This window comes from Apodemus sylvaticus, chromosome 2 (assembly GCF_947179515.1).
Source record: "Apodemus sylvaticus chromosome 2, mApoSyl1.1, whole genome shotgun sequence".
In the NCBI taxonomy this organism is placed as follows: domain Eukaryota; kingdom Metazoa; phylum Chordata; class Mammalia; order Rodentia; family Muridae; genus Apodemus; species Apodemus sylvaticus.
The window spans coordinates 122,585,983-122,727,197 of NC_067473.1; the positions used below are offsets into that span (position 1 = coordinate 122,585,983).

Below are 141,215 nucleotides of genomic sequence, written 5' to 3' on the forward strand. Positions count from 1 at the left end.
GCTTGAAATTATTGTTTCTTAAGGAGATAGTGTCCCTATGTTGTCAGGCCATCTCCAGACTCCTAGGCTAAGCAGTCCTGCCTAAGCAGCTGAACAGTTGAGGGTACATGTATTCATATATGCAAAGTCACCTCAATTTTGATTCGTGGCAATGAACTCAAATCACGATGGATGGAGCCCAGCACAGGCAAAGCAGCAGAACATCTGGGGCTGGATTCAGTGCAGGCTGCCTTGCTTGAGACTTCTGACCGCTCTGACAGTCCACGGCCTCTCACGTGCTTAGCTCATACTCCACGCCTGACTGATCCACTGCACCCACGGCCTCGGGCTGGGTTCTCCCAAAGCCCCCTTGGAAACAAACAGATGGTCTAGGTTTAAATTCCAGCTCTGTGACTCACTGCACTGGCCAAGTGTCCCCCAGGCCAGTTATTTTCTCTGTGGCTCAGTTTTCCCTTCTGTAGAGTGGGAGAAATAGCAGTGCTAAGTTCACAGGGATACTCTGGGGAGGGGCGGGTTGAACTTGTTTACACGAAGTGAATTCTACCAGCCAGGAAAGCGCTGAAGAAAGGAAACTACATAAATAAATATAGTAGGCGCAGTGACCCAAATGTCACTCAGTTGTGACCCCAGCTACCCAAGGACTCTGCAGTAGGAGGGTGATTTGGAGCCCAACAATTTGGGGCCAGGCCAGGCAATGTAGTAGCATCATCATCTCAAAACATAGTAAACACATACATAAATAATTACAACTATAGTCAAGCACTTGCTGAGCACCAGGCCTGCGAAGCCTTGTGTACTTGATGGAGTTCGGAGGACCAGATCTCACTGACCTGACATTACAGAAGAAGGGCTGAGCCTCATCCTCCCATTCTCCCGGTCATCACTTGTGTGATACTGTGTCCATGATCCTTGGGCTCAGGCCTTCCCTGGACCTGCCAGGCCTCTGTGGCCTCCCCTGCCCCTGGCTCTCTGTTTCAGCCCTTGCTTCCTCTGCTCCCCCCACCCCCACCCCTCTGCCTGCCTAAAGGCTCTGGGCTTCCTGAAGTCTGCTCTAGGTTCAAACCAGCCACTTCCCTACTCTCTGACCCCCTTTGTGGTGTGGGTAGTGACATGTGAGTCTGGAATTTTTTTTTTTTAAGATGAGTTTTCTCTGTGCAGCCCTGGTGGAACTCACTCTGTAAACCAGAGATCTGCCTGCCTCTGCTTCCCAGTGTTGGCATTAAAGGTGTGAGTCACACCATCCCCTCATTTTGCTTCTTTGTGTCTTGTGCCAGCTTAGGACGATGGATTCAGGCTGGCCAGGTGTGGGGCTTTCATTCCTGGTTTAAGAGGCAGGATAGCCATGCTACATAACAGACACTTAAGCAGAGAAAGTGGAAAGAAAAGGAAGTGAGCACTCGAGAGGGGAAGGCCTTACTGAAGGTTACACAGCGCCACCTCAGGCTCAGCCAGGCTGTGGGTGTGTACAATCAGATGGAGGGCATGCTCATTCAAATAAGGGCAAGAATAATGGCACACTCCCCATCTCCATTTAAAAATAGTCACATTTGCTGACGCTGGTTTGGCACTTCCTAGGTGCCCGGTGTCCTGTTCAGACTCTACACTGTTAACCTTGGACCCTCCCAGCAGCCAGAAGTGATGAGTTCCACTATTTTTATTTCCGTTTTACAGATGAGGAAACCAAGACACAGAAGGTCTGGGGAACTTGCCTGATGTCACACAGCCACGACCTGAGTCAGGGGCGCTTCGAAAGCACAGCCTCCTGTGGGCCTGGCCAGGGCCGGGGCCGGGGTCGTGGGTGGGGGTGGGGCACTTGGCCCCATTATGCTGGGACTTCCACAGCAGCTCAGCCAGGCTCGCAGAGCTGTACACTGGCCGGAGAGGACTCCGGGGAGAGGGGGGAGGAGCATATTCTGCTACGGACCTAGCTGCTGCGGCAGCCCCAGGCCTCATCCCCAGACCTAGGTGGAAATGTTATAGAGTACTGTGGTGTGGTAATGGCTATCAGGACAGGAGATGAGCCAGGGGTCTGGGTCTCTAACTCCTTATCCCTGCATGAGAGGCCTGAGCAGTGCCATTTGCCAACAGCGTTTTGATGGAGCATGAGGATGGGTGCGCGCGCTCGAAGAGGCGAGCTCGGGCTCTTTGTGTGTCCGAGCTCGTGCGCGCGTGCGTGCATGTGTGTGTGTGTGTGTGCGCGCGAGAGAGAGAGAGAGCGTGTGTGTGTGTGTGTGTGTGTGTGTGTGTATGTGTGTGTCCCGTGTGGGCGTGGCTGATCATCCAGGCCCCACCCTAGGCCCCGCCCAGGCCCGGCCAAGCTGGTATTTTTCCACCCAGCAGGATGGGTGATGCGGAGAGCTGCCTGTTCAGACAACAGACACGCGAGGTCAGGGAGAAGCCGCTTATAAATTACCGCTTCCTCCGCGCCGCCGCCAGCGTCGTGCTCCGGGACCTGGCTGCTGCTGAGCTCCCGTGCCCAGCCGCCAACGCCGCGATCGCCTCCAGTCCTGCCAGCCCCGGGCCATCCGCTGTGGGCTTAGACACCCAGGTACCCAGGGCGTGCGGGCCGCGACTGCAGCCCCCTCCTCGGCCGCGCTCTGCCACCTCACCGCGTCCCTGCGGGTCTGGCCTCCCTGAGCTCTTTCATCCCCTTCACCGCTGAGGGAGGGACCGTGGGTCTCCTACTCAGCTCTGCTAGAGAGCGAGTTATTGTTTCCCTGGCGAAGGGGCTGGGGCTGCTGGTGCGGTGGCAGGTGTGTGTGTATGAGTGTGTGTGTGTGTGTGCGTGCGTGTGTGTGTATGTGTGTGTCCCACGGGGTGTCTGCTTGTCCCTAGATGTCTCTGTTTCTGAGGGTGGCTGTTTCTCCACCCTAGCCAGCCGTGTACATGTGCGCCCCGGGGTGTGTGATATTTCCTATGTCCGGAGCTGCTTTACCTGAGTGTAGTGTGGCCGTGTGGCTCTGTCTCCTGATACACACACACACACACACACACACACACGTCTTGCCTATGTGCACCTGTACGTGTGGCTGTGTCTCCGGAACCCTGACCGTGTGCACGTGTGTGTCCCCGAATGTGGCTGTAAACCTGGGTCCCTGGTTGTGGGCAAGTCTAGTGTCTTTCAGTTGTACCTGAGGGGGCATCCCTTGTGCCCTGTGGGCATCTTTGGTTCTCCTTAGTATTTAGGAGAGGTAAAAGGGAGGTATGGCTCCAGGTGCTGCCTGGGTGTGGCACGCAGGTGGTAGTGACAGCCACCCCCCAGGCTTGAGTAGCAGGACTGAGGCCGGGATCGACAGCCAGGGGCAATGGGCAGTGGGCAGCACCAGCTGGACACATCTTCCTCTAGACTGCTCCCCTTCCCTTTATGGGTTCCTCTTTTGGGTGGGAGGTTCTGGTCCGCTCCCACTGGGGAAGCTACACAAGGAGCCAGTCTCAGGAATAGGTCCTACAGTCCCAACGCCTCAACCCAGACTCGCCTGGCTGCAAGGGAGGCGTGTGCTCAGTGAGGCCGCCCGACCTGGCTATTTTGGTCACTGCCTGGCCTCTGCCAGATCCCTGCCTTCCCCAGGACCAGCCCCAAAGGCTTGGGAGACAGCCTGGGCCCCCATTTCCTGCCTGGAGAAATAAATCATCTCAAAGACTGGCCAGGCGCTTGACCCGAAGGGTCTTCGGACTGCGGTTTGGTAGCACGTGGCTCCATTCGGATGTCAGTAAATTGGCCTCCGATTTGGCACAGCTAGCTTTCAAATAAATGTCATAGAGATCTTTTTTAAATTAAAAGAATTTTTTTTTGTTTTGTTTTTTTGTTGCTGGTAGGGAGGGGATCTCGCCCAGAGTCTCTAAGCCAGAAGGAGTTTATTTTTACGAGAGATCTGGTGAGCGCTTAGCAACCGCCTGCCTGCCTCCCTCTCTACCAGGGAGTCATCGGGGAGTGGGGGGGGGGGAGGTGAAAGGGAGGTGTTTTAGCAAGATGATGGTGGGTGGGTGGAGGGGGACCTAGGCACCAGCTGAGAACCCACAACAGGATGGGTATTGGTAGATGGTTGGTGGTTTTCTTAGACCTTGGTTCAGCTATCCAGTTAACCTTGGGCAGTATTTCTTGTCCTCAGTCTCTTCACCTGTAAAATGGGTGGGGCCTACTGCCCATTAGATATGTGAGCTAGGGATCCAAGAGTGAGTGCTTGTCCCCAGAAAGACTGTGTCCCTCTCTGATGGTGACCTTGGGTAGTTCTCCTAGCTTGGGCTTGGCTGTCCAGGCGACAAGGACGCTAAGGCCAGCCTCGCCTTGTCCTTGAAGGGATTGAGGGAGATGAGGCTGAGTAAGCCTGTGGTAAGCCGTAAAGCTGGGCTCGGCTCTAGAGCTGCTGATTAGAGGGTGTCACGAGGTCTTGGGTCACTGTGGTATGTGGCAAGGGCCATGGTGCTGTCTGGGGAGAGCTTTTGTCCTTTGGGGATACCCGGTACTGCCTGTAGCTCCATTGTGGTCCCCTCCCTGACTTCCTAACCCCCTCTGAATCTCCATCTGCTACAACATCTAGAATCTAGAGGCTCAGGGGTGGGGGAAGAGCCCATTCTACAGATGGGTCAATTGAGAGCTACCTAGGAGCCTGCCTTGCTTGGACTATACAGAATTGGGATTCCACAAAGCTTTGCCATGGCCAGCTGTGCATTTAGGCTTCTGAGCATTTGGGCCATTGATTTGTTGGGGACATTAAGTTGGGGACATTAAGATAGAGCAGGTTCTGGAGAAAATGAGAGACAAAGGTGTTCTAGTCCTTAGGGCTGGAGGGTGTAAGGGGGGTGTCCTCAGTACCTCGTATTCCTTTTTGCTTCTCTGCACCTTCAAGTGGAGCCTGGCTACTATCTTTGCAGCAAGTGTTGTGCCACCCTGCCCCCACCCCACCCAGAGGCAAAGTGGGCACCGGGGGCGGGGGGTGGGGTGGGGGGGTGGTCCCTGCTTCAAACCTCGATTTGTCGAAGGTTTAGTTCTCCGAAAGTTTCCAAAGGTCTCAGTGATAAGGTGCCATGAGTCACTGAGCACATTCCTGGACACAGGAAAGAGCTGTCAATCACAAGGACTCCCTGGAATGTTGCCCTGCTACTGCCTTCGCCGCCATCTGGGTGGGAGTCGAGGGTCGGCCTGGGGTTCCAGCTGTGCTGACTGACTTTGGCAGTGGTTGTAGGCAAGAATCAGACCCGGAGGCTGCAGCTCGCTTCGTGGTGTTTGTCAATTTACCCCAGCCAGAGACGTTAGAATCTGTGTGTTGTGTGGAGTAGCTCCGATTCTGGAGCACCCACGCCCTGGGTGGGAACTAGGACTCTTTTTTAATGTGTCTCATTTAGGTGGTTAAGGAACCGTGGCTCAGGTCAGCCCTGGGCAGGCACTGGATTTGGGGTAGAATGTTGGCTCTGAGGCACTAATAACCTAGGAGTGACTGCGGCAGTGACCACAGACATCCATGGTTACCTTGAGGAAGACTTAAGAGCCCTGTGAGCCAGTGTGTGCTTGGCGAGGCAGCAGTGATACTGGAGTCAGTGCTGCATATGGACAGAGAGGCAGGGTGAGCTGGCCTGGTGGTAGGCAGGGACACAGAGGGGTTAAATGTACAGTGGCATAAAATAGCTAAGTGTGCTTATAGAATGTGTCCGTAGGGTCTCGGTTAGAGAGAGGCCAGGAATAGATGTGGCCAGAGCACGGTGATGGACGACTGGGTTTCAGGCTTATGGTTATCAGGAGGGCAGCAGGGAGACAAATAGGTTTGAGCAGCGTCTGGGGACAGTGGCAGGAGTCAATCAAGATTGTAGCATGGGGCGAGACCCCTAAATGGTGAGCAAGGAGCTGGGTTGGGCTCCAGAGATCAGGGGTGGCTGCTTACTGGCCTACCATTGGACAGGGTACAAGGCATTTTCTGGACCAATGAATCTGGCCCCAAGTTTTTTCTGTAAACACCGGGTGAAGCCTGGACACCCTGTTTAACAGGTGCCAGGCCATTAACTTGCTGGTTTCCACCTCCCTGGAGCATGCAGATCTGCCATCTTTAGGGAAAGTTATGGGTAGGTCTGAGGGGGGCGGGGCTCTCCCTCTTGACCACTTTGAGTTGAAGGATTCATTTGGAAACAGGAGCTGAGACTGGGCTTATGGGGGTGAGGTTGGAGAGGCAGGAAGATAGAAATGTTTGTGTGTGTGTATATGTGTGGGGGGGGGGTGGGGAGAGAGGGAGATTGGCCTGGAACTTATTATGTAGCCCAGGCTGGCCTGGAAAGTTGCTCCAATCCTCTTGCTTCGGGCTTTCAAGTTCTGGGATTACAGGTGTGAGGTACTGTGCCTAACACTTACTTCCCTGTGATTTTTTTTTAAAAAAGCATTTGGGGCCTGAGATATAGTTCATCAAAAATCACCTGCCAGGGTCACCAGGTCCTAAAGTGGAAAGAGAGAATTCCACAGTGATCTCCTTTGACCTTCACATGAGATCCTGGCATATACACAATAATAATAACATCTTTTCAAGGAAAAAGATATTTTAAAGGTCTGAGACTGTACAATGTGTGCTTACCCTGAGTTTAATCTCTGGCACACACATACCCCCAAGCAATTAAATTAAAATTGAAGTATAATGCAGAGACACTTTGAAGTTGAGTAAATTTAGACATCAGTGTAACTACCACCCAGATCAAGATCAAAATATCCCTATGTTTTGCACACGTGTTTGTGTATAAACATATGTGTGTTGATGCATATGGGGAGCGTATGTGCAAATATGTGTGTGTGCTTGTGAGAGTCAGAAGTCAACATCAGGGCTCTTTTCAGTTACTATCTACCTTTTGTGTGTGTTTCTGTGTGGTGTGCATGTGTGTAGATATGTTCATGTTTATACATATGTGTATGGAGGCTAGAGTTCAACATCAGCTGCCTTTCTCCTTTCCTGTTTTTTGTTGTTGTTGTTTTTGTTGTTGTTGTTTTGTTTTGAGACAGAATCTCTCACTGAACCTGGAGCTAGGATGGCAGCCAGCAGACTCCATCTTCCCATCTTTGTCCCCCCTCTCTGCAGTGCTGGGCCGCATGAGCGTAGGGCCACATCTGACTTTTTATTTTGGTGCTGGGGACTGCACTTGCTGCTTCTGCGCACACAGCCAGCTGTCTTAGCTGCAAAGGCCTGTCTCTCGCTCCTCCACTCCTTGCATTTTTTGTTTTGAGGAGGGAATGGGGACTTCACTCTGGCTAGGCAGACACTGTGCCACTGAGTCACATTCCCTAGCTCTCCCCGCCTCTTAAGAGAGCCACTTTTAGATGTCTGTCACTGTGAATGAATTTTGCCAAGTCACCTCCTCATATCAGTGGATTTGTGCCAGGCAGAGTGAATCACCCTTGTAATCCCAGTACTGTATGTATGTGTGTATTATGTATGGCTAACTGTAGCACTGACTATTAAATGGAAAATTCTAGAAATGAGCAGTTCATGTTTTGTTGAATACATTTTATGACAGTATAGGGTCATAATTCTATTTAATTATGAGTTATTGCTCTCAGAATGACTAATTTATAAATTAAACGTTATCTTAATTATGTGTAAGGGGGATAGAAGGCGGCATAAACTAGAGGTCATTGCTTTCTGGATTTGAATACTATAGTGTGTCCTCTGGGCAAAAGGCGTGATAGCCATACAACAGCTTGTGCATCTGACCTGCAGATGCTTTGTCTGTAGGTTTAGAATTGTTAGAGACTCTCCTGTGGGCCTTGTGTCCTAACTTTTTTAATGGACACACCATTTCATTTGTGTAGGAATGACAAAATGCCAAATAATTCACTTTTCAGCTACAAAATATATACCTCAAGCAATACAGAACTATCATAAGCTAAAATATATCCCCTGAAATATATTCAGATCATTATAAAGTATCCATATATAAGATTGGGTTGAGGGTAAAAGCTGTGGAGTGTGTCCTTGCCACGAATGAGGCCCTGGGTTCCATCCCCAACGCTAAAAATGACTAAATAAAGACCACAGGGCTACTGTTGCGCGTACATGCAGCTTTAGCTGTGTGGTACCTGTAGTGTCTGTCGGGAAGCAGACTGCTTTTTATCACTTTCTGGGTCCGTTTTCATTTCCTTGTGGGTGTAAGGATTTGCTCAGCAGGCAGGCCAGACAGCCAGCCAGCTAGCCAGCTGTGGTTTGGTTTTGTTTTTAACAAAAACAGCGTCACACTGTTCCAGGTTCTGCCACTTGGTCTGTACAAACAATGGCCCATTATGACCTGCCACCCCGCAGAATGCCCTGCAGAACACAGTGAGAACATACAAGCCCACCGGCCCACTTTGCACATCCTTGGCTTGTGACCCGCTGGCCTCTTCTGTCCTAGCTGACCACCCAGACTACAGCTCAGTGAGGGCGTCGCCTCACTCAGTAGCTTCCAACTGGCCCTGAAGGTGAACAGCAGCCCCAGCCCTTACCACTGACAGGAGGAACACGTGTCTTTTTAAGTATAGGATCTCACCCATTCAGTTCTCCTGCCTCAGCTTCCCAGGTGGCTGAAACTGCAGGTGTGTACCACTGATTGCACCGCAGAGGCTTACTGAGCACCTACTGTATGTCAGACACCATCCCAGGGGTAGGAAGGGCAGCAATGAATAAACCAGTCTCTGGTGCTGGGCAGCTCGCAGTCCCTCGGGTGAGTGAGACCAACATAGGGAGGGGGAGAAGATGAGTGTCTGGAGGTTAATGTACAATCTCAGGCTTTTATGCTGAGGGCAGGCACTTGGGAATAGGTCGCAGGTGTGCGGAAGAGTGGTCCATTGACTGTGGAGTTCAGGACTGTGGACTTTGGGATCACCCAGCTAACCTGCCCCACCCACCCACCTACCTCAGGGACTAGGAGCTCTGGTGAGGTCTGGGCGAGGTGTTTATCAGTGGAAGAGATCCAGCCTTCAAATTACCTATTCAGTTTCCCTGCCTCTGCGGTGCCCACCATTTCTGATTATGTAAAACTCCCTCCTTCTCGGAGGTAGGTTAAGGACTCTGGCAAGATCTTGTGCAACTGACTTATCTGGGGATGGAACCCATGGAGGTTTCTAGAGTTAGGCAGGTGCTGTGCTGCTGAGCCATACCCTAGCCCCTCACCTCAATGTTTCCATGCTGTTAGTCATAGTCTCAGTTAATGAGAACAGGATGGGAAAGAAACACCGCCCTCCCCCTCCCCAAGGACAGGCTGATTGAGAGAGAATCACAAACCAGGACCCAACTCCCAGAAAGCTTGGGGGAAGAACTGGAACCTGGTCCTGATGAACTGATCTGGTCAGCCCAGGACTGAGCTGCATGGGGGAAGGGTGGGAAGGACATTCTGCCCAAACTTGTTGGGCATCCAATAGACAGGAGACATCCGTTAACTGAGCTACCCATCTCCAGGGCTGGTTACCTTGTCCCATCTCCATTTCCCACCCTCCACTCCCCCAGCCTTGGTATCTCCATTAAGTAGATGGAGTTTTTAGGCTAGGTCTCCTAGCTGGGACATTCTGAGTGTCCTGTTTCCATGGTGCTTGTAACAGGGTAGAAGTGGAATGTAACTGGTCACCATGTTCCATCAACCCCCTTCCTATGGAAAACCCGAAGGCTGAGGTTGCTAGATGCTTGGTAGGGGGTAGAGAAGAGTGGCTGGCCTGTGGCTCTGTGCAGTCATGCCTAGTAGGTGAAAGGCACTGGGACAGGGCCATTCTGAGGACTATGCCCCTGCTTCAGGACTAATCAGTCCCAATGGAAGGCTGATCATGATTTCAAGGACCTTCATTCTATCACCAGATAGCACCTGGTATCCACAGCCTCCTGACCAGCCGCCATGTCTCCTGGGCACCTCTCTGTACCATCTAGGCAGTAATGCTGAGCCAATCTCCTGCTCGGGAGACTTCCAGTGGCTCCACAGCACTCTGTGAACTCTGTGACTAACTCTAAGGAAGAATTTGATGTTAGTCTCTTTCCCAGATCTGGCTCACCCCTCCTTGTGGCCTGGGGTTCTCTGCTGAACCTAGTCTTTTGCTCCCCATCTTCTTCCCACTCCTCAAGTACAGCTTGAAGCTTCCTGGTCCAGGTAGCACTCCTTGACCCTGGTGGTGCTTAACATACAGGAAGCCAAAGATCACAAGAATCAAAGAGGACTTAAACTTCCCTGCCTGAGCTCTGTCCTAGAGCTCTGTCCCCTGACCTGATCTTGGACCTCTGTGAGCTTGTCGTATATCCACCTGACCACCAGCTGGGGACACACTGACAGGAGGGGAGATACTCCAACGTCTAGCAGAGGGGCCTGGCTCACAGAAGTGCACCCCATCCTGAAATGAGAGCCTATTCTTTGAATATCTCTTGGTCCAGGCCTGGACCCACCCATCCGCCCACCTAGCAGGTACTTATTCCTTCCAGACTGTGCAGCTAGCACCAGTGACTAGGGCAGTCTGAACCCCTCCTGGGGCTGAATGCTTGGCAAGAGCGGTGGATGTCCAGCAAAAAAGTTATGCAGGTGAAGGTATAAAATCAAAGTCAGGCATTGTGAGCCAGAGCTGGTGTCCTTTTCCCTCTCTGGTCCTCGGGTTTGACAAGATCACGAGGAAGAAAGTCCTACGTCTGTGTGGTCACAGTGTGGGGTCTACCTACACTTGTCCTCTTGCTGGTTTTCCAGGATGGCGGGACCCTTCCTTTGAAAGGAGGCATCCCACTTTGGAGACTAGAATTCCAGAGTAGTGTTGAGCAGAGCTGGGGTGACCAGCTTTTAGAAAGGAATATCTCCGTGGGAACAATGTGGGTTTGCTTAAACTATTAGTGGGAGAATATAGATTAGAACAAATCTTTAAAAAAAGAAGAGAAAAAAAACCCCACGCCTGTCAGCCCCTTCCCTTGGTGCTGTGGAAGTCTATTTCTGTCTTTCATTCCTCACAGTAGAAGGTGGGCTTCTTTTAAAGGTATCCTGTTGTGAGCCTGAAAAAAAAAATGTGTCAACCCTTGAGGAATATCTCTTCCCCACCCCCTGTCAGCTTTTAAGCCACACCAAATGTTTTGTGTATATTTTGAAGGGTGGGCTTCTGAAGATGACACCCAGAAAGATAGGTAAGGGCTTTGCTCCAGTCCTGCGAAGCAGTGTGAGACACTGAGATGATTCCTTTTTCTCTAACCCATCGGGACGCAGCAGGGGAGGTGTGGCATGGTGGAATGTGGCAATGGTGGGACTTGGGGTATGGTGTGGAGGGTGCTGAGCATCAGGTGTGATGTTTCTTTGTGTCCCTGAACCCCACTGGCTCAGAACCTGCCCCCTCTCGTGGCAGTGTCTGGCTGAAAGGAGGAGGGAGACGCCATGAGGCTTCTCCGATTCAAGGGCACTGAGTCAGTACGGTCTGGATGAGGGATTGTGGTGACCTTGACCTTCTCTGAGATTATGCCCGGTTCTCCAGCTGGGGTGAGTTCCAGGGTCCATGTGTGTGGGTCTGTTTTGTAAGAAGGCAAGGACAGTGAGAGCTGGAAAGGGGGTGGGATGGGGGGGTGAGTCGGTGGTTAAGAGGAGCTCGATTCAATTCCCAGCAACCTCGAGGCATCTCACAGCTGTCGATAACTCCAGTTCCGGGGCGTCCAACACCCTCATACAGACAATGCACATGAAATGCAAATAAAACATCTTTTTAAGGGCTGAAACTGGGAAATCACTTGGAACCCACCACAGTGGTCTCCTCCCTAGGCAAGAGCCACACCTCTTAGTGTCAACTCCTGTTTTGAGTTCTGGGGCATGGGCTCCAGCCAAAGGATAATTTGCTTCCTTTCAATGTAGAGTCCAGCCTCTGCCAGCATCCTTGGAAAGCCCCGAACCTGCCACCAGGAAAACCTTGTTTATTGTTTATTGTCATTTCTCCACTCAGTGGGGATAGCTCTCCTGAGGCCCTCAGCCCAGTAGTAATTTTTCTTAACTCCCTAACATTACCCTGACTTGAGATTGCTGTCACCAGAATCCTGGAGCTACTAGGTGTGGGTTCATTGTGGTGTTGTAGGGTATAAATCATGTAGACTACCTCTAATCAGATTTTGTTTTTAGATGTAATTTTTTTTTGATTTTCTACAGCCTAGGATGTCCACAAACTCATGGTCCTCCTGCTTCAGCCTCCTGCATGTTGGGATTACAGGTGTGCACCACCATGCTAGGCTTTCTCTCTGTCGTGACACAGGTCAAGTTGGAGCCTCCAAGTTGGGCCTAGCATTCGTCATTCCTTAAAAAGCTCAGCTGAGATTGCTAGCTGCACAGTGGGTACACCTGTGGTCCAGTTATGTGGGAAGTTGAGGAGGAAGGAGCCACATAGGGAGGAAGATCCAGGCTGTAGACCCTTCTCCTCCAAAAGATGAATAAGATGATAAATTCTATTTCCCTATTGTTCATATTTTGCATAGGAAAACCCCAAAGCCTTCCTGGGGGCAGGTGACTGGCTCAAGGTCATAGGGCTGGGAGCTGGCTGAGCCGGCCTTGGGCCAGTGCCACCTTGGAAAGGATGCTTACGGGGAAGCCGCTTGCTACTCTGCAGTGTTGGCAGTCCAAAAAGCTGCAGGAGGCTTTTGCAGGCAGCCAAGTCGGATGTAAGTCAGGGAGAGCCCAGGGCCAGCCAGGCCCTGCAGACAGGCCTGTGGCTCCAGGTGGTGTGTCAGGACAAGGCCCCCAGCATGGGATCTGGCATGTTGCCTGCTTGGGGTGGTGATGGTGTAGGGGGGTCTTTGAGAGGCTTTCAGCTCCTGGAAGACAACACAGGGCCTTCTGGAAGACCCCTCACATGGCCTCTGGTTATCTAAAAACATTCTAGCATGGGGGTTAGCAGAAGCCCTTGACCCAGGATCAGTGCTGCCCCTGTGGAAAGTTGCAAGCCCCTGGAATTGTCTCCAGTTGGCCTCTGCTTTGAGGATGCAGAGGAGCCCCGAGGTCTAGTTTCCTGCCTGCCTGGGACATATGTTTACACGGGTCACCTGGCCTCGGTAATTGGAAGAAAAAGACAGATTGAGTCTGAGTTCTTAGAAAATGGTGGTCACTGAACCAGAAGTGACAGTTATCACAGGACAGTGGAGAGAACAGGCGGCTCCGTCCATATCTGGCATTCGGAGCTGGGGGTGGGGTTCGCAGTCTGCTGAGAAGAGTCCTCCAGATGTTTCACAGGCCTACCAGGGAGGACTGATTTAAACATGTATGTCTTCCTGTGTGCCCTGGAGCAAGGACTGGGGATGAGAGGGAGGGGCAGGCCTAACCTTTGCAACAGACACATGATGGACAGAATGTCAGGCCGTGGGGAACCTCAGATGTCATCTGTCACCTGCATCCCCCATGTTGGTACTAATGGGCTGAATGTCAGATAAGAGTGAGTATAAAATGACACAGCAGGTTCAAACCAGGGCACAGGTCTGTCTGTCTGTCTGTATTGTCTCTAGCTCTCTTATATGCGTGTGCACACGTGCATGCACACACAGACACAGACACACACAGTGCTGAGGATGGACACAGGACCTTGCTCACACTAGGCAAGCACCCTACGCATGAGCCATATCCTTAGGTATTCAATTAATTATATTGGTGTGCATATATGTTTTTGTGTGTATGTATATATGTGTGTATGTCCAAATGTGTACAAGTATCCTAGGAGGCCAGAAGAGGGAGGGTTTCAGATTTCCTGAAGTTGGAGTCACAGTTGGTTATGAGCTTCCTAATGTGGGTGTTGGGAAGTGAACTCCAGCCCTTTGCAAGCACAGCGATCACTCTTAGCTGCTCAGCCATCTCTCTAGCCTTGTATTTATTTAGTTTTTGAGATGAGGTTTTTCTGTGTAGCTCAAGCTGGCCTCAAACTTGCTATGTAGCTCAGGTCAGTCTCCAACTCCTCTTCTTCCTGCTTCTTTCTCTCCAGTGCTGGGGTTACATGTGTCTTCCTCTATGACCTAATAAGACTGGGTTCTTATGGTTGAAATCGGCAAAAATCAGTTTAAATTAATGTTAGAGGTAAATAGAACATTGACTGATACATTACCTGAAGAGGGCGGGTTAGGAATCCTCCCGGTGTGGCTATACTCGGGTGCTGAGATGTTATTAGTCTGCTCTGTCTCTGGGTTCTGTGGTCCCCAATGCCTACTCCATTCTCCCTGAGGGACCTTAGCTGCCCCAGAGAAACCCCGTCGCCACAAGCCATCTCAACCTGGAAGAAGCCTCCTCCTCCTTTAAATACTTTTTGGATTATATATGTGTGCACGGTGTATGTGTATGTGTGTTGGGGGCAGTGCACACAGCTTGCCATGCATGTGGATGTCATAGGAAAACTGTGACATCTGTTCTCATCTATCACCTTTGTATGGGTTTTGGGGATGGAACTCGGGTTGCCAGTCTTATATGGCAAGTGTCTTTAACCCACTGAGCCATCTTGCCAGCTTCCCAACCCCCCAGTGCCTTTAACAAGAGTTCTGGCTGTCATTTGAATTGTCCAGGCACAGTCAAGTCCACGAGTGAGCAACTCAGATTGTCCAGGTCTAGCTCACAGGTGAGATCAATAGATGTGCCTCACCAGGTCAGATCAATTCAGACTGTTCCTCCATTGGCTATGAGTGCCAGCAAACCACACAGACCCACTGATACAGAGGGCGGTTCTTATCTGTCTGAGGCGAACTGGCCTCTTGCCGGTCAGAATTTATCCAGACAGAATGCCATGGCCCGAGGTTCCTTGAACAATGTGCTGAAAATTGTGCTTTAAACACACTGTCTCCATCTTCATTATCTTCCTTCCTTTGGCATGGCCCAGGAGAGTCAGGTACTCGTTACCACTGCCCATCTCTGTGCTTCACCCACTGTAGATATTACTGATCCACCTCGGCTTCTGTAGGGCGATGTCCACCGAGGAAGTGGAGGAAGCTGCAGCGACTCCCCACTCATGTGTCAGTCTTACCTTAGAACAGACGACCTGGGCTTCTTAAGGTGTGATCTTTCCTCAAACACTGCCTGGTACATAGTAGGTGCTTAAGAAATTGCTTTCTGTTCCTACCATATGGTACCTTGGACTCAGTGCCAGAGTTCAGTGTGTCATTGTGTAGCAGTGAGTGGTCTGAGGAGGGAGGCTGGCAATATACTGACAGAGCAGCCATAACTTTGCTCAGGTTGTGGAAAAGACTAGAATTACTGCCAGAGAGGATAAGTGGAGTTTAAGGGGGGGCCGGTGCCCCGCCTACCCCCTCATCCCTGTACATCACCATTGATTCCAGTTCAAGTGTCCTTGAAATCTTAGATCTCCATTGATAAGAATGCTTTTCTTGATTCTACACATTTTTATAATCCGGGAAGGCTGAAAGGCCTTCCTGTGTCTGGGCCAGCAGCGCTGCGGGTGGCCTGAGACGCCAGGCCTAGAGCTCTGTCCCCGCTTGTCTGTTTCCCAAATACAGTTCTAAAGAACAGAGACTCCCGGTTTTGTTTTTTAAGTGTCTGGGGTGCAGCCCCATTGTGGTGCTCCCACTGAGACTGCACGAGGCTCTGGGGGTCACCCTAACACTCTATGTAACATGAACAAGTAAATCAAAATTCATGAAATGGCCTCTGGGCTATCCCCAGGAGAGCTGCCATGCAGCAGAGTCTAGCAGGCTTCCTGGGCGTGATGGTTCTCAGTAAGTTTAACACGGTAATTGGTGGACGGTGCCTTTTCTAAGAATCTTGGGGCTGGAAAGTCGTGGTGTCTCAGACAGCAAAGGAACTTGCTGCCTCTTAAGTTTGATGACCCAAATTCAATCCCCAGGAGCCTCCTACAAGTTGTTCCTTGATCTCCACATGCCCTCTGTGCCCCCCCACCTGCCACACACAGCAATGTAGTGGCAATAATGGTGACAGTAATAAAGAGAATCTTGGAGCCTCTTTACCCCCTCTGTCTAGCCTTACACTGTCCATAGGGGGTAGCCAGTGACTGATCTGGGACCTGGGCAGATTACAGAGCTAATAGGGGTGTAGGCTTTCTGGTCTGGTCTAGTGAGTGCTTCATCTGTGCACACCAGCAAAAAGAACCTATCTTAGTATATATAAAATGTGTGTGTGTGTGTGTGTGTGTGATATGTGTGCATGTATCTGAAGCATACCCAGCATACATGTAGAGAGGTCAAAGGACAAGTTGCAAAGAGTCAGTTCTCTTCTTCCACTGTGTGGGTCTGGGAATTCAAACTCAGGTCATCAGGCTTGGCAGCAAGCACCTTGACCCGAGGAGCCATCTTCCTGGCCCCAAGGGACCGTTATTGCACATCAAACCCACCAGGGTTTCCAGCACGTTGGGTGATTCACTGTCTAGGTTCAAGAGCAGTGAAGCCTGAGAAAGGATTCAGAGTGAATTAGAGGGCGAGCAGGAGGGGTGGGGGAGAAGGAATGCTTGTGTCTGGCTGACCACACGTGCGAGAGTGCAAGTCTATGTGTGTGTGCATGCTTGAGATTCAGCATCCTTCATCCCTGGGTCCACGACCCACAGGCTCAAGGAGGCCCCTCTCTAGCTCGTGTGTGTGTGTGTGTGTGTGTGTGTGTGTGTGTGTGCGTGCGTGTGTTGAGAGTCACCTATGGTCAGGCTAGGTCACCCTGGGCATGCAGGCCCTGACCACACCTCTTTGCTTCCTGTTTGCAACAGGTGCAGAGCCAGTGCCACAGCCTCTTCAGAGGAGCCTCTCAAGCGTAAGTAATTTTTCAGCTTCCTTTTAGGCTCAGGCTCACCACCACCTCCCACAGCAGGATCCCATGGGGGAGGAGTCTCCAATTTAGTGTGACCTCCCGGCTCTAGAAAAGGAGATTCCTGAGATGGCCTCAGCACCTCATTCTTGGCACCTCTAGGTGGAGGGTCACTTGGTCTGCCTGTACCCATGCTGTGGCAAGGAGTAGCCGAGGTAGATATGGAGGGGAGGGGCAGGGAGTAGGAGCTTGGATGAGGTGATACTGAACCCTACCTTCAAGGGGGCCCTGGCTCTAAAGAGAGGATGCTCCAGCTTTTGATCACAAGCCTCTCTAATCTCTTCCGTATGTGTGTGTGTGTGTGTGTGAGTGTGTGTGTAAGAGTGTGAGTGTGTGTGAGTGTGTGAATGTGTGTGAGTATATGTAAGTGCATGTGAGTGAGTGTGTGAGAGAGTGTGTGTGTGAGAGAGTGTAAGTGTGTGTGTGAGTGTGTGTGTGAGTGTGTGTGTGAGTGTGTGTGAGAGTGTATGTGAGTGTGTGTGTAAGTGTGTGTGTGTGTGTGTGTGTGTGTACATGCACACACTGCTAGGGATGGAAAGGTGCTAATTCTGAGCTCTACCACGAGCTACAGCCCAGCTTCACTGAAGGTTCTATTTGAACAGAAACTGAAAATGCTCAGTAAAGTTGCAAGCAAATCTCAGTGCATTTCTGACACCTTCCACTCTGCTGGAGCTGGAGTTGATGCTGGCCAGGCTGTCCCATCCCTGTCCACTGCTGTGATGAACCACATGAAGAGTATTTTTGCTGAATCACTGGGGAGTAAGTCACAAGTGGGGTGCCCCTTCCCCTAGTCCTTCATGAATTTCCTAAGAGCAAGGCCATTGTCTTATGTAACCACAGCCCGGTTATCAGCCCGGGACATTTAACATTGACATAGTTCTCATATCTAATCGGCTGATTGTCTTGGTGCTGCACCTTGCTCTCTCTCCTCTTTAATGTCCCCCACCCCCTTCTTCTAGTTCCGAATCCTAATAGTGCCTGCAAGAAGGATTTGTTTTTCGGGCTGATTTAGCTGGTTTTAAACTTAGGATTCAAAGTCCTTTCATCTTGACATCTACTAAGGAACACTGGAGTGTGTATACGCACGCTGGAGAACATTCCAGGCTCAGGCCCTTGCCTTGCGATCTGGTTCCAGGTTCAGGTCCTTGCCCTGCGATCTGTCCTGCCACTTTGTTGATCTTCTGACCCACCTGTGGACCCTGCTCTCATATTTGAGAACTCCACCTTCCTAGATAGAGATTTCTTAATATCTAATCTCCCCTCCACCCCCACACACCCCCCTCCTTTCTCTTTTTCTCTCTTCTTTTTCTTGGCTCTGGGCTTGGAACTTTCCAGCATAAACAACGCTCCATCCTGAGCTGTTCTCTTAGCTTCCAAGGAAGGTCTCTCACTGTCACGGGGCTGGGGTGTGGTTAGTTTGGGGTCATCTGGGGAGCTCTCGTGAGACCCTTCTTAACTGCCACTGTGACCAGACCCAATTGCACTTTGGGTCAGTTTCTGACCGAGTGTGCTCCTGTATCCAAAAAATCCAACTGGAGACCATAGGTTCTCTGAGATATGCCCATTCTCAGAGACTCAGAAGACCTCCCCCAGCAGCTGTGGAGTGGGCTGATAACCTGCTCCATTATGCTCGGAGTCTCCACCTTAATGGTCATGTGTCAGGGACACTTATTGCCCGTGGGTACTGGACTTTCCTTGAAGTGTAACACATTAGCTTGTTACAATCCCAAGAGCCATGTTACAGCTTCAAGATCTGCGGGAGGTAGGAGTTTTTGTTCTTTTGGTAAAGATGGCAGATGAACAGGCGGAATGCTCACTGAGTGCCAGGCACGGCTACACTCCTCAGCAACTCGGGTACAGACGTCGAGTGCCGTTGTCTCCTAGGTACTGATGGCTCTATTGTGCAGACTGGGAAACTGAGACTGAGGGGTACCTCCCAGGTTCTCACAACTATGAACCCACTTGCCCACCTCTGGTGCCCACTTGCTGGCACTGCTGTCCCCATAGGTGGGGAGTCCCTTCCATTCCCAGCTGCTTCCCTTTTCCAAAGTCTTCCTGCTGCTGGTTAATGAGCAGCCAAGGACAGTGGAAGCCAGGGAGGCCACCGCTTGCTCCGAGGCTGGAATGTGAGTTCTGTTTCTAGATAAAGAGCCTTGTGCAAGGAGCTGGCCCCATGGGGCCTGGCGACCTCATAGGCAGAGCATAGATGGCGACCATGCTGTTCCTCCTCAGCGCTAATTCCAGATGCAGACCAGGCTACCTGGGCTGGCACTTTGGCCCTCAGACTGCCCTGCACCACTCTAGTGTAGCCCTCCTGACTGGCTGTTTCTGAAAAGGCTCATGGTCTCCCCTCCCCCCCACATGGTGGTCAGTGAGATTTGCAGGGAGCATATTACACAGGGATAATACACAGTCTGAGTTCTGGGTGTGGCCCACCCCCACACGTCACACAGGGCCTCTGGCCTTTGGGTTTCCATCTGAGAAGGGCAAGATACATCTTTTTAGCCTTACAGTGGAGAGCATAGGAATGAAGAATGAGGGAGGTCCAGGTTCATTCCAAGTCTGGGGTTTGGGATGTGGTTCAGTGGCCTTTTGTAATGCCTGGAGTGCCCTCTCTACAAAACAAACAAAAAAGCTCTTAGCCCAGTCCCAGCCTATACCTGATGTGTGACCCTGTACGGAGTCACTAAACATCTCTGAGCCCCAGACTGTCCCCTCTATAAGGGAGTAGATATGTCAAGCCAAGAGAGCTGCAGTCCCCTCAGGACGGGGGTTGTCAGAACAGGTGCCATGGACACATGGGGAGCCCAGAATGAGTGCCAAGCAAGCCAATAGAGACTCATCAAAGGAGTCTGTGAGAAGCTGCACCCCCTCGATTGAAGGGGCAAGTCTACCTCTTGGGGCACTGTTCTATGGGGTGCTGATTTCTGGGGTGCTTGTCGCCCGGGTGCTGGGTACTCCTGCCTGTCTGTGGATGCCAGCGTCCTGCTCCTCGGAGGCCTCCACGGTGGGAAAGTGCTTATTTACCTTGTTTGCTCTGACTATAAAAGTCATATTTTCAACACAGAAATGCCAATGGGAAAAGTCGTCCTTTTTCCCACCACACTGAGGTGACCACAGTATGGTGGAGTGGTATGTGAGTTCACACATGTGTCCGTAAGCTGATCATGGTGGAGCACTGTGCCATCCTACCACAGGGAGGCTGAGGCGTGAGGGTTCTTCTAACCCAGGCTTTATTTAGCGTAGGAATTTAAGGTCTGTTGGGGCTTCAGAATAAGACCCAGGGTTGTTTGTTTAGTTTAGTTTCTTTCTTTTCTTTTCTTTTCTTTTCTTTTCTCTCTCTCTCTCTCTCTCTCTCTCTCTCTCTCTCTCTCTCTCTCTCTCTCTCTCTCTCTCTCTCTCTCTCTCTCTCTCTCTCTCTCTCTCTTTTAAGATAAAAGATCTGAAGCCAGGCCATGGAGGCAGAGGCAGGCAGATCTCCGAGTTTAAGGTCAGCCTGGTCTATAGAGTTTCAGAACAGTCAGGGCTACACAGAGAAAACCTGTCTGGAAAAACCAAAACCAAACCAAACCGAACACCAAGCCAAACCAAAAGATAAAAGATCTGGAATCCTGCTGTGTCGGTTGGCTGAGCTGTGCTGAAACTCGCTTGCCCTAGTCTTTCCTCTGCCTTGGCCACCTGAGGAGCTGGGACCACAGGTATTTGGCTAATGTTTTCCTCTTGAATGGAGACACGTGGAGGCTGGAAAAACATTTTTAAAAGAATAGAGGAGGCAGTCCCGGCAAGCCCCAGGAGGTACATTTCCATTTTCCTGCCTTCTTCCTGGGCTAGACCCGGAGTGCTTTTTGGGCTTCCCTAGTCTTTCTCTAAAGCCTCCTCCCGGCCACGTGGCTCCTTGTCGGTGCCTCCACCTCCCCACGCTACCCCCTGACCCCCAGTCCCCCAGCCCCCCAGTCTCTATTCCTACCCTGGGAGCAGTCAGTCACTCAGGTTTACAGCTCACCTGCCTTGGGAATTTCTTTTAATCTCTAACAAAACTATCCTCTTTGAATTTAAACAAACAAACAAAGAAGAAAACAACAAACAACAACAAAAAGTGATCCAGGAGTGGTGGCACACTTCTGTGATCCCAGACTCTGGAGCCTGAGGCAGGAGGATAGCTAAAAATCGAAGTCAGTCTGGGCTAGAGTTCCAGGGCACTTGAGGAAAGCATTTATTTAACCCCCAAGTGAGAACTTGTTTTTAGTTATGCTCGCCAATAAAACACTCTACAGTGAACAGTACCCTGCTTCTATTTTTTTTATTGCAATAAACTGTATCTAATGTGTAATTGATCGTCAATCTTGGGAGGGGATTGGGTGCTGGGGATGGAACTGGAGGCGTCCGCAAGCGAGGCAGGTGCTCCACTCTGAGACTCACCTGAGCCCCACCGTAGACACTCTGCCTTCAGGGCTTCAGCGCCAGCGCTGAGCTCCTCTGTTTGATGCCCTGGACATACCTGTGCATGGCCATATCTTAGACCTTGATGCAATGTACAAGTCCTCCCCTTCCCCACATGTCGGTGGGACCCAGGGTGTGTACTCGCCTCAAATTCTCCTACTTAGATGCATTTCTATACTGGGCTACCCATTTTAAAGATGTGCAGACTCCCAATGTCAAATCTCTGGTTCTCCAGAGACCATACTCTTTGACATCAGTGACAGCTTTGGGGTACTAGGAGGAAGTGGCAGCCCTGCTCTAGGAACACTTCTGCCTTTGGGGCTTCAAAGAAAAAACTAAAACATCCCACCCTAGACCTGTCCCTGCAGAGCCCTCTTCATTGGGAGAAGACTGGGAAATCCCAGAAAAACAAAAACAAAACCCCATCAACACTGGGAAGTTAAAATCAAACTCTACCCTCTAGTGAGCCTGAATCCATTTCTGCCATGTATGGCCTTTGTCAAAATGGGCCTGAAGTCATGCATTGCATGCAGCCTTCTGGGAGGGTCAGAAAAGAAAAACCTAAAGTTTTTGGTACAGTGATGGGTATATAGTAATTGCTCAATAAACAGTAGCTGTCATTACTACACCTTCCCGCTGCTGGTGTGATTGGGCTCTGCTGTTTTGGGGAAGCCAGGACACACAGGCAGAGTTCTCGATTTCACAATACTTTCTACATTGGGCACTTTGCACAGTCATCTTAGATAGCTCTTACTGCCCCATGTCACAGGTGGAAAAACTGAGGCCCCGGAAGGCAGTGACAGTCTCTGGCTCTTGTTTTCCATGCTGGGACATGGGCTTCCTCACAAATGCCAGGGCCAGCAGGTCATCTATCCTGGCCTTATTTGTGGCCAGAAAGCTTGGGCTTCTATGACAGTGCCCCAGGTAAAGCTTTTTGTCCTGGTGCTTGGTCCCCGCAGGGGTCAAACAGGAATTCTGTCAAGGAAATGGTCTCTTCAGGAACAATCTTGAGAAGTTTGTGGAAGGTATTTGTACTGGCTCACCTGTTATAAGCCTGGTCTGCAGAGGGAGCCAGCTTCAGATCCCTTCCCCTGCAGGGGATCCTCCATGGCATCTTTACCAGTTTTTCCACCAACTTGCAGAGGGGCCTTAGGCAGCTGCTCTATCTCTCTGTACTTTCCCCATGAAAACAGAGGAGGTGGGTCATATGTTTCCAGATAGGCTTTTGGGGTGACAATGACCAGATATGAAGCCCTACCATCACTTAGGGGCTTCATTCGCTGGTACAAGGAGCTCCTCCCCTCTTTGTGCCAAGTGCTCTTGTCTGTAAGCCACTTGCCCTGTGAGATCTGTGGAGCACAAAGAAACACTGATCCTGCCCAGATCCCAGCCCCTGCTCAGCCCCAGCTTGGTAGTTTAGTGGGACACCTCCATGGGGTCACAGCTCCCAAACCCACTCTTGTTTTGGCTGACATTCCTCTGTCCATCTTTTCCCAGGGTGAATCTTTGCCTCAAGGGTTATTCCTCAACTCTCAACCATCCCTGCACCCCTGCCCTTCATCTCTAGATTCTTGTTCTTGTTGTTTTCTAACATGAGTTTTTACCTGGGGCCCTTCTTGTGGGAAGAATGCCACAATCGATTAGTAATGTCTGTCAGGGAACAGGCTAGCAGAAGGTGGAATGCATATCATTTGTGTAATGGACACCTGAAAAGGAAAAGCCCAGAGGACTTAAAAAAGTCTCCATAGCCAGCAGGAAAGAAGCTTCATGGGGGTGGGAAGAAGAGAAGGAGGGACCTGGGGAAGGAGAGTGTGATACCTTGTTTTTCACACTAGGGAGCCTGAGTATTCAAACTCTCATACTGTGTTTTGTGTTTTGTGCTGGAGTGTGGATAACACAGGGATCCTTTGGGACACTGGATAGGATTGTCAGGTAAAATACTGGACACTGACTCTGAGAATTCACATGTATCACTCTGTAAGCCACTCTGAGTCCTTTGCAAGAGCGGCAAATGGTCTTAATTCAGCCCCCAAGTTTGGTAGTTTTAAAAGCGTGTGCCTCTTATTAATGCATCTGTCTAATCATAGTCCCAGGACATGGCTGGGGGTGTGTGTGTGCCACATGTAATAAACCAGACATTCAGGGACATCTGTCATCCTAGGAGACAGAACCAGAGTGGCCTTTGTTCTTGGCTTTTGAACAAAGGGTCCTACAGAGTGTAGCTTTGGTTAGCTGGGGAACTCACAGTGATCCTCCTGCCTCATCTTCCTGACTGCTGGGATTATAGGTGTAAGCTACCACACCCAGCTCTTAGAGAGTGGCCTTTTCCAGGTCAACTGATGCCTGGGTCCTATGGACAAGGAGAAATGTTGCCTCAGCTTCTGACCCCATCTGCTTGGGGCAGGATCTTGACCTTCCGTTAGCCTCTGTCCTTTCCAGTCTTTGAGAAATTTTACCCTTTTATCTGTTTCTAGCTTTGCCATCGTCGGAGGGAAAAACCAGGGCTGGCGAGAGTGCTTGGTGGCAGGGGAAGTTTGGGGGAAACTCTTTGAAGCATATGAAAAGTAAGAGTCGAAAGTCTGGTCACCAGTCATCAAAAGCTGTGGACTTTTGCAGCTGTGGGTGCGTTTGTTTGCACTCCCAGCCCCTGGGAAGAGCAGAGCTCAGGGATCCCCTCGGCCTCACAGTGGAATTGAGGCCAGCCTCATCTACACGAAACTGTCTCCAGAAACAAATGTAGTCATCTGCTCAGAGTTTCAGCCTCTCCTGTGTCCCAGGGATTCAGATAGACCCCTCAGCCTGGAGATCCCCAGGAATGGGGATCTGAAGCTATCTTGTTATGTGTGCCTGTGCACATGTGCTGGGAATGGAAACCAGGGCTTGCCACAGCCAGGCAAACACTCCCACACTGAGCCATGACCCCGCAGGGATGCTCTGGACACTCACACTATTTCTAGAGGTCTTAAGCAGCAGGTGGGCAGAAGCCTGGAAGGGCATTACCCATGGAGGAAGCAGCGCATCTAAACACTTGGCGTGGCCAAGAGTGAAAGTGATGAGCGACTTTCAGGAAGTCTTGGCCTGGCACGGCTTCTTGGTGGGGGCGGGGAAGAGGAGTGAAGAGACTCTCACCTGGTGACCTCAGAGCGTGTATGTGTCCGTGTATGTGTCCGGGGGTTGATCTTGTTCCACTTAGGGGACCCAGACCCTGGGGACCAGTGGCCATATTCTGTAATTCCAAGTAGGGGCTGGAAGGCAACTGTTTTGGCGATGGGCATCCGTGAGGGAAAGGGCTCTCACCCCAACACAGTGGCTGGGGGTCCTGGGAGAAAGGCAGTTCTGATGAGTCTCACCTAGTCAGACATTCCACAGGGCTTGGGGGTTAGCCACAGAGAGTCAGTCTGCCAGAGCTCCTTGTTTTACACGTGATGGAGAACAGAAGATCTGGTGTTATCCCCGAGAGACACACCACCAGCCCTGGCTTTGTTTCTTCCTTTGGCAGAGTTGAGAAAGGCCTGGTCAGGGTCAGTGCTTGTTTGAAAAGCGCATGAAATAAAAGCTGGTTGATCTTCCGGGAGGGGGGGTGGGCAGAGGGTGTGTTAGGTCTCCTGGAGCAAATCTGATCCTGTGCTGCAGCCCTTCCTCCAGCCTTACCTTGAGTCATTTGAGAAGGTCCATTTAGTAGACAGTGCTACTGAGGCCCTCAGGGGAGGAGCCAGGGTCCTGAGGTCAGCAGTGACCCATTAAATTCCAATTAACATCTAGGCGAAGCAGCAGAGGAGGCAAGTGGATTTAGGGACCAGACTCCCAAAAGGAGGTGTCTTCCTTCCGCTCTGGACTTCCGAGAATAAGGCTGCAGAAGCCGGGGGGGGGGGGGGGAGGGACCCTCCTTTCCAGTCATCAGCCACGTGACACCAGTATTAATGTAGAACTCGGCCACGGCGTGGGGGTGGGGGAGGTCAGAAGGAACTCCTTGACCAAATAAATAGATGAGTCAATTAAAAAGGATGGAGTTAGGGGCTATTTATAGCGGTGGCCTGAATCACAGGTATCCTTGCCCCGCGGAGGAAAAGGAGACCTTTTTTTGGGTGGCCCAGGCTGTATACATGATAACTAAGCTGATTAAGCCTTGGGTTGCGGAGGGTGGGACACTGGAGTCTGATGAGCCCTTGAGAGTGACAGCCCAGGAAAGGTGAGGGGCAGGAGCGCTGCTGGGGCAGGCAAGGGGTGGAGAGGGGCTGTCAGCTTGTGGAAATGGCTTGCACTGGGACAGACCCTGGAGTTGGCTGTCTCCACCAATGATAGTGATGGAGAGTATCCCTTCACTGGACTTTGGCTTCCTGGTTGAAAATAAAAAAGCCCTCTCTTTTAGCAGGAGGGATTGGTATTTAGCAATTACAGCTGGTATCCCTGACACGCACCTGAAAAACACTTCACAAGGCCTGTGTGACATATCTGTTGCTGCTGTCACTGCCATCTGCCACGTAGCCACCCCACCACGTGGCTGCATCCGGCCTGTGAAGGCAGTTATGGTTTAGGTTAGCTCTGGAGATCTGGCCTCTTAATTTGGCGGATGGGGCGGGGGTGTTTGTTTTGCAGAGTGTGTCCTTTACCTTTTGCCACTGTCAGTACTCTCCTGTGCCAAGTTGAAGGGGTTAGGACTTTGTGGTGTTAAAAGCGATAACCTGGAAACAATCCTGAGCTCAGCAGTTAAGGATCCGAGACTCCAGTGTAAACCTTGGTCAAGAGACTTAACCTCTTGAGCCTTGGTTGGGCATCTTCAAAATGGAGCGATGGTTCTCATCTCACTGGCTGGTAAGGGCTGGGTTCCCAGAGCTGGGCATCCTGGCATGTACTGGCCGAGCAGGTGGTGTCTCTTGGTGTGCATACAACATTTCCAGAGTGCTTTTGTTCCTGCAGGCTAAGATGCTCTGACGTCTCATTACCTTTGGACTAATTAGGAGATAAGCGAGTGGCAGCAATCACTGGAGAAGGATTTAAGGGAAGAAGGGAAATATTTAGCCTGATTAAAAACAACTGCTATTAGATGGAATTATATAAAGCACCCGGAGCTGTGTGGCCACATGTCAGCTGCAGTTATTATTTCAACCATAGGAAAACAGTTGGAATTAGAGGAACAAAGGGTTGCTATGACGACGGCAAACCCAGGTCTTTCTCAGTGCACCTGGGGCAGACCCAGCCCCCGCCTGGAACAGAAAGCAATCTGAGGCTATGGGAGAAGTACAGGATTACTGCTGGGGAACCAGAGCCTCATTGCTGGGAGATGGGTGTAGGCTGGGCAGGGAGGGCTTCCCTGAGGAGGGAGCACTGAAGATGGAGGAGAGCCAGAAATATATTGGGATGCCTGGGAGTATATCCCACTGTGAATTGTCAGGGCCTCCATGGTGATTAGAGATGGTGGGAGGTCTCCCTTTCTGGCTTTAGCTCCACTAAGAGACATCTTATTTCTTTTGTGCTCTCTTCTCTCTCTCTCTCTCTCTCTCTCTCTCTCTCTCTCTCTCTCTCTCTTCCTCTCCCTCTCCCTCTCTCCTCTCTCTCCCCTCTCTCTGTCTTTCCCTCTGCCTCACCCTCCACCCCTCTCTCTCCTTCTCTCCTTCCCCCACTCACTCTCTCCCTGTCTCTCTGTGTGTATTTCTCTCTCAGTGTTTGCTGAGGGCAGATAGAACCAGGGCCTATACACATATTAGGCAAAGCTCTGCCACTAGATAAGGCCCTAATGAGGATTATTTTTTACAGTTTATTGAATGTGTGCCTATATACATGTATGTGCACCACATGGATGCAGTGCCCACAGAGGCCAGAAGAGGGCACTGGATCCTCTGGACCTGGAGTTACAGATGGTTGGGGGCTACCAAACATTAATCCTCTGCAAGAACAGAAAGTGCTCTAAACTATCAGCTATCTCTCCAGCCCATGGAAAAAAATTTTTTAAGATGGCAAGTTATTTTCACCATGATGTAAAAGAGAAAACATTTTTAATAGCAAAACATTAGGAATGGACTGAGGTGCATCTTAGTGGCAAAGTACGTAGCATTTGAACCCCACGGCTACCATCCCCAGCACAGCAGGAAAAAAAAGGACTGAGATGCTAGAAGGCAGGGATTCTGTCCCCCCAAATAATGCCAGCTGGTGAAGGCTGTCCCAGATGGACACCAGCCATCAGCCTACACAGCCATGGGGCAAAAGTCCTTGGGAAGACAAGTAATCGCTACTGTCCTCAACCCCCAACAACGGACAACTCCTGAGTGGATTGAAAATGACTGATAGAGAAGAGGGAGGGGACAGGGGAGGGCAATGGAGGAGGAGGTGGGGTGTTAGGGTGACATCCCATGTTGGAGTCCCTGTGGTTCTAGGGATCCAACTGGACATGCAGCATGGCTGTGACCAAGTCCCGGCTGCCAGAGGTTTAGGGAGACTGTCAGTCACTTTTGTCATTGTCTTGTCAGCTGGGGCTCTGAAGACCCAACAGTGCTATTAAATAGGGCCCATTCTCTAGGGACTGCATTATGCATTCTCTCTCTCTCTCTCTCTCTCTCTCTCTCTCTCTCTCTCTCTCTCTCTCATTCCCCTTCCCTCTCCCTTCTACCTCTCCCCCTCTAGCTCCCCCTCCCCTTCTCCTCCCCCTTCTTCCATTCCCCTCTTCCCCAATCCCCCCTCTCCCCTTCCTCTCCTCCTCCCTTCTCTTGCTCTCCCCTTCCCCTCTCCTCTTGCCCCTCTCCTCCCCTTCTCCCTCTCCTCCTCCTTTCTCCCCCTCCCCCTTCACCCATTCCCCTCTCCCCTCCCTCTTTCCTCTTCCTCTCCCCTCCCCTCTACCCTTCCTTTTCTCCCCTTTTCCTTCCCCTTCTCCCCTTCCCCTCTCCTCCCCTCTCCCCTTCCCTCCTCCCCTCCTCCTCTGCCCTCCCCTCTCCCTCTCCCCCTCTCCCGTTCCCTTCCCCCTCCCCTTTTCCCTTTTCCCCTCCCCTTCCCCTCCCCCTCCCTCTCTCAATGTGTTGTGCCTGTGTGCCTGTGTGGAAGCAGTGAGGCTTTATAGCTCCAGGCTGTGGGACTCCCCAGCCAGCAGGTTCAAGCCTGCTTCAGTGACAGGCAGTCTGGCCTCGGTGGTGGAGACTGGGCCTCTGAGGCCTGCCTTATTGTTGACTTCCTATGGCATGCATTTCTCTGGCTGGGAATATTCTGTTTCCACCCCTATAGGAAACTGTGTCCCCTTTCCCACAAATCTCAGACATGTCCCTGTGGCATGGTGCTGTGAGAGGCTAACCTGGCTAATTTGTGCCTTTACCACGATGCTGAGCTGAGGCGGACCTTCTGTATCCATGGCTGCCTACCACGGTTGGGTGTGGCCTGTGACGTTTTCTGTTTGGATCAGACAGGCAGGCCCCAGAAGTCATCCCACCAGCCCTGCATTTGTCTCTTAACCTCCTCCCAGTTAAGAAGGCAGATGAAGTATGTTGGCCTTGTCTAGAGTTGGAAGCTTACTGGGTTACCTGTGACCAGGCATGTGTCTTCCCTAAGCCTAGCTTTCTCTCTCTGTGAAATAAAAGCAGGGGTGGGTGTGGTGAGGAACAGCCCAGAAGGGCCTCTGAAAGGCCTCTGGCTTTGCTAGGCCCCCAGTGTGTGCAGCCTGGCACATGTGCACTGCGCCAGCCAACCAACGGCTCTTCCACTAGTCAATTTTGTTTGACATTTTTGTCCAATGCCTCCCAGGGCACAGCCCCGCCCTTCCCAGCCTCTCTTGATTCTAAGACTCCTGGGAAGCAGAGGTAACAGGTGAGATTTCTGGGCTCCACCTTAAAGATTTGAGTCAATAGGTCCAGATGGGTCTAGGTCCTCACACTCTAGATTCTGTCTCAGGGTTCTACAGACTATCAGGCTAAGAGGTAGAAGCAGATGGAGCTCTTTGAGTTCAAGGCTAGCCTGGCTTATATGGTGAGTTCTGGGCCTGCCAGGACTACACAGTGAGACCATGTGTCAGAAAGAAAGGAAGGAAGGAAAAAAGAAAGAAAGAAAGAAAGAAAGAAAGAAAGAAAGAAAGAAGAAAGAAAGGAAGGAAGAAAGAAACAAAGAAAGAAAGAAACAAAGAAAGAAAGAAAAGAAAGAAAAAGAAAGGAAGGAAGGAAAAAAAGAAAGAAAAGAAAGAAACGAAAGAAAGAAAAGAAAAAGAAAGTAAACAAAGAAACAAAGAAACAAAGAAAAAGAAAAGACACTGAGGTTTCTCAAACAGATCTTGAAACTTTGCCCAACGTTTCCAGATCTGAACCAGAACACAGCCCCTGGTGAATGGTAGATTTGACGTGGCAGGATCTGAGATGCATGAGAAGGCTTCCGGTTCAGAAGGAATACCCTTAACTATGATGTTCCAAGCACAGGGTGGGAAAGAGGAATGCCAGGAGAAAGAGGGGGTCCTGGGTCACAAAAGGGGGTCCACACCCACCCAGGACCTGACAGAAAGGGCTGCTGACACTTAGGTTCTGGGTGAAGTTCAGAGAGAGCTCTGCAGGAGGCTGGGACTCCTCGTGGCTAGTTCTCGACCTGGGGTGGACCTGGCTGCCAGGCAGAGTCTGCTGGAAGTGAGTTGGCGAGGGCCACGCCTCCAAGGCGTTTCCAGCAGTTGGTGTGTCTGCATCTTGCGATGCCCACCTAAGTGGCAGGTCATGAGAAGTCAGTGTTGTGCCCTCGGTGGGGGCATCACAAGAGCGCACTGGGGCTGGCAGCGGAGAGGCAGACAAGGGGGTTGCCCTGGGAGACGCCCTGTGCATGGAGGAAGACACAGCTGATTGTGTCAACCTCCAGATGCTCCCCTCATGGATTTTAACGCTGAGTTTTTCTTCTAGCCAAGCAGTAGCTGGTGTTAGGCACCATCTTGTAGCCCTGGAAGCCGCTGCCACCGCCACCCGCTGCACCAACGTCCGTCAGCCTGACAGAGTTAGATATGACTCCCGTGCACCCAGGTTTGCAATGGGAGCTTATTCTCTGCCACCTATTTTATCCACAGGGTGGGGGGTGTTAGGAGTGTCCCCACTCCCTCCACCTTCCTCCAGTTCCCTCTCTGGAGCACGTCTCCTGTGGCCATCGGAGTTGGGCTACCCATGATAGGCCTTGGTTTCCTCACCACAGAGTGGGATTGTGTCTGGGTGCACTTCTCTGGCCCTGCCATGCAGCCTCCAGGGGAATTCCCTGGTACTTGACAAACCTTTGTGGAAAGGCCACAGCCGGTTTACCTCAGAGTCACCCGGAGGGCTAGCTACTCAGAGAAGGTGGTTGTATGATAGAAACTGAAGCGAAGATTTGGGGCTCTCCAAAAAACAAACAAGACTGTTCGTCTTCTTGGGGAAGTTGTGCTCTGTGGCCGGGAACAGGTTCCAGGTCTCTCTGCCTTTCTTTCACACGTGTTCTAGGTGTGTGTCTGTCCCTGTGCTTTGCCCGTGGCTCTGCAGGGCAAGCCTGCTCTGAGCATCAGCAGGCTCCTCTTTGCTGTGTTTACTGTGATTGACGGCAGGAAGCAGCTAGGACTCTCAGTGGGTGGGCTGAGTGATAGACAGCGGAACACAGGCTGGTGGTGTGGTTAGAGAGGCCATGTGGCCATTGCCCTGGAGGCTGGCCGTCACGGCCTGGTGAGGGTTCTGTTCATTACTCTTGGATGGAGTAGTGTCCCACATCAAGGGCACTTTGGAGCCCAGGTGTGGGGTGTGAGAAAGCATCCTTTGGAGGTCTTCAGCTCCTAGGGGGTAGGGTGAGGAAGCAGGTACGGTGTCTCCTTTGTTCAGAACAGAGGGTGACTCTGGGTAGAGGGTGCTGTGCTTTTAGGTCCACAGCCTGATTGGGCTTTGGTGTGAGTAAGGAAGGACATTCTTCCTGTGGGGGAGAAAGAAGCATTAAAAGAGGAACACTGAGGGGAAGGCTGCATTCAAAATATCACCCAGACATTGTGCCTACTGCACAGAGGGTAAGACTGAGGCCCAGGGCCAGTGACTTGCCTAAGGTCACAGAGCAGAGTATACTGCTTGCTCTCCATGAAGCCAGGACGTCAGAGGGCACCAAGGATAGCATTAGGGGCCTGGCAGTGTGGAGGGGTCACGAGGTGGCCCGGCTAAACTTGAGGCTTTTCTTGCATTTCTGCAGAGAGAGAAAGACAAACGGGCTGTGCTTCCCTTTCATACACAGAGTACACAGGTGCAGCCTTGGGTTTCTGTAGCTTGAAAAGGGGAAGTTTGGGGATGTGCTGAAGCCTCCAGGAATGATCTGGGGCTCCACAGCGCCCGCCCCAGGACCCTGGCGCCCCACCCCCCCAGTACAAGAGGCCCATGGCCCTGATGCTGGGGAAGTGACACTGCTAGAGGTGAATGACAGCCCTGTGGCGGGTGAGTCAGTGCCAGGAGCCGGTGCCTGCTGACTCACCCTCCCCTGGCTCCTCAGCTGAGGGGGAGGAGAGAGAGGGGTGGAGAGGGGGAGGGGCAGGGAGGGGGAGGGGCAGTGCTGCCCCTTCAGAGCTTAGAGCTCGTCCACCCAGGCACTAAAGCAGACAGGTGGCTGGCCAGGTCAGGAGCTGGGCGTGGCATCCCCGAAGCTTTGAGTGTACACAATCTCCAGGTGCACACACCCGGCCCTGCTTCTGAGATGGGCCCTGAGCGTCCTGGAGACGACTTGGTGCAGTCAAGTCTTGCGTTTTGCTACTTCCTTCTTCTCCCTCCCCTACCAGTCCCCCCCCTTTTCTTCCCTCCCTGCTCTCTCCTCTTCTTCCTCCTCCATCTGCCTCTCCCCTCCCTGCCCTCCCTTCCTCCCCTCCTCCTCCTGCCTAGCTTGGTTACTAGAAGCTGGAGGTCTGCTGAATAGCATTTGGTGGCTAGGCCTTACCTCCCACCCCACCCCCAGCCTAGACTGTGAGCGTCCAGCTCAGAGGGGAGGGGTCTTTCCTGCACCTCCTCTGTCAGCCTCTTCCTACCGTGGAAGCCCCTCCTGTCTTTCCTATGAACTCCTCGTGATTTCTGTGTTGCTTTCCCACTGTCTCTGATCCTAGGGAACAATAGGATGACCCCGTAACCAGACCAAACAAGTAGATGACAGGCAGGTGACAGATGGGGCTCTGCTGCCACACAGCCACCTCCTGTCACCAGGGAGAACTGTTCCTCTGAGCCAGGCTTGGAGTCACGTTTTCATAGAAGGGTGGCCCTGTGCTTTGCAGAGCTTGGCTTCATCTCTGGAGTCTGGTGCTAGCCCTGTGCTGACAGACACTGTCTTCCCCATATCACCAGGGGTGGGCCTTCGGAAGGGCAGCTGCCCATTGGTCCTTTGTACACAAAGCAGCTGCCAGGCCCCCATCCCCAGAGTAGCTCTGCTCAGAGTATAGCTCTGAGGTGCTGGGGCTAATTGACCAGAAGGTCTCATAACACCCCAAGTGGGCCCTTCAGACTCACTTCCTGAGCTGGAAGGAGGGTTAGGCAGGGCCTCGAGGATAGTTGGGGCTTGTAGATGAAAGGATTTTTACCCCTCAGTGGGACAGTGGGACACTCAGGATAAACCAAAGTTTAAACCTGGCCTGGAGGTCCTGTGCCCACAGGCGCCGGCATCCTCAGGATACCTGCTTATTTGACAGGTCTAATTTATCTGTCTTTTAAGTTTTATTTATTTGTTTGTGTTTTTGAGACAGGGTCTTGCCATGTAGCTCTGTCTGGACTGGAACTTGCTGTGTAGACCAGGCTAGCCTCAAACTCACAGAGATCAGCCTGCCTCTGCCTCCTGAGTGCTGAAATTAAAGAGCTGTACTAGATATCTACACACACACACACATATATATATGTATATATATATATATATATATATATATATATATATATATATACATACATACATATTTGAGCTACCATGTGGGTGCTGGGAACAGATCCCAGGTCCTCTGGAAGAGCAGCTGGCGTTCTTCACTGCTGAACCACCCCTTCGGGTCCTGTCTGGCTGCCTTTGTCCATAACTAGCGCCTCCCCTCAGAGCTCTGTTCCCCAGGATTGTCTAGCTAGGTCTCAGCTTGATGGCAGTGTGGTGGGGAGCGGAACTATCTGGGTGTAGAGTCCAGCTGTGTGCGCGGCTGTAAACAGAACCCATCACTGCATCTTCTTGGCCTTGTAAGCTGGTAAAAGGGATTGTTCAAATTTTCAGGTTCCACTGTCCTGGGGGACACCAGTGTCCTGGATTCTGGGTATAAATCCTGAGAATTTGGGGCAAGAGTGTCCCTGCACTGAGCCTCAGCCTCCCATCCCAGGCTCAGAGGGTGGGGCTGCAGTCGGGTGAGGAGCGGGATGCTGAGTCCCAGGTACACAGACAGGCACCCTGCCCAGAGATGGTGCTAAGATGATGCAGGTTCACTTTCACCCGGGTAAGAGCAGTGCTGCTCATTGTTTTGTGCTCTGCTTCTGGCCAGGGAAACCGCAGGCTTCCTGGTTGACCTCATGGGGACAAGCCATTGTGGCTCCAGCCAATGAGCCAAGTATATGTATCCTGACTGACCTCGCCCTGCCTTCGCCGGGGTTATGATCACTGAGCTGGGCAGTGGTCTGACTGAAGTGGGCCTCGAGGGACGGAGACTGGGTCACCCCCCTTTTTCTTTGTGTTTAGAGGACAATGTGCTAGAGAAGTTGGGAAATAGACCAGCGCAGTCCAGATCTCTTAAGACACCTTGGAGGAGATGGTCCCAGGGGATCCTAGTCCCAGAGGCACCTTTGGTGTTGGGAGCCTAGAGGTGTCCATTTTCCCTGCTCTTCTGTTCTGCCTTTGCCTGCCAGACCCCTTGGAGATGGTTCAGTTGTCACGCTTGGCTTAGCCTCTTTGCACAAACAGATAACCAAAAGATGAAGGCCGTATGATTCAATTAAATGATTAAATCTGTTAAAGGTGTATGTATTTTAAAAAAACAAAGGCTTTAAAAATTAATTTCTCCTTAATTTTTAAAACCAGTCTCATGTAGCTCAGGCTAACCTGAAACTTACTATGTAGCTGAGGAAGACCTTGAACTCCTGATCCTGATGCTTCCTTCTAAAAGCTGAGATTTATGTTCTCTTTACAGAAGCATTTATGCTGCTTAAAGGGCAGAGCTGCACTGTTAACTCAGCTTACTTGATTCAGCGAGGTTGCTTGCTAAATACTTCTCAGGGCCAGGCACGGAACCCGAGCAGAACAGCTTACCCTTGGCAGACACTTCTAGTGGATCACAGCCCTCCTACTCAGACATTACTAATGGATCCCAGCCCTCCTGCTCCTTGCACCTAGATGTATCTATTAGTCTGTAGAGACTGTACCAATGAACCCCTTCTGATCTGTGAGATGTTCTTGCTGACGGAAGCAGGCCCCTGTGCATACTGTTGTTTTATCTGTGCCCACAACTCAGTCCCATGACCCCTGGTCCAGTCTGTCATGTGACGTGGCCCTTCACTTCCTTGTTTGAGTTTGGTTCCCTAATCTGTCAGCTGACCCAGTGGCTTGTCTTTAATATTTTTTTAAAAATTGTATTTATTGAGTATGTATGGGTTTGTATGTGCACAGATCACACTGGCTGTGTGAAGAAGGTCAGAGGACAGCAGCTCGCTCCTATCATGTGGGTTCTAGGGCTTGTGGCAAAGCACTTTTGTTCCCTGAGCCATCTCATTAGCCTGTAGTTGGCCTCCTCCTCCTTCTCCTCCTCTTCTTCCTTCTCCTCCTTCTCTTCCTCCTCCTTTTCTTCCTTCTTCTCCTCCTCCTCTTCTTTATTCAAAGAGTTTATTTAATTTTATTTTATGGGCATGAGTATTTTGTCTGCATGCGTATCTATGCACCTCATGCCAGCCAGAGTAGGTGTTGGATTACCTAGGGACTGGAGTTACGGGTAGTGAACTATCATGTAGGTGACGATACTGAGCTAGCATCCTCTGGAAGAGCAGTAAATGTTCTTAACCACTGATCCATCCTGTCTGTCCTATAGCTGGCTTCTTAAAGGCACCAGGTTCTTGTGAAGTTGTAGAGATGGCATCCATGACTGTCACAAGTGATTGAGAACATGGGCTTTGGACGGACCTAGGAGTCATTCACTCAGCTCAAGTAGGCATCGTGTGGCCATGACCAAGTGGCTTCACCTCTCTGGGTGGTGCCATCAGCAAGGTGATGAAGGCATGTTTGGAGGGAGTTAACTAAAAGAATATCGGGGGGGGGGGATCTTTGCATAGTGCTGAGTGGACATGTGGGTACCATTACGTATAGCTCTTTCTCTTCCTTTATAACAATATTTATTTTACATAGATGAGTATTTTGCCTGCTTGTCTGCTGTACCTGGTGCCCAGAGGCCAGAGGAGGGCATTAGATTCCTTGGAGCTGAAGTTACAGACAGTGAACTGTGGATGCTGGGAATCAAACCTGGGTACTCTTAGCCATTGAGCCATCTCTCCAGCCTCTGTATTTGTTTATTATTTTGTTTTGAGACAGGGCCATGCTTTGTAGTTAAGCTGCTCACCATGAAGCCCAGATTGCTGACAGTGCAGCTACTTCAGTCTCCCAGAGGCTGGGGTTGCAAGCCACACCTGGCTTGTACTATATTAAAATTGGCAGCAATTGTATATATTTATGGTATATACAACATGTCATTTTAATGCATTATTTTATATATACACAAGTACTTAGACTGAATATATGTATTGTGTATCACATGTGTGCAGTGCCAACATAGCTAGAGAGGGCATCACACCCTACAGAACTGGAGTCTTATGACTACCCTGTAGGGGCTAGGAACCAAACCTGTGTCCTCTGGAAGGGCAGCAAGTGCTTTTAACCACTGAGCCATCTCTCTAACTGAACATGAGGTTTTTAGATACATATCTGTTATGGAATGGCTATATCAAACCAACTGTCTTACATACTTACAGAATGGAGAGAACGCTGAAAATTATAACTCCTTGACAGTTTTCAAATATATTTATCATCATCATCATCGTCATCGTCATCATCGTCATTATTCAAGTGAATTCCAATGAGGGGAGTGAAGCACTAAGAGGCTGCCGCTCTTTGCCCTGGTTCATGCAGTATCTTTATGGCCTCCTCTTGGAGACTCATGCCTACTAATGGCTCTGCAGTGGACAGGGAAAGGACAGAAGGGAGGCGCTTCTCTGGGTCGGACACAAAGGGGTCTAGCCACAGGCTCACCTCTGCAGGGGACTTCCAGGCTAAAGCATCTTCATGTGTGCAATGGGCGTGGGACTCGTCTCCTGCCCTAGTTTTGAGAGCAGCTCACACTGCACACAGAACATCTCGTTCCTCCTGCAGAGGCTCCCTGAGTGGCAGCCTAATCTCTCACCAAGCTCCCTGCGAGGACACACGCTGAGTGCTAGGCACTGGGGTGGGCTGGGGACAAGCACAAGAGGAAACAGATCCGTGCCTGACTCCTTGATAAGAGAATGGTGACAGTGCCAGCGATAAGATTTTAATCATTTCTAGAGGGGGTCTTTTGTTTGAGGGGATCTAGGTTCTGGAGGGGCGTGCTAACATTGGAAGCTTGTCTTAGAGTACAGAGGCAAATGCTGTGGAGGTAGGGGCAGCTTAAATCAGTGACAAGACCTGCCTGGCTAGCACATGGATGCCTGAGGGCCACAGGGGCTAGACAGGCCGTGGGAGGTACGCGGGCAGGAGCTGTCTCTGAGTCCCCAGTCTGTGAGCTCTGCATTGGACAGGGCCACTTCTCTGACCCAGCAGCCCTGTGTATGTTCAATAGACTCTTTGGGTGTGTACTCTGCTATAGGCATGAGGCAATATGGGGATTCTGCTCCACCTGCTCTGGCCCCTGTGTGTGGCCTGGGGTGGTGGGTGGGTTACCATTTCTCTACTCACCCATCTGCTTCTGTTCTGAACATATTAGAAGTCTCTGTGGGCTGTGGAGCAGCCTGAGCGGTTGCCTGGCATGTGCCAGGCCTTTGATTCAAACTCCAGAACTTCATAAGCCTGGTGTGATGGTGCTGGCCTGTAGTTCCAGCACAGCAAAGGGAAAGATGGAGGCAGGAAGAGGGGTCAGATGTTCCAGGTCATCTCTGTTACTAGTGAGTTCAAGGCCAGCCTGGGACACATGAGACTGTCTTCCCCCTCTGCACACCTCCCTTCCTGTCCTTCAAAGAATGACAGAATGGGAAATAGTTCTGAAATAGGTTAGCCTGCGTACTAAAAATGTCTGATGTTTTTAACCTGGTCAGAGGCTACAAAAGTATATCTGGCCCATGTCACTAGTCCCGGTGTCAACCTGACTGTATGTGTGGTAAAACTTGTCAGTGATCTTCAAGTAAGCCAGCATTCAGGCACAGCCACATCTGGCTTGCCACCCCTGGAAAAGGGACAGTGTTTTCAGAACGGGGAGGGACATTTAGACCTGGAGCTTATAACTCCATGCATTCTAATCACCTGTAGCTGTGGTAACCACGAGGATGCTCCCAGAATGAGAATTAGGGATCTTCACCACTGCGGAACAACCCCGGGTGGGGCCCCAAGCCAAGAGAAACAGCTCCTGGCTTGGAGAGGCAGGCTGCAGGCAGATGGTGTGAAAGGGACTCACTGTGCTGCGCTGTGGCCGCTTGATCACCACGGGGGGTGGACTGGCCTCAGTTGAGTCTGTAAAGGTGGACCCTAGAGAGGGTGTCTCAAGAAGTCAGGCTGGGCCAGCAGAGGGCTGGCAGAGGCAGACTCAGGGCCTGTGTGGTACCAGCTCAATCCAGTGATCTGGATTCAGAGTTGGCTGGGGCTTGCTCATCGTATCTCCTGAGTGGATCGAGAAGGCCTTACCCACCATGGAGTTGGTGATAATGACACCAGCTGTTATTTTAGGGTGTGCTTGCTACATGCCACTTGCTGTTCTGAGCTAGTCTATGCACCCCCTCATTTCTTTCTCTGTACCCCATGACAGGTACTACCGCTCCACAGATGAGAACAATGAAGACCAGAGAGGCTGACTATCTTGCCTAAGGTCATTCAGCCTTTTAAGTAGCTCTCAGTCCCTCTGTCAAGTCTCATGTTCCCTACAGGGACCAAGCTGCCACCACAGGTCCTGGAGCAGCTGGCATAGGGTGTGAGGGGAGCTCCAGCATTCCTGTGGGGCCAGTGTTCCACAGGGGAGGGTAGGATCTAAGGGTGTGTAAGTCTTGCTTGAGATCTAGCAGGGCCAGGGGCTGGGGTGGACCTTGCGTTTCCCTCTAGCAGTGAGCTGGGGTCCATTCTGAATGTAATTTTTAAGCTGCCTTCAGCTGCTGCATGAGAATAGACTGGGGAGGGGTGCAGCAGAGCAGGAGACCTATGAGGAGGCTGCTGTAGATGCCTGTGCTAGGGGCTGCTGACTGAGAGAGGGGGGGGTTGCCATGGTGACAGGGACGTGGGGGTGGATGCCAAGAATGTGCAGAGTGGATCTGCAGGTCTTGCTGCTGGAATGGTATATTGCAGGGCCGCTGCTCAGGCACACGCGATGGTCTTGGAATAAGAATGTAAGAGGAAAATGGGCAGGTCGACCTTCTCTCAACCCAGCAAAGTCCAAAGCCTGGGTGGTGCCCTGCCCCCAAGACAGTAACCCTGCGATTTCCAGCTAGTCTGAGGGTTGGAGGTGATGCTGAGGCAGGAGCCCTAGGCCTTGAGTTCTCCAAAGGCAAATGGGTTTGGACCACACTCCCACAGGTAGGATGGTGAAGAAGGGTCAGACTCCTGGATGCATCTGAGGGACTAAGGAGTCTCCATGCAGAACCTCACAGTGCCCAGCACAGACAGGCACTGCACTGCCTCACTCAGGCCCCAGCCACCATGGTTCAGTCTTGGGCGACATGATAATAGATGGAATTGCGAGAGTATCTAGGGATAGATTCCTTATACAGCAAATCAGTCTAGATACAGGCATCTTTGGGAACCCTCTATACTCAGGGTTCTCTGAAAACAGACTTATTAGTGGGTCTGAGGGCCTAGAATAGAGAACCAAGGTTATCAGGACAGCAGGCAACAGGGCATCAGAATCTGGCTTCTTTTTGGACCAGGCATGGCCAGTAGCTGACAGTGAGGTGAGGAGACCCTTGTCCAGCTCCTATCCCTCCTTACTGCTGGAGGCTGCCCTTCCGCTTGCTCCTCCTCCTTCTCTCTTAAGTTTAAAGGCTAGGCTGACCTTGTGGAGTCTCAAGGACTGAGACGTGTCCAAAGGGTGGATCAGCCCTTCTCTGTCGGAGGCTCCAGGTCATTCTTGAGCGGACCCTTCCCTGGGAGGGAGCGGAGTCCCACATCCTCCAATTATGCGCCCACCACAGGCCACAATGAGCTGTTCAGATAACCATCGGGAGCTGCTGACCTGCTGCGGGAACAATGCTGGCTGCTGAGCTGTTTTCACAGTGGCCACAGACCTGCAGAGCCATGAGGCCCCGGGGGAGCCGCAGAGAAAGGCCATGCGGATGCTCCCCCAGACAGAGGAAGGACTCCGGGGTCTGCCCAGTGGCTCCAGGAAGCCTTTCTTGGTCTGCTTACTGCCAGATAGTGAAACAATTGGGGTCCCCCACCCCAAGCCAGCCAGTGAGAGGAAGGAGGCGTGGGGGAAGCAGAGTTATTGAGCTCCTTGCAGAACCCCCCTAGGGACCTGGCCTGTCATGTCTGTGTACCTTAATGTCTCCGTCAGACACGCTGAGACTTAGCGCGAGGCCTCAGTGTATGCCTCTTGGAGTCTGTTGGTTCTGTTTACACGGAGGCACTTTCCTGATGTCCTACTGTGTGCTGGGCTTCTGTAGTATAAACAGGACAGATCCTTATCTCTACAAGCCTGTGGTCTGGCTGCAGACAAGGCAGCAGCTGGGTCGGGTGGGCATGGCCAGCTCCATTGCTGTTCAGGTAGGGTTGGCGGTGGCAAGAAAAATGCAGCCAAGCAGGTGAAGGTACTCTCCCAGAGGGCATGCCCTGGGAACAAGGATGCCTTGCATGGACTCCAGTGGGTGCTCAGATGAAGAACACAGATCCTGTGTGCTCTGACCTTCCCATTTTGTAAGAGAACTTCAAATTTTCCATTTTTCCTCTGAAATCTGATACTTCAGTGTTTCCTCTCAGCTCGGATGATAGAGTCAAACAAAGGCTGTCGTGGGTTATATGACTACCTTCACTGTCACTCTTTTTATTCTGCAGATTGGGAAACCGAGGCTTAGAATAGAGCAGGAAGGGCCACCAGCTATGGGTGCCCCTGGGCTAGCCTTATCCTGTGGCCCTGTGCCATGCTGTGTGTACAGCTGCGCACACAGGGCCCCCTGACCTGACACAGGGCTCTAATGTGCGTGGTTATCTTTCTGTATTCTTTGATGGCATGAATGGATGGTGATTACCTCTCAACTGAGCTTCAGAGACTCAAGGAGCTGCTAGGAGAAGACAGCAAGTGTCAGACCCTCCAACCAGAGTGGGGTCCAAGCAAGGAGGTGCCTAAGGGGACCCCGAACTGTGTCAGGGGCTTAGAAGGCCTCCTGATGTCTGATACCAGCTGGCGCCAGAGAGTAAGACCCTGCTTGCTAGAATCCATGTGTTTAGCCTGGAGTCAGCTGGACTGAAAAATGGACACTAAATAGCAAGTCCTGGTTCACAGCCTGAGAGTGGGACCCTGGCTTTCCTTGCACGTTCCACACTTGCCTAGTTAGCCCCTGTGTCATATCCTCAGCTGTATGATTCTGTATAAGAAAGCCTTATTTTTTTTCCTGCTACAAAACCATTCTGTAACTGTCCATTTTCTATACTCTAATGGTGAAGCCTGTTTTCCCAGTATTGCATCCTGTGCAATACTGTCTTCCCAATTCACTTATTCATCTGGGAACAGGTGCTCTGGTAGGTCAGGCTCCACACTAGGCTCTGCACTGAGGTGTAACTGAGATGTGAGTGAGTTGCTGGGTTTTTGTTTGTTTGTTTGTTTGTTTGTTGTTTTGTGCAGATTTCAAGTCAGGGAAGTGTCTGTCAGTGTGGGGAGCTTCAGACAGGCTCTCTCTCCTTTGGAAGATGAGGAACTGTCCAGGGTACACAGGCTGAATGAAATGTGATGTTTGGACATGACAATCCTGGGCCACCAGTGCTTCTGTTTTAAGCTGGTGCTTGAGAAATGAAGCCTGTTGGTTCTATGGGTTCCATGTATTTGGGGCCTGAATTCTGAGATTGTGGGGATGTAGACGGCTTCTTTGATGGGCGCTGATGGAGGGGCAAGCTCCCGCTGAAGCCTGGGGACTGGGACCGGTCTTAAGTCGTCCATGTTGTTCTGCCTCCAACAGAAAACGAGGAGATGGCCACCAAGGAGAAGCTGCAATGTCTGAAAGACTTCCACAAAGACATCCTGAAGCCTTCTCCAGGGAAGAGCCCAGGAACACGGCCTGAGGATGAGGCGGACGGGAAGCCCCCTCAGAGGGAGAAGTGGTCCAGCAAGATCGACTTTGTGCTGTCTGTGGCCGGAGGCTTCGTGGGTTTGGGCAACGTCTGGCGTTTCCCATACCTCTGCTACAAAAATGGTGGAGGTGAGTCTACGTCAAATTGAAGACCAGGGTCAGAGTGCGAGAGACCTTTTCCTAGTCATGTGTCCCTTCCCGGTCCAGGTATATCCTGCCCAACTGTACCTCAGACACAGGGTCAGCCTGCCTAAGAACAAGGTGGCATCATGCCAGCCTCAGGCTATGTCACCTTTTAAAGGACCTCCCTCATCCTCTCTGATCCCCTGGCTTGCACTGTCTGACCCATGTCCCCTCAACCTCAGATGTCCACGTTCTCCATTCCTGTATTCTGTCATCCCTGAGCTCCTCCAAGCCTTCCCTTTTACCATCTTTGATCGATTTTACTTCTTAACCTCACCCTATGTAGCCCCCAAAGCTAGTCCTGTCTCTTTCTGTAAATGACACACCAGTATCATTTGTCGTTAATGCAAAGGGGAAGGGGGACAAGGGGCATCTGTGAAGATGTTCTAGCTGTGGTGGGTTGAGTCATTGGGTTTGGGTTTGAATTGTGTGTGTGTGTGTGTGTGTGTGTGTGTGTGGTGTCTCCTCCTGCTGGGGTCTCTGAGGGAGCCCTCTCGGGTGTCCAGGTTAGGCAGCACCAGCTTTGAGACAGTTCTCGCTGGCGCAGAGGGAGACCAGAGGAGAAGAATGAAGGTGGCGACCACCTGTCACATGACTGTAAAGGCAGGCATATTCCCTGCTGCCCTGGGAAGACAGTCACTTTTTGGAGAACCCTCTCTTAGTGCCTGGTTTCTTGACCTCTCGTAGGTATCAGACCCCTTGGGAACTCTGATGAGTGTCTTAGACGCTCCCCAGAACAAAGCAGATAGCCTAGACCCAAGGTGCCCACAATTTCACACGGTTTGTTCACCCGCTGCAGCCATTAGTGTCCAACAGGTAGGACCACCCTCTCCAGAGCCTTTGCTCTCCTCCTCCCCTGGCACCCACCACCACCTGGAGATATCCTCCTCCTGCCTTCCACCCAACCTGCTTCCCTGGCTGCCGACCCAGGCTGGCCTGTGGCAGATGGGTGAAGCTCCAGCAGGGAGGTAGTGCTGTACCCGGGTCTAGCAGACCTAGCAGCCTCTATTGGGAAGGATACTGGGGAGAAGGCAGACAGGTGGCAGGCATAAGCACCAGCCTGTTGGCTTGGAGAACCTGGTAGATTTACAGATTAGTGGGTGGGGTGGGTAGCAGGCCTGGAGAATCTTCAGCGGAGTCTGAGTTTGGCCTCTGTGCTAGGCATCCCTCACTCCTCTGATACCTTTGGTTGGGAGGGCTTGGGAGTGAGTGCCTCACTGGCCATGCTGTGACAGACACAGCCTCACCCTCTCTCCTCTGCTCATTGGCAGGTGCGTTCCTCATACCGTATTTTATTTTCCTCTTTGGGAGCGGCCTGCCTGTGTTTTTCCTGGAGGTCATCATAGGCCAGTACACCTCAGAAGGAGGCATCACCTGCTGGGAGAAGATCTGCCCCTTGTTCTCTGGTGAGTATGTGGCTGGGGTCACCAGGGTCTGTATGCATTGGGACTGCCAGGTCTTTTTGAGTGGGTTTTTTTATCTTGTGGGTTTATCAGATCTCATGTGTATCAGTGCCTGATCCAGGGCAGCTCATGTTGTCACTGACACTGAGGACCAAGGGGAAAGGAGATACAGCAGGTTCCTGACTGTTTAGAAAGTCCCCTTGGGGCTACCTCTGTGGGTGTTTGCATGAGAGAACTGGCTTCTGTCTTAGAGGGAAGGAGTCTGGAGACCTGGCTGGGCTCAGGCCTTCTTTCCTCCTCTCCTTTAGGGAAGTTATTGAGCCTCAATTTCGTCTAGAAAACATTAGTCTCACTCTATAGAGCTACTGCGAAGACAGAATGGCTGCAGATCTACCCATTCATGTTTCCATGTATTCATCTTTTCATCTATATTTCTATCCATCTACCATGCATCTGTCCATCTATATTTCCATCCATCCATCCATCCATCTATCCATCCACCCATCCATCCATCCATCCACCCATCCACCCATCCATCCACCCATCCATCCTTCCATTATCTCTGTTCATCTACTCATCTTTCCATATTCCTATCTATCCAAGTTTCCATTCATTCATCCATTCATTCATTCCCATTTCTATCCATCTATTTATACATCAGCCCATCTATTTTTCCATCTATCTATCCATGAATATTTCCATCCAGCCATCCAACTGCACAGTCAGTGTTCTGTCCCCACTTCTTCATCCTGTGACTCCTCCAGCTGCCATTTCTTTAACCAGTCACTCGTCCCTTTATCCAGTTGCTCCTTCATCCTGTGACTCTCTCCTGCTTACTGTTAAGAAGACCCCTTTGTCCCACAGACTGGGCACACCAGTGCCTCCCGGTTGAAAGTACCTCCTTTGTGACTGGTGTCCATTTGCTCGTCCCATCCACAGGCATTGGCTACGCGTCCATCGTCATCGTGTCCCTCCTGAACGTGTACTACATTGTCATCCTGGCCTGGGCCACGTACTACCTATTCCACTCTTTCCAGAAGGATCTTCCCTGGGCTCACTGCAACCATAGCTGGAACACACCACAGTGCATGGAGGACACCCTGCGTAGGAACGAGAGTCACTGGGTCTCCCTTAGCGCCGTCAACTTCACCTCGCCTGTCATCGAGTTCTGGGAGTAAGGCTACATTGTGGGAGGGAGGAGTGGCATGGGCAGGTCTAGAGGGGACAGTATCTTCCTCTGTGGTTGTGACAGACCCTGTCTCTGGAGGGAAGGAGGACACACCTGGAAAAAACTCCATGCCTTTGTCTTATACAAGCTGGAGTTGAATCCCAGTTTACCACTGAACAGCTATTTGATTTTTGTAGGGAAGTCACTGTACTTCACCTTTGAGCCTCAGTTTCTTTAACTGTCAGATTAGGAAAATGTATCATTCTTATTCCATGGGATTCCTGTTGAGAGATGTGCAGGTGTTTGAAAATTATAGTTTTCTTAATGTGTTTTGAGAAAAACATTCTTTATCACACAGAGAAAAATGCATTTATGTAGTTATTCAGATGAAAAGATGAGTTGATAGCAAAAAATATGTATTAGTTACGTCTTAGAGTGCAACAACCATCTCCAAACATGGCGGTTTTAACCAAGTACTATTTGCTGAGCTCATGACTAGTTGCTGGCAGTTTGGGCTGTGCTCAGTTTGGTTGCTCTGCTCTTGATGTGTCTTGTGGATAGTTCTTTTGTGGCGAGGGTGGCCTTGAAAGGGAGCGAACGTTAGGAGTGAATGGCTTGTGTAATCTCATCGCTTGGTCTTCCCCCTTTGAGGTTACTCATGAGCAGCAGATGGGCAAGTCCCAGCATGTAGACAGTCTCCTCGTGTTAATGGCATTTGGGTAACTCTCATGAACTTGCATTTCGGGACACCCTAACAGTTCATGGAAGTTGATTAGAAACCCTTGAGTACATCACTTTCCCTATAAGCATGTGCTCTTAACTCGGGGTGCTCAGTCAGGGGTAACCTCTCACCTCTGGAAATGACTGGGATCAGGCCTCATGTATAGGCCTCAGGAGAGAGGAAGGTCTGCCCCAGACTACCACAAGATGAGAATCTCTCTCCTTGGCTTCCAGGAAGCAAAGCCAGAGCCCATCAAGCCGGAGCTGTGCTGGGACTCCTACAAGGATGGATCAGCTGTTCTCGTTTGCAGGAGGTCTTATTTGGGTGGCCTATGCCATGCCTGGGCCTTTTGTACTACATTCCCAGGCAGGGCCCTGGGCTTTGGGGACTTTGGGTCTCCTGATGTGTATATTTTCTGCTAGTAAACAAAGGGAATGTTAAAAGCATGTTCCCCAACCCTGTTCCCCACCCTTCAGATAGTTGAGTTTTTGAACAAAGGAATGTTGGCATTTCAGTCTTCCCTTGAAGGGGCCCAAGGCCACGAGCCCTGGCCTTTCTCTACTGTTCTTGGCATGGCTTGGACACCGGGGCTGCCCCTCCCAGGACTCTGGCACCTAGCCAGCTTCTGAGGTATCTACTGAACCTCATTACCTTCTGAGTTTGAACTTGTGTTCTGTCACTTCTGTCTTGGGCAGAGGTGCTCTCTTCTCTGGGCCTCAGTGTCCTTTACCTGGGATGGTCACAGTAGGGACCATCCTGCAGTCCTCGCTGCATGCATCCCTACGTGGCCACCCTGAAAATCTGCTCCTACACTTCAGAGTATTGTTTATGCCATGTCGTCATTGTGGTTAAATATCCTTTCTGGGGTATTTAGAACCTGCATGTAACCCTCAAATGCCCACAGGGTCTGGTGACAAGGGAGTCACATTCTTTTTGCCTTTGTCTGGTAGTTGTCGTTATGACATGAAGGTCTTGGAAGACCTTTGCTCTGTGTTCTGCTCGCACCCCGAGTCCACTCTAGCACCCCCATGTTCTAGAAGCCCCATGGCTTTCGTTCCTCATCAGGAAAACAGAGACAAAATCACTTCAGGAAAACCCCTCCTCTTCCTCCTCTTCTTCATTTAATTTATTTTAGGAGGGCTGGAGTAAGTGCATCAGGACATGCATGACAGTCAAAGGACAACGAATATCGACTCTGACCTCTCCTTACACTTTTACATGAGTTTCGGGGACTGAACTCAGGTTGTTAGATTTAGAGGCAAGTGCTTTTCCCAATCAGCCCTCTGGCTAGCACCTGAGCTTTCTCAAGTCGGTGAAAGAGCAAGGCATTGTGGGAAAACTCTCATGTTTCATGTGCAGTTCACTGGCCCTCCATCATGCGTGCAGAATCCAGCCACCCCCCCTACCCCCAGCACACCCTTGATGGACCCTGTATTGCAGGTAAAGGACACTCGTTGGCTTCTTGCTTGATCTCTACCTTGTCCTTGAAACTCTTGTGCATCCCTACTAAAGAGCCTCCCCTCTCCCTCATGTTGTGATCTCGTCCTGTTGGAGAGGAAGATGAGGCAGCTCTGCTCACTGAGCCGGCCCAGGTTCAGGCAGTCTTCCTTTGTTTCTCTTGCAGATCTTAAGGTCTGGGAGCCAAAGGTGATGGGGCTTGGTGGGAGCAGAGTCCATCCCCTTCCCCAGTTTCTAATCACTGCATGACTCTGTCAGCCACCCTGCTGCCCCTCCTGTCTGCTGGTTACCAAGGAGGCAGAAGACCTCAGAGGGGAACTCCGCTCCCCAGTGTGGCTTAAGTGTAGCTCTCACACATCCCAGCCCTCTGATGTCAGGGCAGTTGGAATGCCAAACTGCCCCTTGTATGCTCTAGGAGCCAGAGTTAGCTCAGCCCTAACACTCACATCTGCTCTCTGGCACTAAGGAACCTGGATACGTTTTGGGTTTAGGGTTCTGGGGAGCCAGTAGGGACACAGGTCCACTGTTAGTGAACCTTTTGCTTATGTTCCACCCCTCCTCCCACACCCGTGATACAGGGCAGGCCCTGGAGCTGAGGCCGTGGCCACAGGTCATGTGGTGCTTTGCCGCCTGTGTGCACGCACATCTGCATTTCTTCAGTCTCTGGTCAGGTGTGGACTCCTGTATCAGGAGTCTGTGTCATAGACTGACCCTGTCACACTTACCCTGTCTGTAAAGCCAGGAACCTTCTTAGCCTCAGCAGCTCTGATTCCCACGAGAAGCCAGGAGGCTCCAGAGACTGACATTTTATGTTGACATTAGGGTATGTTTAGTGGCTGCGTGATGGGGTCACAGAGCTTCTGCCCCTATGGCCCCGTTCCACACTGGTCCTCACCCTCTGAGGTCACCTTTGTCTCTAAACCTCCTGTTTCCCTCACAGGCCTTAGAGGACAGGCGGGGCCAGGTCTGGCCAAAAGCCCTTCAGCAGGCTGGAGCCAGGCCTTCCTTCGAGGCTCCTGCAGAACCCCCTGGGAGCCCAGCATGGATCATTAGATTCTATTAGAATCAAAGAAATGAGTCATATTTGCAAACAAGCCCTGCTCAGCCAATCTTCCTCCGTAGCTGTCAGGAGGAGGAGGTGGTGCAGGAAGGGCCGTGTGGGGGCCCCATGCTCAGGCAGGCGGCCCTTTTATAATTGTTCCCTCTGCCAGTCTCCAGGGGACTGCTGCAGCCAATAAACGGCTGGCCTGCAGTCAAAAGGAAACGATTTGGCCCACTCTGAGGGCGAATTTACATCTCCAAGTGCTGACTGGACGGCAGCAGGGCAGCCGGCTGCAAACACGCGCGTCCAGGCCAGCCACTCTTTTTTAGTTCCCGTCCTGGCAAGATGCAGCCCTTTTTTTTTCTTGGAAAAGATCTGCAGCTTACCTCTGGAAGATAGTGAGAAGCCCAAGGCTGGGAGCCCTGGCCTGGCCACACTGATGTGTCTCAGGGGACATCAGAAAGAAAGGAATCAGCTCCAGGCTTGATGACTGCCTAGGGTCAATGGGTGACTGAGCCTCAGTTTCCCCAGCTACCAAATGGCTCTAATGGATTCCCTCACCTAACATCAGGTGAGCTCCTTCATGTGCTCGGTGCTGTGGTTGGAACAGATGTAGGTCCTGTATACACAGACCTAGCTTGCTAGTAGGCAGACACGTTATCCAGTCAGAAAGTACAATCATAAAAGGAAAGCAAGAACTAGTGCTGGCGAGGGAGAGGGCTGGGGTGCTCTTGATGGAGGGTTCCCTGGGGAGTGGTGCATCAGTGACAGCCTTGGAAAGAGGCTGTCTGTGAATGGTGGGATTGTGCAGCTGAGGTAACCCACAAGTTCCACAGTTGGGGACCACACACCACCCCTGAGGGAGAAGCCAGGGGGCGGGTGAGGGAGAGAGGTAGACAGCTGTCCACCCACTGTGTCTGACTTCCTGTGTTTGCTCTCCTAGCCTTCTTGTTAGGTACTGTCCACATTCTTTCAAGCATGTAGCTTTGAGGGGACGGTGACAGGCTGGTGAGGATGGAAGTGGGAAGACGTGGAGCCAAGGAGGGATCTGAGCTGGCATTGCAGATACCATGGGGTCCTTCTGACAAGTGTGGAAGATAGTATAGCAGGGAGGCTTGGAAGAACTTACTATAGTGGCGTGGGAGCGCGGTAGGGCCTGAGCAGGGTGTTGTGGGAGGATGTAGCAGGCACCCAGGAGTGCCCTGGGGCAGCATTCCCTCATGCACAGCACCGCGGTTTCCTGAGCACTGTGCTCAAAGCTGTGAGAAGGCAGGTCCAGGGGACCCATGAGTCCTCCTTAGAGGGAGCAATTCAGAGAGGACTAGGAGAGGGTCCCTGCTGGGACTCAGGTGACTGGCTGCTCTCCTGCTCCGACCTGCCTGGGGCTTTGTTAGAACATGACGGGACATTGTGTGGCCCTGGTATGCTAGGTGAGACCTGATGACAGACCTGTATTATTTCAGTATTGCCTAATTTTAGGGAGAAGCAAGAGGATCAACCATTTAAGGACACCCTGGGCTACATGAGACCCTGTCTCAAAACAAACAAACAAGCCTACAAAAAAAAAACCACCACCACCAAACCTTTTAAATATGTCTGTAAAGATATATCGCAAACACACAGCAAAGAGCTGCAGTTATTGCTGAGTCGCTGTCCCCAGGTGATGCTCACGGGCTGGTATGCATGCAGTTTCTATCACAACGCCTGTCCTGGGCAGATGTCCCCTGCTCTGCTGGCTCACTCTGTCCCCCAGGGTGTTAGACTGCTTTATCAGCACATCAAGCACCTGACACTGGTCTGTTGGCTGTGTGGCATTCCAGTGTGCCTGCCCCAAAGCTTACTGTACCCTACAGAGGGACACTTTGGTGCCTGCTTTGTCTAGGAGCCCCCATGCTGGAAGGATAATAGGAGGTGGTCTTGGAAATGGAGCTGTTGAGTCAGGGAAATCTACCTTAGAATGTCACTCGATGCCATCATGACACCCTATAAGGACTGTCCCCAGCAGCAGAGGAACAAAGGACTCATATGCTTGTCCTAGCTGCCCAGAGCTACTCTTCTCGATGGGGCCCTGCAGCAGCGGGCACCGTTGGGTAGCCAGCTTGCCTAACAGGGCGGTGAGAATGCATAGTAAGGCAGTTGTGTCCTGGATAGGGCTGTCAGAACCAGGAAGATCTGGCTTTGGAATTTTGAGCTTCTTGAAGGATTGCCCCCAAAGAACAGAGACATGGTTTCACAGTCAAACATCAGCCGAGTAGATGGCTGTCAGCACATTGTCCCTGGAGTGGTCGGAGCCAGTGGGAAGAAAGGCAGGCTTCAGCAAGTCAGCTGGAGCCTCAGCGGTGGAGGGCACTCCCGTGGGGGCAGGCCAGGGAGAGGGCTGTATGTGACGGTGTGGAGTAGGGCGACATTTTTCTCCCCTGATGTGGCCCATTCACAGGAGCATGGGCTGTTTCTCCCCGTGCTTTGAGCTTTTGTGGCTGGCACCCAAGTGCTAAATGTTAAATGGGAAGGGCTTTTTGTTCTGTGGTGCTGCCAGGTCTTGGCTTGGCAGGGGCCCAACTGGACGTGATTGACCGTTAGCCCGCTTTGTGAAGTTACCCCATGATGCTGTCGTGAGGCACCAGATGATCCCAGCTTGTAGTGGAGACTGGAGGTCCCTGTATTACTTAAAATTGTATTTAATTATATTTTATGTCTATAGGTGTTTTTCTTGTGTGTGTGTGTGTGTGTGAGAGAGAGAGAGAGAGAGAGAGAGAGAGAGAGAGAGAGAGAGACAGACAGACAGACAGAGAGACAGAGAGACAGAGTCACTTGTTTGCTTGATGCCCCTAGAAGCCAGAAGAGGGACCCATTTCTCTTGGAACTGGAGCTACACATGATTCCTACCTACCCTGTGGGTGCTAGGAATCAAACCCAGATCCTCTGGAAGAGCTAGTCTCCTAGCTCCTGGAGGGCCTTTAAAAGCCGGTGCTACTTTCTTTTAAAATCAAACCCTGTTGCCAACCCAGTTGAGGGAGCTATGGCTTTGGAATCAGGCAGGCCTGGAGTCTTGGTGGCCTTGCAGTGTGGGCAAGCCTTGGTTTTCCCATCTGTGAAATGGGGTTGGTGAACTCTGCCCCTTGGAATGAATGAGATAATGGCACATAGTCAGGCTCTGCAGGCTTCTGTTTCTTGTGTGAGACTCACACACTATTCTAGCTACACAGTGAGGGGCACTGATGTCACCGTAAGAGCAGGATAAAGATGGAGGAAAGTTGCCTCTCCTTTCGGCTTGGGGCTACAGCATGCATCCATCCAGTAGTGTGAGGCGTGGTGGGTGTTTGTCAAGTCCCACTCTGTTCCAAGTGTCATCCTAGGTCTCGAGAACAACTGTAGGCCACACGTGTTTGTTTGAAGGCCCTTTGAGAGGGCTGTGTGTGACGGTGTGGAGTAGGGTTACATTTTTCTCCCCTGATGTGGCCCATTCACAGGAGCATGGGCTGTTTCTCCTCATGCTTTGAGCTTTTGTGGCTGGCACCCAAGTGCTGAACGTTAAATGGGAAGGGCTTTTTGTAAACAGGGCCCATTTGAGAGGGCCTTGGATTTATTCGCCATTCCATGTGGAGGCTGCCTTGCTCAGGGCAGCCTTGCAGTCTTTACTCCTGTGGAGGGCGGCCAGGGACCCGGAGCTGGAAGGCAGTAGTCTTTGTCTGGCACTCCTGGAGTGTGGAGACTCTGTATCCTGTCAGCCGTGGGTGGTGTGTAACTTGAAGACCAGTGTCCAGGGACGAGGCCTCAAGCTCAGCAGGGGCACGGCAAAGCACCGGGTACTTGGGCGGCAGGTTTCATAGCCATTTTGGCTGTAAGTTCCCCATGCTGCTTCCTATGACTCCTTCCCTACAGGGAGGCCCAGTGAAGCAGGGGCGGGTGTGTGTGTGTAAACAGCAGACTAGCAAAGATGGCCGGAGGTCAGCACCTAAGTCCAGTTTCTGACTGCACAGCCCCCAGCTCGCTGTGTGATCCTGAGCATGGTTGGAGGCCTCTTCTGGGAACTGTATGAAAATCCATGGACCTGCCCCTTCTTGGGAGCAGGGTTTTGTGTACGCATCTGCTTCTCTGTGTGTAAACTAACATCCTGAAGCATGTGATCAGGTGTGCCAGGGGCCAGCCGCCTCCAGACCTTGGTGCGGTATCAGACTTTTTGCTCTGGTGTTTTCCTCATAAGTCACTTCAGCAAGAGGGTACTTGGGTACCCTGTGCCCATACAGGGCCCACTTTGCCTTTCTGAGGGTTATACTCTGGGAAATTTTTAGATTATATGCAGAATATTTTTGTTGTTGTTGTTGATTTGGTTTGTTCTTTTAAGAAGGGATCTGACAATGTAGCCCTGGGTGACCTGGAACTTATGATCCTCCTGCCTCAGCTTGAGAGAATGGTGCATACCACTATTCCCCCCCCCCCCTGCTAACAATCATAGTTATATCAAGGAAGCTAGCCCAGAGGGTGCTGGGAAGGGGGTCACGCCCACTTTACATACAGAGAGAGGCCTGGGTTGCTTAGGTCACTTGCCCAAGGTTGGCAGTCGGAGAGGGGCTGAGACTGGAACCCAGCGTTTGCCCAACAGTCAAAAATTGAAGGTTATAGTCGCAACTGTGGGTCATGCAGATGACCAGTCCTCATTTAAAAGTGTGTGTGTGTGTGTGTGAGAGAGAGAGAGAAAGAGAGAGAGAGAGAGCTCAGCCTTGGCAGCAACTAAAATCAGTCTCCATTTTACAGATGAGGAAACAGAGGCTTGGGGACTTGACTTGCTCATGGCCAGGTCGGATTGAGCCTGAGATCACCTATTAAGGATACTGCCTTTCTTTTTTTTTTCTTTTATCTTTCTTTTATTTTTTGAGACAAAGTCACACTCTGTAGTCCAGGCTGGCCTGGAATTTACTATGTAGCCCAGGCGTGCCTCAAATTCGAGGCAGTCCTGCCTGCCTTAACCTCCCCAGTGTTGGAATGAAAATGAGCATTGTGCATTTCATTTGGTCATGGTGCCAGAAACAGAACCCAGGGTTTTGCCCATGCTGGCTTAGCTGCCAAGTGGACCCCAACCCCTGACCTCTTGTTCTCTTTCCCTTAAAGGCGCAATGTGCTCAGCCTGTCCTCCGGAATCGACGACCCAGGCAGTCTGAAGTGGGACCTCGCGCTCTGCCTCCTCTTAGTCTGGCTCGTCTGTTTTTTCTGCATCTGGAAGGGTGTTCGGTCCACAGGCAAGGTGAGTGGACTCCCGTGCCCTGCCTCGGGGACAGCCCCACTGTGACCAGCCTTCTCCTGACCGTTGAAGTACCTTTCAGTGAGTGCTGCCCTAGAAGGAGGCTCCTTGTCAGGACACAGGTGTGCTCTGGCAAGAACCCCTCACGGCCCCCTGTGGCGTTGTCTCTCACTGGGTAAGGACCCTGGGTGTCCACCACCCACTGGTCAGGACCTAGTGACCTCATCACTGGCAGGCAGCCAGGTGTCCCCACTGAGCTTCTGTCACCAGTCACCATCCTCTTTCCTGATGCACACTGTTGGTGTGGTGAGCTAGGCCAGCCGAGCCAGAGGCCAGCGGCAGCCCTACTGCTGGCTTTGATGATCAGCCTGGGGTGGACCCTAACTTTGCAAAGTGATCTGACAGCACCCAGAGTTTAGGAGAGATGCTGAAGCAGGACCACCCAGCTGCCCTGTATCACTGACCCAGACCCCACCCCCATACTGAACCCCAGGGAAGCCAGCTAGACCTGGACCACTCCCTGCTAACATCCTCCATAGGACAAACAGAAAGAGGCAATGTAATGTTGTCTATTCCCTTAGGGACCCTGCCCACTGTGCTTCCTACTGCCCCACAGTCCTGGGAGTATGCATGCTACTCTTCTGTAAACGCTGAGGAAGCCGAGGCTCGTAAGACCTCAGGCGGCTTGTCTGAGAGCCGCCCCTCCCCTGAGCTGCCCCCTCGGCTGTGGAAGAGTGAACTTGAGGGTTGAGATGAGACTTATCAAGACTCAGGTCTGCAGACCAACGGCCCTGCCCGTCACTCCAGAAGAAGCAGCAATTGCCTTCTGCCCTCTGCCTCATTTTCCCACAAAAAGCTAGTCTGCCCGGGAGTGTCTGGAGAACAGTGGTGCTACGCATGCTGGAGAGAGTCGGTCCTGTTCAGTTGTGATGTCCTTTGAGCTTCTCGTGTGTAGGTCCCGTTGTAGAAACAGAGTCAAGGCTTCCACAGTGGTCAGCGTGTGTGACTGGCTGGGAAGAGCGAGGCTGCGGAAAGAGGAGCATAGGACAGGTGTGCCATTTATAGGGTGGCTGGGCAAAAGTGACTGTGGTGACTGAGCCAATAGGGGTAGGGGGTAGAGAGCTGAGTATCGGAAGGCAGTTGCAGGCAGAGGCACGGACTGGCCAGGATGTAGGGAGCCCTTCAGTCTTATGGAGTAAGCTGATATCCACAAGGCACAGTCAGCAATGGTTGAGACACAGCACACTACAAAGGGGACAGAGCCAAGGCCAAACAGGGGGTGCCAGGGTGTAGCTGTGGCTACCATGAAAACATGACACCCCCACCTACCCTGAGCTACACCGTGCTTGCTGGGCACGTGTGGTTCCTAGAACAATAGCGGCCCTGATGGGTCAGAGAAGCCAAGACAAACAGCTCTGTGGACTTCCTCCAGCTCAGTGCTGAGAGGCCTCCAGAGGCCGTGCGCCTGCCCGCCTACCCCATCCAGAGGCCCACCCACACTGGCTGACTTCAGCTCCCAGCCCTGGCCGCACACCAGACTCCCAGCCCTGGGGGCTGAGCCTTCATCCTGGCCAAGTTTGTTTCCGTGGCTACCTTAGTCGAGGAGACGGGAGGGTGGTGGATGGACGAACCAAGTTCAGGTGCTTGGCTTTTCTTTCCTGGCCCTTCCAACTTTGCAAGGGTCTGAAACAGGCCCCAGAATGAATGTCATTTTCACTTATTCGACAAGCCAAGAATCTTCGAGTGGCACCTCCATGCTGGTGGCAGCTCATTTAATCCTCCCGAAGTTCTCTGAGCCTGTACAATTGAAACTGTGGTTCAGAGAGCTTAATTAACTTTCCCAATGCCACACAGCTTGTCGGTGGCCAAACTGGTTTTCAAACTCAGGCAATCCCCTTCTCCTGCCTCTCGGTCTTATCCTTGTGCTGGCAGGCAGGTGCAGGGAGGCAGAAGCCTGTCATGTCCCTGCTCACGCTCACAAGGAGACAGACGGCCAGCACTCACCCTGGAAGGGCCAGGACATGTGTGTGGCTGGGTCTGTGGTCACACTCCAGGAACAGGCAGAATGGGGCAGACAGGGCTAGTTCTGGGTTTGGACTCAGCTCTGCCCATTATAAATGGAATAACTTTACAAATCCCTCTAACCTGCTCAGCCTCAGTTTCCCCTGGTACACTTACATTGGTAAGTGATCGAATGAACTTGCTGGCCAGGCCATCTGCTCCCAAGGAAAACTGAGTTCTAGCTCCCTCTTGCAACCCACCAACCTCCAGAGGACCGGGGATGAGGTGCCCCCTAAGCCTCCATTTTCCACAAGGCTTCTGGCCCTGTTATGAAGGATCAGCACCAGGAGTGGAAAAATACCACGTCCCACAGCAAGGCCTACTGGGCCACTGTCAGGGGCCCAAGGTGGCGCCTGGCACCAGCCTCTCCCTAGAGGATCCCGAGGGACAGTCACGGAAAAGTTGAGAGAACGGCTCTCAGGCTCATCCAAGGAGTAGCAAAGGCTACAAAACAAGGCTAGCTTTTTTTAGCGAGAGGGCTGGGGCAGCGTGATAGGGGGTGGCAGCAACAGTCACACTCCCAAAGATAGGGGAGCCCTCAAAGTACTTGGCCTAGATCAAATCCCACCTCTGACACCTCCTTCTAACTGGGGACTCCAGGCCGGTGACATGGCTGGTATGGCCTGTTTGCTCACAAGGGAAGGGACACGTTGTAAAAGCTCATACGGGTAAGGTGAGTATTAAGTAAGTTCACGGCTCCATGCCGTGCAAGCAATCACACAGTAGGCTTATTAAAGAGGCAAGCCAGGGAGCCCTCCCCACCCCAATGAGCCCACCAGTGCTTCTGGCCATAATCCACTTACTTTGAAGTGTTTGTAGTCCTCTGGGGAACCCTGTGGCGCTCCTGTCTGTGGCCATTGTTTACCAGCTTGGGTGTGGCTTTGCAGGGCCTCAGAGAGGGGACCTGACCAGGGATGCCTGCCTAGCCACAGGAAGGGAGGGGACAGGAGGATTTTCTTTCTTTTATACTTTTAGTGCTTCCTGATTGGCCTTTGTCCCGGGTGTCTGTCCGTCCATCATGGGAAAAGAAGGGAGGGTGTCCGGAGACACGGAGGCCTAGAGGACAGAAGGCATCCAGGGGAGGGGTGGCAGGTGGGAGAGGGCCCTCCTTTAGACTTGCCACCACCGTTGGGGCTGTTAAGTGTTTCCAAATACTCCCTGAAGACCTTGGTAGAGGGTGAGGTCAGAGTCCCCCTCGAAGCGGCCACAGTTGTCATCCGGGAGGCAGGACAGATGAGCACTGAACTCCAGCTGACCTTCTGGGCCAATCCATCTCCTTATCTTAGCCTCAGAGCTGGGAACCTGTGCCTGTCCAGTCCACGTCTCTTCCCTAAAAGTGGACACCTAGTCTACAGAAAGAAGGGCGGTGGTTCTAGCTGCTAGGTGCTCTGCTTGAGTTCCTCCCCAAGGGGCTTGACCTCCTAGAAAGTATGGCCTCCCTCAGGCCTTCTACCCATCCTAAAGGCCAACTTCCCTGCAGTGGTGTGGCCAAATAGCTCACAGGACCAGGCGGAGGGCATTATTACCCATCTCTTCCTCATCCCAACCCTGGCCTGCTGGGACACACCGTGTGACCCCGTGGGTCTCCTGTAACTTCCCATTCTGGGCATGACCTTAGGGAAGTTCTTGTCCACCTTTCTCATGTCACTATCAACAGGCTGCGTGTCTTGACAATCATTTGCTATTGTCTGACTATGCAAATCCTCTCCCGTCCCATGATAAGGACCGCTGTGACACTTGTCCTCATTTCATAAGAGAGGAAACCCAGAGAGAGTGGCCAACATGGCCTGTGTCTCTCAGCAAGAGAACACCCAGAGTTGGAGCTGGCCCCTTGTCTCACTATGTGCCCCAGGCAGGCCTTGAACACATCTGCCTCAGCCTCCTGGGTGCTGGGATTACAGATGTGCACCCACACTTGCTTCTGTCTGTTTTTTTGGTTTTTTTTTTTTTAATGTGTGGATATTTTGCCTAAATATATGTGTGTTCTTGGTAGCGGAGGTGACCAGAAGAGGGTGTCAGGTCCTTTGTAACTGAAATTTCAGATTGTTCTGAGCTGCTGTGTGGATGCTATCGTGGGTCCTTTGCAGAAGCAGCTAGTTGTCTTAGCCACTGTGTCATCTCTCCAGCCCTTTCTTTACCCCCGTGCTGTACTGACAGTTGTCATGCCAGCCGGTATGTGCTGAGTGCCATGTGACAGCCCAGGTGACTGTGGACTGAGCTGTTACCTCCACCCTGATGGCTGCTTCAGTTTGTATGTTGTCTGTATGAGATGATGGTTGTCTGTAAGAGATGATGAGTGCATCATCTCTTCAAACGGTGGATTCGCTTTCCGTTCTTGCCTGCTTTTTAAAATTCTGAGCCTGAATGAGCTGTATAAATTATCCATAGGAATTTTTTTTAATCTATAAGATATACTCTTATGTCACATTTAGGTAAGGTGGCAGAGGCTCAGGGGTCGAGCAGCACACAGAAAATTGTACCAGTGTGTCTCTAGGGTCCTTGCTGCATCCAGGGCAACCTCCTGCCTCTGAGAGAGGATACTCACCAGTCCACCCCACTCCTTGCCCAACAGGTTGTCTACTTCACTGCTACTTTCCCGTTTGCCATGCTTCTGGTGCTGCTGGTCCGTGGACTGACCCTGCCAGGTGCTGGTGAAGGCATCAAATTCTACCTGTACCCTGACATCAGCCGCCTTGAGGACCCACAGGTACAGCAGGGTGGGGTACCTGATCCCAAGGCCCTGTATAAACCAGTGATGTGCAGGGTGCAGGTAGCAGTGTTTCCTCTGGCTCTTCGATGCCTGTGTGTAGCCAAACATCCCTGCCTGGTACTTCTCTACTGGGCCAGTAGTGTCCGCAGTCCTTCCAAGCTGCAGAGTCTGTCTCAGGCAAGCACTCCTTGCTAAGGCAAGGGTTCCTGTTCCAGCCACATCAGGACCAGAGACTCAGTGTTCAGGATGCCATCCTCAGATAGGATCAATGGTGCTCTGAAGATTAAGGGGGTCATATTGTAAGCCCCCCTGTCTCAGCACATAGCTGTGTCAGAGTTGGTGAACTCCCTGGAGGCTTTTTGTGTGCCCTTGAGACCTTTGTCCCAGGCTCCCAAGCCCTGGGGAAGCAATTGGAAATTGGAGCAGAGCAGGGTTGGTGGCCAGCCTGAGGTGTGAGCTGGGACGTGGGCTTGCCACCTGTCGGAGCTTCAAGCTGTAGCGCCCAGAGAAATAAAGAATGCCCGTATTCTAACTTAGGTCCCAGACTAAAGCCATCACAGTCGTCAAAGCAGCCTGGATGTGCCTGATGTCGACTACAGTGACATAGGAATAGACTCAGAGAAAAGACCGTTCTTTACTGAGTGTGGAAAGTTGTTCAGAGGGGCAGGGTAGGCTAGGGGGCCCGTTCTGTAGATAAGATAAGCAAGGTTTCAGGAGTGGTACCCGTCACTCCAGTGTTAGAGGCCTTAACGGATGTAGTAAGATGAGGGTCTTCCTCTGGGGTTCTAGATCTGCCCTCTGGCGTTCATCAGCAATGGATCCGTGCAGACATTACCATGGTTGGTCAAAAGTCCTCTCTTCTCACCCCCGGCAACCGCCCTAATGCTCCTCCCCTCTTCAGGTGTGGATCGACGCTGGAACGCAGATCTTCTTTTCCTATGCTATCTGCCTGGGGGCCATGACCTCACTCGGAAGCTATAACAAGTACAAGTATAACTCGTACAGGCAAGTGTCGCGCTGGCGGGCCCGGTGGACGTTAGAAATGATGATTAAAGAAAAAAAAAAGAGAAGTAGGGAGCGTGGCTTCCTTGTGTTGTGATTAACTTACCCCCTGACGTGTGTGTAACTTAGGGACTGTATGCTGCTGGGATGCCTGAACAGTGGTACCAGTTTTGTGTCTGGCTTCGCAATTTTTTCCATCCTGGGCTTCATGGCACAAGAGCAAGGGGTGGACATTGCTGATGTGGCTGAGTCAGGTACGGTGGTGTCGGTGGCAGTGGTGGTGGGCACTGCCACCTAGTGTGTAAGATGAGTACTGCAGGCATGGAGCCAGACCCCAGGGGGATGGAGGGAGCCTGGCTTTTACATAGACATCCCCTCTCCCCCTCCCCCAAGATGTGCTCCCATACCTGAGTACAAAGGCTACATTAAAGGTCCTCAGTGCACTCTGGCCCACTGAAGGTGGGAGGAGCAAGGGCGGTTGAGATGGGACTTGGTGGCTGTTTTAGTTGTGGTCTTCCAGTCCCCAACACGTGCCCAGCGACCGCTGGCTTTAGCCATAGACGTTGCTTTTCTAATTAAGGCCCAGGTCAGCCACAGCTAGCACACCATCACCAGCGCCACTGACATCTCAGCCTTGGTTTCTGTGGTTTGCATTTGGCGCCAATGCCAAGCCAATCCACTCTTTAGTCCTTCCTATACATGTTTACCAAACTTCACCCCTCCCAGCCTCCACCACAGTCACCAGGAGCGAGAGGGCAGGGGAGAAACACCACTCAGAGGCCATGACAGAGCTGATTTGGGGGGGTAGGATATGAGGATTGTTGCCTTTGGGGAGTTGGGGGCCTGTTGGTCCCATGTTGCTACTCAAGATGCCAACATTCACAGAATGGGTGGCCAATCTTAGGGTCATGGGCTCTGCACAGAGTGGAGTTCTTCCTTAACAGGAAGGGGATCCAGAACCCCATCAAAGATGGTTCTAGAACATGGACTTGACTCCTACTACCTCATCATAGTATTTTAGGGGTCTGGGTTTGAGTAGCCCTGTAGTGAATGAGGTTCTGGGTGGATATCCCCAGGGGCCACCTCTGTACCCCCATTCTCTTGGAGGGTGGTCAGGTGTTATCTAACCTAATTAATCACAGCCCCTCTTGGGCTTCTAGAGGCTGCCAAGGGCCCTGGGCTGGGTCTTCCTTCAGGCCACAGGGATGAGGTGAGATGGGGCTGACTGCCCTTCATTATTCTAGGCGTTTTTTTTTTGCAGACCAGGGCAGGTACCCTAAGTCCCTGCCATTCTTTTCCCTTGATCTCCTTTATTTGAAATTTAAGGTCATGTCCAAGTTCTCTGGAACGGAGCTTTGGTATTGGAAGGTCAGAGGGTCCCTTGACACTGTGTGTCTAGATTGTCTAGATATTCACGTCTCAGCTGAGATCAAGAGCCGGTTGCTGTGGCTTGGGGCAGGCTAGGCTCTCATAGGCAGTGTATCTGGATGCTGAGTCCCCACACACTACGTGTCTGGAGAGCCATCCAATGTGGCCATCTCACTGGACCCTCTGACCTCAGGGACTGTTCATCCTTTGTCTGCTGCTGGCCATAACACAGACCTTCCTCCAGTATGAACCCCATACGTCTATTTCGCTCTGTCCCAGTTGGGTGCTCAGAAGAACTATTTGCCATCCTCAGAGGCTCCAAGGGCAGGAAAGGGCCCGAGGGAGAGCACAGGACTTCAATCACAGCCTCATGCTAGAAATCGTTTAGCGAGGGGCCCAGCACCTCTTCCAGCCCTGCTGCAAACAAAGCTGACCCGGTTAACACTCGCAAAGTGATTACAAACCTGTAACCAGGTTTCACCAAAAACACGGAGGAAACTTGTTATGGGAGAAAGATGGGGTCCACTAAAGAGATCTCTGTGCACAAGGGGTTTTTCACGACATGCATGTCGTCAGCTGGAGTGGTTTTTTTTCTTCTTCCGTCTACTTCAAAGACCTCATCCACGCTCCTTCCCCACAGTGGGAGCAGCCAGCACAGCAAGAAGGACAGTGACTCTAAGATTTTTTTTTTTTTTTTTGGCAAGCACCATAATAAAGAAAAGTTCATTTGAACAAGGGCGTTACAGACAGCCAAGGAAAACCCAGGCAAGACATGGCGTACAGTGCCGAGGGGCATCACAGCGGCCTAAGTATCCTTGGCCTCTATCCTCCCGAGTTCACTGTGTGCTTGGCCCCTCTCCTGAGGCTGGCTTGAGAAAATCTGAAGTGAAAGCAGAAAGAAGTGAATTGATTCTGTTCACAGTGCCTGGTGCGGAGGTTTGGGGGTACCCTACATTTTACATCTGTCTTGTAGTTGGCTAGTCCTGATGGCTCCTTCTTGGCGTGGACAAGGCAGGTCTAGAGCTTTGAGCTTTAGGAGGAGCCGAATGCCTTGGGTCCTAACTCGAGTCCAAGTGCGTTTCATGATGTCCCAGGTGGGAGGTGTGTGTTCTGAGCCCCCGCCTCCCAATCTTGCTCACCCAAGCAGCCCCCAGCTTGGTAAGCAGCCTTCCTCTCACAGAATCTTCTAGTATCACCTTCTGGCAACCACTGAGTGGCTGCCCCAGGTCATTGTTTCAGTAGGGCTTCTCATTTCTCAGGCTGAGCAGATGGCACTGTAAGACTTGCCCTTCCCTGCCACAGTTGGGGCTGTTGATGCTTTACTGAGCGATTTTTTTTTTTCAAAATTGGTTTGTTTTTGTGGATTCTTTTTCCCCCTCTTCTTAAGCCATTCATTCAGTTTTGATGATTGTTTAATGTTGGCTTTAAAGTCTAAAACATCTCCAGAAGTCTGGCAGGGATTTCTTCTTGATTGGTTTGTTTTGTTTCTAGTAGTTGATTTTACTTTAGTTTGTCAGCCCTCAAGTGGGCTAGGACCAGCTAGCTAATCCCCCCAGGAGTCTGTTTCTAGGGGGTATTCACCAGCAGCAGATGTTTGTGTTCAAATGACCCTGTGAGAGGCTCTCAGAGTGGGCAGAGCTCTTGCCCGCTCTGCCTCTGAGTCTGGCCAGAGCCCTTTCCTGGGGAGTGGTATCCACTTCCGAGAATCTGAACAGGATCCTGGGGCTACCTGACCCTCATATTTCAGTTCTGGGAAACTGATGCCCCACAAAACATTTAGAGGAAGTGGTGGATGAGGACTGAGGTGTGGCTGGTCTCCTGGGCCAGGCCTGGCTGGTTCTACTTACTTGCCTTGTGTGCACTTGGGCATCTGTAGGGGACAGAGGCCCCATAGGCATGTCCTTGAAGAGCCCTTTGCCCTGCTGGGCATCTAAATTCTTTTTTCTTTCCATTCAAACTGTGTTTTAGCCATTAATTAAAACAGAAATGGTTCTTTACAAAGGAGGGTTTTATGAATCGGATAACCACCACTTTCCTTCCAGCCAATGTGCCGCTTTGGTGTGTGAGGGGAGGGTCCTACTTCTCCCAAATCTCTGGCTGCCCAAGCCTAGATTCAGCCCCTCTCCCTGCCCCCTAGGATCCCGTATCCATACGGGTTTAGATTCACTAAAGGAGAGGAGGCCAGGTGCTGGGTAGGAGACAGACGCTTCCATGGGGCCCCTCCCGAGCCCCACTGGTCTCTTTCTCTGGCTCCTCCTGCATTTTGGGCTTAGGCGACCCCCCCCCTCCCTACTCAGATGTGAGCGTTCTGTGAGGCCCAGGGCTTCGAGTCTCGTGGTGCTGATGTGTGTTCTCCTGTGTCCCCTCCCCATTTCTCTCCCTTAGGTCCTGGCTTGGCCTTCATTGCCTACCCAAAAGCTGTGACCATGATGCCACTGCCCACCTTTTGGTCCATTCTGTTTTTTATTATGCTCCTCTTGCTTGGACTGGACAGCCAGGTACGTGTGCGTGGGCCTGTGGTGCTCTTGTGGGCAGCCTCACTGTGAGAAGCCATCCTTATCAAGAGCTGAGGCATGTTCAGACCCTTCCCCCTCAAGCTCCCACCTCAGAGGCTCCAACAGGGTTCCTCCAGGGCCCTGGGTTAAAAAAGCCTCAGCCCAGCAGTGGGAGGCCTATCACTCAAGACTGTTACCCTGAGCAAGGAGGTGTGAGGGTGACTGGGGCTGTGGTTAAGGTCAAACTATAAATGAGAAATAGAAGGCTGGGACCCAGAGGTACAGATGTCAGAGAATGTGTCAATCATTGCCTGGCCCACCACAGTCCCACGTATGTCCAGAAAAGATGGACCACGTTTGGCAGACTGCTTTTGGTTCAGGCCAGCATGGCCCCCTCCTCTGATAGCTATACCGTCTGTTCAGTCTGTACTTTCATTTTATTTCTTGGGTGAAATCCAAGGCTTCTTGTGTACCAAGCATGCACCCTACCCTGAGCCGTGCCCAGCCCCCTGCTAGGGTTCCGTAAGAGGCAGTTCACTACCAGGGAGTGTTGGTGACAGCCAGCCTGCTTCTAGCTCAGGAGAGGTACCATCATTTTGTGTGACACTGGTCACATCCATCTCTCTTTACTCTGAGCCTCGGTTTCCTCATCTTGGCTAATGGGTACAGTGTGTGAAGCATGAGGCTCAGTGCCAGGCAGACAGAATTAATGTGCCTGTGAGATTCATGGGGGTGTTGAAGAGGGCATAAAGAGAGAGAGAGAGAGAGAGAGAGAGAGAGAGAGAGAGAGAGAGAGAGAAGAGAGAAGTGGAGGCCAGCCATGACCACGTGGAGAGAGGGGGAGGGGAGGACAGCCCAAGAGGGGCAGAGAGGTGAGAGCCAAGAGGCAAGAGCAATGAGAGAAAGCGATGTGGGGGGGGGGGCAAGCAGCCCCTTTTATAGTGGGCCAGGTCTATGGGGCGGGGCATACCTGGCTGTTGCCAGGTAAGTGTGGGGTAGAGCTTAGACAGAATACTAACTGGCGTGGGTGTCCCTTTCCCTGAGGTGGGTGTTTTTTTGTGGGGTATTTTTGAATCTCCAGGAGGGAGACTGTGGTGGTGCGTGCGAGGCAGGTGGTCAAAGGCTCAGGCCAGCTGGGGAAAGGCAGGAGAGACTCCTGTGTGGTGCCGGCTACTTCAGAAAAAGTTCATCAAATTGAAATAGGCTGTGAGACCAGGTCTGGCCTCTCCCAAGGGCATGGCCTCCAACAGCCCTGACAGGATGGGTCCCTGGGGACTCAGAACCAGTGAAGGTGAATAAGTCCAGAGAGGGGTGGCAGCTACAAGGTCAGGAGCACAGTGCTAGACTTGGCAGCCAAGGGATTCAGATAAACAGAGAAGACAGTGAAAACTTCTCCAAACCAGAAAAACAGATCCTTGTGGAGTTGGCGATGGGCAGACGCTGTTGTAAACAACCAAGGTTCTGTTAATGATTCTTGCTCTGAGAGCTTGCTTGGCCCTGGGAGCAGACCCCATGCAGTGCCTTTTAGTGGCTTTTAGAACATCTTCCAGGCTCAGAGGGGAAGAAGAAAAGAAAAACACAAGTTAATAAGTGGCTAATCGTGACATCCCCCAGGGCTCCCAACAGGCCTTCCAGGCTCTCAAGAGGCTGGGAGTGGGGGGACCTGGGCTCAGGACAGGATCTGTGACTCCCAGCTGAGCCGTAGACTGAGTGGAGAATCTTGGGGGGCTGTGAAAGCTTGGCTTGGGATGTCCCTCTCTACCCTGATTTATACATTAGGGCTCTTACGGATTGGTATTTAACTGGCCTGATGGTATCACTCAAGTACCAGTGAACGAGGAACTAGGAGGCGACTTTGTCTCCAGTCATGGTTCTCAGAACCTGGAGAAATAGAGCTTTGGTGAAGCCAGCCCCACAATGGGGTGCAGAGAAAGAGTCCCACTGTGTGAGATGCCACCATATGTCTGGTGCTGCGGGGCCATTTTTTTTTCCTATGTACATTTCAGTTGGCATCTATCTCCAAGGCCCATCCCAGCAGTTTTCCTTCTTTGTAGTGCTGGGCATGGGATCCAGGGCTTTGCCCAGGATAGACACATGTTTTTCCCCAGCCCGCTGCATCCAGATGTTTATACATTAGCTCCTGCCCCTGCCGTTCTCCTGCCTTGAGATCACTGGTACCCTTTCTGCAGCCAGAGAAGCTATTTCGCCTCTGGTTCATAGCCTTTCGTCTTAACTCATTTTGTGGCTTGGCACTGGGGCTGCCGATTAGCCACCACCCAGTTGCTTTTCAGGTTCAAATCCCCTTTGGGCACATCAGTCAGAGGTCGTGAGGTCTACCCCTCTCTCAGAGCTCTGCTTAAGAGCCTCTTGGTCATTTGTTCCTGAATTCTGGCCTCCAAGCGCCATTCCTTTGGGCACACGAAAGGGATTTTCTCTCTGATTATATCCAGTCTTACATACTCCCTCAACATCTCCCAAAGACCTCCATAGTTGGATCTTTCTGGCCGGAATTCTAGGGAAACTTCTGTCCCCAAACCTTTTTGTCTTTTTATTTCAAGATGGCATTTCATGTAGACCAGACTGGCCTCAAATTCAGTCAGTTCTGACTCTGAAAATGTCCTAGCCTTCCGACTCTATCTCCTGATTGCTGGGATTACGGGTATGTGCCACTGTGCCTGGTTATGCAGTGCTGCAGAACAAAAGGCCAGGCCTCTGCCTGCTGGGCGAGCACGCTGCCCTGCCGGGTGTTTACACACCCAGCCTTTAGCATTTTAATTTTTTAGTGACTCAGAGCAGTCTGGGTGAGGCTCCTCTAACTTAAGTAGTTCTGTGGCCCTCAAACCCCCAAATGCTGCCAAGACCTCATTACAGGCTTGTGTATTCGTGCCTAAAGACTGATAACCAGGAATGCTGTTGCCAGTATCATTGGTTAGGTGAAAGGTGATGTGTCCAGAGGGTGCAGTTTTATGTTCCTGTTAAAAGGCAAGATAGATCTTTGTGTAGGGACATAGGACAGTTTCCAAGATAAATCATTAGGTACAAGATTGAAAAGATGTAGAGACTGATAATCATCCTAGAGCATGATTTGTGCGTGTGTGTGTGTGTGTGTGTGTGTGTGTGTGTGTGTGTAAATGTTCCAGAATTTTCTTGGTCTGGAACCAAGGGATTCTTGGATCGCAGGATTACTGGTAGGGTTAAGCTACCACGTGAGTCTGATCTGAAGTACCTTTAATGCTCTGGATGGGGAAATTGAGGTCAGGCTTTGCCCAGAGTCTCCCAACTGATTAGTGCAAAGGTTGCCCTTAGCATGCTGTGACTGAGCAGCCCCTGTGAAAGGCTGGGCTAGGCATTTATTGCTTTAATGTGTGTAGCATCAGTCTTGACAAAGGAGAGAGGCTGTCATGGCCACACCCCTCCCCCTAAGTGTGTCTGGGCAGAGAGCTGGCCCCAGCTTCCCAGAGAAACAACTGCTCCCTCATAAGTGTCCAGCACTAAGGGTAGGGATGGCCCGAGTACAGCCATACTTCCTAAGTTGCTTGGATCACAAACCATAGTGGCGGCCTGCACAGCCCAGGGTCTGGCTACGTGGATTTCCAGGTGGGTCTCATGAGATATAGCCCGCCTTCCTTCTGAGCTCCAGGCCTGCGATGAGCTCCCTTACCCCTTTCTCTCTCTCTCTCCCTCTTGCCCTCAGTTTGTTGAAGTCGAAGGACAGATCACATCCTTGGTTGATCTTTACCCGTCCTTCCTAAGGAAGGGTTATCGTCGGGAAATCTTCATAGCCATCTTGTGTAGCATCAGCTACCTGCTGGGGCTGACGATGGTGACGGAGGTAGGTGACTGTCACTCTGGGTGCTGTGAGGAGGCCGCTGCTGGGAGAGAGGCCTGAGAGGGTGGGGCTCCCTTACCACACCTCCTTTAGGTTGGCTCTCCATCCCTCTTCTGTCCTGCTCTCAAATGATCATACAGCTTCCCCCGTGTCCCCTTTTGGGATGTTGTGGTCAAACCAAGATCGTGGCACTTACTTGGCAAGTGCTCTGCCATTTCTGTGGGTATCTTCTGAGGAGAGCCTGTGCTCCTTCCAGAGGGCAGGGACTATACTTTAGGAGGAAAAGGAGCCAGGAGCAGAAGGGAACAGAAAGGTTGAAGCCTAGGGGTTTCAGTGGCTGGAAAGGGGGCAGATAAAGAGAGTACAAACCCGGCACCCCCAGCGCGTGCTTTCCTGTCCCCCAGTACTGACATGCCTAAGGGCTCTAGGAGAAGGTTGTCAGTCACTACCCAAACCCTATTCAGGCCTTTCCTTTTCTTTACCAAAAAAGAAACTTTTAGGGAAGTGCTTGTGAGAACACTCCCTCTGTGGCTGTAAAGATGTCTCAGGGGTTAAGAGCACTAGTTGTTCTTCCAGAGGACCTAGGTTCAATTCCCAGCACCTACATGGCAGCTCACAACTGTCTGTAACTCAACTCCAGGGGATCCGACGTATACACGTCCACAGACACACCTGTAAGCAGACCATCTAGTCACATAAAATAAAAATAAAGGTTATAAAGCATTAAGAAAATCCCTCAAAAGTCAGATGGCCTCTCTACTCACCAAGCACGGGTTCCTGTGACTTGGCCACACTTGGTTTTAAGACATCCCGTGTGTAGACTTCTGTGACACTTTGTGTTGTTTAGACATGTTGTAATCTCCCTAACCCTATGTGTTTTGTCAAACATGAAGTTGAATTTGTTATAACTGGCCTTGAACTGACAGTAAGTCTGTCTAGACTTCTAGAGTATTTATTGTAAATCTATGAGCCACCACATTTGGCCTTGAATATTTTTTCATCTTTCTTTTTTTCTTTCTTTTCCTTTTCCCTTTCCTTCCTTCTTTCCTTTCTTTCTTTCTTTCCTTTTTTTCTTTTCTTTCTCTCTCTTTTAAAAAGCATCTGTATTTGATTATCCTAGCTTTTGCCAATTTTTCTTTGGAATTAAAAAAATGTATTAATTTGCCATAGTTCTTTATATATGGGAAATTGGAAGCCAATGACAAACCAACTTTATCTTTGATTTTTTTTTTCCTTCACAGGGTGGCATGTATGTGTTTCAACTCTTTGACTACTATGCAGCTAGTGGTGTATGCCTTTTGTGGGTTGCATTCTTTGAATGTTTTGTTATTGCCTGGATATATGGTGAGTATACATGTTTGCACATCCTTTTTCAAGGTATTCATTTGGGCAGAGATTATAATGGAAAAGCTTCCCTTGTCTGGAATGTCCACTCCAGGATGCTCCTTGAGCATATCACAGATGATCCCACTGAAGGCACAAGATGTGAACATGTTGCTATAAATATAACATTGTCACCTCAGAACCTAGGGTGACCTACTCTTTGTCCCAGAAATGGTCCATTTTTATCTCTTAGAGAGCTGAGATTGGACACGCTAAGATGTAGGCTCTGTCTAAGACTTTCAACAAAATGCAGGTACCTAGGTGCACTGAGTGTCACATGGCCTTGCTTGTTATGGAGATATAGGCCTGGTGGTTAGAGGTGGTGACCCTGCTGCGTTGTTCCCCAGGGCTATTCTGTCTTTGGCTGCCATGTCACCAGGGACCCACTGCTATCTCTTGTAGGCGGTGATAACTTATATGACGGTATTGAGGACATGATTGGCTATCGGCCTGGGCCCTGGATGAAGTACAGCTGGGCTGTCATCACTCCAGCTCTCTGTGTTGTAAGTCTCACCCTAGCCTGACACTTTCACCTTGTGATCTCCTGCATTCTGTGGGCTCTGATAAAGCCAGCTTCAGCTATACCTGGGACAGTGAGGGCAGGTTGTTCTATGTTGCCTTGGGTGTTTGTGTAGGGTTTTGTAGGACCAACAGGAGTTTGTGAAGAAGAGGAAGCAGGAAGGGCAGAGTCAGGGACGCTCAGCCAAGCTGCTGTCCTCTGCCCACCACCTTGAAGCTGTCCTTGGTGTCCGCATGGGTACCTTCTCCGACAGACTGCTTGGGAGTACCACTGAACTGTCACAGCAGATCCTGGCCAATGCCCTAGGGATCTTCCTGTGCGGGAGTTCCACCTGTCCTGCTGTTCCTGGTCAGCACCTTGGAGACTCCAGATGTCCTTTGCTTTAAAACCAGTGCTTAGCAATGGACAGGTCCCCTCTGCTGTGACCTCTACTCCCAGGCCAGACCAAGTGGACATGCTAATTCACTCCTCTTTCTGGCCCTCAGTTTCTTCACCTCACCTTGTCACCTCTGACAAGGATCCCCTGAGGTGAGACCTCAGTGATAGGTGACAGTTTAGAATCTGATGAGTCTCATTGTGGCTCTTGGCACACAGAACCTCCAGCAGAGTCGAGAGACCACAAACAGCAACTGGAGGCCCAACCCAGGTAGAGTTGCAGTCAGCTGGGTACAGGCCGGAACGCCTACCCTTGTTCACACCAGGCTTGTGCCTGGGGTCCCTCTCACGCTGACCTCTGATTTCCTACCCTCTGGACCAGAGGTGGACTTCACTCTGCACTCTGGTGGCAGGATGAGGCCCCCTGCTGGAAAGCCTAGGTCAAGATCAGAGTCACCCACCTTTGGGACTCACTTCACAGAAGCCACAGCTTTCTAGGCAGAAAGCGACAGAGAAGGGTAGGCACCGTGGGCCACCTGTCCCCTCCATGCACCACCGTCTCCCATCAGACCTTGTTTGAGGCAGTGAGTACTGGATGGCTTTTGCCATGGCACTCCCCAGGGTGCCTCATTTTCTGAGGAGAAGGATACAGGGCAGTTCTTCCAGAGCCAGGGCCCTTCTCAAAGGCAAAGGTAGATGCCATATAACTTTAGAGTTCAGGGCTCACCCCCTTGTTCTCCTCAGGACCAAGGCCAGGTTGACATCCTGGCACTGGGACCAGACCAATGTGCCAAGCGCTAATGCCATTTAAGCCACTGGATGCCCAGCTCTTGTCCATGCCTTTGGCACTTATCGTGCACCTGCTGAGTTCGCCTAAAGCCACATCTGGTGCTGAAAGAGAGATGCTCCAGCGTGGTGGGTCTTAAACCCCCCTTTCACTGGGGTTGCCTCAGACCATTGTAAAACACATACACTTACATGATGAGTCATCACAGCACCACAATCACAGTTATGAAGTAGCAACAAAAATTATTTCATGGCTGGTGTCACCCCAACATGAGGCACTGTACTGAAGGGTTGCAGCATTAGGAAGGTTAAGAACCACTGCTTCAGAGGGAGGGGAACAGCTGAACTCTGGGTATCAGAGCCATGTTGCTTCTAGAGGGAAAAGCTGGGGCCTGGCGAAGTAAGGCCAGCGCACTGGATGTCGGGTGAAGAGATGAAGGAAAAAGGATGAGCAGGAGGAAACGGCCCTGGGCACATGCGAAAGAGCTGGAGAGCCCTGAGGGCTGTGGGTAGATGATAAAGGAGAGGCCATACCTATGAGCTGACACGGTTGGTATTCTAGAGCAGCTGGGGGGCCAGGGCAGGATGAGCAGGTGACTTGGTCAGATCTGTCCCAGAGAGAACCATAAGGCACAGTAGCACCCCATCTCCACAGTGAGGATAAAGTCCACACTGCCCTCAAATGCACGGACCCTCTGACTGCCCCATCTCTCCACAGGGATGTTTCATCTTCTCTCTTGTCAAGTATGTACCCCTGACCTACAACAAAGTCTACCGGTACCCTGACTGGGCAATCGGGCTGGGCTGGGGCCTGGCCCTCTCCTCCATGCTGTGTATCCCATTGGTCATTGTCATCCTCCTCTGCCGGACGGAGGGACCGCTCCGCGTGGTGAGCATGGGGCGTGGGCGACGGGGTGGTGGTGGAGGACAGACAGTGTCAGTGTCTGTGTGACGTTAGGCAAGATGCTCACCCTCTCTGAGTCCCAGGTTTTCTCCAGGAGACCCAAGGCAGGAGTATGCTGTGGGCAAACAGACAGATACCATTCACACTGGAGAAGGCTTTGTGGTGACATTTAAAGTGGGCCATGAACTCAAGAGGACTGTGTCCAGTATAGTCTGAGGTAGAATGTGGTGTCCTGGTGTGGGGTACAGAGGGTCAGTGGCTAGGCCTGAGAGAGGACAGAGTAAGAGGTTGTGGGAATCTCTGTTCTGAGTCAGGGCAGGAGATAAGTTCTGGAGAGGAAGCCCAGCCCTGCCCAACCGTGCCACCCTCTGTGCTGGCGTGTGCCGCCACCTCTGCCCCGCTCCCAGCCTCTGTGACTGCTGTCTCTTCATGGCGCCCCCTCCCCTCCCCCCAGCCTCCTTAGGAATTTTTCCCACAATGTGGGAGCCTCCAGGCCTGGCAGTCCCCTGCTCTTTCCACGAAATCCCTTTCTCAGAATCTACTTTAACCTTTGCACCTGGGCCGGCTCCAAGGCCCCACCGTTTTATTTTGGGCTGTTTTTATTCTCTTACAAAAAGAATCTGGAGCCAGGATGTCCTGGGGCCCTGGCTCCCCCTTGAGCTGGCCCAGGCTTCCTCCTGTGGAGGGGGCTGTGTTGGCTGGGAGAGGAGCGGAGAAGAGACACGGAAGGAGCCAGGGGCACAGACGCTTCCCTAGAGTGTAGAGCAGTGGGGGCGGAACCCCAGCTCTCCCGCCATTAAGCCAGAGTCAAAGCAACCCTCTCTGTGGTTTGGGCTGGAACAGTAGACCCCAGACACACAGGCAGCTGCAGTGCCAGCTCTGAACCCTCCAGGTGGCCCCTGGTGCCCTGAGCCAATTTAGGTCACCCTAGAAGGTTATTGGTACCTGGACACGAGTTAGCTGGATTTTCCAGGGGTCTTTAGAGCTAGGTTCTGGTTACAGTTTTTATAGCAGTTACTAAAGGGTCTCTTGAAAACCTGAATGATTTGCTGTTACTTTGTTTTTTTGAGACAGTATCTAAATCTCTAGCCCAAGCTGGCCTCGAACTCATTAAGTTTAGGTTGGCCTCAAACATTTACCTCTCCCGCCTTAAGCCTCCCTACTGCTGGGATTCTGGGTGGAAACCCCACTGCCTGGCGTAAAGCCCCATTTTAAGAGGCTGATTTGGGCTGTGTGCACAGATTTGTTCAGAATGAACTGATAGGGGAGGGGGGAGCAGCTGGGAAGGATGTCTCCCCACAGCTGAAGTGAGCCACAGCCCCTCCCCCACCCCACCCCCACCCGTGGCAGCATGAGCTGTCCTGTCCTAATCATGAGGTAGTAAGCGGCATATTAGGATCTCCAACCCAACCAGGGTTCCAGACCAGGCTGTGCTTTCCAGCAGACAACGGAGTGGCTGCCCGTGGTGGGTTCGCTCTCCCACTTTGCATTTGAAGCTTAATATTCCAATGCAAGAGGGGCCGGCTTGAAAGCGTGTAGACAGGCTAGGTGATGAGAAGTCTACCTGCTCCAAGCAGCACAGATGTTTGTGGGAGAGGCATGGCCTGGAGTTTACCAGGTCTTGTGTTTGTTTGTTTGCTTACTACCCCTCCCTCCTTAGAGAATGTGGAAATGTGGATTCCGCAGTGAAATGATGTCTGTTTAAATAAGCAGTTTCTCCCAAGTCCCTTAGCAGTGCCAGGGAGAACACCAGGCCTGGCACACTCAGGCTTTAATCAGCCTTCCCAGTTGTAATTTGCCATGGTTGGATGTAAACACCTAGGGGGGCCTTTCGTTCACTTCTTTTCTTTTTATAAACTGCTGGCGCGTTTCAGTCTGAGTAGACACCCGGCAGGAAGTGGGCAGCAGGCAGGAGGCAGGAGCCAAGGTCCACTCCCACTCTGCGGGTGACTTCCTTGCATCCCTGGGAAGGGCTAGGGTTCTTCCCTCCCCAGTTCCGTGATCCGATCATCACCACCTGAGAAGCCTGGGCTCTGTGGCTAGAGTGTCTGAGCCTTCTCCTGAAATCTCCTATCTGAAAGGGCAGACCTCTCCCTGCAGTGTGCTCCGAGGCCCAACCCTTCAGGAGAAGGGGCTTCCTGTGAGGAACTGTCTCATGAAGGCTCTTGGAGGCCAAGGAGGGGAGACAGGGTTCAACTCCTCAGGGGAAAGAAATCTGCCCATGCAAGTGGTGTGTGTGTGTGTGTGTGTGTGTGCCCCGTCTTTAAGCATGAATGCAGGGGGTTGGCTGGGGAAACCACTGTAGGACATAGGGTGCCATTCCCCTCCATTTTGAAAAGATCCACAAAAGGGCCAGAAAGGGTGGCAGTCGGCCAGATGGCATAGAGCAAGTACCCTGGGATGTTCTGGAGGCGGGTGGGAAGGACCCTCCCTAATCTGCTTCTGACCTCCTCTTTGTCTTTCTTCTGCAGAGAATCAAATACCTGATAACCCCCAGGGAGCCCAACCGCTGGGCTGTGGAGCGTGAGGGGGCCACGCCCTTCCACTCCCGAGCTACCCTCATGAACGGCGCACTCATGAAACCCAGTCATGTCATTGTGGAGACCATGATGTGAGGTCCGGGCCACGTGACGGGCGCCGCTTTCCTGCTGTTTACTAACGTTAGATTCTCATAGGACCAGGTTTACAGAGCTTTATATTTGTACTAGGATTTTTTTTTAATTGTCACAGAAAATGTTACTCTATGTGTGTGTATGTGTGTGTGTGTATGTGTATTGTGTGTGTCTGTATATGTGTATTTTGTTTTGTTTGGGGGATATTTTGTACAAAAAGAAAACCCATGGGCCTATGTCCTGGGGAGAGGATGGACTTTCATATTGATTTCGATGTATTTTATGGGAACTTGGTAAATTTTTCTTTGTATTTTTTAACATATAACTATATATACTTAGAGTCTGTCATACACTTTGCCACTTGAATTGGTCTTGCCAGCAACGGATCTCGTTTTTCAAAAGCAATTCTTCGGTGCTTATATAGCTGGCAGAAAGTTCTGCCCAAAAACAAATGAAAAAAAGAAAGAAATAAAACTAAATGCTGGGTGGAATTTTCCTATGATGGTGGATACATCTTCAAGAAAGGTGTAGTCCCTTCTGAGCTGGTTCAGGAGGAAGAACACAGCTGAGGAGAGCGAGCCCCCACTAGCTGAACAGACCTGAGGGGCAGGAGAGAGCAGGGCCTCGGGGAGACCCTCTTTCTCAGCCAACAAGAAAGATGCCAAAAGAATGACCCACCCTCAGCATGAAGGGTAGATCCGAGAGTGGCGGAAGCCGGTGTCCCAGGGCCAGATGCCTGCCCTTTTACATTGAAAAGGGTCAGTGGGACAGGTGGTTCAGTCAGTGGGACTGTCTGAACCACCTCGGGCATTAGAGGCAGGAATGGGACGTCTGAATGTCTGGTGAGAATGGGGCTCAGGTCTGGGAGCCTCTGCAAGCATAGGCAAAAGCCGTGTCCTTTCTTGAGCGCTCAGTATAGTTGCCTGAAGCCAGTCCACAGGAGCTGCTGTGACTTCAGAATGGGGCTCACACTCAGGAAGTGTCTGCTGTATTTGCATGGAGTCATGGTGGGTGGTGACCAGAGCATTCCCCAAGCAGAATGTATTTTGGTGAGGGCCAGGGTAGGGGAGGCCAGTGGACCAAATGATATGAGCAGCTCAGGAGGGTGAGTGTACCCCAGACTGGCAAGCGAACCCCCCGGGGGGCACTTTCTTCCTTGCCTCTTGAAAAACTCTTGTTAAAGATACCACCCCAGAACCATCCAGCTCCCCGCAAGGAATGCTCCTAGTGGCTGTAGACCCTGGATCTTAACAGATCTGAGTTCAAGAACAGAGCCAACTTGTAGTGACCTCAGATAGTTTCCAAGCCACTGCATTGGCTGTTGGGCAAGTGTTTATCCCCAGGGAACTGCAGGGAGAAGACAAAGGGAAATATAGTTGGTTGAAGTTGTCTCCATTGAGATGAGGTCAGTACTCCAGAGCTGCCCCACTTTAGGCAGGGCTGTTTCCTTCTGAACCAGGAGAGGGCGCTACACCTTCACCCCAGCCTCCACTGGGCCCAACTGTGCCATTCTGAACTTCTTTGACAAATGTACACATTTTTCTGTCTCCAAAGCAATGTACTCTGCCAAGTGACCCTCTAATCCTCTTCCAGTGGCTGTTGATGCAGCCATACATGATTGTACTGTGTTCCTGTTGTCCTGTGTATTTCCGGTTGCTCTTGTGTTATTCTGAGTGTTTGGTGTTCTCCTTCCCTGATTTTACCGACTTGTAATGTACCCTGGTTTTCTTTTGTTCTATGGAACCTTAAAAGTAACCACTGTGGGTGATTGGAAGACAGGTGAAGTGGAAGGAAGAGGGGGCTTGTCCAGCTGTGGCAACGTCTGTGGTCATGCCCGTCTACCTTGCTCCCAACCCCCACCGGGCGCGCCCCTCCCCCTCTGGCGAGCCTTCAGTATTTTGGGTTGGCAGACAAATGGCACCATTCTGGAAATGGCCTGAGAAAGGCCTTTTTAATCATTCCCAGATCAAATTCTAGACCAAAGACACAGCGGGCCAAGTCCCCAGGCCCTGCCTGGGTGGAAGGCCAGCCACCTCCCGAGCCCACTCCCCAGCAGTGTCCCCTCACCTGTCTTCAATCCCTGCCACTCCCACCCAGCCCTGGACCCTGATCACTTTTGTCGTGACGCGTGTCTTTTCGTGTCTGCATGTAGGTAACATTTTGAAGTAGAGCTCGTGACTCTGGTCCACCTGCCTCTTGGAGAGAGGGCTTAAGCTGTTCACCAAACCAGCCCTTGCCTGGAACAGGCCAGATCCTGTCCTGACTGTCAGATGAAGACAGGAAGCAAGGCCCATCACCAGGTTTAGATGAGGACCTTAGGTGGGCCCAGGAGAACTCTCCTGGGAGATGGTATTTGGTCCTAAGAGTTATGTTATCTCCCACGTGGAGCATCGCTGCTGAACACTGTGGACAGCCCCAGAGGGCCCCAATCCAAGGCACTTTCATAAACAGGAGACTAGGCCTAGCGTGGGGACTGACACTGAGCTAAGTGGAACTGGACATTTGAGTCATTTGTAGCTCCAGGCTCTCCAAGACATAGTAGAGGGAAGGCAGGACCAGGGCATTGTCTAAGTAAACTGTCAAGCCTTCCCTGTCAACCAAAGGCCAGAGCTGATGAGGGACCCTGCCCCATATTCATGGAGCAGAGAGCAATACCCACCTGTGTCCATCCTCACCGTCCTGCTCACCCTGGCCCCGTGCTATCCTTCCTTCCTTCCTCCTCCAAAGCCTTTGGGAACTAGGAATTGATACACCCTCACCTCAAATTGTACCACAGGAAACTGAGGGCCAAAGACATCGCTGGTGTAAAGAGCCTTAGCCAGGGTGTATGCACAGGCCTTTGACCTCCATGTAGCCCAAGGCTATGCAGGAAGTAGCCGGGAGGGTTTCTTTTCCCTCTCCACCTCTGGCCTCCAGTCCTCACCTCAGCTCCATAACCCACCCTGGAAAGCCATTCAGACCATGGCGATGCATGAGGAGAAAGCAGCATGTGCCCCCTCTGCACAGGAAGGGGCTTTCTCTTACCATAGGGTGTCACCGCCATGGCCGACAGCATTCCAGCCCCGCCCCTCTGGACGGGGCAATGCTCTAGCAACCAGTCTAACAGGTGGCAGCCCAGTTCCTCTCTCCAAGATGCAGACACAAGCCAGGAAGGCACCTTAGAGAAGGCCCCTCACAGTCCCACTCAAACCTGAGACCCCTGTCCCTATGGACACTGTAAATACCTCTGTGTGCACGTCCCTCCTTCGTCAAGCCCCAAACCACACACACAACAAAACCCAGATACTCCAAGATGGAGAGGGGCGTCCTGGAAGCCAGAACAGTGCTCCCTCCTCCCTCCTCCATCTGATCTCCCAGGAGTCAGGCCTTCACAGGAAACTGGCTGTCCATGCTCTCTGGGAGGGAGGAGTGGTAGTGGTGTCATTACAGGCATGTTCTGGCATGTTCCCTGAAGGACAGAGCATCTTGTTATATATTTGGCTTCAAAATGAGATGGTAGTCCCATTTTTCTTTTTTTAAACCAATTAATCTTTCCAATCCCTAACAACTGTGACTGTATTTAGCACAAGAGAAAAGCTGAGAACGTGGGTTTTGCCTCCTTCAGAAATATGTCTGGCTCATCAGGACATTTTTTAAAAACTTCAAAATATTTTTAAGATATTTTAAACTTTTGTAAAAAACAAAAAATAAAAAAACAAATGCGCGCACACACACACATACAAAGAAAAAAACCTGAAACCAACCAAGAAGGGGAGGAGCGTTAGTGTTTGAAGGATCCTTGGTGTGTGACCTGTCTTGCAGTATACAAGCTCTGTGTATGTTTAATTATGACGACCCCGCATTTTGCAGGGTTTCGGTTTTTTCCTTTTTTGCTTTTTAGATGAATATGTATATTGATATTTTAAATCCATCTTTGCTTTTTTTAGAGGAGTTTATAATCACCTTGTAACACAACAATAAACATTTCCTTTTTAAAATCCAAGAACGTCTGGTGTGTTTTGGAGTGGCCGGTTCACCTCTGTATTTTGGCAGGCACTCTATACTTTATAAAGGGATTTCACTGGGGCTGGAGAGCTGACTCAGCTGTTAAGAGCATTTGCTGACCTTGAGTTTTCTCAGACACTAGCTTGGGGCTGGGCTAATTGGAACAGGCTGGCCTGGGAGTCCCAGGGACACACTGTCTCTTCTCCCTAGCTATGAGATTTCAAGAACGGTTGCAACTGGCCTTTGGTGTTGGTCTGGGCTTGTGAAAGCAGTTCCCACAGAGACTAAAAGATAGGGTTAACAGGTAGGTTGTGAGCTGCCCATGTGGGTGGTGGGAACCAACCTGATCTCCTGGGAAAGCAACAAGAGCTTCCAACCACTAAACTGTTCCCTAGGCCCTGCCTGACATTTTAACATGGGTTTTGATCAAACTTGGGGTCCTGGCGCTTGTAAGCCAAGCATATCTCCCAGACTTGGCCACCCCCGGCCAAAAGACAGCCTGGTGCTGTGAAACCAAAGCAGGAACCACATTGTTGTCCAGGAGCTACATTGTTATACATTATTACTAAGTCTTCACATGCTACACGGTTAAGTTTTTCTAAGCCTAATGTTCTGAACTGCCTGAAGACCATGTTCTTCAATTTATGTTGAACTAGTGACCCCATGATATATACACACTCCTTTGCCTTGCTAAACTGAACCTGTGACATGATTGCCCTCTTGGCTTATGAAAATGTGTCTCCGCAGAAACGCTGATGCCTCCCCTTGCACATGATGCATGCTTGCACGTCTCACAGGCAGCCTTGAGCCAGCTCTGCGTCGCCCACTCTTCTGTCCAGGTGCAAACAAGAAATGATCTTGGCAGCTGTTATTTTTTTTTTCTCCAATCTTAACCCTTCCCTCAAAAGTCAACGAGGTGGTGCCCTCTGAAACCCCGCCTTTTGGATCAGCAGCTGGCTGGCCAGTTCTAATATAGCTTGCTTTAAGCAGACAGTCATGGAATTGGTTTCCCCTCAGGTCTAACAGCTCCTTTGTCTTGGCTGGGTTGCTACATGACTTCAGGTGTGAATTCTCCACTGTGTTGGGGTGTCGTGCTCTGCGGGATGTTCCAGGCATCCACAGAGATGAGATCTGTTGAGGGGAAGCTCCCAGACAAGGGGTTTGTTCTGGGGTACATAGACTTCCCACCCGGACCTGGGGTGGGTGCGGACTATGGGTCTGCCCTGGCTGGTTTCATAGACAGTGTCAAATTAAAAGAGCACCTCACCACCACCTTTTTGATAGCCTGTGTCTGCCTCCCTCTCTCGGTGTGTCTCAGCCATTTGGCTTATGCTGGGATCCTGGCTCTACCCTACACTACCTGTGGGCCTTCAGGTAAACCACTTAACCCTCTCATGCCTGGGTCCCTCCTCTGTAATGTGTATGGAGTCCTCACCTGCAGTTAGGAGGATCCCACCAGTTCTTACAAAGTGCTCCAAACTGTGCTTGGCATAGAGGCTGTGTGGATGGTGCTGGCCCTCACTCCTAAGCACGGACACCCAGAGGGAACAGCTTCTATCTGCCTTCAGATCTGCGAGGTTCCTCCATGCCACAGGCCTGGCCCTGGTCTCTGGACCCCAGAACCTGTGAACTTACTTTGCCCTGGTTCCTCGGGACTTGGGAGCAACAGCTAGACCTTCAAGCTACCCACTTGGCACATCCCTTCAAGGCCAAAGATTCCCTGGCTGCACAAACTAAGACACATCCTACCCCACAGCCTAGTTTCCAGGGCCTCCACCCCTCCGGGCCCTAGACCCTTCCAGACTCATTTTGCACTTGCAGGCCCCGCCCCTGCCTGGGACTCTTCCTCTAGATCTGTGCAGAGCTGGCTTCTGTCCTAAACTATCACCTCTTCGGAGAAGCCCTGCCTGGGCTGCAGCTCCCCTCAGCCTGGCCACTCTGTTCCAGTGGGTTGGTCTTCACTGGTCTTCATGTGTTTATGACTCTTTATGACCAGCTCACTGGCTTCACTCAGATGTACAGTAGCTGATTTTTTTAAGATTTATTTTTATTGTGTGTGTGTGTGTGTGTGTGTGTGTGTGTGTGTGTGTGTGTGTGCTAGGTATGTACATGTAAGCACAATGCTAATGGAGGCCAGAAGAGGGTGTCGGTCTGGAGCTGGAGTTATGGGTGGTTGTGAGCCACCTAATATGGGTGCTGAGAACTGAACCCAGGTTCTCTGGAAGAGCAACAGTAAATGACTTTAAGGACCCCCCTCCCCCCAAATGGGCCAGTATCTTTTGTTCAAAGATTATTTTTCATCTTACCTGTATGAATGTTTTGCCTGTGTGTGTGTATGTATATGCACTACATGTGTGCCTAATGCCTGCAGGGGTCAGAAGAGGGTATCAGATCCCCTGGGAATGGAGTCACAGATGACTGTGAGGCACCACATGGGTTCTGGGAGCCAGGTCCTCTTTGAGAGAACCAAGAACTCTTAACCACTGAGCCGTCTCTTCAGCTCCATGGACTGCTTTTGGAATGAATGAATGAAGAGTTGAGAGGCTACATGATTCACACAGAAGCTGAACCTTGCCAGCCTGTTATTTTATAAAACAACCTACTTTGTGTGTGCATTTAACCAATTTTATTACAAAATCACCCCAATAGCACTCAACCTCCCCCCAGTCACTGCGATGCCTGGTGGGACAAAGATTTATACGTGGGCCCCGGACAGACCAGGAACAGCCTGTGCAGTGGAGCCATGGGCGTTCTGGGTGCTTCCTGGGAGCCCTAAGAAAACCCGCATAGAAAAATACTTTACAAGGAATATGTTCTAATCTTAGCCAGAGAAAAATACAGCTCTGGGGGTGGGTGTCACAGGGGAGGTACCCCAAAAGCATAGGCAGGCAGGATGCTCACTGGGGAGGGGGCTAGGGATATGGTGTGGGGCAAACACCCCTGTGAGAAGCTGGGTTGGGGGGGGATATTGCATATGAGAAGGCCTCAGGCCATGGCCCGGAGGTCCACCCGCTTGGCCTAGTTGCATACATCTGGGGGGGGGGGCGGGAGAGCCTCAGCCCGAGGGGAGGGCAATGGTCGAGTGGTTGCATTTTCAGAGCCTGGAGTCTTTAAGTGAAACACAGATTGCCCAAGCTAAGAGGCTTTCAGGGTACAGTCAGTCATGCCACATACCAGAAATCCAGAGAGGCTGAGCCATCTGCCCAAGGTCACACAGTATCAGGTGTGCTGGTGTCTAGGAGTTACCTCTCTGTTATGCTATTCACCTGCCTTCAAAGCTGAAGGTGCCCATGATGGGTGGGTAGTGTCTTTTTACCCTAGGGCAGTGAAAGTAGAGACACTAGGTTACCAGGACCCAGGCATAAGGGTCTCTGGGGAGGCTGGCATGGAGGGCAAGGTATGGGGGAAGTGGAGAAAAAGCAGAGAGCTGAAGGGTCTTAGTGGGCTGTTGGAACTTGCCCCGTGTCTGTCAGAGTCACTCAAGGTTACTCAGCCAAGAAGGGACCTGGGGAGAAGAATGGCTTCTTGGGGCCCTGTCTGTCCTCTTGAACAGGGAGTTCTTCCCGGCAATGAGCTTCACAGGCAGAGAGGGGTGATGGGGTAAGGTTGGAGGCCCCGGGTCCTTGAGACCTTGAGCTGGGCAAACAGGAAGCCAGTCACCAGCCCAGCCCAGCCCATTGGGAAGTGTCTTGAGTTCTGCTTGAAGCTGGAAGGGTCTCTGCTTGGCAGAGATGGAGGAACCCAGAATTAAGGGATGCTGGGGGCCTCCTTGAATAGCCTCTTTGGACACTGCTCCCTCTTGTCCTTCAGCGGACCTTCCTCCATCTCAGCTTCTTTCCTCTTCTCTTCCTCGGATGGGGTCAGGGGCACAGCTGTGGCTCAGCCTTATTTCCATGGTAACTGTTGGAATGGCAGGTGAGTGGATGGATACCCCTGGACCTTTTGACCTGAACAGTGCCCTTCTCTGGATGAGGACTTGGGCTAAGGTTTTGTGGCACAGGAGGGTTGATGGCCACAGCTCTGCTCTGGGGTTCAGAATCACCCACACAACGGAAATGATTTAACGACCAATCTGAAGGCAAGGGCAAGCATTCTCTGGCACCCTAGATGTCCCTAATTGGTTCCTTAGTATGGTCGCTGTATGCTGGAGACTCTCGAAACACCACCAGTTGGGAGAAGGGAGGACACTGTTCTTGTGCCATGTCTTTCCTGGTGGCAGGGGTGCCTGTGTACTGGGTACCATTGGTACGGCTGGGTCGCTGAATGCCTCCTGCCACAGACCAGGATTGTCCATCTCCTGCTCGTTAACTTCCCAGGACGGGAAACACTGGCAGCTCAGTCCAGTTCGCACACTGAGCTGGGCTGTCCCTGCTCCTTTTGCCGCTCTGAGATGACTGTGCGGGGAGCAGCAGGGATGACGCCTTTCCCGTGGGGTTCTCTGAGATCCAACTTGGAGATGCCACTCTCCCGGGTGTGGAATCTGCAGACCATGACTGGATGACTGGGTGCCACTCCTCCTGCTGTGACCTCAGAGCATCTGGGGGCTACTGGAGCCTGGCGCTCCTGGTGTCCTGCGGCTCTGTGCCAGTGGGTTACGGCTGATGACCAGCTCCAGGATGTCCCCAGCCTCCGCCAGGAGTGGTACCGCCAGACAGCAGTCAAAGTCCCGAGTTCGAACATGGTTGACCTACATGGTGCACAACCGAGGGACAGCGTCCCTGTGAATGAAGGTTCTGGAGGGAAGCCGCTGCCTATAAGACTGGCTAGAGCCGGAGAGAGGCTGGGATACTCCAGGACCAAAACTTGGAGTTTATCTTGAACTCCCACTGAATAAGTCATTACTTGTCCACCTATGCCTGACTAAAATCCTTTCAATGATCACATGACCGACAGCTTCCACCAACAGCCCCCCCCCAGCCCAAAAAAAAAAAAAAAAAAAAACTAAGAATGGCATCAGATGGCCTCTCGGGCCTAAGACATGTGTTTCTGATCTGTTGTAACCAGCCTTCCTAATATATCCACCAATACTTTTTTTTTTAAAGTATTGATTTCAATTACTAATAGCTCCAGAGTGGACTCTCTCGTTCCCTTTGAGACAGAGCTGTGTTTCTCATTGATACATCAAAACTGTGATTTTCCTGAAATGAAGTCCTGCACCCACCAAGAGATAGGAGGAAACAAACGTGAGGTACATTTGGAACAAATACAACAAAGGAACAAAAATAGCTCCAGCAAGGGAAGGTTGTCTAGGGAGGCTAGGGTAGGCAAAACTTGCTTTCCCAGCATCTCATTTTTCTAGATCACATGACAGGCTCTGACCAGTGGGTTGGGAAGGGACCTATCATATGTTTTGGAGTGAAGGCAGAAAAGCAAGGTAATTTCCTATGTCACGGATCCTAAGGAGTTCATGTGTCTCAGAGGGACAGTTAACTACACAAGCAGGCCCTCCATCGACCAAGGAGTCAACAGCCAATGGAATCTCAGCTCTGACGGGAACAGCCTCAGCTGACTCCTCCCACTTGCCTTTGTGTGCTTACAGAACAGGGCTCCAGCCCTGGGCCAGTGTTGGGGGCCCTCTGAGTTACCTGGCTCTGGGGCCCTCTGAGTCACCTGGCTCTGGGGCCCTCTGAGTTTCCTGGCTCTGGGGGTCCTGTGAGTTACCTGCAGGAGACGGTCAAAGGGCCGCAGGCCTCCATGCTGAGCTGGTCCATCAATGCGCACAGTGTGGACATAGACACCCTTTTCCAGGAGGCCATCTGAGACGCTGAAACCAAAGTCATTCCTCACTGGGTCTTTGTGCAGGGTCACCTGGGGAGAGGAGGGGGGAGGTGACCTTTGCTTCAACCCTCATTATGTCCCTGGGATTCAGACCCAGCCTACTGACTGGCCACACTCCAGGCTGCCCTCAGCAGCCTGTTGAGCCTCGTGTGCCCTATGACATTCACCTTGCCATGTGCAGCTTGCAGGTCCCAGACCTAAGGGGTCCTTTAGAATGGGGAGTAAGAGATCATGGTGTTTTCACCACTGAGGGCAAAACCCCAGACTTGGCGTGTGCCCTGATACATGGGTCCAAGAGATGCGAGTAGTGTGGAAAGGGGATATCCGTCATCTGTAGGGTATCAGCTCCTGGACCCTATGAGGACCCTAAATCTGCTGATGCTCATTGGTGGAGGATCTGCACAGAACCTGCACCTGCCTGCCCACGCATTTAGGTCATCTCGAGAAGGCCTCTGAGACCATTCATTGGCACTATATAGCTTTACCTTGCACTGTTCCCAGAATGAAGTCAGCTCATGATCAGTACAGTTTTTTCTCCCTAGAATACATTTTTTTTTAGATAAAATCTTGCTATGTAGAGCTGGCCAGAAACTTGTTATGTAGACCAGGGTGACCTTTAACTCAGAGACCCACTGACCTCTGCCTCCCAACTCCTGGGATTAAAGAGCTGTATCACAATGTCCAGCTTTCCCCTGAATACCTTTAATCTGTGGTTGGTGGACTGAAGTCAGAACCTGTAGATAGAGAATATCTCTATCTACCGTACATGTCCACATATTCACATGTGTAATATATCTTTAATATGTGTGCATAGATGTGTATATGTATATACATATTTTTATGCATACACTCACATAGGAATAAAATGTTTGCTGAAAGATGCTCTCTGTATACCACATGTGTGCCTACATACAGGTATGGGGTGTAAGTACTTAAACAGTAAGAGTTACAGAAAACATGATAATAAAAATTCCTGAGTATTTTAGTTATTGGTTGGTTTAAATTTTTGTTATCTTATGTGTCTGATATTTTGTCTGCACGTATGTCTATGTACTTCTTGTGTGCCTGGTGCTACTGGCAGCCAGCAGAGCAGATGGTTTCTACCTGCCATGGGTCTCAGGAATCAAACCTGGGTCCTCAGAAAGAGCGGCAGTTCACTTAGCTGATAAATCATCTTTCCAGCCCTAAGTCCCTGTTTTATGGTGGAAGATGATAACAACAAGGGGAAGGACCCTCGGCATCCCAAGCAGGTAAAGTCCTCACGGTACCAGGCCCCCAGTGCCCATAGTTCATGCCTGCAGCCCCCAACACCAACCCTGTGCATCTCCAGGGGCGTTGGCAGCAGCAGCTCTTGCAGGTCTTCAGGGGACGGTCGGACCTCCTGGCTCCGGCGCCAGGGCCGAGAGCCAGACCTGCCATCCACAGCCACGGACTGTACAGTGCCTGTCATGATGGAAGCCTGTGGGGACAGGGTTGTCACTCAGATACCATATCCTTACTCCATCCGGCTCTGCCAGGTAGGCACTCGGTCACAGGGTGAACCCAGTGGATGAGAATGAGGTCCCCGTCCTCAGGGTCCTTGACTAATCACAGGATCAGAACAGGAGCCCCTGGAGGTCAGTGGCAGACTAACATCTGGTCTGTGCTAGGCTTGGTTCTCAGTAATGACAAGTTTAAGTTCTCTCCTGTTCTGTAGTGCTGAGCCACTTCAGTTTATAAAGACAAATAGGTTTAGTGAGAGAATTTGAACTCAGGCTGACTCCACAGTTAGGGTTCTATGTCTCAGCTGGATCAGCAAACTACACGGGGAGAGAGAGTCCAGGACAGAAAAAAGTCAGCGATGCCTCCAGAGCTGATACCTCAAAGAACAGGAAAGGAAGACGAGAGTGCCCCTGGCAGAGGGGCCTCAGCAAAGATAAACCATGGGATCTTACAGTACCCAGCAGCTTACAGTAAATGTGTGACTATCTTATGCCCATGGTGACAACAGGGTAACTCTGGAGCAAATAATTGGTGAAGAAGGTAACAGGAACAGATGTGTGTAGTTAGGTGGGATTGGTGGCCAGGAAGGACATGGTCGGGACCATGGAGTTGCCAAGCAAAAGTCAAAAGAGTCATCTGGACAAAGATGGAGATGAGAAAAGAGCAGGACTGTGGAATGGGCTGGGGCGGTGGGCAGAGTCAGAAGGACCCAGCATGTGAGCCTGAACTGAAAACATCACATTCAGAAAGGGACATCAACAGACCACATGCTTAGGGGACACAGAGGTGCCAAAGTAGGAGGTAAACCTCTTCCAGTGTGATACTCAGCTTCCTGAGCACACAGGTCCCTCCCTCCCTACTCTAGAAATTTCTCTCCATGCCCATCATGGTATCGGAGTTTCCACTGTGGTGTATAGTTCTGCCTGGCACTGATGATCTTCCAAGTGCAGGGGGGGACCAAGAAGTCAACTGCCTTAGCTCCAGCAAAGTTGTTTGGAAGGAAAGGAGGGAGCTAGGGCCCCGGGGAGAACCTTGATGGAGTGGGTGCAGGTGCCTTTTGCATATATCTCTTCCTAGTCCTCACCTCCTGGAGAGCTAGGGTCCACTAGGAAAGACCAGGACTTGACATCTTGGGACACGAGTCCTTAGAGAGTCGAGAGTTTGGGTGGCAGTTCAATGGGGAGAGGGTTTGCACAAGCACAGGGAGCCAAGGACCCAGGATCCCAAGAACCCGTCTGTGTAAAGACAGAGCCCTAGAATCCTGGAGGATTCTACAAGGGGCATGGGAACGCTGATCCCTGGGGCTCACTGGCAAGATAGTCTAGCTAAAATGTTAAGCCCCAGGTTCAGTAAGAGACCCTATCTCTAACTAGAAGGTAGAATGGCTGGAGAGATGGCTCAGTAGTTAAGAGTACTGACTGCTCTTATAGAAGACCTGGATTCGGTTCCCAGCACCCCCAGGGCATTCACAACCTATGTAACTCCAGTTACAGGGATTCTGATGCCTTTTTCTGGCCTCTGTGGGAACTACATACATGTATGGCATGCAAGCATGTGCAGGCACACACAAACACACACACACACACACACACACACACACACACACACCCTAAGTTCTTGGACCCTTAGAACATCCAGGTAATATACAGACTGAGCCGACAGAGGTAACTCGCATTTCCATCCAGCCACAGAAAGACTTAGATGAACTTAAACATTTTTTTTTTAAAATTAAGAATGAAAATTTTGAAGACAGGTATGGGTAGAAAGGATTTATTTATTTATTTCCACTTATTTGTGGAATTCAGAAGCCCAAGGAAGAGAATAGATCTGAAATGTATGTTAGCAGCTGGGTATTGCTCAGGGAAATTTGCTGACTCAAAGCAGGAAATTGGTGTGTCATCTCACTGCTGGGTAGGACCAAAAAAGGGTCTGTTTGCTGGCACATGCAGCACCACGTCTGGGCATGGGTGGGGGACTTGTGGAGACGTCACCTCTGCATGAATGTGGAGCTAAACCTTCCTTAGTATTGCAGAAACATGGAGCTAAGAACATAAGGTTCCAAACCTTTGAAACTAGTGAGGTTGAAAGACTCCATAGCTCAGAGACTCTCCAGTATCACAGAGCAAGGAGTCCTTGGGCAAGCAGCTGCAGCAATGAAGTTGATTTGCCAACCTGAGCGTAGACCCAGCAGATAGGTGAGCCCAAACCATGCCGGTAGAGACAACAGATAGGTGAACCCATGCTCTGACCATTAATACAACAGATAGGCGAACTCACACCCTCAGGGCTGGAACCATTAGAAAATACCAGAGAAACTTTAAGTCTGTCTAAAACATACAGAAAAGTAAGAAGCTAAAAAGTAAGAGACTTTAAGAAAGAAAAACCTCGAGCTGTGAAAACTAGAGAGACGTGTTAGGAAAATAAAAGATGTAGAAATTGAGACATAATTTCTAGGAAGCAAGTTAAATACTAGAATAAATACAGCCAAGGAGAGGCTTAGTGCAGTGGAAGATAGATTAAAGAAAGCAACTCGTTAAAAACCCCTGTACTGGCGACAAGCTAGAGTCATGTGGGAAGATGGAGCTTTGCTTGAGAAAGTGTCCCCATCTGACTGGGCTGTGGGCAAACCAACGGACCTTTGCTTGCTCATGATTGACGGGAGAGGTGCCAGTTCACTATGGAAGGTATAAAAAAGCAAACTAGGCAAGCCATGAGGAACAAGCAGAGTTCCTCCATGGCCTCACATCAGCTCCTGCCTCCAGGCTCCTGCCCCGAGTTCCTGCCCTGACTCCCCTGGACAATGTAACTATATGATGTGACAGAGTCAGATGAAAGAAACCCCCACCCTCAGTTTGCTTTTGGCTATGGTGTTTATTGCAGCAATAGAGACCCTGAGTAGCACTACCCCAACCTTCATTTTTGTAGATTTCAAGGGGTTTAAATCAGCAGACAATGGAAACCATTAAAATACTAGATACCAAGTAGACAAGAGTCCCACAAACAAAACTGGTAGGGTGCAGTCAAATCAGCGCTTACAGGTCAACTCATAGCTTTGAAAATGTGTTGTATAAAGAAAGAAGAGTGGAAATTAAACAGCAAAGAAACCAGGACAGACATCTTTACTTACACACATGCACACGCACACGCACACGCACACACACACACACACACACACACACACACAGAGAGAGAGAGAGAGAGAGAGAGAGAGAGAGAGAGAGAGAGAGAGTCCAAGAAAATGAATGGCAAAATGAGCAAGACAAAACAATTCATTCGGAGAGATGGAAAAATGAAGATAGATTTTGTTTGTTTGTTTTTGTCCTGGTAATCAGCAAGGCTAATGAAAGGGGTGGGGCCCCAATCAACAATGGTAGAATAAAATAGGGTGGGAGTAGGGCTGGGATTGAGGGTTAGTACAGATGAAACAGAGCTTGCAATTGCTCCCCAAACTGAACTCAGAATGGACTTGTCCATCCCCCTGCCCCACATGCAAGTGATGACCACCTCACCCACATCTGGCCCGTGGCCCCTGGACACCCATGTCATGTGTGCTCCTTCACAAAAACAGGATGGCCTCAGGGCACCTCCACATACACACTCAGACATCCTAAAGATGCTCTGCCTGCTTGTGTGTGCATTTCCTCACACCTGTCCGTGTGTAAAGACCCCTTTACACCCAGGGTGCCCGGGTGAGAGCACATACACTGTGATCATTAGTGCTGATCTAACCTAACCTGCCAGGGTTCAGAGCCGTACTGGAGAAAAACATATGCACGTGTCCTTTAGAGTGGGTTACGTGAGGCAGGAAGATGTACTCTGAATGTGCGTGGTGCTGACCCACAGTCTGGACTGAATCAGAGCGAAGATAGAGGTAAGTACAACATTCGGGTTTCTGCTTCCTCATAGCAATGCTGCTGTGACTTCCTGGCCATGCTAAGCAGATTTGTATGGGGATGTGTATGCATGTATGAAGTGCACGGGCATGTGTGTCTGAGTGCATGTGGAGCCCAAGGTTGCTGTCCAGACTTACCCCTGACTGCTCTTTCATCCCATTTATTAAAGCAGTGCATAACCTCTCTCTCTTCCTCTCCCTCTCCCTCCCCCCATCTCTCTCTCTCTCTCTCCCCCATATTGTCCAGGCCAGAGTTTGCAGGCAGGTGCCAGGCTCACCCTGCTTTCTTAGGATCTGAGTAAGTGCTTTAACTGCTGTGTCATGTCCAGCCCCAACCCTTCCTTTGTAAATGGCACTTGTCAGGTAATTTGTCACATATAGGTACTACACATCCCCAGGTGACACACAAGCATGACCCCATTGATGTGTGGCCTTCCCTAGCCCTCCAGTGTGTCTAGACATGCTGCCCCCACAGGCCCTTTGGCCAGGTGACAGTACCTCCAGTTCCCTTAGCAGTTCAGACTGACCACAGGACTCCAGGTCTTCAAGGGCCTCTCCAAGCACTCTCCAGAAGCCCTCCTCTCGGGCGGGGCCAGGGACTGGGCTGCAACAGGAACCACAGCGTCAACTCCCGGCAGGTGGGAGGGTGGGTGGGCTGGGCCTGAGGAGTCTTCGTTGCCCAGGGCCCAGTGCTGGGCTCCTGGGGGCCATAGGACAGGCAGGCAGGCAGGCGGGTGTCCTCGGTGGCAGTGCTGGGGCCCCAGGGCAGTGGTTGGTGACACAGAATGGGGTGGGGGAGACGCAGTTAGGGGCGACCAAGACTGTTGGTGGCCAATTAGAACAGGGGCAGATGAGACGGGGTGGAGAGCGGTGACACAGGACGCCTGGGAAGAAAGACAGACGGACAGATAGAAGACAGACACAGACAGAAAGATCCATGGGATAGCCCCAGAAGACAGTCCCTGGCCCTACCCAGACACATGGCACCACGGGACAGCGACAGGACAGAGCCAGAACCAGCCGGGACACAGATGGATGGAGGAGATGGGACATTTGTGCTGGGGAGGGGTGGGCCGTACCCATCCTGCTAGCCCACACTGTGTGACCCATCAGTAGCCAACACCAAGCTTACAGGATGCACTACAAACTTTGTGTCGCTCTGCCAGCTCTCAGAACCCTTAGCCTTTAGCCATACCGTGATTTACAAAGTCTTCACTTCTCAAAGGCCTAGCTATGCTTTTAAGGAGGGCAGTGCAGCACCGAGTAGAAGGGTAAGTTCAGGACAGAGGAGGTGCAGGTGTGTCTTGTGGGGACCCACTCCTTGGGAACCGGCTGCTGTATGAGTCCAGTTATGCACATGCAACATGCATAACCCTGGGCTTATGGATGTGAACTGAGAGTCATGTAACCCGATCTGAGGGGGGGGGGTCTGCGTTCAAATTTTGTTGTATTTCTGAAGACAGCTATTCACAACAGGAGGAACAAGCCGGGTTGCTGCCCAACTAGAACACCTCTGTTGCTATCTTTCCACAGTGCATCCTTTCCAGCCACGCTCGGCCCAGATCTGTTCCTCAGACCAGGAACGCTCTTCTGTCCTCCTAACTCCCTAGTCCTGGTGTTGCTACTCTGGCTACCCCTCCCCCACCCCCGGCAGCCCCACAAGTGTTCCCACCACAGACCTCATCGGTGGCTCCCAGTCCCCCTCTTCCTCCTCTGGGAAGCTTTCGTCAGAGGGACCAGGTGTGTAGCTCGTCCTCCGGGGCTCAAGGGGTGGGGGGCTACTCTTCAGTCTGCTGGGACGCCACTCCTGGGGAGTCACACTCCGGACTGCCACCTGCGGAGTGTAGGAGCCTGGCGGGCGGAGAGAGGGACGTGGGCCTTCTCTCTGTCCTCGGCTCGCCCTCCCTTATTCCCAGCAATTGGATGCCGGTGGGCATATCTGTGCTTCTCGGGCCAAAGCGACCACTGGGAGCCCCAGGAAGTTAGCCTAGCAAGCCCTGAATAACCATCTGTCAACAGCAAGGTTCCAGGACCACGGTCAGCTCCACAGGCAGGCCTGCTCAGGGGCCCCTTTGAAAGTGAGTTTTTGATTGCACCCAGATCTACCTGAGGAGCCCCAGGATGAGCAGGGAGATACTGCCTGGAGCTTGGCATAAGGACACCCAGGGAGAGCTAAAGGCCCTAACTGTGAGTCAGAGTGGGATCACCCGAACCCACGCAGGCTTCTGAGCTAATCCCAGAGCCTCAACCACAAGCCAGAGGGCAGCACCATGGGCCTTAGCTACATGGGACATGGGCAAGGAGGTTGTGGTCTGCCTTCTTATCTTCATCTGGGTGCAACAAATACGAATTAAGACCCATCGTGTGCTAGGCACGGGGCTCAGGAGAGAGAGAATGCAGATGTAAAAGTGGTTTTGTCCCCAGCTCACGAGAGGGAAGACAGGACTGAGGGGCAGGAGAAGGATGGAGTCGGTCAGGCTGCCCTCAGGAACCTTCTCAGAAGGAAAAGGCTAACAGGGAGAGGAGGCCCCGGGAAGAGCAGGCAGAAGCATCGCCTTCACAAAAGCTTGTCTAAGGCCCTCCTTTTGTTACCTGGGCCCCCAAAGCCACCCTCTGTGGCAGAGCTGCCCCAGGACTCCACAGCACTGTCTACACTGGGTACAGCAGGCGAGAAGCGAGTTGTCAGCAAGCCTCCCTTGAGGGCCTCAGGGGGGTCCTCATCCACATCGCTGGCCTCACTAAGGCTGCCCGACTGGCGGGGGAGAAGGGGGCCTGGGAAAAGAGGGGTATCACCTGTGACGTCAGAGACACAGATTTTCTGTGAATCTCAGTTTTCCCCCATTTCTGTGAATGCCCATGTTCTTGAAAACCTGGTTGCTGCCATGTGGGTGGGGCATACTAGTAAGTAAATCCCAAAGATGGGGAAACTGAGGCTTGTGAGGCTCAACAATAGATCCTATGGTGAACAGCAATGAAGCCCAGATTAAAACAAGACACCCCCCCCCAAGTCTCAGGTAAACTATAGCACATATAGGTCACCGGAAAATAGAACACAGGACACAGGGACATGCAGGAACCTAAAGAGACATGAACTAAGGAGGAACATGGTTTGGACCCAGCATGTACCCAATAGTGCACTGTGCCACCAAGGCACAGCTCTCCTCTCTCTAAGCCTCCTTCCTCATCAGCTTGTCCAGGGACCCCACCCCCTCTCTGGATTGGTAGCACACAGCCTGACCCAGAACTGCCCTTCCTCTGTAGGCCAGGAAGTCCCCAGGAAAGGGCAAGGCTCACGGTCCAGCTGCTTCTTGATCTTCAGTGTGACAGTCTCCCCTGCCACCTGCAGAAGGTGGATGGCCTCACTCAGGGGCCGGCCCTTGAGGCTCACGCTGTTGATAGCCAGTATGCGGTCCCCGACATGGATGGCACCAGTCCTGAGGAGTGGACAGAGAGGACAAATGAGACCCAGATGCTCAGGGCCCCAGAGGGGGTGGGTCTTGCCTTTAAATACCCCGCAGAGGCCCCAAGGCAAGGAAGGGCCTGGCTGTGCAGAAGGAGAAAGCAGAGTCCAGGCATGGTGGGCTCTCTCTGGTATTCCCAGTGTTCTAGGGACCAGGGGATGGGGCATCATAAGGTCCTGTCTCAGAGAGGTGGGAGGAGAGGGAACAAGGGAGGGGAGAGAAAGAGGGGTGATGGATGCATGCCGGCCTCAGAACTTCCACGGGGCAACTCTCCCCTGGACTCTGTGCTTTATACCTCTGCTGATTCGACTCAGAGTCATTCTCTTCCTCCTCCTTTGTTCTGAGACCTTGCTATGTAGCACAGGCTGGGCTGGAGCTCTCTAAGATAATCACTGTTGAGGCTTCTCAAAAAAAAAAAAAACTGAAAATAGGTGCCTAACATGGTGGCACACACCTTTAATGCCAGCACTTGCGCGGCAGAGGCAGGGGCATTTCTATGAGTTCAAGCTCAGCCTGGTCTACCTAGCGGATGTCAGGCAATCACTCTTAGACATACATCCCCGAAAAGACAAGAGAGATTTGTGGGAAAACAGATGGAAATAATCAAGCTGGACAAAATAAGCCAGACTCAGACAAATCTCTCTTATGTGAAAGCTGGATTTAAGATTATATATGGGGAGGGGCTATAAAGATGATACGATGAAGATCAGATTTAAGGGATCACGGAAGCAGAGAAAAAACCGAGGATAATGGATAGATGCTTGAGACCTGAACAGGAGTGGGGCTGGGGAAGGAAAGGAGGTCAGAAAAGGGGGTGGGGGCGAGGGACTGGGGTGGCTGTGGAGTCGGGAGTGGGGCAGGAGCCAAATGTAACAGTGACGTATATATATAAAAAAATGTTATGATGAAACCTGCCACTTTGCATGTTAACTTTAAAACATGCATATTGATTACATGTTAAAATGCATATATATTTAAGACTAACTTATTCTCACTTAACTTTTTACTATGGGCGCTAGAAAGCCGGTTTGGAGTGCAAGTCTGATTGCAGTGCAGTTGTTCTGGCCTATGCTGCCCTGCCAGGAAGGCTGAGAAGAACCAGCCCTCTGGAGCCCGCATGGCTCACCAGGCCCCTGCATTCTCTCTAGAGTCCAGCAGAGGGCGCTCCAGGAGTGGCCCAGCCTGAGTCCGGACCCTGGTTGGCAGAAGTGCTGGGAGCTCAGGCCCTATGAGGCTCCTTCTTCAGTCAGGCCACTGCCTTGCCCTGCAGTGCAACCCAGGAAACTCACCCCTTCTAGTACCTGACTCCTTGAGCTGCTGAGATAGAAAGCTGGGACTCACCCACCTCGGTCCACCCAACCCCGGGGGCAGTCAGGACGCCTTCCTGTCAGGGCTCCTTCCCTGGGACGTGCTCAGAGACACTGAGTAGGTGGTGGCTCAGCAGCCTTGGGGTCCCAGGATAAGCTTCACATGGGGTTCAGGCAATGGGGTACTACCCCTGATATTCAGACACAGAGCCTCACAGTGGTAACTGTTGAGGGCAGACACTCTGGGAGGCAGCTGAAGGTGAGCTGCCCTGCCCCGGCTGGACCCTTTAGCTGTGGTTCCCTTCTACTCTCATTTTCTCTACCCTGGCTGCTGGGCTGGACCAAAATTCATGTTAAGGATGGGGAGTGGGTATTCAGAGAGAAAGTGATCGTCCTTGAGTTGTTCAATGCTGGAACAGAAGTTAAAAAACATCTAGATTGGGTGGTCCCATGGCCCACCTGCTCCCTGGGGGTCTCCAGGCCTTCCCTTGTGACCCCACGGAGTCCTGATTTACCTTTCTGCCAGACCCCGCTTGGTGAGGCCAGAGATAATGATGGGGTCAAAAGGTTCCTCTGTACCAGAGATGGTGATGCCCAGGGGCCCGCCGTAGCGCTTCAGTTCCACGGTGTAGCTGACTGCACCTGAGCTCTCCTGTTCATCTGCAAGTGGACAGGCAGCCTGAGGGTGAGGGGGTGGGCTGCAGCACTCCCCAGCCTCAGCACTCTTCAGCCGCCAATGGCTTCAAACACACCTGCTCAGGCCTTCCGGGGTACAACCTGGGGACCTGAAGGCCACCTCAGGCTCTCAGCCTGCTGACCAGATGCCATGAAGGGAGGGAAAAACAAAACAAAGACCACAGACAAACAAACAAAAATGGCAGGGCCACCAAACCAAGATTTAAAAACAGATTTCACACGCCACCCACAGCAACTCAAGATCTACAGCCGAGAGAAGGGAGAGAGAAGGGAGAGAGGACGGAGGAAAGAGGGAAGAGAGAGGAGGGAGGAGGGAGGAAAAGGGAGGAAGGAGGGAGGATGGGGAGGGAGACGGGAGGCAGGACAGAGGGTGAGGGAGGGAGTAAGAAAGGAAGAGTGAAGGCAAAAAGAGGAGAGAGGAAGAAATGAGAGGAGGGCTGGAGAGATGGCTCAGGGTTTACAGCACTCGCTGCTCTCCCTGCCAGAGGACCAGGGTTCGGTTCCTAGTAGTCACATGCCTGCTTACAACCATCTGGAACTCCACTTCCAGGGATCTGACTCCTCCTTCTCGTCTCCCTGGGCACCCAGCATGCACGTGATATACTGACATACATGCAGAAGAAACACCCATACACATAGAAACAAAATAAATTTAAAAATCAAAACAAAAAAGCAGGAAAGAAAGAAGGCCAGGAGACAAGGGAAGGGGGAGGGGAGGGGTGAGAAGGAAGATGGCCTCCAGCGGCTTCTCCAGAGGGAGGCCACAGACTCTCTGACTATGGGGTTCACACTCCATTTAGCCTCATACTACCCCCTTCTGACTGTTTCTTCTCTCCTTCCCAGCTCACCAGTTTGGGCCTGCCTCAGCCCTGCCACCTGCAAGAGCAGTTCCCACCAGCCACTCAGATATCAGACATCCTCCAACATCTCACACTCTAGGGAGCCTTGTAGTGGCTCCCGAGGGCCCCAAGGCAGGGGGACATGGGAAGTGGGGATTCCCGCACATGTCCTGCAGCCTCCCCGCAGCCACTGGCCACTGGGTATGGTCCCTTAGGCACACACCTGAGTTGTCCTCATCTTTCCGGATCTTCAGCTTCACGAGGTCCTCGCACTGGCGCAGGATCTGCACAGCGTCCTCCATGGGACAGTGGTCCAGGCGGATGTTGTCAATGGCCAGCAGCTTGTCACCTGGCTCGAGGGTGCCAGTCCTGCGTGAGTGGGGTGGAGATGGAGGAGCCTGGTGCAGATGAGCCCTGCCCCACCCCTATGGCCACACCCCTACCCGTGTGGCACCCCACCTGTGCGCCACGCTGCCTTTCTTGATGTCGGAGATGATCAGGGGTTCCCCTCGCTTTCTGCTGGCCGCTGTCGGGCAGGGGAGACAGACTGTGAATATCGTTTTCAAGGGCCCTGTTTAAGGTGGGGTTGGGAGAGGACACTACTGGTTCCTGGTCCCATTTCTTCCTGGCTTGGGGGCAGGGCGCTGTGAGTAAATCAGCCCACCTATGTGTACATCAGTTTTCCTTCTATGAAATGGGTCTGCACCCCATTGTGGAGATGTAGTGAGATAAAGCAGGTAGGGTAACATGGGGGACTTACAGCTAATGGTGATGCCCAGCTCCACACCACGCCTTTTGGGTAACTTCACGTGGAAGGTCCCACTGCTTGGGATGACAGACTCTGTGAACCAACAGCCATGGGTGACTCAAGACTCCAGAAGAGCTCAGAGATCTGCAGCTAGCACCCGCTGTGGCTTCTCTTGGGTTGGGAGGGAGGCAATCTCAGAGAGTAATGATCTAAACCACCCCACCCCGCTGCTTCCACCTCATGGAGGAGGAAGGCTGAGGCCCAGAAGGCTGACGAATTGGCTCTAAACAGCTGAGTGCTGTCTTCAGACCAGAGGCAGGGTGGAGGTCAGAGCTGGAGACTGCTGACCAGTGCTGGGGGCTTGTGGCAAGTGTGACCCACTTGGATCCAGGCATTTTCACAACTTGTCTCTAATTCACACCACACCTCTGTTTTCTACTATTTGACAGATGGGGACACAGAGGGCAGAGGGAGGCTGTTTCTTGTCCAGATATTCTCACGGAACTCCCAGTATCAGAGCCCTGACTTCAGCTGCCTGGAGTCCTCCCCATTCCTGATTCCCGTGTGGTGCTCCTTCGTCCCTATGCAGGGTTTAGCCTTGTGCACGGTCTCAGGGAGCACAAAGGGGGAGGGGCAGGGTCCCATAGTGTGTGTAGCTGAGGGGCCTACTCACCTGCCACATCAAACTCGATCTCCAAAACAACTTTGCGGGCCAGCGCAGCATCCCGCAACAGCTGGTTGGCTTCCTCCATGGTCCCATCCTCAGTGGCAATGCCATTGATGGCTAGGACACGGTCCCCCACCTGCAGCAGACCACACCTAACCCCCAGAGTCCGGTGGAGAGAAGAAGCCGGTGACTAGGACCTCAGGTGGGGTTGAGGCGGGGGCCCACTCTCAGCTCCTGGTCTCTGAACTCAGCCCTGCCCCCAGCTAAGTGTTTGACCTGGCTGGGCCTCAGTTTCTCTCTAATCGCTGGGGATATACCATTGTCCTCACAAGACACACAGAGTCCTCTGGGTACAGGCGGACAGGGTTTATATACTCTGTCACTCTGGGGCTGATGATGGAGCCAATATGCTAATTAAGCAAGGTATATTTGTGAAACTGGGGCCCGTAGTTGTGACTCAGTTTCCCCCACTGGACTAGAGCTCCTCAACTTGCAGGCCCACAGAGGCAGTAGGCTCACCTCTCAGCAGGGCTGTCTGGTTCAATAAATCGCACCAAGGGTGGGGAAGACAGGGTCTCGGTGGCAAAGATGCCCCCCTGTAGCTGGAGGCCGAAGCCACTGAGGGGGTCTCCACAGAGCACAACTTCCGTGGTCTCCGTATGAACGATCTGCCCGCCGGGCCCTACCGTGCTGGAGGCCAGCGACACTGTGGGACAGGAGGGTTTCATGCTCAGATTAACCCTGGTGAGGCTCTCCAGGACTGCCTACTGAGAGTCCTCACAAGGTCTGAGAGCCAGAGGGGAGGGTGGGCAGGGGTCCTGGGACCACCTAGAATGGGCCTGAGAGACGGCATTAGGAACTGTTATTTTGTAAGACAAGAGGTTCTGGGTGCCTGTATTATTTATTATATTACAGAACCCCCTTATCCATAGAGCATGTATTCCCAGACTCCAGGAAATGCCTGAAACCACAGAGTGTACCAAAGCCTACAGATACCCTAGCATACAGCCCTATGACGAGGCTTCACCTACAAACAATCCTTGGGAAGAGAGACATTAATTGTAGCTTGATGTTGAAATATAACTATGTTCTCCTAAAGTCTCCAGAATCACTACTGTAGCACCTTTTGCTTAGTTCTGAAGCAGGGTCTCATAGAGCCCAGACTGGCCTTGATCTTTCTGTGCAGCTGAGAATGGCCTTGAACTTCTGACCTTCCTTCCTCCCCATTATGGGGTTGTCGGGCACACCATTACAGGCAGGTACTACTTTGCTCATTTATGTTGTGCTAAGGGTAAGACTCAGGATTGCATATGTGCTGGGGAAGCGTCTGAGCAACATCTTCAGCTCCACGTCTACTGCTCTGGCCATTGTTCAGTAAACCCTGGGTCACCTGGGCAGCAGACACCAATCTGACCAGGAGAGATGATGGAGAATGACTAACCGTGGAGTAGCATGTACCTGATAGATACACTGGGCAGGCATGCTGCTCACACCCCAGGATGGACCAAATGGGGCGGATGTGAGCTCTCCCACACTCCTCAGAACACGGTGTACTTAAAAGCATGTGGCCTGCTTCCAGATTCGTCTATTTAATAGTTTCACATTGCGGTTGAATGTGGGTAACTGGAGAGTAAAACTGGACCGGGTGGTGCTGTGTTCTGTGTTCTATAGTCTGCATGTCTCTTTGCTTTGGTAGTAGCTTTCTTTTTTTTGGATTTATTGTTTTTAATTATGTGCATGGGTATATGTCTGTGTGGGGGGTGTGTGTATGTGAGTGCAGGTATCTGCAGAGGCCAGAAGAGGGTGTCAGCTCCCCCTGGGAATGGAGTTACAGGTGCTTGTGATCTGCCTGTCATGGGTGCTGGGAACTGAGCTTGGATTCTTTGCAAGGGCAGCAAATGTTCTTAACCACCGAGGCACCCCTCCAGCTCCCGGGAACAGCTTTATTTGATATGAAGTTCCCATAAAATAGTGGTCACCTGTTTAGTGTATAATTTGATGGCTTAAAAGCACTGTCACCCTCTTCCATAGGAACCCAGCTGTAAGACTGAGGCAGAAAGACTGAATTCTAGGCCAGACTGGGCCACATAACGAGACTTTGTCTCAAAACCAAAAAAAGAATAAAGGAATTGCTGTCTCCTCACCCATTGCCCCAGAACCTGCATTTTGCCCCAGGCAATCTATCCTCAACCTATTTCTGTCCCTGTGGGTTTCCCTGGACACATCACAGAAATGATCTTATGTGGTCCTTAGTGACAGGCATCAAACACTGAACACACTGGCTTCAGAGACTCCTTTCTGGAACAGCTAGGTCTCCCCAGTGTGCAGCCACGCCACATCCAAGTGGCCACACCACCCAAGTCTCACCCCCAGCCCCATCCTCTGCCTCACAGGCATCCCACGGAGATGGCCTCCTGCTTACAAGAACTCCTGTGTTCTTTCCTTCGCTGCCTTCTCCTCCCTGCTGTTGTCCTGGGGCTCATGGGTCCTCTGGGCAGGGTACTGGCGTTGGCACAGGGAAAGGCGGGGTTCATAGTTGGTGAGGAGAAGGGAGTCGAGGACACGGCTGGGGAGACCAGAGCACAGCCCCATGAGCCCCAGCAGGACCCTAGTCACTTGCACAGGGGTCGGGGAGAACCACACGGACACACGGACACAGATAGGTATGCCTTCTCCCCTTCACCTAAGTCCCTTATTGTGTGACCTCACACAGGTCTCCACCCCTCCACGCCCCCAAACCTCACTGACCAAGATTTCCACAGATCTCTAGGAACAGGCTCAGTGACACAGGGCATCCCTTTGGCTCCTGTGTTGGTTTCCACCCCATGTACCAACACCGCCCACCAGGATGGGGTATTAGGACAGCAGAACTGCTACAGCAGCAGATACATTACATCGGCTCTGGTCCTGGCCTCCAGCTGCCCAGGTGGGTGCCCTGCTGTGGCTTGGCCTTGGGCTATGGCAAGAAGGAGCACACGGGTCCCAGCGGTGCAGCTGTTCACTCCTCTGTATTCTCACTGTGGCGATGGGAAGAGGACAGTGGCCTGGATGACTGTCCAGGATGACGAGTCCCCACAAGCCAATGGCGAGACCCAAGATCTTTGCACGGTCCAAGCCGGCAACGCTTAGAACACTCTGCTCATATGCACTGCTACCCACCATGTGTCAAGCATTGTGACCAGGCCCCAGCTGCATTGACAGCTGGGAAGGCCAGTCCCCTCAGGAAACTGGCTCTGGACTCCAGAGGTTCCCCGCTGAGTGCTACTCACAGAAGCCCCTCTGTAAAGACTTCAGGGGCACAACAGGCAGATGGTGCCCACAAGGCCCCTAAACCTCTGTGGCAGCATGAAATCACATGGGGCCCCAGTGATTGGCTTCCCCTATTCCTGCCTCTGGGCTCTAGTGTGGTTCTGTTAAATGGGCTCTGGAGAGTAGCTGCCTCCTCAGGTTGTAGGGAGGCTGAGAAAGAACCCCGAAGTCTCCCAGCAGGGCCAGGCCCTTAGCAGAGACTAAATTAACGAGTGCCAGCATCTGGCTCCCACAGTCCTTCCCACAGCCTCTGCCAGCCTCAGTGCCAAGTGTGCCTGCTCAAGGCTTCGGCCTGGAACTCTGGCGCCTCTGGTGCCTCCCTGCGCCGTTCCAGGTTTGGGTCTTGAGACCTGCAGAGGTGCCTACCTGCCTCAGGGGGCTTCAGGGGCCGACGACTCTGGGGTGCAGGCAAGATCTCCAGTCTAACTTTCTCAGTCACACTGGCCAGGAGCTTAGTGGCCTCGACCAGGGAGCAGTGTTCTGTGCTGGTGCCGTCGATGGCGAGGATGTGGTCTCCAGCATGCAGGGCCCCACTCCTGAGGGACGGGGACACAGAGAGGCTGGTCCAGAGGACAGAGCCACAGGTTGTCTCTGCCCTGCATAGTCCTGCTTCGCCTCACCTGTCCACCACGCTAGCTGGCTTGATACGGTCGACAGTGATAGCTGGTTTGTTCCGGTGGGAGCCAGTGGTGAGAGAGATCCCCAGGGCAGATCCTGGGGTCTTGGCTATTTCTACCACCAAAGGGCCTGAAGCATTGGCCACTGTGTCTGGAAGGAGGGGGAGGGAAAATGTAAAGATTCGTGGGAGTAAAGGTGCTTGCTGTCCTGCCTGGCCTGACTCTGCTGTCCCTTAGTCCCTACTGCTGAGGAAGGGGACACATGGAGGGGAAGAAGAACATACAGCCACCAGCAAATAAGGCCAGACCTGCACTGTACTTCAGAAACACCCCTTACCTCCGCCCCAAGCACCCTGGTGTCACATCGGTTCTCCCTGAGGCAGAGAGTCACTTCCTTAGCCCCTGGCTTCTACCTTCAGTCCTTCTGTCCTGGCTCCTTCCTATTCAGTCACCACTGCAGCCAGGCTGTCCCTCCCTCTCAGGCCAAAATCTCCTGCCCCAGGACACTTGCACTTACAGTTCATCCTGCCTAGAGATTTGCCAAAGGTTCACTCCACTTCATGCTCGTGTGTGTGTGTGTGTGTGTGTGTGTGTGTGTGTGTGTGTACATACACAGGAATATGCTAACTGACATTCCCTGTTTACAACCATACACTTCACCTGTATTGTCCCTGCCAGATCCCCAGTGAAATCAGGAGATGCCTGACACTGTCAAGAGGCCCAGAGAGGCTAAAGCACTGGCCTAAGATTGCACAGTCTCTGTAGTACTGAGGATCTAGGAACTCTTCTGGCCCCAGCCCTTACCCTCAGACCTGAATGTACCTGGAGTGGCCACGTCGTACTCCACCTGGAAAAGGGCCTCATGACTACACTGCTGCAGGGTGGCTATGGCGGTAGCGTGGCTGGCCCCATGCAGTGGGATCCCATCGATGCTGAGCAGCCTGTCGCCCACCTTTAAGGAACCCTCCCTATAGGGGAGATGAAAGCCCAGTCAGGGATGGGACACGCAGAACGAGTCAGGGATGAAGAGACAGAGTGTAAGTAGAACATATCAGACCAGCTCTGACGCTCTCTACCCACAGCACGTCTAAGCTGGGTAACGTTCTTCAAGGCCACTCACACCACAGCCCAGATAGGGTGTGGATAGCCTGGCTGGGGACGTGCAGCATCAGAGAAGGGGCGGTCTGCTCACTGTAGAGTCCCTTCCCATTGTCCCCACCCCAATTTCCCAACAGTGACTCTGGCCTAGTGACAGATGAGCTTGGGAAAGAACTCAGCAGTGCTCCAGTTTGATCCCAACCCCTGCCCTGGAATGTCACCCCTGACAGGTGCCAATGCTATTCCAGGAGGTTCTATGAATAGTGACTCATGCAGGGCCCCAGACCAAGACCAAATTTAGATCTACAACAAGCCTGGCCCAGGCTTCTCTTAAAATGGTCAGGAGTCTCCTGCTCAGAGAACAAGGGTGAGGGGTGAAGAGACAGCGGCAGGGCCTGGACATGTTCCTCTCCCACACCCTGTCCTCCCGGCCCACGGGACTTGTTGGGACATGGGAAGTTTCCACAGACAGTCCCAGGCAGAGATGGTCAGTCACAGAGCCAAGAGCATTTTGCCCCAGGCTGAGTCAGGAAGATGCTGGGAAGATTCAAGCTGGGGCCTCTCCTAGCCACTTCCATCAATTCTCTGAGTGACTCTGGGCATGCTGTCCCCTCCCGGCCTCAACATCCCATCTGGGAAATGATGTGAAGACTCAGGACCTCAGGTAACCACAAAGCATTCACACGGCTTCCAGGGGACGTAGATGCTTCTGTCTCGGGCAGACTCACCTGTCTGCTGGGCCACCAGGCCTCACGTAAGTCAGGACCAACGGGCGGGATTTGTGCAGGTCCTCGTGGGCACCTCCTGGACAGAAATCGACAGGAAGCAAGAGTCACTTACCCACAGTTCTCCTGGCAAGCAAAGGCCTTGACCCCAGCCCAAGCAGCCCCCCTCCCCACAGGTGGGATGAGGAACAGGAAACAAAGCAGATCGTCTCTCAGTCACATCGTGAGATCTCTCTCCTGAGATCTCATCTTCTCTTCCTTTTTGCCCTGGTTACTAGGGAACTCAAACTTGGTCATGCATCTGCCGCAGCTTCCTATCACCTCCGTGTGTCCTCTCATGAGCCACGTATGCCTCGTTGTCCTCACAACTGTCCATTCAATGTTTGACTACGTGGTCCCGTGTTCTTTAGTTACTAAGCAAGGGCTGGTGAGATACAGTTCAGCAGGCAAAGATCCTTGCTGCCCAGCCTAAGGGCCTGAGTTTGTTACACAGGACCCACACAGTGAAACAAGAGAACGGATTCCTACAAGTTGTCCTCTGACCCCTACACACACACACACACACACACACACACACACACACACATCATGTCGCATATACGCATGCATGTGCATGCATGAGCACACAGACGAGACGTTAAAGAAATTAACAGAGAAAGTCCTAATCAAAATGTAGGTCACATTCACCAATGTGACATGGAACAGGCATGGCTCCTCAGTGACCTCGTGCTGCTCATCCCAACCCCAAGGAGAGCTGTCACACTGACCTCTGAGGACGAAGCCGAAGCTGTTGCCTTCCTTGTAGAGGGAGACATCCACCGTCTTGGAAATGATCCTCGGGTTGTTTTCGGGAGCTGTAGGGAAACCGAGGCCTCCTTTGAGTCCCACCGCCACATCTCTGCTGCTGGTAGATGTGCCCAAGGCTCACTCCAGGAGAACCAGTAACCAGCCAGAGTCACAGTGACGGCTGACCTCTCTCTACTGCATAGGCAGGGGAGGAGGGGCACTGGAAGGTCCTCTTCTCTACCCAACCTAGTCCACCACAGACAGGGGAGAGGGTCTGATATGCTCCTGAGCGCCACAGCAGAGCACGGGATGCAGAGAGACTCAGGGCTAAGCCAGGCTTGGTTCCAGTCACTCCAGTTAGATTTTTAGACCAACTTTAGAACATTCAGAACTGGGAGAAATCCTAGACTGCTGTGCAGTCCGATCAGGAGCAATGGGTCAGGAAACAAGTTATTCAAACCTGTGTCCCCAGACCCCTTTCTATCCAGCTACACAAGATGACAGGTTATGAACAGGGTCCCACCACCATCTGTTGACAACATACTGTGTCTACCATGTTCTACCATGTGTGGCCAGCCTCCAGACATCACCCACCCTAGCTAGGTGATTCCCCAATCCCACCCCAGGCCTGGGCAGGGAGGCATCGGTGTCCCCCCATGCCTGAGGCAGTGGACAGAGTTCCCCGTGCAAGGGCACCCACCGGGCGGGGGCAGCTCATACTCCACCTCCAGCACCACGCGCTCGCCCACATTCTTCAGCAGTGTGATGATCTCGTCGTGTCGGAGGCGGGTCAGATGAATCCCGTTCACTGAGCGGATGTAGTCGCCCACGTTCAGTAGGTCACTCCTAAAGCAAGACAGCCAGAGCCCAAGTTGGGTCCGAGCCAGCCTCTGGGTACCAACATCCACACCGCCCTTCCCCAGGAACCTCAGAGAGCTAAGACTCAGAGCAGTCCTTCCCTCCAAGGTCACACAGCAAGGGGCAAGACAGCACCTGTCTAACCAAGCCTGAGGATGACATCCAGACCTCCCCAGCCTGTCCCACTCTGTTGGCCTGGTGACAGCATCATGATGACATCACTGACCATCCTGCACAACCTGCCCATTGCTCCTCTCTGGTGTTCTTCCCACAGTCCTCTGAAGCCCTTCTGAGCAGTTCATCTGGACCCTTAGGCTAACTTCCAGCCTTTGTCGTCTAGGGGGAACATCCAGGACAGTGTGTACAGAGCACTACCTTAGTTAGAAGCCCTGGAGGGCTTCCTGGAAGCAGTGGCTTCTGTGTTACATGTGGAGAGATGAATAGTAGTCTGCTAGGAGGGTGCCCTGGGGGCAGACGGAATGACATGGAAGGGTACATGGCCTTGCCTGAGTGGGGTGCTGCCTCCACAGGGGAGGAGAAGGAAAGAGGCTGGGCCTTGAACCAGCATTTGTTAGAGGCCGCCCTGTGGCAGACATCAAGGTCCTGCACTTATCTGTCCCCTCCCAATGGCCATCTACCACCCCACACCTCTTACCTGGCTGCCAGGCCCCCAGGCCTCAGGTTGGAGACTCTGGGCTTCCCGTCCTTGTCAGTCCCTCCTGAGATGGTCAGGCCCAGAGTGCTGCCCTCACGCTTGATCAGCTCCACCATGGTGATGCCCCGGAACTCCTCTGTGGGCAGACAGGAGGATAAACATGGAAGCGTCCCTTCAGGGGCCAAGCCTGCCGCGGAGGCTAGGGCAGGGAGGTTGGCACTCTGCCACTTTATGCTGGGTGGCATCACCCTCCACCAGGAGTGACCACACTGAGGGCACAGTCAATGGCGGTGCCGATCCTTCACGAGTCACTGGAACTCAGGGCAGAGCTCAGAGCGAAGCACGAACCACCTACCTGGAATGCTCTGGCGGCGGCTCACCAGGGCCCCGTCGGCCCCCACTGTGTCCTTCCCCCCTTTTGAGTAAGGGCCATCATCTGTGGGAGAAAGGTAGAAACTGGGATCAGAAACTGGCCCAGGTCCCACTTTCATCTTCATTCTACTGGGAGAGCTCTTCTACCTCATGCTGTGTCACAGTTATGCCTGGTCTCCTGCAAGGGTGTCCCAGGGCTCTCTTCGGGATGAAGATGGCTTAGATAAAGGATCCCCATGAGGGGAGCTTCTAGGCCGATCTAAGGTTGAGCATCTGACATGTGGTGGTCCATATTGTTATCATAGGTAATATTACCCAAACCAGAAGGGAGGCTGAGACTCAGGGAGAACTGAGTGCAGGGTCACACAGCTGGGGCGGGGTGTGGGGTGGGGTCTATGATCTAGCTTAGAAACCCAGGCCTATTGGCCCTGTCCCAGGTTCTAGATACATACCTGGTAAGGCAGACACTTACCATGGTTTCCCTGACCAGACCTGGCCAGTGCATGCACACGTGTGTGCATGTGTGTGTCTGTGTTAATGCCTTACATAGCATAAATCCCACTTATGTGTAAGTCCTTGAACCTTAGCTTTACTGGGTGGAAAATCTCTTTCACTGCAGTGGGAAGCAGTATTTCCCAGCCTCTCCCTCTCTCAGGAATCTTAGCAGATGGACAGGACCTGCCACTCTCTTCCCAGATCCTCACCACCCCCCTCACATTTCCTGTCTTCTTGTCTTCCTGGGATGTGTGACTCTGCACAGACATTTGTCTTTGAGAGATTTTTTTTTAAAGAGTTATTAGGGCACAGATTGTAACCCCAGCACTCCAGGGGCAGAAGGAGATTTGAAACTCAAGGTCATTCTCAACCCTATAGTGACTTTTTTTTATGAGAAATCATCAAAAAACAAAAAAACAAAACCAAGAGATGGCCCCCACCCCTGATATTTTAAATATAAAGAGAATATAGTCGGCCCTCTGTTTCCATACCTGAAGATTCAACTGTAAAAATAATGTTTGGAAAACAATTGCTCCTATACCGAACATGCCGGGCTCTCCTCGCCCCACCCCCTTCCATGAATCCCTAAGCAACACAGGACAGCAGCTCTGGCACTGGGCTGGGTATCTAAAAATGATCTAGAGATGAGGTAGCTTAGTTGTCCCGCAGTATTCTCCAGAATCCCTGAAGGACTCCAGGTCTGCAGATTCTTCGGTCACATTCATGAAACATGTGCACATTATCTACATAGCTAGAACCTTCTAGCTAGAACCAGATGACTGAGTCATAAGCAAGATGATGACCAAGAGAAGACTTGCATATGTTCAGTTCAGACAAACTTTTTTCCTGATATTTTTGATGTGTGGTTGGTTGACCCACAGCAGCAGAACAAGCAGTACAGAAAACTGACGTTCCCTGTCCCTGGAGCACACACAGGTAATATATAAAAACAACAGTGTTTTAGAACCTGATCTGAGCTCTGTGGCTTTTGCTATTTGCAGGCCAAGGAAGAATTCCCCCTTCAACACCTGGGGACAGTCCTGCCCTGACAGAACCTGCTTAACCCAGAAGGTCAAATGGCTCAGTGGTCTGCTCTGGCCTTGGGTCGCTGTGCCTTTCCCTGTCTGCTGACTGATAGCCTCCTCTATCATTTCGCAGGTTCATCCACATCTGTATTTCCAAACAGCCTGAAGTTGCCAGGGTGTCCAGGTCACCTGCTCTATGGGGAAGCCACTGCCCCTCCCTCCCTGCGGGTCCCTTGCTTTACAGGTTCCTTCTCTGGACTTTGCTGTTCTCACAGCTGGAGCCTCATTAGATGCTCACCGTGAACTAGGGGAAAGGGGTGAGAGCTTCAGGTCTACTTGACAGAAAAGGAAACTGAGGCTCAGACTGGCAGTTCCAAGGTAGACTCTATGCTCCCATCCCCAACCCCATATCCCAGTACCTCTTGACCAGGTTGTGTGCCAGGCTCCTCCAAAGCCTCAGTGTTCCCAGCCCCTGGATGACAGTCCTTAAGTCGACAGACTCGCTGTGCTGTCTGAGGAGGAGGTGTCCTTCCCAGGTGTCAGGTGCATCTGAAGCTTCCTAGCCCTCCCTCAGCCTTCCGTTGATATTGCACATGCCCCGTTAGCCCCTTAAGGAAGACCAGCTCAGAGCAGAAAGGCGCACCTTCTAAGTGGACTGTGCTTGTCATTAAACAGCTCTGGAGTGGTGTCTTCTTCCCCCTCAAGCCTCAAGGATAGGGTCAGACAGAAGCCATGGTGGCAAAAGCGACATGCCTCATCCCAGCTAGGTCTTGCTCTACTAGGGATTAGCCTGGGCAAATCAGCCCGAGTCAAGATAGCTTGGACCACTGTCAGGGCTCAGTGAGTTTATCAACCCCAGCTCTAATGAGGTACTGTGTATCCTGTATTGTGTGAAGGTTCACAGCACCCCTGGTCTCCATTTCCAGGCATTAATAGATCCTGGGACAGCCGGAAATGACTCCAGGAATTGTCAAGTGTTCCGTGGGGATGCCACATCAGCCTCCACTGAGGATCACTTATGAACAGGGGTGCGCTCAGCGTAGAGAAAAGGCTTGGCTAGGGTCAGGGCCACCGCTCAACTGAGACCCTTGGAAACCTTCATTATCTTTAATCTAACCCATGAGAAACTGTCTGGGTTCGCCATTAACTCTGCTAAGTGGCCAGGGCCCTCTGCTTGCCAAGGGGGGAAAAAAAGCTGGTAAATATCCAAACAGCAGTTAAGGTGGGCAGCATTTTCGGGCTCCTGGAGTGGGGTCCCCAGCCGCTCCGCGTTCACTCTCCTTCCCACACCCATGCTCTCAGCCATCACCGATTCAGGCAACACACCATTTAGTATAATGCCTCCCGTTACTGCTCCCTCGTACGTCCTTCATTATCTCCAACAAGACGCTTCTAAGCTAATGAAATTAGAAAGGCTTCATTCCATCAGCGATGTAGGCAGATGTCTCTAGTATTTCACCAGGGCAATTCTGAAATTGAAATGTGTCTCATCCCAAGCAAACCGGACGCCTTCACCTAGGCTCGCTCCCTCTTGGGCTGTCCTGGGAGATGGGAGATAAGCCGCAACGCTTATGTGTCTGTGGGGAAGGGTACAGGAGCCTGCGTTTGAAGGAAGCTAAGGACCATGTTTATCCAGAACAGAGAGCAGTGAACACAGCCCTGCATACCTATGGCTTTAAGGTGGATATTTGAACCCTGAAGATAAAACAGAGAACTGCAGACTGGGCATCCCCAAATGCTGCTCTCTCTGTAGCCAGGCTCGGGCAAGCTAGCTGCTGAAGGAGGAGACCCCATTCCTTGAGTGTCCCTATGGTGTCCTCCCAACCTGTCTTTAAAGGTGACTGCCCCTCCTCATATACACACAAAAAGTCAGGCGTGTGCACATGCATACATACACACACACACACACACACACACACACACACAGAGGCAGCTAGCAATAAGCAGAGACCTGAACAAAGCCAGGCATTTCAAGTGGATCCCAGAGATTTCAAGTGGATCAAGAGATCAGGAGGTCAGGAGGTCAGGAGGTCAGGAGGTCAGGAGGTCAAGAGGTCATACTGGCTAGGAGAGCTTCTGGATAAAAGGCTTTTCTAACTAACAGCCCTTCCCCCAAGTCATATTCAGAGTAACCCATAGTGAATGGGTGATATCAACCAATGCTTTTTCAAGCGGGACATCAGCCCCTCTTCAAGGACAGCCTTGTGATGGGAGAGACTGAGGCACATTCAAACCAAGAATCAAAGCATGATCAGAACTGCCAACTGGCTACATGTCCTAAGCCTCTAATCTCTATCTGTAAAGGGGGGGGTGTCTCCCTCCTTGAGAGCACTGGGAAATTAGGGGACCACTTTATTTATAGATGCCACCATGTGGTTTAGCCCCCAGAGTCCCCTCTCAGGGAACATGCTCACGTTCTCCTGTCCTCTTGTATTTTTTATTTTTTTGAGAGGTGGGGGGATGTTCTCGGACCTGGTAATTACATGCTTAGAGATGAAGGCTTTTCAAAAAACATCTTTCCCACCAATTTCAGCTGGAAACGTGCATAAAAAAACAGGGATATTTTTATCTGCATTTTTCTAGTCCCCTTCCAGAAATGGCCAATTATGAGCACTACTTCAGTTAGTTGGTGCTGTAGAGACTGCTTCAGAGGGAAATTCACTTCCGGGGCCCATGGGGAGGCAGGGCACAAGTCTGGACACCAGGTCCTGGCTGCTACAACTGGGAGGGTGGAGGTGTGAAAGGGGTCCTTTTTCTTTTTTTCTCAGGCAGATCTTGCTGATCCGCCCTAAATCTGTCTTCCTCTGCAGCCTCAGGGAGCTAGTGAGCTGACAAAGGGAAAGGAAGTTTGTCCCTTGCCAATTTGCTTTGCCAGGGTGCCACCTAAATAGAGTGCCAAGGAAAGGGGCACGGGGTGGGGGGCTGAGTGGTGCTGTAAACTCAGCTCAGGCCTGTCATCTGTGTTGGAGGCACTTGAACAAGCTGGAGATAAAGACCCCTTGGTGAGACCCCTATGTTCCCATGACAGCTGAATTAAGGTCCCCACACCCAGGCCTTTGGATCCCACTTTCCAAACAGTCTGTGGAGATTCACTGACAATTTCTGGAGAGTGGCTGCTTAGTATCATATCCCTGTCCAAACTTGATTTGACTGATCAGGCCACAGAAGGAAGGCACTGTTGGTATGCAGAGAAAAGAACTTGGGAGTCAGGTCAGCTTGACATGCTGATACACAGATAGAGAAACTGAGTCACAGAGAGAATAAGTATTGTCTCATGCCAAAAGATGGAATGGGTTTTGTGCCAGGCCTGGTTCTAAGAACTTCAAAGTCGTTACCACTCTGTCTTCACAATAAGCCTGAGTCAGAAGTGCCACTGTCACTATCATGGGATAGATGGAGAAGCCAAGGCACACAGAAGTTAAGGGAATCACAATAAGGACACTCAGCCCTGGATGCATTCAATCCCAGGCCACCTGGCTTGCAGGGCATTTGGTCCAGCCTCCGTGGCCCCTCCCTCTGGACATAACACCTCAATCCCTGGACCTCTCTGTTCAAAAAGACATTCTTCCACAGTGACAACCCTGTCTCTGCAGGGCTGGACCAGCACAGGGCTAAGCTATAGATGTAGCCTTTGGTCTCCATAGCCAAAAGGTCTCCAGGAAGCCAGCTTTCCATGGGCAGAGGCATGGGATGATAGATAAAACAGCCACATTGCATTTTCAATGGCATGAGCAGAGCAGTCACACATCAAACAGGAAGCCTCACCATGCGATGTCAAGGTGGCTAGAGAGAATGAGAATTGGCAACCCTGCTGGGCTTGTTACTGGCCAGTCACTGTTTACTGAGAAGGAAGGGGGGCCAGTCTCACAAGGGTCTCTGTGATGGGGTGATACCTGGTATGCTGCAGACCATCATGGAACCAGGTGTCCCTGACCCAAGAGGGACACACCCTTCCTCCACCTAAGGGAGCACAAAAGAACCCAAGCGAGGATGAAGGAACTACAGCCTAGGTGGGGGAGGGCTCCTTAGAACTCTGATTAGCATCACTCCTCCCTCTGCCTGGAAGACTTCCCAGATGTCCACAAACCCCTCTCTCCCCTCCTGCAGTAACCTGATGAAATGTCCCCAGTCAGGGAGGCCATGCCCATGAGTCTGTTGTACTGACTCACCCCAACACCTCCCGAAGTCTCGAAGTCTCTTCCCATTTGTTCCTCTGCACTCAACATTATCAGAAAGACTTCACTGCACTGCCCTGCAGGGCTTTCTAGCATTCTGTAGGCGCCTTGCTTTTGAACTCAATGCCCATCTGCAGAAAAGGAGAATGCCCATCAAAGAAGCATAATGAGTGGCCAGAGGCCAGGAACAGGAAGGGGTTGAGCCTGGGTAGAGCCCACCCTTCCCTGGCTCCAGGCGACTGGCTGATACCCAAGTGGATGACCTCTAAGGGTTCCCCTATGGCCACAGCCCAGGCCTAGAAATGGCTCTGATGAAGCCCCTGGGAAGGAGGGTGTCAACAGGGACGTCCTCATTGTGCATACACTCTGCCTCAGTTGTCCTGAGTCTGGAATACTAGGTGGCCGGAATTCACTAAATCCTGGCAGCTTCTGATGACAAAGGCATCTTTGTGGTCAGGAGTCAGAGGACATGCCCATCCTTCAGGCAGGAGTGTGAGGGCGGTGCGTGTGTGCAGGAGTGGGGGACACCCTCAGCCACTTTAGTTGGAGTCAGGCCTACTCTACCTGTTATCGTCCATCCCACAGATGCCCTAGAGGCTCCCAGGAGAGAGCCTGGACAGTCCCAGGAAGAGATCTGAGAAAAGGCAACCTGGGTAGAGTCCATCCAGGCCAGAGAGAGCCAGGCTTCCTGCTCCACGGGCCTCAGTCCCCACCCGCCACACCCCACCATGACCACCTGTCAGTTTTCTTGCCCTGCTCTAGGAGAGGCCCTACAACTAGGCCTGGCTAGTGAGAGGCCCCATGGTTGGTTTAGCAATGGGCATGGAATCCATGCTGAGCTCTGAGACTTTTGAGGGAACTATTGGAGACAGACTCTCTGATACAAAGCTAGAAGGAGGAGGAGGAGGAGGAGGAGGAGGAGGAGGAGGAGGAGGAACAAGATGGAGAAATGGGAAGAGGATGAGGACTACAGCACACCTAGACCCTGTTGTCCCTGAAGCTCCATTTCAGCACTTTTTTTTTTAAAAGGAGCCTTGGGATTGAAGTCAAGGAATGTGGTGCAGGTGTGACCCTATGACCCAGGGAGGAAATTCTCAGTGGCACCAGTGAAGAGGGGAATCCTATGCATCAGGATGCATCAGAATAGAATCCAGAGCGCTCACTTGATTGGCAGAGGCCTCAAGAGCTGGGCTCAGAAGCCGTGACTAGACTTCAGGCTTAGCCACTCCCTCCTGGGTCTCAGGGGTTGAGGCAGGTCAGGAGAACACCAGGACACAGGCCTCACTAGAGGTAGGGGCCCAGAGGCCAAGAGAACACCAGGACACAAGCTCTACTATGGGCAGAAGCCTGAATACCTACCAGGAAGAGCATCGGGCAAAGGCCCAGCAGCAGGCTTGGGAGTAAGAAAAGCACAGAAGTTCCAACATCCCCAGCTCAAACTGTATGACAGAGGTGTCCCTGAAGGAGACCTGGGGTGCTTGGTGCCTGCCCTGGAAGCTGTAGAGAGGTGTGTAGACCTTGGAAGGTATTGAGAGCATTGGAAGTGGTAACCCTTAAAGTCACAGAGAGCAGAGTGACCCACATTGTTGAGGGAGGTCAGGCTGGCCCAACAGGCTGAAGTTAGGGAAACAGACAGACAGACAGACAGACAGGTACAGGGATCACTATACTTGCCCCACAGCTCCTCTCCAGTCCCAGATACTACCACAGCCACCTAGGACTGTGGCAGCTGGGCCCCACCCCTCTACTGAGTTCCAGAGCCCAGGGCTCCCGGAAACCTTCATCCACCCTGGCCTCAGGGAAGGCTCGCTCCCAATGGGCAGCCCCGTGCTCCCAACAACTGGCGGCTCTACTCCCCATACTGAGGCAGGAAGGATGGCCTTCCTGGGTCTCTGACTGAACACCCTGTAACCTGTGCCCTGGGAGGCAGCCTTCCAGTGACAGGACAGCTCCAGAGCAGAAACACAGCCCTCAGCACCTGCCTGGTTAGACGGCCCATGTCCTTTTCCCCACTAGAATTCCAGAGTGGCAGCCCCATTCCTACCATCCAGGCCCCTCTCTGCAGCTGGTGTGGTGCCTGCATGCTCCACGTACCTGCCTCTGCAGGGCTGTCCCGGCTGAGCCCACACAGCATGTCTGCTGTCTCTTCACTGCCCACAGCTCCCAGACACACACACTAGGTTCCTCCCTCACCCTCCCCGGGGAGGGGCCCAGGAGCTCCCTCCCACTGGCGGGGCATAGTCCACCCACTGCAGCCTGATCACTACTTAAAGGGGCCAAAGCTTTCTTCACTCTGTCTCCAAGATCAGCATCTGAGTCCCCCTCGGCCAGGGGCATATGGAAGCACAGAGATGGTTAGAAGAGAATCCTAGGGCCCTCCCCAGTCTCCTGGACACACGACTTTGAGCCTAACGTGCCCCAGGGCTTTGGCAAATGACTGTCTTTAGCAAATGACTGTGTTCCCTGGGCCTCAGTTTTCACATCTGGAAAGGAGGACAGACCTTCCCAAACTTTATTCTTGTAAGGAACGGATCTCAGCAGGACTGGCATAGGATTCCAGTCATAAGCCCCAAAGTGCAGTGGCCTCTCTGGCCTTGTGATTGCCTCCTAGGCACCTCTGTAGATACTCACAGACCCCCAAGAACCCTGGCATTGATCAATACCCCACCTTCTCTCTGCTTCACTTTTCTCTCCGGAAGCTGAGATGTAGGGACCATGAACCTAACAGTCTACCACATACAATGTCCGCAAGCATTACATGGGGGCTGAGTATGTCAGGCCAAGAATCTTCCACATCTAAGCTTGATGGGCAGGGGCAGCTGGTCATGGGCTGCAGTCACAGCTGGCAAGCTGCCCCTTGCTTGCCCCAGATGGGCCCCAATCCTGTGCACTGATAGACCTCCTTCACTCGGGGCTCAGGACCAACCAAGCAGATCCTAATGTAGTCCCAGGACCCCTCCAGATGGAGCAGCTATACCTTGTTTCTGCCCCATCCCATTCTCCCAGGACTATACATGGGCACTGAGAAGAAAGGCAGAGGGTTAGTGACACAAGGCACCAAACAGTGGCCATCAACAACCTGTGCAAGTGCTCAGTGCAGCCAGCTGAATGCAGCAGAGACTTACATACAGGGTCCTTGTTCTCAGGGAATTCTCAGCAGCCCAGCCACTATGGAAGTCAGATTATGCTCATAGGCTATCCTGCACCAGCTTCAGATGAATCCATGTTCTCATCTGTCTACAGGCTCCAGTCCCTGTCCTGCTTCCACTCCTTAAGAGGCCTTACTGATCAGGTAACCTTGGGTAGGGAGGGGCGGTGGATATGCTGGGGGTGGGATCTAGGCAGTAGGCAAGTTCCCTAGACCAGTACTGGAGTCCAGGCCGAAGATATGGGAGCATTGTACAGCCATGGGAGAGGTAGTAAGGCTAAATCTCATATGAAAGAGTCAGACCAAGCAGAGAGAGGGCACTGGCTCCATGGGCTCTATGCCAAGAAATGGCAAGGAAGGCCCGGCTATGGCGTGGGTCTTCACCAGGGCACAGAGGGCTACCTGAGCATCCCATCCGCACATCTGTGGAAAGGAAGTCACCAGAGGTGAATCTAGCAGAGCCCCCCCATCTGCAGACAGTGGCAAAAGATACACAGGTCTCTGGAGTGATGTCTGCTCTTTAAGAAAACATTTACTCTCTTGACAGACGCATCTCAAGAGCCGTTCTGATTGGCAGTGGGAAGCTCAGCCGGAGCCCTTCAGCTCTTCACTGTTCCTTTGGAATTTACTTTAGTGGCTGAGAAGCCCTTGGAAAGGTCATTCCATGGATTAGGAGGAGAGACGTCGTCTGCAAGAAGCTGTCGTGCTGGGCACTGGGGGGGACTGGAGACAAAGCCAGATAGGCAAGAAAACAAGTCCTGCCTCTGCCCTGGCCCAGCCACCCCACCACACGTTTTTATTTAATTTTATCCATTCGTATGTGAAGAAATGACTGTTGGTCAGCCTCGGCAGAAAGAGAGTCGAAATGTGAACTGTGACCCAGAAAGGCTAAGCAAGGTCACCCAGCTGACAGGGGTGGGTGGATGGAGTCTGAAGTCTTGGACCATCAGGATAGAAAAGAAGTCTGGGGGGTGCAGAGGTGGGCATGCAGCTACCTGGAGAAACTGGGGAGAGACTTTTGAGCCTGATTTGGAAGCATAAGAAGAACCGAGAAAGCGGCTACCATGTGGAACTGTGGGCAAAGTCCTCCTGAGAGATGAGAGAGAACCTGAAGACGGAGCCAGATGAAGTCTGCGAGGTCTCATCCCTCCAAGATCTGAGAGCTGTTGTTCACACCGCCACTGGGGACTTACTGCAAGTGCGGCCTCCCAGGCCAAACCTATCTGTTAACAAATGCTTCTGAGGTCTGAGTTTGCTTGCATCCTGCAGGCAATGGGGGAGCCACAGATGGTTGTAGGGAAAGAGCATGAGGAATCTTTGCCAGGACCTCAGGCATCTTGGAATGTTGCTGAGGAGTTCCACCTGGGAGCCACGTCCAGGCCAAGCTGCTCCTGGGACCTGCTCCAGCGACCACCCCTCTTAGCCCAGTGCTGCCAGCCTCAGGGAGGCAGAGGAAAGGGAGACAGATTGTAGGGTGTACGCAGTGGCTGGGAGCCAGGCCTCCTGCGGTTTCCAAAGATAGCATCGGACTTATCTACGCTCTGACACACTGGAAGCACGTGAGGGTAGCCTTGGGTAGGGTGGCTGGACCACGGAGCTGGCAGGCACACCAGTTAGAGACTCAGCATCTCCACACCCAGAGGCTGTACGCCAGAGGATGGTTTGCTCATTCAAGCCTCTCTGGCCTCAGCTTCCCAGGGTGTAGAATAAGTAGCACAAAGCACTCACCTCAAAGTCTTGGAATACCACCAGGCATGATGAAACTGGAGCAGGCGCCCCCTGGCCCTGAGGATGGGATGCTTCCTGGTTTTCTCATGTTACTAGATTCCCAGGGTTCCCAGAGACTCAAGGGTCATGACTTCAGTAGCCAGCAGTGTGAGGAAGAAGCCTGGGGACTTGATTGTGCAATTCAATGGATTGCAACTGCACCATTAACACTCACCCCCACCCCATCAGTTGTCTATCTTGGACTTGATGGTCTAGCACAGTGAGGCCAAACCAGACTCCTTCGTTTGCACAAGCCTTTGGTTCAAGGATTTCATGCCATTGCTGACAACAGAGGCACCTGTATTAGTGGCCAGAGAAAGCATCCATTCATCACCCACCTACCAAGTGCCTCACACCAAGACTGTGATGTGGACTAGCTGTTCTGCCTCAGGATGGTCAAACTTTGTTACCCACAGCTGTAAGTGGCCCCAGATGTTACACTCCAAGGGGGAGGGTGGGACCTTGGAAGAGTGTTTCAGACTTTGACAGTCCTGCTGTGGCTGGCTCCCCCTGTAGGACTGTCTCCTGTCTCCTCCTTTCTCCTCATAGGCACCCTGGCCCTGGAGGTGGGATGCTCCCTGGTGTCCCCATGCTGGTGGACTCCCAGGGTCCCTCCCAGTCTCACAGAGACCCAGGGGCTGTGACTACAGCAAAGATCAAGAAGGGCCTTAGAGGCTCCTTCAGCACCAAGCTATGCCCTTCCTCCCACAGTCCAGGGATGAGTCCACTGTGACATGAGCAAGCTGTGTTCCCAAACCCGCCAGGCCTTTCAAGTGACAAGCGGAAATTAAGTCTGGCGGGGAGGAAGGCAGAGATGGCAATAGAGAACTGAGATAAACCCTTTATTGCTGTGGGATTTGGTGGCTTTCTTCTCCTCCCTCCCCAAGCGGGGACAGCAGACCCTGGCCTGGGGCCTCTGCATCACTCCTGATAAACACTTCCAGAAGGCAGGGGCTCTGGGGACAGCAAAGGCCAGCCTGCCAGTCTACCTGCCACAGGGGAAGAGAACTGAGACCAGATTCCTCTGGTCTATCGAGTTGTGTCACACCTATTCAAGATATACACATCCTCCCAACCCCTGTGGTCCCTCAAGGACACTGCTGCCTTATAGACCCACCTGGTCCTGGTGCTAGGCATAGCAGAACATGAAGGGGTCACTGGCTCAGGGTCTCAGGAGAATACAAGAACAAAATATAGCAACCAGTATAGAGAGGAAAGTTCCAGAAGATTCAGAAAAGCCACAGCCAATCTAGACAGAATGGTCAGGCCATCTGTTGGCGGCACTAACCTGTCCAGAGTGCCTGGAACACATAGCAGTGCTCCTAATTTCTCATGTCCTGGGAACTCAGGAGTGTGGACAGGAGGATGTTGTTCTTTAGAGGGTGACACCCCTGCTGTACCTAAGGAGTCTCTGGTGCCCAGGGAGGGTCCGATCACCATAAGCTGGAGCCTGGCTGTGGGAGAGACAGCTTCCACAGGTTTCCCCCTCCCATGGGCTCCATGCCTTCCTTCATGCCAGTAATTACCTCTCTCCTGAAGGGAAAAGACAACAGGATACAGCCAAGCAGGGTGCTTCTCTAAACCTCAGCCTCCTCCTCTAAAACATGGAGGGTGTGTCTGGCTACCTTCTGGGAGGTTTGGTTGAGATGTTCAGGATGTGGGCCATATGAAGGTGGCTGGTACGGGTTTGAACCACGTGGCAGGTACAGCCACGGTCCTACCTCACTGTAGTTTACTCAGGACTTTCACTAAGCACCTAGTACCTCACTCATAACATTCACTAAGCATCTAGTACTTCATTCAGAGGACATTTACTAAGCATTTAGTGCCTGACAGAAACTAAGCTAGATGGATCTGCTGTTTCTGCAATGAGGGAAGCAGACAGACCTCACCCTTCCAGAGCTCCCCAACTAAGAGATACCAGAGAGGAATCAAGAAAATATGTATGTGAGGTTGTGTTGGGCACAGGGGTGATGCTGGCTTCCCAGTGAGGCAGCGTTCAGGGGAATAACATGTCACTCCGTGTTACAGCACCTGGACAGAGCCTTGGAGGGTAAGACATCTGGGTCCTCCTGGAATCTGGCTCTAGGAGTCTCCGGTGATGTCTGCAGAGTGAGGCTCTGTGTGCCCTGAAGGGATCTGACAAGGCCATGGAGTCTGCCAGCCTACAGCTCCCTGTACAGACAAGAAGCTGATCTGCCTCAAGAGCATATGTGTTCCAAATGGAGGGACCTTCACACACACACACACACACACACACACACACACACACACACACACGCACACACGCACGCATGCACGTACACACACACACACAAGCAGCCTTCTCCAATGGTGCATTACAAGCTCTCCTCTGTGGACACTGGACAGCCATATAAGAGTATAGAGGGAAAGAGGTGAGCTAAGGGTCTGAGACAATAACTAATTGGACAGAGCCTCTGGGGACTGAGTGCAGACATCAGCTGACCTCTGTCAAACTACCTTCCCCGTTCTCCTGCCCTTGGGGATCACTCTGTCCAAGTAGAAGAAGGCCCTTCTTTGCCTCCCTTCCCACCTGACCTTTTTGCTACCTACCCTCCCAAACAAAAATCAAAATACAAATTATGTCAACATGAAGGAGCTCTCGGGCCAGTAGTGGAGGGACCTAGGTCAGAGGTCCAATTACAGCTCAGCAGGGACCTACTGTGCTGAAAGCAGACCACACACTGGAACATCAGCGCCTTTCTCAGGAGGAGCCACAGTCAGGGATCGTAGGTGATGTAACCCTCAGAGGTGAGATGGGCAGGCATTCCCAGCAGTGAGGATGGCTAGCACTAGTGGGAAGTTCCCAGAGTGTCTAAAGGAAGCCCCCAGCAGCATGGCTGGATCTCAGGTTAGGAGCAAGCAGATGCGAATGAGGCAGAGGGCACAGAGAGTGTCATTCCTGGCACCGTGTTACTATGTGGGTAACATAGGAGGACAGTCTCCAGGGGCCACTCCAGTACGCCGGGAATGATGGGTGCATTGCTTTACAAAACAGCACTCGGGCATCTGCATCCCAAATATGGCTGCTAGTGGCAGAGAGCAAAGGGTAGCACAAGGGCCTTTGGGAAAGCACCTGCATCAGGGTCAGCCAGGATCCTGTCTCCTACCCCTGCATCAGGCATCGCCCTCTGCCCAAGTGCAAATACTCTAAATAGGGGCCAGCATTTATTGAACACCTACTAGATACGCCTCACTACATGTACAGTGAATGTCTGATAGATTTTTTTTTTAAGAACCTCATGAGGTGGGTGCTGCTGCTAGCATTTTACAAGAGAGGAGAAACTGAAACCCAGAATGGGAAAGGGATGTGGCCTGGTCTGAACACCCCGGCAGGCTCAGGATCAGAATTCTGTGCTTCCTTCTTGGGTTCTCTTTGACACACATTCCTCTGCCTTGATGGTTCTTCATATTCTCCTCCTCACTCAGTCCAGCATCCACCGGGTCCTCCCAGAAGCCTGTCCTGACTGCATTAGCCAGTTCTCACTGCCTCCTTCCAGCCTTCCCTCCACTCCCTGGCCCTGTCCTTCCCACTCAGTGGGGGATCCTTCACTGCCCCAGGTCCTGAGGCTGTGTGCAGGAAGAGTCAGACAAGTGCCACTGAGGGACTAAGATCTAAACAATTAAGACTCCGATCCCAGAATCACTGTCATTCAAGACTTTCCATCCATCTGCAGAAAGCTCACTGCCCCTGAGCAGCCTGTCTTGCACTGGAACATCTAGTGGGTGAGGGGCACTCTCAATTCCTCAGAGCCAATGCGGCCTCTGAGCCTGGCAGGAAGAGCCACAACTCTGAGGTGGATGTGGTTTGACTTAGCCCCTGTGTACAACTAGACCAGATGGTCTCCACTCACCTGCCATTGTGAGACCTCCCACTGAAGAATTCCCCATCACCAGGGAGGCGGATATACCCAGTCTCTATACATCCTCTAGACCCAGTGCCTCGGGGTACATACAAAGGGGAAACCGAGGCTCTAAGAAATGGAAACACAAGCTTGCAACACTGGTCACACCTGCTGGCTTCTGCCAGTTTCTTTGTATTTCAGGCTGCACCTCATATTCTGTGGTACGTCCTCTGCCTCCACAACACTGGAATAATAACTCCATTTGACAGATGAGGGAATCTGGAGGGGCCTTGAACTCAGCCGGTTTGATGTGCATGAGATCCCTAAGGGGCTTTGCCGGACTAGCATAACCCTATCTGGTTTTGGGTCCTCTTGGTGGACTTGAACACTGAAAGAGAGCTCTGTCGCTGAGGCCGGCTGGTGGCTGCTATATAAGGGTGTGAAAAGGAACATCAGGGAGTGAGCCTTCACACCCATGTCAAGCAGTCTCCCTGAAGGAGTTGGAAGGTGGAGGCCTTGTTGGAACCATTGTCTGAGGCAGAGCTTGGAGCCTGAGATTCCTGGGTCATTCTAGACTCCTGACAGGTGAGGGTCCCACACTCCATCAATGGCTCGCCAAGGGTGTTGTAGAGGGGTTCAAACCTGGATAACCTCCCCCGCAGCCTCTCTCTCTTTTATCACAAACACTTTGAGAGAACCCAGCTTCCAGTTGGCATCATCATCTCCCAGATATTCGTGTCCCTAGTACTCGCTGTCCTGTAAGTCTTTCCACACACAGCTCTGCTGTCCTGTCCTCTAGGAAGTTTACCTAGTCCCCTAAGGTCTTCCTGATGCTAGATGATCACCCTCTTCTCCACCTAGAGCTCGGTGGCAGGGCAAGTGGCAAAGAGTGAAGAATATTCTGGGGGTTCCCAAGGGCTCTGAATTCAATTTAGACACCCCCACCTGTGATTAACTGGATGTCTTTGAGTAGAAATTGCCCTTCCAATATGTAAAATGGGGTGCCCGTGTGGGCCAGGAAAGAAGGGGGACCTGTGGCCTGTGGGGTAGCTTCTGCTCTGCTGCAGTCAGTCTGGGGTCCCTTCATCTCTATCCCCAAATTAACCCCCCCCCAGTGACTTGCAACTACCTCCGTGGCTCAGACACACTCATTCTGTAAAGGACAGGAACCTTGTTGAAGGTCGTCTCTTAAGGACTCCAGCTGCCCCAGTTGTGTAGCAATTGGAGCTGGCTGGCTCTGTGCCGCCCTGTCCGCCCACCTGCCCACATCTGCTCTGAGTCACTGATACCTCGGCCAAAACAGGAATGTGGGGGCTGCAGAGACAAGGTTAGCCCAAGGACACTATGTGGGTAAATGGAGGTTGCGGCAAGGAGCTTTTATTCCTAAGAGGGTAGGAGCAGGACACAGAAGGGAAACTGAGGCCAGAAAGAGTGGGATTGCCCAAGGACATGCAGGGAGTTGGGGTCGGGTCTGCCCAGGCCTCCTGACTGATAGCTGCTCTTTCCACCCTGTCAGATCTGCAGTGAAGGAGGCAGGGCCAGCAGCCTTCACAATTATCTGGGCAATTAAAGCAGGCAGATGGTCCTGCTGGACTGAGCATTCAAGCTGACAAACGGAGACAGCACGGGGCATTAGCTGACGAGATCAGCACAGGTTCCGGTGGCAGGGATGTGAGCAAGGTAGTGGGCGGAGGCACATCTCACTCAGTTGTGCGAGATGAGAGAGGGCTACGGGAGGCTCTGCCCTCTCTACGCCTCGTGTGCACTGCAGGCCCTCAGCTCCAGCTGAGTCTGTCCTCCACAAAACGGACACAGACAAAAGTGTGTGTGACAGAGGCAGTGGCCAGGCATGGGCTGTACTAGTAAGCTGAAGTGGCCTGCAGAAGCGTCAGGGCCCATCAAGCCTGCCAAGGTCCCCTGGGCAGAGCTCCAGAAGGCAGAGAACTTCAGGGATGCTAGTAAGGTCAGCACACGTGTGAGGACGTGAGTGAGGACATCACAGAAACAACTCTTCCCCCAGCAGAACAGGAGACACACTGACCACTGAGGGACAAAACACCCTGGCGAGATGCTTGGGTCGCGTAGTTATCTTGCCGGGGGCAGCCTCAGACTCTGTCATTTCCTACACATCTCGGTTTTGAGAGTCATTTCTCTTTCAGCCTCAGTTTCCCCAGGTGCAATGTGGGCAACTTATATCATAGCTCCCAAGCCAGAGAGGAGTACAAGAATGTACTGGTTTCTGACAAGCATGCTTTCTGACAAACAGCAAGAACACAGAAGAAGGCAGAGCTTCACACCAGCTTGCCAGGACTCTGCAATCCTGGAACAATCTAGGATGAATTTATCCCTTGGAGCAGTCTCTAAGACACCTGGTGCCCTAGACCTGGAGGAGGGCAGAAGCCTAGGAGAGGGAGCAGTGGATGAGCACTGGGGGGAAGAAACATTGAGGAGAGCTCAGGAGAGCTGAGCTCATGCTGCTGTGGGAAGTAGGGCTGTATAAGAAACGCCAAGAATCAGGTGTGGTGGCCAGGGTGAGTCCTGGGGAGAGTCTCAGGGAGCCTCCTTCCCCTGGTGCAGGAGGCAGGAAGAAGCCACCATGATGTGTGGCCACAGCTAGGAGGGGAGGGTGAGGATATCTATTCTGACCTGTGTTATGCCCTTAAGATTTAGGGCACTACCAGGTACACAAATGGGTACTTGATAAATTTTGGATGAGACAGGGCAATATACCCTGTGTCAGCATCAATTGATTGTGGGCCCTGCAGCTCTGTTTGCAGAAGCTGTTCCTTCTGTTACTTATTTAGCAAATTCCTACTCTGAGAGCCCTCCCCAGGCTTCTTCTCAAAATCATTGTTTCCTTTTCCCGGCATTAACTGGACGCTTGTATTTCTGTTGACGAATATGGTATGGGTTTCCTAGGGTCACCTAGCTTGTGACCCCCCACTTTCAAACCATCAAAGGATGAGGCCCTTGAAGGTCTTATTTGAAAAAAGAGGAGAAACAGGAAGATCTATTGATAACACGGGTTGGGATGCTGGTGAGGTGACTCAGTGAGTCGAGAGCCTTGCCAAGAACCCTGACATGAGTTAGACTCCCGGGACACACCGACTCCTGCAAGCTGTTCTCCAGCCTCCCCACATACACCGTGGAGCGTGGGAGCACACACACTAAATAATATGTAAAACACATAACAATAAAACAACACCATGGGCTGGAGGTAAGAAACTATGTCTCCACACATTAAAATAAAACCTTGAAGGACTAGAGAGAGGGATCGGCGGTTAAGAGCATGTTCTGCTTCTGTAGAGGGAAACAAAGGATCCCGGTTTGGTTCCCAGAACCCATGTCAGGTGACTTATAACCACCTGTAACTCCAGACACGGGAATCCAATGCCCTATTCTGGTCTTTGTGAGCACATGCTTGCACACAGCAGGCATACATAACACATAAAATAAATAAATAAAATTTAGAAATATAAACCTTGAATATTAAGCTAGGGGAACTTCTTGCTTCTCACCAAGGCCTCCAGGCTCCTCCCTCGAGTGAGAGCTCCATGCAGTGGTGTGCAGCTGTGAATCCCCCAGAGAGCGCTTCTAGTGCCAGAAGCCAGGCCACACCTTCTTCATGTAGGTTCTCAGCCAGCAAGGCTACATGCTTTTATAGTTTGTCTGCCACTTCTCCATGAGGGGCTCAACATTCAAGGCCATGGCTGCTGTGGGCTTGGGGTATAACGTGGAGCGGGGTGTGGAGGGGCCAGAAGAGAACGGGAGGATCTAGCTCACATCTCAAGAGCCTCATACATGGAGGGCCCAGCTCCAGACCCTAAGTTGCAATCTGACGTGGGTGGCTTTTCTTGGTCTGCCCTCTATGGTGGAGAAACTAAGGTCTGACAGCTGTCATAGCCTCATGGAGCGTGTCAACCAGGGATGAGATGTGAACCCAGGTCTGTCTGAGCAGACCCAAACACTTCCTTGGTGTTCAAAAAGCATAGCCTCAGCCTTTCTGCAGATCTCAGGTCTTGCACAGAGAGCATCCCTAATTTGTGATGAGCCACATCACTGCAGGGTCCTCAGGACTCACGGATCTAAACAACAGCTTTCAGGGGCGGGGACATCTCAGGGCACAGCAGAGAGTTCCTGGGCAACCCTGTTCCTGATGCCTCTGTCCCTGCAGTGATCTCTAGAGACCAGCTGCTTACAGGCCAGAATGGGTCCTGGAGCCCCCTGCTGCCCGATGGACCCTTAGGCCCCTCCTAAGAGAACACCTCCACTTCACATAGGTTCTTCAAATGCTAATAAAATGGTCACCAAATGCTCATCTGTGGATCAGCTGTGATGCCTTGGGCAAGTTCCTTAACTTCTCTGGACCTCGGTTTTCTGCTACACAATCAAGAGTGGACTGGCTTTGGGGAACCTGGTGGGGACTATAAGGAAAGGCCTTCTCTGACACACCCTGGCACTGCTCTAAGGTCTTTGTCGTTAACAATCTGGGAATTCTTAGTTCTCAGCCTGAAGCACAGGACTAAGAATCCTACCATCCTTATCTCCTGCATATACATGGAGAACAGAGGGCCATCACAGGTGACGCCTAGGGTCACACAGACTCTGGGACTTAACACCCAGCTCCACGCTGTCCTCCCCAGCACACTGCAACCATGTCCACACCTGAGTCCCCTCTTCTTCTCCAGGGACTGGACCTGTGCCAGGCACGGGACCAGTGTCGACTCAGAGTCGATTGAGCTTGGATGAGAGCCAGGTCCGGGCTTCACCTTCAGCCCTCAGCCCCCAGCCTGCAGCAGAGGTGTGAGTGTGCAGTGTGTGTAAGCACCCAGAGACACACTGCCAGCCTGCTCCCACCACAACACAGCCCCATAGTCTGCATAAGAAGGAGAGAAAAGCTTTTCAGGGACACATCCCATGAGGGGTATTGAGGGGTGGAGACAAGAAGCTCAGAAAAAGTAAGGCACAGAAAGACACCGAAAGGGATCCTTGGACAAAGACAGGAAGGGTGGGAGAAGGCAGGTGTGAGCGAATGGGAGCAAGGTGTGGGAGAGACCCAAGGACAGCCATTAGGGCAGGGAGGAGTACCAGGGAGGTAGAGACCCCCAGGGGACCAGACAAAGAGATAGGGCAGAGAGGGAGGAAGATACCCAGAACACAGAGAGACAGAGCCCCAGAGAACGCAGAGACATGAGCAACTGACAAGTGCCAAGGGAAGAGACCCAGATTCTCAGTCCCAGGAGGCATGTCACAGAGACACCCCGAGCACCCAGACAAAAGCAGGCTAGGAGACATCGGGACCAAGGGTAGAGAGGGAGCCTCCCCAGTGGCTCCTCCAGCACCCCACAGCCGCCTCTGCTCCGTACCTTTGGGCCTCCGCCTCACCACGCCCAGCCGCCACTTGAGTGACACCGCCAACATCACTCCAGCCCGCCAGCAGGTCCCAGACCCGGAGCCCTGCAGCCGCCCCACAGCCTCGGAGCCAGGAGCTGGCGCCTCTGCGCTGCGCCCCAGCCGCCTGACTGGTGGAGGCTGGGCGCTCCCGGCCTCCTCCCTTCCCGAGTTGCTAAAATAGATAATCCTCCCCAGAGCCGGCAGCAAGGCCCTTCCTCCACTGCATGCGGGGCGCCAGAGCAGATCTATCTTCCCAGGTTTTGGCATGAAGAACCTATATTCAGCAACCCAATCCTCTATTTCCTCTTCCCGCCAAAAGTGCTGCCTAGCCCACCCCAGCTTCTGCTCAGCCCCATCAGCCTCCACGCCTCTTCCTCTGCCAGCTGTTGGGTCTGTCCATCTAAAACTGCTCTGGGAAACTTCTCTGCCAGAGACCCATTGCTCGACTCTCAGATACCCATCCTAGATAGCTAGTGCCAGAATGGTCTGCTGTGCACAGTCCCTTGGCAACATGTCCCAAGCCCCTAGTGGGTACTCCCGGATTGATGGGGCAGGAGTCCACAGGGCCAGGTATTTGAAAGAAGCTTTATAAACACTTCCCCCTTCCTTTCCTAATGGCCGGGCAGGCAGTATTATCCTTGGGGAGACTGAGGCACAGGATCTGCTACTTTTTTAGGGTCAAAGCAGGCATGTGGCAGAGAGGGAGTCCCTACCCTCTCCCCTAATGTGGCTGCTTGGTTTCCCTCCTCAGTTCTTAAACCTCTGAGCCCCTAGGATGGGTCTGGGCTCAGACCATACTCTCATGGAGCCCAGAGGACTGCTCGGAAGTCAGGGCTGCAGAAGAACACTGCCTCAGTCAGCAGTGCTGTGGCCTTGATCCAGGAAGCATGAGGTTTACCCTAACACTCTGCAGCAGTCCTCCTGCCAGGCCTGGGCACCCAGTCTGCCCAAGTGCTGCTGCATTCTTGCCATTAGGTGACAGAGTGGATGGAGCAGAGGGCAGCTGGGGGGGAGGGAGGGTAAGGGAAATAGATCCGGCAATGAATGAGAGGCCTGGGAGGAAGGTCCCAGAGGTCTCTCAGGAGACTGACTCCCAGTGGGTTGTCTGGGTTCTTCCTGGCGGTCAAGATTTCCTTGGAGCATCTTCAACACTAGACTTCAACTAGAAGCAGGCTCTGAGCTGTGGAGGGGATTCCTGTTGGAGATAGGGAAGAAGAGCAGGAGGTGCAGGGTGGTGGAGAGGGAGGGGGGGACAGGTTTCCTTATCCAACTCTGTGGGAGATTTTGTTCTTCCATCCTTGGGGGGGGGGTGTTACAGAACCCTAGGCAGGGACAAGGCCAGGGTGACACTTGAACAAGACTGCTTGACTCTTCCCACCACCACCGGCCCTCTTGTACTCCTCTATGGACCTAAGAGTCTTGGACAAGAAGGCTCTGACTAAGCCATGCTAACAGCAAGAGGAGAGATAGAGGACACAGCCTTTGGGGGTGAGCAGATCTGAGTTCAAATCAACTCACCTTAGAGAAGAGGGTAGGGATCCCTCTCTGCCACATGTCTGCTCTGATCTTAAGCAAGTAGCTGATCCTGTGCCTCAGTCTCCCCAAGGATAGTGCTGCCTGCTCAGCCAATATGAAGGGAAATGGGGCATGTGTACTGAGCTTCTTTTAAATACCTAGCCCTGTGGACTCCTGCTCCATCAATCCAGGTACCCTCTGGGTCTGTTTTCCCATTTAACCAACAGGACTAAGACTTATTCCCTGTCTCTGAAGGGAGCAGCAGGAGCAGTGTCTATAGCCGAGTCTGCCATACAGGAGCTCAATAGCCAATAAGTGGCAGCTATTGGCACAATTATTCTACATAAAGGCCATCCCTATGTGCAAACAGAAATGAAAGTCCAGGCAGGAAAATCGGGAGCCTGTTGCCTGTCACAACCTATCTCATTTAATCTTCATAGTGCACCAGGATGGTCCGATGACCATTCCCCTTTTACAAATGAGGAAACTGAGGCTCAGAGAGGTAAGGACTCCACCAGGGTAACACAGCATGCAAGTGGCAGAACGAGGTCCCAGATCTTCACCGTGACACTAGGCCAACTGCTAGGCAGTGGTGGCGCGTGCCTTTGTTCCCAGTACTTGGGAGGTTGAGGCAGGCAGATCTCAGAGAGTTCAAGACCATTCTGTGGTCTACAGAACAAGTTATAGGACAGCCAGGGCTACAGAGAAACCCTGTCTCAACCCCCCCCCCAACCCCTCCCAAAAACTAGGCCAACCAACTGCCACAACTGGGTCAAATAAGTGTCTTTTATAAAAGCCCTACTGTGTGCCATGTGTCCTGGTGCACTATGAAGATCAAATGAAAAAAGCCATGTGTCCTGCCAGCTCAACACAGATACAAGAGGTTGCTTCTCACCAGGATTATAAGAAATATCAGGTAACAGCCAGGACCACAGTCCAGGCCGCAGTCCCATCTCTATTGTAAAGGTTAAAAGAACAGGGCTTAGGATTTCTGCCAGCTGATAGTGGCGGTAGAAACCACGACAAATCCTAAGGACCCAGATAGTGCTGAGGGCAGAATTCAAACACAGGACTGACTGACTTAACTCCTGTCAGCACACAAGCTTTACAGATCTCAAAAAACCAGGTAGAAAGCAGGGAAAGAAGGCATGCAGGCCAGCCTCTGCCTGCTAGTCTGCTTCTTCCAGTCCTGCCTCAGTCTCACAAAGTCCCCAAGGCCCTGAGTCCCCACCACCCCCACCTGCTTCTGGAAACAAATTAACATCTCATCAGAGATGTCTTTAATCTTCTTGGCCTTTTCTGCCCCACAGGCCCAGCGGTGACATTTCTGTCACCCGCTCTGCTGGTATAAATAAGATCCAAGACTGAGGAGGTGTCAAGGGGTGGGAGACCCTCTGCACAATTCCCTCAGGCTAGGGGAGGGCGAGCATGGGGACTATCCATCAATCCCATCCCCTCTTTCATCCAACTGATTTATTAGGCTTCATCTCTGTGCTGCCTCTCCTAGGTCCAGCAACTAACAAAACAAGGTTTCCTAGTGTTGCTGTTCTAGTAAGGAGAGCAACAATGTAATAAGTCAGTAAATGATGTAACAGAGGGTGAAATAAACAGTCAAAAGGAGGAAAGAGAATAGCAACAATGTAATAAGTCAGTAAATGGTGTAACAGAGGGTGAAATAAACAGTCAAGAGGAGAAAAGAGAATAGTAACAATGTAATAAGTCAGTAAATGGTATAACAGAGGATGAAATAAACAGTCAAGAGAAGAAAAGAGAATAGCAACAATGTAATAAGTCAGTAAATGGTATAACAGAGGGTGAAATAAACAGTCAAAAGGAGGAAAGAGAATAGAAACAATGTAATAAGTCAGTAAATGGTATAACAGAGGATGAAATAAACAGTCAAGAGAAGAAAAGAGAATAGCAACAATGTAATAAGTCAGTAAATGGTATAACAGAGGGTGAAATAAACAGTCAAGAGAAGGAAAGAGAATAGCAACAATGTAATAAGTCAGTAAATGGTATAAGAGAGAGTGAAATAAACTGAGCAAGAAGGCAGGTATGCCCCTAAAGTTTCTGTGGTCTCTTCGTAACTTCTGCAGGCTGAAAGCCCCCACCCTCCCGGCTGACCTAAGACTTGGGCTGGGGGGGACACTTTAAATATCTTTCTTCAATCCCAGAGATTAAGGAAGTGCACAAAGTCTGAGTGAGGAAGGTTGGAAGGACACGGGAACCTGGCACCAGGCATCCATTGGCCAAGCCTGGGACGGCTCGAACACCATAGAAGAAACCCTGGAAAACTGTAAGATGCCTTTTGTGCACAATGATGTTCCAAAGGAGAAAGAGTTGCAAATTGGTCACTTGGGATCAGTGTCGGAACAGAATGAGACAGCAACCTTGACTTCTGTCCCCAGCAGGACCTGTTTAAGGGAAGAACAAGAACAAAAGGTGTGGCAAAGACCTTAGTGGTAGGATGGGGAGGCAGAGGAGCTGTGGAAGGTGGGAGATAAGAGCCAGAAGCCTGCCACTCTGGATCCGGTTGAAGCCTCTGCCAGCAAGGATTCCAGCACAGCTAACAACCACTAGAGGCTTTGCTTCCTTCTCAGCCACAAATCTGAAGTTTTCTAGGAATATCAGCAGCTTACAGGGAAAGGACTCGAGATCTAAACCCCTTGTGTGGCCCTCGTGGCTTCTGATTTTGTTTTATCACGTTGTAACCCCATCCCAGGCATCTCCAGAGCCTCTCACATATCTCTTTTTTAAGCGGGAAGAGAGAAGGAGGAGTTTGCAATTTTCTAAAACGTAACTTAAGAGTCACCAAAGTGACTGATGCTGAGAGGACAGACTGTTTTCAAGCCCTTGAAAAATCCCTGCTTACACTAGGGTGTGCCTTAGGTTGCCTCTCTCTCTCTCTCTCTCTCTCTCTCTCTCTCTCTCTCTCTCTCAGAAAGCACATACTCCCACGTGGGTATGTCTTCATTTCTTTTGAGTGGCCCTTTTTCTCTGAAGCCTTGTACTTGAGCCTGTATTAAAACATCTTCAATAACATTGCCAACTGTCTCATTACACTGGTTAGTCCTGAAATTGTTTTCAGTCCAGAAGCTGAGTATCCTGGTTTGCTCCTAAAAGTCTGTGGGTGCTCCTCAGGCTTGTGGAGGTTGCAGTTGGAGCTGTGTTTCTATCCCTCGCTCTGACAAGGACACTGTCAATCACCCTCTTTCAGTCCTAAGAAGGTAAGGAGGTCAGCTGCAGACCGGATACCAGTCAGTGGCAGGCAGTCCTCAAATCCTGAAGACCTGTGGGCATAATGCACACAGGACTCAGAGATGCAGTGAAAGATACCCTGAGGACAGCTCTCCAGGAGATGACATGGTCTCCCCCAATAAGAAAGGGAGAAGGAACTTTTCTCAGGAAACTAATCAGCTGAATGAGGCACAGGGGTCTTGACAGGATCCCATGTAAATGAACCACGTGTAAAGGCAGTTTGAAGAATACAGATGTATATTCAGGGGGGCTGGAAGGAGAGGTGGGGGCAGGACAGGATGAAACAGAACAATTCACAAGGACCAAGGCTGAGACCATGTTAAGAAGTTACAGTTAATTGTCTGGACATTGGTGGCACATGCTTTTAATGCTAGCACTTAGGAGGCACAGGCAGTAGGATCTCTGTGAGTTCGAGGCCAGCCTGCTGTACAGAGCAAGTTCTGGGATAGCCAAAGATACACAAAGAAGCCCTGTCTTGGGGGAAAAAAAGAATTTACAGTTAATTCCTTTGGGTTGATACCATTATTGTAATTAACATTATGGGCATGGGGGAACCACTATTATATATTAGAAACATGGAGCCGGGCAGTGGTGGTGCACGCCTGTAATCCCAGCACTCTGGGAGGCAGAGGCAGTTGGATTTCTGAGTTCGAGGCCAGCCTGGTCTACAGAGTGAGTTCCAGGACAGCCACGGCTATACCGAGAAATCCTGTCTCTAAAAAACCAAATCCAAAAAACCAAAAAAAAAAAAAAAAAAAAAGAAAGAAAGAAAAAAAAGAAATATGGGCAAAAAACAAACAAACAAACAAACAACCCTATAGAACAAAACTCAAAACCAACCAGCTCCGGTTTGCCTGTAAACTGCCTCAGGGGTGTTCCTGCCTTCTAGGAGTCTTTGGGAAGGAATGAAAATTTAAAACCATGGAAATAAAAAGGGGAGCGGACCATCAAAGCCTCACTGGGGAGGTGATTTTTGAAGAAAGGCTAGAGGAAGGAGGGGTGGGGGAGGCTGCTGGGGAATACAGGCTGGGTATACAGAATAGGGATACAGAATGGGGGAAGGGCAGGGCAGGAGGGCTACAAGGGCTAGAGGCAGGAGGGCTGAGGCGTGGCAGAGCTCTCTGAGGGAGGGTGGGAGCAATGGCCGTGTTTGAAGCAGGGGGCACCAGCTGCCCTGTGATTTAACAGTCAGTCCCTGAACTCGGAGAACAGGGAGGTAAGCACGTGCATCTCGGAATACTGAGTGGCCAGAATTGGCAGCTCCTTTTTCTGGGTCCGAAGCAGGGTCCATGGAGTTTCGTAAGTTCATAGCTGAACGTCAGTTTCCCTTCGACAATATAAAGCACCAAGAACTCAGTAATTATGGCTTGCATCTCCAGTGTTTCTCAAATGCCGTGTCCTTGGAGAGGTTGTGTAGCCTTAAGAGGTGGGGCCTTGGAGGAAAATGGGTGCCTCCTCAGATGATGCAGAAAACTCCGCCCTTTCCGGTCTCCTGCTTCCTGCCTTGAGGTGAGTAGTGCTGTGCTACCTGTAGCCATGATGCTCCAAGTTACCACAGGCCAGAACCTTGGACCAGTCCTGAACTTCCAAACTGAGTTGGAAGTCCCGCCTTCTCTGTTGGATGATTGGCAGCTGAAACAAGAACGATTAGGAAGCCTCACAGTTAGGAGGCCATGTGGGGCACAGGGCTATGAGCATGGCCCTGTGTGTCAGCACAGAGAATGCCTTCCCTGGCGGAACTCTGGGCCTTGTGGGCCTCGAGAGTCACCACAGGTCGTGGCTCCATGGAATGACATCAGTTCATAGGTGACCAGCACCCAGGGAGTAATGTCACCTCACAAGCAGTAGCATCCTGAGGTGACACTACCTCACATACAATGACATCCATAAGAGTATGTCACTTTACAAATGATAACACTCACGTGATATCATTGCTTCACGGGAAATGACAACCAGAAAGTAACTTCAGCACAGGCCATAGCACCCATGAAGTGATGTCACCTGGGATCCCTGGGGAAGCCTGAGTGGAGTTCTGATGTGGGACCTGGCCCAGGATTGTAGAGGCACCACCTCCTCCCTGCCCTGCAGTGAGGACTGGATGGATACCAGCCAGGAGAGAGAGAGAGAGAGAGAGAGAGAGAGAGAGAGAGAGAGAGAGAGAGAGAGAGAGAGAGAGAGAGAGAGAGAGAGAGAGAGAAAGCATCACACAGCATTCAGACGGCAGAGAAGTCCCAGCTCTCTACCCTCACCAGAGCCCTGGAAGTCGGTCAGAGCTAGAAAGCAGGCCCCGGGGAGGCAGAGAGCTCCTGGGAATTGACCCAGCTGTCCAATGGCTCCCAGAGGGTCCTGAGCCCAGGATGAAAAAGACACCACTGGTTTTCAGTAGTGACCAAGGCAGCTGGCTGACAGGTGCACCCACAGGGCCACCTGCCAGGAAACAGGTGGCATGCCTGTTAATATTCCTGGCATCGCCTATACAGGCAATAATTAAGAGCAAATGCTTGGGTAGGTGCCATTTTAGTGAAGATGCAGATTGCAGCACGTGGCACTTGGAAGAGGTGTCCTGAGTGTGGCAGTTAGAGACCCTGGGTGCCACAGGGGAAGAGACTGGGCCAAGCTGGGATCCTCCTTCATCAGCTGTTCCTCCCTGTCCTGTCCTCAGCTCCCTAGGTCACCTGACAAGTTATAAGGAGAGAGCAGCCTGTCACCTGGAGAGAGGTTCAGACCCCAAGCATCTTCTGATGCTTGGCCACTCATGATAGCATCCAGACCCTTCCCCACAGGTTGTGACCTATCTATAGACCAACTCAGTGCTCTGTGAATCCAGACCTAAGAAGATGATGGTTAGGCATTTGCTTCCAGAATTTTCTCTGAAAAGGATAGGACTATGGGCAAGTGACATAGTGAGGTGGCAATATAAGTCACTTCTAGATCTTAATACAAGTTTTCTCTGATACCTGGTATGGTAGTTTGAATATGTATTGCGCAGGGTGTGGCACTATCTGGAAGTGCAGCCTTGTTTGAGTAAGTGTGTCACTGTGGGCATGGGCTTTAATACCCTCCTCCTAGCTGCCTGAAAACCAGTCTTCTAGCAGCCTTCAGATGAAGATGTAGAACTCTCAGCTCCTCCTGCACCATGCCTGCCTGGATGCTGCCATGTTCCCGCCTTGATGATAATGGTCTGAAGCTCTGACCTTGTAAGTCAATCCCAATTAAATGTTGTCCTTATAAGAGTTGCCTTGGTCATGGTGTCTGTTCACAGCAGTAAAACACTAAGACACCTGGTGAGGTGGAGACTGTGATTACCCTCATGTCCCAAATGTGGTAACCAAGGCACCAGGGAACAGACAAAAGGCCAGGGTCACAGGGACTGAGAATCCAATTAGACAGCCTGCATCTGGCCCACCTGTTGCTCTAAACCAGTGGTTCTCCACCTTCCTAATGCTACGGCCAGTGAATAGTTAGTTCCTCATAATGTGGTGAGCCCAACGTAAAATTTTGTTGCTACTTCAGAACTGTAATTTTGCCACTGTTATGAATTATAATGTAAGTATGTAAATGGATGTGTCTCTCATGGGCTGAGGAGACTCAGGGGGGCTGGAGGAGAAGCCTGGTGACATTTGGGGATGATTTGGGGAGTGAGCTCTCTTCAGGCAAAGCTGGCACCACCTCCCTAATTACCTTTAGCATCAGACTCTGCGGCGGCCCCTCACGGGTGCTCCCCTCAGAGCCTGCCAACAGCCAGCGTGGCCATGACCCACAGAAGGGTGGCTTCCCCAAGGTCTCCTGGTGGCAAAGCAAAGAGTTGAGTAAGGCCCTGTTCTATGCTAATATAGAAATATCTTTTACAAAATATCTTTATTCGCTGAGCTTTCTCCCAAACCCTTTGCCTCTGGGACTATTATTCATCCCTGATTTACAGCCAGGAAAGGGTACAGAGTGACTGTCCTGCTCAGGCAGCTGCCTTCCTGATACGAGCTGAGCTGGGATTAGAACCTCTGACTCACAGCCTAATGAAGAGGGGAGAGTAACAATGAGTGCAGCTAGAGGAGGATGGCTGGGGAAATTTTGGGGTGCAGAGAATGACTGGGAACAGGGGTGTTATAATGCTCTTTCCACCAGCCGCTTCCTGCCCTGCCGGCGTCTTGCCTGAGTCAGCTGATCCCTGCAGAATGTGTCCCCATCTGACCCCATCAGATGAACAACCTTGTCCAGGGCAGGAGTGAGAGGAGGCTGTGTTGGATGCAGGATTCTACGGGCAGGCGTCTGAGCTTCATGGGAGGGGGTGTTAGAAAGTTCTGGAGCCAAGTCGTAGATCCCACACTCCCTTGAGCTATCACCCCTGATAGGGACAGCTGCAGAGTTGTTGTGGGCTAGAGCCTAATGCTACAGTCCAGCCCTGCAAAGGCATCTACACCCGACTTGCAGCTTGTGTTTCTTGTGGCTTTATATTTCCCTTTGAGAAATAATTACCAGTTTACTTTTTCAAACGTATCAATGCTCAATGAATTGGAAATAGCAAACACTGGCCTTCCCCCAGCCTTCCCCTGGCTAATAAGCAGTGCAGGGCTGCACTTCCCCAAGCTCAGGTCCACCTGTAACCTAGCTGTGAAGCCAGCGCTCTGCACTGACAGGACAGGCCAGGCCAGGACAGTCCTCAGCCCCCAGGAGGGCTGTGAGTGTGAGGCTCCCTTGGCATCAGAGCGCTGAGCCACAGCTGGCCCCTAACAGGATGCTGCCAGCCTCTGTACCCAGGGCTGCATCCACCACCCACCTTAGATGCCTCCAGGCCTTTTGGTCAACTGCCCCCTGGGGCATAGTCAACCCCCTTTTGAGAAGAGCTGGTTTAAATGCTGTGATGTGTGTGTGTGTGTGTGTGTGTGTGTGTGTGTGTGTGTATGTGTGTATGTGTGCCTGTGTGTGTGTGTGTTATCCCCAACCACATTCCTCACACTCTTTGGGTCTGTAGACATCTGAGTTTGCCACCAGGCATTGTTAACCATTACTTTCAAAATACTTGGCAGATTTCCCTTCTTTAAAGCCTGGCCACAGGGTAGGCACACTGTCATTGATAGTTGCTATGGAAACCATGACCCCACTCCTCTCTCCAGAACCACTGTCCTGGGATGATGCTATCTTTGGTGTCCACAATTCCCTCTTCTGGCCCTCTCCCCATCTTCCTAAGCTCTGGGATACAGATGTGAGACTCTAACCACGGCAAGGCTTGAGGGATGAAGGCTGAAGTCCCCAGGAGAGTGGTCACATTGAGAGTAAGAATGAACAAGAAGCTGCCATACCTATGGGGACAGCTCTCTGGGTCCACACAGCGGCCTGCTAGCCCTGACTCAGGGTTTGCCCTAGAATAGCCCAGCAAGTCCTAGAGCTGTTCTTCCTAAGCTCACCCTGTGATTCTGAGTTTCCCACCAAACACATCTGAATCCCCTGGAAGCATGGTTTATAAATTCATGCCAAAAAAAAAAAAAAACCCAAAATTTAGGATCTGGCAGTATCAGGTGTGCAGACGTGGAGTATCTGGAAGCCTCGTCCACTTCCTGTGGGAGTGTGATGTGGTGCAGCTACATGTTAGGACACTGGGCAGACTTTATCAAAACTTTGAAATATTTATGTCCTAAAATGCACTGTAACAGGATCTGGAGAGATGGCCCAGTGGTTAAGAGCACTAACTGCTTTTCCAGAGGTCCTGAGTTCAGTTCCCAGCAACTACATAATGGCTCACAACCATCTGTAATGGGATCAGATGCCCTTTCAGACAGCAACAGTGACAATGTGCTCACATACATAAAATAAATAAATATTTTTTTAAAAAATGCATTACAAAAAAGGTGTTATCTGATAGAAAGTATAGGCCCAAGGTGTGTGCCGGGCTACCAGAGGCATGTTTAAGAATATTCACAGCAGCTGGACGGTGGTGACGCATGCCTTTAATCCCAGCGCTCAGGAGGCAGGGGCAGGTGGATCTCTAAGTTCATGGCCAGCCTGGTCTACAGAGCAAGTTCCAGGACAGCCAGAGCTATACAAAGAAATCCTATCTGAAAAACAAAAACAAAAACAAAAAAACAAAAGTAACAACAAAATAGAATATTCCCTGAATATTCTATTTTGAATATTCATGCCTGAAAAGTCAGGCATGAAAGTGAAAGTTCACGCCTATAATCCCCAGCACTTGAGAAATTGAGGCAGGATAACTGCATCAAGTTCTAGGCCATTTGGGACACACAGCAAGGCTCCTGTCTTAAAACAATGAAAGCTTGGGCTGGAGAGATGGCTCAGAAGTTAAGAGCACTGACTGCTATTCCGAAGGTCCTGAGTTCAAATCCCTTCAACCACATGGTGGCTTACAACCATCTGTAATGAGATCTGATGCTCTCTTCTGGTGTGTCTGAAGACAGCTACAGTGTACTTACATATAATAAATAAATCTTTTTTAAAAAATGAAAGGTTAAAAAAACCCAACACCCTCATAGCAGCATTTTCTTTAGTAGTAGTAAAGAACTATAGACCATCTAGTTCCAGAATAAAAAGTTAAAAAACATGAAATTGTGGTACAGGCATGCAGTGCAAGAGTACACAGTGATGAAAAGAAACATAGTACTTGGTTCAACAACATGGATGAACATCAGAGACGATAATGAAGCTTCGTGCTATGTTAGCGCAAGTACAGGAGGTTAAGGAGAGGTGAAGCCAAGCCTTGGGCATCATACAGGGCAGCTCACACTGCAAAGCAGCCAAAAGAATGCTATGCCCCAAGTCAGGAGTGGAGGTGCCCATGGGTGGAGGATGGTGGCATGGCAAACCCATAGGGGTGCCAGGGTCAAGCAGTGCTATGACTGGCCTGGCTGCCCTCTAAGGAAAAAAATAAATAAAGGCGAGGAGAAAATAATTAAGAAGCTGTCATCAGGGAGGAAGCTGGCATCTGCTCAGACATCTGCCAAGTTTATTTTGCCTCCCTAGAGCCAGAAAGTCAGGTGGAAGACAAGGAAGCTGCAGGCACATGCTCTGTGATGAGCCTTAGTAGACACAAGTTGTATGCTGCGTCTACCACCAGAGGGGTAGCTACTGCCTAGCAACCCACATCATCACTAGTTCTGGGGACAAGGAGAACTTGAATCAAATGTATGTGTGCACATACACTCATGTGTGGAGGCATCCTCAGGAACTCTGTCTACCTTTGTCTCTTGTTCCACTTGGCTCACCAGTTAGGCTTGTCTTCACCTGCCCAGCACTGGGATTGTGAGCACACGTCGCCATGCCTGACATCCAGATGGGTTCTGGGATTGACCTCAGGTTCTCAGACCTGCAAGGTCCTTAGCAGCTGACACACACAAACACCCCAGCACTCTGAGTGGCTGTCTTTGGGAGTGGGGTATATATGTGGAATATATGCATATTTACACATGTAACTTTACAGTTGTGTGTGCGTGCGTGTACGTGTGCATGTGAGTGCGCGCGCGCGTGTGTGTGTGTGTGTGTGTGTGTGTGTGTGTGTGTGTGTGTATGTGTGTGTGTGTGTGTGTGTGTGTGTGTGTGTGTGTGTGTGTGTGTGTAGAGGCAGAGGTTGGCGTTAAGTGTCTTCTATTGCTTTCCACCATGTACACTGAGACTCTCACTGAACTTTTATCTTGCCATCTCTTGGTCTAGTCTGGCTAGTGGGCTTTGCTCTGGGGATCTCCTGTCTCTGCCTCCCATGTGCTGGGATGACTGGCAGACCACCACACCTACCCAGCTTTTTATATGGGTCCTGGATATATGAGCTCTGGACCTTAAGCTTGCAAGCTAGCACTTTACCCGCTAACCATCTTCCCAGCTGCCACCTCTCAGAGAGACTTTTGTTTGTTTTCCGAGTCAGAGTGTGTGTGTGTGTGTGTGTGTGTGTGTAGCCTTGGCTGGCCTGGAACTCACTCTGTAGACCAGGCTAGTCTTGAACTCCCAGAGATCTCCCTCCCTCTGCCTCCCAAGTGCTGTCATTAAAGGCAGGTGCCACCAATGCCTGGCAGAGACACTTTTAAAAGGCCTAGGTGGTCAATGTCCAACCACACAGCCTAATGACACTGGCTGTCAATAAATACCTGCTTATTGTTTCAGCCTTTATGAACACTTTTTGGTACCAGTGTCTTCCCTCCAGATGGGAGGTCCCTGTAACCCCACTGTTAGAAAGGAAGTTCAAAGTTGCCTAGCCATGATGCCGGGGCAGCAGGCACGAGCCTTCTCAGTTCCACTTAAACCACTGCTCCATCCTCCAAAAAAGTGGTTCCGCTGCTCACGCCCCCCTCCCCCAGCTCATTTTTTTTTCTCTCTCACTTTTTGCTTTATTGAGATCAATTACATCAAGATCAGGTCTTTTCTAATTAAAATTATGTAATGAAGATTTGACTCATCAATCACTACTGATTGCAGACCACTTCCGTGCCTGGGTTTCCCTGTCAGGCCATTATTTCTGTCAGCTCCAATCCTCACGTGTCAGATTTGTGCAGCCTTTAAAACTGGCACGGAGGCTTGACGCTTTTGTCGATTTTCAGTCGATGGCTATTTCTCCTGTGCGTGGTTTTAGCCGATGTCAGTTTTATTTCGTGTTGATTACTTCTGCTAGCAATGAGCATGATGGATTGGACACAAGACAAATGGCCCAAGTTCATTCACCAGAAATTGAAACATGTTTATGAGTCAGAAAAAGAGACCAAAGAGAAAGATGGAGACAGAAATGATAGGAAGAGATGAAAAGAGTGATGAAGAGATGTGTCATGGCTTGGGGCAGAGGGGCAGAGGGGTAGAGGGGCAGAGGGGCAGAGGGGCAGAGGGGCAGAGGGGCAGAGGGGCAGAGGGGCAGAGGCAGGAGCAAAGGCAAAGGCAGACAGATCTCGGTGAGTTCAAGGCCAGCCCAGTCTACATAGTGAGTTCTAGGACAGCCAGGGCTGCACAGTGAGACCCCATTTAAAAGGAACAAAAAGTGGTGGAATCTTTAAGAGGTGGGACTTGCCAGCAGGTAGTTTCCTTGGGAAAAGATTCATGCAGGTCTCCAGAACTAGTTAGTTTCTGCAAGAGTCGGTTGTTTAAAAAGAGCAAACCTGACCCCCAGTCTTTCTGGCTTCATATCTAACACACTCAAACTCTTATACACATGCCAACTCCACTATGATGCTGCCCTCTGAGAAAGAGGAGAAGCCAGCTCTGGTAGTCTTAGACCTCCCTATTCTGAGGTGAAAGATTTATTTTCTTTGCAAATTACCCAGCCCCAGGAATTTCGTTTTAGTGGCAGAAATCAAACTAATACAATAAAATAAAAGGTGGTTTAGGTTCTTGACTACGCGGCAGCATGAAAGGGCAGTGTTCTTGTTACCCCAACTCCCCTCGAGGCATTTTGTGCCATTCCTACATCCAACAGCTGCTAATACTGTGGTCCCAGCCTGGGAGATCCTGCCCTGAAACTCAGCTTTGTGTTTCTTAAGGAGTTGCTGAGGTCAGCTTTAACTAGGTCAGATTAAAAAAAAAAATCTCACCGTCTTTACTCCAGGAAATATGACCCAAACAGCTCACCCACACTAAGTGTGAGGTCAGGGACCAAGTAAAGGCATTTGGTATACACAGTAGATTTCTCTTCCATGATGTCTTCTTCCCAGCCAGGGATGGCACAGCCTCTCATGCCTGGCTGATTTGCAAGAAGACAGCAGTCAGATCCTTACCCCAGTGGCCTATGATGAAGGGGATCAGTGCTTGGGATCTCTCCCAGATCCCAGCCTCGGTTCCTCACTGAGAGAATGTAGTTACTTTCTGTTGCCGTAGTCAAACGGCCATGGCCAAGGTAACTTCTAGAAACGTTTATTTGGGCTTATGATCCTTGGAGGCTAAGCATCCATCGTGGTAGGAAGGCATGGCAGCAAGCAGGAAGCATTCATGGAAGCAGGAAACTGAGATCACGCATTCTCAGCCGCAGGCAGCACATAGCAGAGAGATCAAACCAGAAATGGCACAAGTCTTTTAATCCCAAAGCCTGTCCCTAACGATGTGCTACCTCTAGCTATGCTGCACTACCTAAACCTCCCCAACAGCACCACCAACTGGGGACCAAGTGTTCACTTACTACAGTCTATGGGGGACATTCTCATTTAAACCACTGTAGAGATGGGGACAGTGTTATTCCTGGGATTGCTAGCAGGATTGAGTGGCAGGCTTAGGGAGAATCTGGGAAGGATGGAGGGGTGGGCTGCATTCTTTTCCACTTGTCAGATGAGTTGTGACACTAGAGCTCAGTGCCTGGGTGTTTTGCAGTGGAGGACCAGCTGCCTTGTAGCTCTGCCCTTGGAGATCCTCACCATAAAGTCAGCCAAACACTCCCTTTTCAACACCATACAACACACAGCACTAATGGCTGCTCAGCCTAGACTATAAGCTACTTCTAATGTCACCAGTGAGAGAGAGGACAGTGCCCTGAGGCATACCCACTTCAGGAGACCAGACCTAAATTGGAAGACTGTGCTGTGATTCTATTCCAGGGAAATCTTTAAAAGACAGATCTAATATACATTGTCTCAGAACAGGTTGATGGTGCCCTGAGTTGGACAGGAAGGCCTCTGGAAAGTTCTCAGCAATATCAGATTAGTGCTGTGGTCACTTGTATGCATTTGTGAACTGTGTACAGAAACGAGTGCATCTGATTCCATATAAATTATATGTCAATAAAGACAACTTTAAGAAATAGTCTAGAAAACTCCATCTGATCAGAAAGGACAGTAGACACTGCTGGAATTTGGATGGCGTGTCCCCTAAAGTCTTGCTTGGGTGTGGCTCTGCTGAGCAGTAATGGAACTCTACAGGTGGAGCCTAGTAGGGAGGTCTTTAGGTCATAGGTGTGCACTCTGAAGAGATTACGGGGACTGGCTCTTCCTGGTCAGTGAAGTCAGTAGCTTTGCCATATGCTCCCGGCATGATCTGATGCCTCAGCACAGGCACAACATCATGAGCCACAACTTTTAAACCATAAGTACCAGAGGTATTTTATGACACAACAGGAAGTTGTTAGATACTAACTGAGAGAGCTTTGTCAAACAGTAAAGTACCTTACAGATGGAAGTGGTGGCTGTGGGCTGTGGTTTCTGTGGACTGTGCTGATTTCTGTGGACTGTGGTAATTTTTTTGGACTGTGATAATTTCTGTGGCCTGTGGTAATTTCTGTGGACTGTGCTGATTTCTGTAGGCTGTGGTTTCTATAGACTGTGCTGATTTCTGTGGACTGTGGTAATTTCTGTGGACTGTGGTAATTTCTGTGGACTGTGGTAATTTCTGTGGACTGTGGTAATTTCTGTGGACTGTGGTAATTTCTGTGGACTGTGGTAATTTCTGTGGACTGTGGTAATTTCTGTGGACTGTGGTAATTTCTGTGAACTGTGCTAATTTCTGCGGACTGTGCTGATTTCTGTGAACTGTGCTGATTTCTGTGGACTGTGGTTTCTATAGACTATCAGGATTTCTGTTTACTGTGGTGATGTCTGTGGATTGTGGTTGTGTCTGTGGTTGGTGTTTCTGAAAACAGCTGTCACCACGATAGATGAAGGCACCAGTTCTGTGGAAATGCCCATGAAAATGAGGCAGCACCAGCTCTGGTATCAGGTCAGCAACCTGGGCCACCAATCAGTCTTTCCTGTTAGTAATTTGTTCTGCTTGTTTCCTTGAGTCTCAGTTTCTAGAATATTCCTCTCAGCTTAGCTGTAGGCTGGATACCAGGTGTACAGCTGGCCTTTGCTGACTGTTGAGTTCTTTAGAATTCCTCCAGCCTGAAGAGACAAGCACTTCTCTATGGCTTCTTGCTCCCCAGGGGCAGCAGGAGCTGGAACGCATGCTGCTGGGTGGCGGGCAGCTCTAGGCCATGCTTACTGCCAGGCAGGGTGATGGAGGGAGCCTTGTCTGCCATGTATAAGGGGTGATCCCCTGTCACTAATCACTGTGATTCTTGTCACTGTCACATCACTGTGCCTTTTGGCTGATGGCTAAATTGTCCTGTGCCAGGATGCTCCCAGGGCTGCAGACTTCAGCATGTGCCTTGCAGCTGGAACAGGGCCTGCTCCCGGATCCCTGTAGGGCCTGGCTGGGTGTGTGTAGCAACTCATCCCCAACAGGCACTTGCAACTAATCCATGGACTCACTCCAAGCCTTCCCAGGTCCCACCCCTGAGGACCTCCAACCTCCACCCACAGAACAAGCTCACAGCCACAATGGCACAGCCCCGCCTCTCCAGCCCCTGGCAGCCGAGCTCTGCCCTACAAAATAAAAAGCCCAAGCTCTGGACTTAAAACCACCCTGGGAATCTCCACCTTGGAAAGCCGCCCCCACCCCCAAGAAACCCAAGATAAACCCTGTGTTCTGCTCAGTCCTCTGCTGCTTCTCACCTGAAAGGGTTTTCCCTCCCAATATATCTCTTGTGTGAGATTTGTTGTGTGGTGTGACTTTGTGGTGTTCCTCAGCTCCTGACAGCCAGGATGTCTTTCTC

The 141,215-nt window shown here is 51.5% G+C and overlaps 2 protein-coding genes across 5 annotated transcripts; one reads left to right on the forward strand and one right to left on the reverse strand.

Moving 5' to 3' along the window:
• Window positions 1–2,322: 2,322 nt before the first annotated feature.
• On the forward strand, window positions 2,323–76,781 carry Slc6a6 (solute carrier family 6 member 6). Of its 4 annotated transcripts, XM_052174334.1 has the most exons (16): window positions 2,323–2,548; window positions 16,628–16,671; window positions 30,015–30,131; window positions 41,427–41,666; window positions 42,992–43,126; window positions 44,063–44,297; window positions 52,622–52,754; window positions 57,385–57,519; window positions 58,424–58,527; window positions 58,654–58,778; window positions 62,278–62,390; window positions 66,082–66,219; window positions 67,458–67,560; window positions 68,002–68,102; window positions 69,999–70,169; window positions 72,656–76,781. In XM_052174334.1, exons 3-16 carry the CDS (start codon window positions 30,113–30,115, stop codon window positions 72,797–72,799), a joined length of 1,896 nt encoding a protein of 631 aa, XP_052030294.1. In that variant the 5' UTR covers window positions 2,323–2,548; window positions 16,628–16,671; window positions 30,015–30,112; the 3' UTR covers window positions 72,800–76,781. The 4 variants fall into 4 exon arrangements, with proteins under 4 accessions (XP_052030294.1, XP_052030295.1, XP_052030297.1 ...); XM_052174335.1 differs by lacking the exon at window positions 30,015–30,131; XM_052174337.1 differs by lacking the exons at window positions 16,628–16,671; window positions 30,015–30,131.
• Window positions 76,782–79,410: 2,629 nt separating this feature from the next.
• On the reverse strand, window positions 79,411–111,899 carry Grip2 (glutamate receptor interacting protein 2). Its single transcript, XM_052174339.1, has 24 exons — window positions 111,860–111,899; window positions 104,054–104,134; window positions 103,699–103,834; window positions 102,886–103,031; window positions 102,167–102,253; window positions 101,403–101,478; window positions 100,399–100,544; window positions 99,580–99,727; window positions 99,326–99,495; window positions 98,545–98,667; window positions 98,073–98,216; window positions 96,170–96,356; window positions 95,657–95,802; window positions 94,996–95,076; window positions 94,695–94,761; window positions 94,459–94,604; window positions 93,216–93,360; window positions 91,227–91,366; window positions 90,525–90,704; window positions 89,612–89,783; window positions 88,431–88,536; window positions 83,874–84,017; window positions 82,442–82,588; window positions 79,411–81,467 (listed from the first exon to the last, which is right to left on the reverse strand). The coding sequence occupies exons 1-24, from the start codon at window positions 111,897–111,899 to the stop codon at window positions 81,309–81,311; spliced, it is 3,117 nt and encodes a 1,038-aa protein (XP_052030299.1). The 3' UTR covers window positions 79,411–81,308.
• Window positions 111,900–141,215: the final 29,316 nt, after the last annotated feature.

Coding starts and splice junctions, on each gene's coding strand:
- Slc6a6 (XM_052174334.1), top strand. Junction 52,755..57,384: donor GTGTTCGGTCCACAGGCAAG/GTGAGTGGACTC, acceptor CTTGCCCAACAG/GTTGTCTACTTCACTGCTAC. Junction 57,520..58,423: donor GCCGCCTTGAGGACCCACAG/GTACAGCAGGGT, acceptor TCCCCTCTTCAG/GTGTGGATCGACGCTGGAAC.
- Grip2 (XM_052174339.1), bottom strand. CDS start 111,899: ATGCTGTGTGGGCTCAGCCGGGACAGCCCTGCAGAGGCAG. Junction 99,728..100,398: donor GTACGACGTGGCCACTCCAG/GTACATTCAGGT, acceptor CCCTCCTTCCAG/ACACAGTGGCCAATGCTTCA. Junction 90,705..91,226: donor GATCAAGAAGCAGCTGGACC/GTGAGCCTTGCC, acceptor CTCTTTTCCCAG/GCCCCCTTCTCCCCCGCCAG.